Below are 144179 nucleotides of genomic sequence, written 5' to 3' on the forward strand. Positions count from 1 at the left end.
ATTGCACGGCGCAGACGCAGTGACCGTGGCGTGGATTCAAACAAAGGGGAGGGAGCCAGCTTTTTTTTAACCATCTCCCCGTTCAAAAAATCTATTTAATAAATGGACCCCCAGATTGGGGACGTAACAGGGATTAAACTGATGAGGAGAGAGAACTACAGAAAATACCACTCATATCGGGTGGGACAGTAAATTGCACGGCACAGACGCAGTGACCATGGCGTGGATTCAAACAAAGGGGAGGGAGACAGCGTTTTTTTAACCATCTCCCTGTTCGAAAAAATCTATTTAATAAATGGACCCCAGATTGGGGACGTAACAGGGATTAAACTGATGAGAAGAGAGAACTACAGAAAATACCACTCATAACGGGTGGGACAGTAAATTGCTCGGCGCAGACGCAGTGACCGTGGATTCAAACAAAGGGGAGGGAGACAGCGTTTTTTTAACCATCTCCCCGTTCTAAAAATCTATTCAATTCACCTTTCCGGGACCCTTGGTGTTGTACATGGCTGGGTGGAGGAAGAAACCTTCAATGACATCAACAGGACATGGCTAGCTTGGTATCCAACCTTGTGCAAATGGAGAGTTTGCGGTTGGGCAAATGGACTGTTTGCGGTTGTTTGTGGTGCATTAAAAGAGGAGTTTGGTCTGTCAATGTCTGTGAAGCGGGTGTAACCCTTACACTACCTGATCGATACAACATCATACCTGATCGTATACACACACTGGATGTTTTAAACCACGTTGTTCAAAAAAAAAATTGGATTGTTAGGTGATTTATGCCCTTTATGGATTAAAATCCAACTCTGCGTCAACTATGTAATTTTCCATAGGAGTTTTGCCATGGATCCCCCTCCAGCATGCCACAGTCCAGGTGTTAGTCCCCTTGAAACAATTTTTAATGTTTAATGTCTATGGCGGTTCGCCCGTTCGCGAACATTTGCAGAAATTCGCGTTCGCCGCCCGCGAACGGAAAATTTTATGTTCGCGACATCTCTACTGACTATATGACCAGAAGAAGGTTGTGAACTATTTCTATATGATGTGAAATTATTTCATTCCACTCCTTCACGTCCTGGAGCAGATGCTGATAAATCTGGGTGGCCAAGGGGTAGGAGACATGGCTCCGACATCTCACTGCCACCTGAGCCCTGTGAGGGTTGAGCTGACGGAGGAGGACATTCATGTACAAGCAATGTATACAGAAATCGTTGGTTTATCTGCAAAAGTGATAGAAGAGCATGAGGAGCTGGAGGGCGATGAGGAAGACCAGGCAGATGACCCCGATAGACCGTGGCAGTATGCAGTGGAGATCGAGGCAGGGAGTACCTCTGATTCCCTTGTGCAAATGGCCAAATGCATGCTGAGTTGCTTGCGTAGTGACAGCTGTATTATCACCATTTGGCAGAAGGATGACTACTGGCTCTCCACTATACCTTGCCTCATTGGCGGTTCACCCCTGAAAACCACCCAGTAGCAGGACATGGAGCAGAACCAGAATCAGCAGGTGGTGGCATACTTCCACTTACCCTGAGCCCAAGATCCAAGATCCTTTTCAACGCAAAATGTTGAGAGACTAACCTTTTGTAAAGATGAATCAGGTGTGGCTCAGCCAAGATTTCCACACGCCATTTTATGAAAAATGGCCCATGACTATTGGCCACACGCTTCAGCCATTCTTCTGATGCTGCCACTTGCCTGATGCCATACACCTGCTGCCATCTTCTCCTACTGCCACTATCTTGTGGTGTTACTGCCACTGCTGTTGTGCCTCACCTCCTCACCTCCCCACTCTGACTGGGCCACTATGTTAACTCCTCTTGCTGTTGCCACCCTCACTGCTCTGTGACGGGGCCACTATGTTGACTGTTTTAGGCTGCCATGGTACCAGAGACTTTATAATGTATTAAGCTGAAGGTAAATAGTTAAATAGCTTCATAGACTATATAGTGACTGTACCAGGGTACTGCAGCTCAGCTCCCATACAAGTACACCAGCACCAGAAACATCCAAATTGCACAGAACATTCTGATTCTGCTCCATACACTGTTAGAATCAGGCACTGCAGCTGCTTGAAACAGTTGATTGGTGGCGGTTCTGGCTGATATGGATGACTTATCCTGAGTTTAGGTCATCAATATTTGAAGCCTGGAGAACCCCTTTAAGCTCCATAGCAAGCCCACTGCAAATCTAAGGCTAAAACTTCCTATAAGCCCTCATTCTCAATGAAATATTTTTGGTCCACTTCCGATCCATTTTTTGGGGATTGCACATGGACCCATTTATTTCTGAGTCAGCAAAAAACATGGACAGAACATGGAAGTCATCCATGTGCTGTCCACATCCATGCAGCTGTTTTGCAAATTATAGAACATTTCCTATTCTTTTATTTTTGCTGACCAGATTAGGCATTTTGACAATAAGACCAGTGGAAAGTGTGGCATGCACACAAACTGCATCCATATTTTGCAGATCCATGGTTTACAGACCACAAAATACATACGGTCATGTGCATTCAGCCTAAGGGAAATAGTTGTGCAGTGATTCTCCCTTCATTCCATTATTTGCCATGGCGGTTGAACCTTAATTTGAAGTCCATGCATTTACAGCCAAAACAATATTGAAATTCCTCCTGACAAAGGAATTTTGCAGAGATTCAGGATTTCGTGCACTGATTGAGAAAGATCCCAGGAAGCGGATCGAAACGTTGCGGGTCTGGTGAATAAAGTTTGTTACTATTTTACGCCTTGGAGGTGCCATGGAATTCTTCTCGCTATATATATATATATATATATATATATATATATATATATATGGATATAATGATACTGCGCTCTGGGACTCTAAATATATTTAAATTGATGCAGGGGTATTATGAGTTAATACAATCTAGCACATGAATATACACTATTATACAAGTATAGTGTATATTCATGTGCTAGATTGTATTAACTCATGATACCCCTGCATCAATTTAAATATATTTAGAGTCCCAGAGCGCAGTATCATTATATCCATTACAGTGCATTCTTCTATGCGGCAGACTTTGCGGTTCTGCTGCGATACCGCTGCCACTATTTAGCGCATCCATGGAGCGCCTTTGAAGTGTTTCTAAATCTTCTTCTTATATATATACAGTCGGGTCCATAAATATTGGGACCTGGACACAATTCTAACATTTTTGGCTCTATACACCACCACAATGGATTTGAAATGAAACAAACAAGATGTGCTTTACCTGCAGACTGTCAGCTTTAATTTGAGGGTATTTACATCCCAATCAGGTGAACAGTGCAGAAATTACAACAGTTTGCATATGTGCCTCCCACTTGTTAAGGAACCAAAAGTAATGGGACAGAATAATAATCATAAATCAAACTTTCACTTTTTAGTACTTGGTTGCAAATTCTTTGGAGTCAATTACAGCCTGAATTCGGGAACGCATAGACATCACCAGACGCTGGGTTTCATCCCTGGTGATGCTCTGCCAGGCCTCTACTGCAACTGTCTTCAGTTCCTGCTTGTTCTTGGGGCATTTTCCCTTCGGTTTTGTCTTCAGCAAGTGAAATGCATGCTCAATCGGATTCAGGTCCGGTGATTGACTTGGCCATTGCAGAACATTCCACTTCTTTCCCTTAAAGAACTCTTTGGTTGCTTTTGCAGCATGCTTTGGGTCATTGTCCATCTGCACTGTGAAGCGCCGTCCAATGAGTTCTGAAGCATTTGGCTGAATATGAGCAGATAATATTTCCCCGAAACACTTCAGAATTCATCCTGCTGCTTTTGTCAGCAGTCACATCGTCAATAAGTACAAGAGAAGCAGTTCCATTGGCAGCCATACATGCATACGCTATGACACTACCACCACCATGCTTCACTGATGAGGTGGTATGCTTAGGATCATGAGCAGTTCCTTTCCTTCTCCATACTCTTCTCTTCCCATCACTCTGGTACAAGTTGATCTTGGTCTCATCTGTCCATAGGATGTTGTTCCAGAACTGTGAAGGCTTTTTTAGATGTCGTTTGGCAAACTCTAATCTGGCCTCCCTGTTTTTGAGGCTCACCAATGGTTTCCATCTTGTGGTGAACCCTCTGTATTTACTCTGGTGAAGTCTTCTCTTGATTGTTGACTTTGACACACATACACCTACCTCCTGGAGAGTGTTCTTGATCTGGCCAACTGTTGTGAAGGGTGTTTTATTCACCAGGGAAAGAATTCTTCGGTCATCCACCACAGTTGTTTTCTGTGGTCCTCCGGGTATTTTAGTGTTGCTGAGCTCACCGGTGCGTTCCTTCTTTATAAGAATGCTCCAAATAGTTGTTTTGGCCGCGCCTAATGTTTTTGCTATCTCTCCGATGGGTTTGTTGTGTTTTTTCAGCCTAATGATGGCTTGCTTCACTGACAGTGACAGCTCTTTGGATCTCATCTTGAGAGTTGACAGCAACAGATTCCAAATGCAAATAGCAGACTTGGAATGAACTCTGGACCTTTTATCTGCTCATTGTAATTGGGATAATGAGGGAATAACAAACACCTGGCCATGGAACAGCTGAGAAGCCAACTGTCCCATTACTTTTGGCCCCTTAACAAGTGGGAGGCACATATGCAAACTGTTGTAATTCCTGCACCGTTCACCTGATTTGGATGTAAATACCCTAAAATTAAAGCTGACAGTCTGCAGTTAAAGCACATCTTGTTCGTTTCATTTAAAATCCATTGTGGTGGTGTATAGAGCCAAAAATGTTAGAATTGTGTCCATGTCCCAATATTTATGGACCTAACTGTGTGTGTATATATGTATATATATATATATATATATATATATATATATATATATATATATGCAAACAATAGGGCGGTGGCTCACTCTGGACGGAATTGTGGAACAGGTGCTGCTAACCCAGATTAGAGGGACACCCACCCTCTGTGTGGTAAATTGTAAAACTAAAATGATGGGCGAGCACACTTCATTTGGATCATAAAGTACATAAAATTTAATTAAATCACAATATGAATGAGCACGTGTAAATAAGTTAAAATAAAGTCAGTTAATAATTAAAATACAATAAAACAAATAATGCACTTTAAATAATCCACAGATTACTAAAATGTCAGGATAGTTTTGTTCACACAGTATATATTGCAGTCTGGTTAATGGTGTTTGTGCCAGAGTGCTATACGTCAATTGACGTCTTGTAATACTAGAAGTCCGCTTATAGAGTAAAATAATTGACTTAGGTCCTCCTTTCTAGGAGATCTCTGATCGCAATACTGTTTCACAGATATTTCTCAGGTATTGTAAGCTGGTATTGTGACATCAATGTAGACAAATAGTTATAGTATTCTAATTCAGTCTCTAATCGACTGCATTCACTGGAATGTTATACATGTGCTTCCCAGACGTTAGGTACCGATCATATGCGCCAGCTGGCTAAATTGTATTATTCAGTCCCGTATTGACTGTAGCTGTTGGACTCATATGTGAAGGCTTCTTACCTCCCTCGTTGTTGACAGTCTGTTTCAAGCGCGAATCGGGGCGGCGCGGGACACTGCCGGCGTCTCACTCCGTTCAGCTACAGCTGGCTTACCCGAGATCTCACGAGGTTTCAAAACGGGATTCTCGTCCGGCACAATGAATAGGACACAGTGTATCTTCGGTGTAGTTCCGATTATTTTTAAAGTCCTTCAATCCAATTTTACAGCATGGCCATGCTCATAGACGTGGAGGTGCTTTTCTTACAGGTGTGCGATCCAGCCCATACGCGTTTCGGGAACTCTCCTTCCCTTCATCAGTGGTGTCGCATCACCTGTTAACCTCCGCCTTTTATATCATAGATAGCACCAAAGTGTGGAACACTGGATTTCTTTCTTAGAATGCAATTCATGCGGGTTTTTTTGCATGCGTTTTTTGTGCGTCTTTTTTTGTACACATGCGTTTTTTGTACTATGTGTTCCTTCCATCAATATGGACATCCTCTATGAACAGAATTTATAATTCAGATTGCATATGGAAGTTATTCAATTTTGAAGTTATATATGGATAGTATCTTCATTTTATTTCATAATACTATGCATCATGGACAAATCTTTACAGTGCATTCTGAACATATATTTTTTGTTTAAAATGTTAAAATTAGACTCTATATGTGAATATAATAAAATATAAGAATAGGACAGCGGATAATTATTATAACCCATATAATATCTATCAAGTTTTTAATGCATGGTTGATCCTTTATTTGATGTCTCTTTATAAGGGTCTAGGGTTGGGAAAATTAGACATAGGGATTGCCTTTCAGCAGAGTTGATTAACTTGATGTGTATTTGGTGCAGGGATCTGTACAAGTAGTATGTGGCTGAGGGCCCCTGTCCGAGTCCACGACGCAGTGCCGATTAACAGCCAAACTGCGGCGTGTGAGTCGGTTCAGGGGCACCCAGCCTACAAGAACCCAAACAGCTCCAGTTCTGCATTCAGACCCGCTGGCATCATTGATCCGAACTCATATATACGTCTTGACTCTAATTTCGACATCTGTTTGATGTAATTGCCTCCTCGCCAGTGTCTATCTACCTTTTCCAGTGCCATGAAGATCAGTTGGGGAGGATCTTTGTTGTGTACGTCCCTAAAGTGTTTGGATAGACAATGTTTGTCATACCCCTTTCTTATGTTGGCTATGTGTTCTACCAGTCTAGTTTTCATGGGACGCTTCGTTCTTCCTATATACTGTCTCTTGCATGGACACTGGATCAGGTAGATGACACCGGTGGTATTACAGGTGAGGCATTCTTTAATCTCCCATTTATACGTATTGTGAGTAGAAGAGATTGTTATTTTCCTAGGTGTGGGGTTGATCTTGCAGGCCATACATTTGCCACACTTAAAGAAGCCAGTAAGCTTCATCCAAGTGCCCATGATCGTATTCTCTTTCATGATGATTTTGTTGATTTAATAGATGGGGCTATCTTTAAACCTAAATTAGGTGCTCTAGTAAATGTCAAGGATGGTGTGGTTGGTAAAAGATGGCCTATCGCCCTATCACCCAGGATATGATGCCAATGTGTTTTTATTATTTTTTGCACTCTCTTGTGGTTATTATTAAAAGGGAGAATAATTCTAGTGTTTATTATTGTATTATCTGGCTCTATCCCACTCACAACCGAGAATCACCAACACATCAATACAATCTGAGACACAAACATCACCATCCGGCACAAATATTAGAAAATCACCATCACTACAATGTCCAAGAAAGGGAACAGGTCACTTACCCTTTAAGGAATCACAGGAATCCCCGAAATCACTACCAACACGATCACATTGAGGGTCCAAAAAGACAAGAAGAAGTCACAGGAAGAACAAGACAACACAGGAGACACCAATAACAACAAAAAAAGACACAATGACAATAAATTTAAGTTCTGTTAATCACACATATTCACAAACACGTTTATTAGAAAAAGGTCTTAAATTTGCCCCCACTGAGAAATTGGACAAATTCTCTGTTTATATAGGGATCCAAAAGTTTATAAGAAATTTATGTTTAAAGAAGCATTTTCTAAAAAGTGCATTAGTAAGGACTGATGCTATAGGTCAACCAGACAAATCTATATTGAAAAAGAAATCCACTCTATTTCCGAGGAATAAAATTAGTGTAGAAATGTCCACCTTCCATAAATATGTTGAAGCGGATATACGTAAGATAAAAACAGGGTCTTTGGGTCGGAACAATCTGACTAAACAGGAATGCCACGCCATAAAACAACTCCAAAAAAATGAAGCCATTACCATACGCCCCGCTGACAAAGGGGGCGCGGTAGTTGTATTAAATACAGCAGATTACAATGATTAATGTTTTTGACAGCTGAATGATGCGGAAACATACATGAGGTTGAAAAATGACCCGCTGGAGGACTTCGATCGGGAACTCAAACTATTATGTAAAAAGGGTTTGGAGCTATCGATTATTTCCAACCAGGAATAGTGTTGAGCGAACAGTTCGAGCATAGTTCGGGTCCGTACCGAATTTTGGGGTGTTCGTGACACGGACCCGAACCCGAACTTTTTCGTAAAAGTTCGGGTTCGGGTTCGTCGTTCGGCATGTATTTTGGCGCATTTTGAAAGGCTGCAAAGCAGCCAATCAACATGCATCATACTACTTGCCCTAAGATGCCATCGCAGCCATGCCTACTATTGGCAAGGCTGTGATTGGCCAAGTGCAGCATGTGACTCAGCCTCTTTATAAGCTTGTGCGCACGTCGGGACGTGCTCACTCCCGATGTGAATAGAACAGGGATAGACGCAGCTGATGCTAGGGCGAGAATAGGCAGGGATAATTGAATAACTGGAAGCAAATTTCTCTCCTCCACCTGTGATTCATCTGAACAACTGCAGCTGAGCTGCTTTTTTGATAGGGATTGGCTATTTTTAGAGTGGCCAGAGTGATTTTTCCATCCACATGTACCTGGGCTGACCGCCGGCCGCCATTTTGCGACTTGTAGTGCTGCAGCAGAAGCTGCCACAGTGTGCATTCCAAAGCTCCAAACAAGTCAGACATCTACACCTGGGATTCAGACCAATAGCGATTTAGCAGCACAGTCCAAGGCTATTTTTTTTAAAGGTTGTGCAGACCATTTTGTGGCACATGTTACTGGGCTGATAGGCGGCGGCCATCTTGGGACTAGTGCTGCAGCACAATCTCTCCCAACGTCCATTAATCACTTGTAATAGTGGTCTGTGCCATAGAAATCCTACATCAGGGACTTGGGTGTGCTTGTGTCACCCCTACTAATACCAGTCCACCTGTAATCCATACAGTGAAAAGCCATAAAGTATTCCAGTGAGGGAATTTTTTTTTTATTTAAAAAAGGCCAAGTTAGTTTATCTGGCGTTCAATATACTAGATACAGTTAGGCCTGCGTTTCATACATCTGGAATTAGCAAACTAATGTGCTGGGGTTGGGAAAACATATGTACCCATACTAGAATCTGTCAAAGAAAGCGGTACTCACATATAACAGTCATTCCATCTGTAATCCATACAGTCAAAAGACTGAAAGTATTCCAGTGAGGGAATTTTTTTTATTTAAAAAAGGCCAAGTTAGTTTATCTGGCGTTCAATATACTAGATACAGTTAGGCCTGCGTTTCATACATCTGGAATTAGCAAACTAATGTGCTGGGGTTGGGAAAACATATATGTACCCATACTAGAATCTGTCAAAGAAAGCGGTACTCACATATAACAGTCATTCCATCTGTAATCCATACAGTCAAAAGACTGAAAGTATTCCAGTGAGGGGATTTTTTTTATTTAAAAAAGGCCAAGTTAGTTTATCTGGCGTTCAATATACTAGATACAGTTAGGCCTGCGTTTCATACATCTGGAATTAGCAAACTAATGTGCTGGGGTTGGGAAAACATATATGTACCCATACTAGAATCTGTCAAAGAAAGCGGTACTCACATATAACAGTCATTCCATCTGTAATCCATACAGTCAAAAGACTGAAAGTATTCCAGTGAGGGAATTTTTTTTTTATTTAAAAAAAGGCCAAGTTAGTTTATCTGGCGTTCAATATACTAGATACAGTTAGGCCTGCGTTTCATACATCTGGAATTAGCAAACTAATGTGCTGGGGTTGGGAAAACATATATGTACCCATACTAGAATCTGTCAAAGAAAGCGGTACTCACATATAACAGTCATTCCATCTGTAATCCATACAGTCAAAAGACTGAAAGTATTCCAGTGAGGGAATTTTTTTTATTTAAAAAAGGCCAAGTTAGTTTATCTGGCGTTCAATATACTAGATACAGTTAGGCCTGCGTTTCATACATCTGGAATTAGCAAACTAATGTGCTGGGGTTGGGAAAACATATATGTACCCATACTAGAATCTGTCAAAGAAAGCGGTACTCGCATATAACAGTCATTCCATCTGTAATCCATACAGTCAAAAGACTGAAAGTATTCCAGTGAGGGAATTTTTTTTTTATTTAAAAAAGGCCAAGTTAGTTTATCTGGCGTTCAATATACTAGATACAGTTAGGCCTGCGTTTCATACATCTGGAATTAGCAAACTAATGTGCTGGGGTTGGGAAAACATATATGTACCCATACTAGAATCTGTCAAAGAAAGCGGTACTCACATATAACAGTCATTCCATCTGTAATCCATACAGTCAAAAGACTGAAAGTATTCCAGTGAGGGGATTTTGCTTATAAAAAATAATATATTTCATTGTGGTGCGAGTTGAATCGCAACAATGAAGAAAAATACTATTAAGGGACGAGGACGCGGTCGTGGTGGTGTCCGTGGAGCCTCTGTTGCTGGTAGAGGACGTGGCCGTTCGGCCCCAGGCGCACACAGTAGGGAACGAACTCCCTCAACTAGCCGGCAGAATGTACCGCAATATCTCGTGGGGCCCAATGCCGCTCTTAGGATGGTAAGGCCTGAGCAGGTACAGGCATTAATCGATTGGGTGGCCGACAGTGCTTCCAGCACGTTCACCACATGGTCTTCCACCCAGTCTTCTGCGGAAAGCGCACAGGTGGCACCTGAAAACCAAGCCCATCAGTCTGTCACATCACCCCCAAGCATATCAGGGAAACGGTCTGAGCCACAAGTTATGCAGCAGTCTCTTCTTCTGTTTGAAGACTCTGCTTCCAGGGTTTCCCAGGGGCGTCCACCTAGCCCTTCCCCAGTGGAGGAAGACATACCATGCACTGACGCACAACCACTTATGTCTCCAGATGAAGAGGACATGGGAATACCACCACAGCAGAGTCACCGACTCTCTGATGATGACGAAACACAGGTGCCCACTGCCGCGTCTTTTTGCAGTGTGCAGACTGAACAGGAGGAGGTCAGGGAGGGAGACTGGGTGGAAGACGATGCAGAGGACGATGAGGTCTTAGACCCCACATGGACTGAAGGTCGTGGCGATGACTTTCACAGTTCAGAGGAAGAGGTAGTGGTGAGACCGAGACAACAGCGAAGCCAAAGAGGGAGCAGGGGGCCAAAGCAGACGAGCCGCCGCCCCCAGAGTTCGCCTGCTACTGGACATCGCCAACAGGGACCCAGCCCCACAAAGGCAGCTTCAAAGAGTTCCCTGGCATGGCACTTCTTTAAACAATGTCCTACCGACAAGACCCGAGTGACTTGCACGCTCTGCCATCAGAGCCTGAGGCGAGGCATTAACGTTCTGAACCTCAGCACAACCTGCATGACCAGGCATCTACATGCAAAGCATGAACTGCAGTGGGGTACACACCTTAAAAACCAAGCACTCGCTGAGGCTCCCCCTGCTCCCTCTACCGCTGCTGCCTCGGCTTCCGCCTCGAGAGGAATGTTGCCACCTGCCGAGCAGCAAACAGAGGATGTGCCACCGACACCACCACCACCGCCACCGTCAACTAGCGTCTCCACTATATCACACAGCAGCGTTCAGCTCTCAATATCTCAAACCTTAGAGAGGAAGCGCAAATTCCCCCCGAGTCACCCTCGAGCCCTTGGCCTGAACGCCAGCATTTCTAAACTGCTGGCCTTTGAAATGCTGTCATTCCGGCTGGTGGACACAGACAGCTTCAAACAGCTGATGGCCATGGCTGTCCCGCAGTATGTGGTTCCCAGCCGCCACTACTTCTCCAAGACAGCCGTGCCTTCCCTGCACATGCAAGTGTCCGATAAAATCAAGTGTGCACTGCGCAACGCCATTTGTGGCAAGGTCCACCTAACCACAGATACGTGGACCAGTAAGCACGGCCAGGGACGCTATATCTCACTAACTGCACACTGGATGAATGTAGTGGCGGCTGGGCCCCCGGCGGACAGTTCCTTGGCGCACGTCCTTCCGCCCCCTAGGATCGCAGGGCATCATTCTCTGCCTCCTGTAGCCTCCTCCTCCTACTCGGCTTCCTCCTCCACTGCTTCCACCAGCTCATCCGGTCAGCCACACACCTTCACCACCAACTTCAGCACAGCCCGGGGTAAACGTCAGCAGGCCATTCTGAAACTCATATGTTTGGGGGACAGGCCCCACACCGCACAGGAGTTGTGGCGGGGTATTGAACAACAGACCGACGAGTGGTTTCTGCCGGTGGGCCTCAAGCCAGGCCTGGTGGTATGCGATAATGGGCGAAATCTCGTGGCAGCTCTGGGACTAGCCGGTTTGACGCACATCCCTTGCCTGGCGCATGTGCTGAACTTGGTGGTGCAGAGGTTCATTCACCACTACCCCAACATGTCAGAGCTGCTGCATAAAGTGCGGGCCGTCTGTGCGCGCTTCCGCCGTTCACATCCTGCCGCTGCTCGCCTGTCTGCGCTACAGCGGAACTTCGGCCTTCCCGCTCACCACCTCATATGCGACGTGCCCACCCGGTGGAACTCCACCTTGCACATGCTGGAGAGACTGTGCGAGCAGCAGCAGGCCATAGTGGAGTTTCAGCTGCAGCACGCTCGCGTCAGTCGTACTGCCGAACAGCACCACTTCACCACCAATGATTGGGCCTCCATGCGAGACCTGTGTGCCCTGCTGCGCTGTTTCGAGTACTCCACCAACATGGCCAGTGGCGATGACACTGTTATCAGCGTTACAATACCACTTCTATGTCTCCTTGAGAAAACACTTAGGGCAATGATGTTAGAGGAGGTGGCCCAGGTGGAGGAGGAGGAGGAGGATGAGGGCTCGTTTCTAACACTTTCGGGCCAGTCTGTTCGAAGTGGCTCAGAGGGAGGTTTGTTTAAGCAGCAGAGGACAGGTTCACAAGTCGCCAGCCAAGGCACTGTACTGGAGGACGAGGAGGATGAGGAGGAGGAGGTGGAGGGGGACGAGGATGACGCAAGTTCACAGCGGGGTGGCAGCCCAGGCCCATCACTGGTGCGTGGCTGGGGGGATACGGTGGACGATGACGATACGCCTCCCACAGAGGACAGCTTGTCCTTACCCATGGGTAGCCTGGCCCACATGAGCGAATATATGCTCCAATGCCTGCGCAACGACAGCAGAGTTGCCCACGTTTTAACGTGTGCAGACTACTAGGTGGCCACCCTGCTGGATCCCCGGTATAAAGACAATGTGCCCACTTTAATTCCTGAACTGGAGCGCGACCGTAAGATGCGCGAGTACAAGCGCACGCTGATAGAGGCGCTCTTGAGAGCATTCCCACATGTCACAGGGGAACAGGTGGAAGGTGAAGGCAGAGGAGTGGCAAGAGGTCGCCAACGCAGCTGTGTCACGGCCAGCTCATCTGAGGGCAGGGTTAGCATGGCATAAATGTGGAAAAGTTTTGTCTCCACGCCACAGTTATCTGCACCGACACCTGATACGGAACGTGTTAGCAGGAGGCAGCATTTCACTAACATGGTTGAACAGTATGTCTGCACACCCCTCCACATCCTGACGGATGGTTCGGCCCCATTCAACTACTGGGTTTCGAAATTGTCCACGTGGCCAGAGTTAGCATGTTATGCCTTGGAGGTGCTTTCCTGCCCGGCGGCCAGCGTTTTATCTGAACGCGTATTCAGCACGGCAGGGGGCGTCATTACTGACAAGCGCAGCCGCCTGTCCACAGCCAACGTGGACAAGCTGACCTTCATAAAGATGAACCAGGCATGGATCCCACAGGACCTGTCCCTCCCTTGTGCAGAGTAGTCCTTATTAACTGCCTAAAACATGTCTTGTTGTGCTACGGGCCACTTCTTTATTTGATACAAATTTTATGAAACCCACAGTTGAATGAAACTCTTCTCTGTCTGGGCGCCGGGGCCTAACCAGATGAAAGTGGCCGGTTAAACTAACGGGTGACATGAAGCCATAACCTCTGCCATGCTACCTCTGTCTTCTGTCTGGGTGCTGAGGCCTAAGTCAAATAAAGCGGTCTTCTGCTGTGCTGGGGGATATGAAGCTAATCTCTGACCTCTCTCCTCTGTCTGGGTCCAAAGGCCTAAATCACTGAAAGAGGCCTTCTCCTGTGGTGTGTGATATGATGCCAGAATATGTGCTGTGGGGCCTCTCTCCTCTTCCTGGGTGCAGGGGTCAAATAAACTAAATTGTGGCCTACTCCTGTGGTGGTTGATATGATGCCTGATTCTCTGATGTGGAACCTCTCTCCTCTGTTTGAGTGAAGGGGTCAAAGTAACTAAATGGTGGCTTCTCCTGTGGTGGCTGATATGATGCCAGAATATGTGCTGTGGTGCCTCTCTCCTCTTCCTGGGTGCAGGGGTCAAAGTAACTAAATGGTGGCTTCTCCTGTGGTGGCTGATATGATGCCAGAATATGTGCTGTGGGGCCTCTCTCCTCTTCCTGGGTGCAGGGGTCAAAGTAACTCAATGGTGGCTTCTCCTGTGGTGGCTGATATGATGCCAGAATATGTGCTGTGGTGCCTCTCTCCTCTGTCTGGGTCCAAAGGCCTAAATCACTGAAAGAGGCCTTCTCATGTGGTGTGTGATATGATGCCTGAATATGTGCTGTGGTGCCTCTCTCCTCTTCCTGGGTGCGGGGGTCAAAGTAACTCAATGGTGGCTTCTCCTGTGGTGGCTGATATGATGCCAGAATATGTGCTGTGGTGCCTCTCTCCTCTTCCTGGGTGCGGGGGTCAAAGTAACTCAATGGTGGCTTCTCCTGTGGTGGCTGATATGATGCCAGAATATGTGCTGTGGGGCCTCTCTCCTCTTCCTGGGTGCAGGGGTCAAAGTAACTCAATGGTGGCTTCTCCTGTGGTGGTTAGTATGATGCCAGAATATGTGCTGTGGGGCCTCTCTCCTCTTCCTGGGTGCAGGGGTCAAAGTAACTCAATGGTGGCTTCTCCTGTGGTGGCTGATATGATGCCAGAATATGTGCTGTGGTGCCTCTCTCCTCTTCCTGGGTGCGGGGGTCAAAGTAACTCAATGGTGGCTTCTCCTGTGGTGGCTGATATGATGCCAGAATATGTGCTGTGGGGCCTCTCTCCTCTTCCTGGGTGCAGGGGTCAAAGTAACTCAATGGTGGCTTCTCCTGTGGTGGTTAGTATGATGCCAGAATATGTGCTGTGGGGCCTCTCTCCTCTTCCTGGGTGCAGGGGTCAAAGTAACTCAATGGTGGCTTCTCCTGTGGTGGCTGATATGATGCCAGAATATGTGCTGTGGGGCCTCTCTCCTCTTCCTGGGTGCAGGGGTCAAAGTAACTCAATGGTGGCTTCTCCTGTGGTGGCTGATATGATGCCAGAATATGTGCTGTGGTGCCTCTCTCCTCTGTCTGGGTCCAAAGGCCTAAATCACTGAAAGAGGCCTTCTCCTGTGGTGTGTGATATGATGCCAGAATATGTGCTGTGGTGCCTCTCTCCTCTTCCTGGGTGCGGGGGTCAAAGTAACTCAATGGTGGCTTCTCCTGTGGTGGCTGATATGATGCCAGAATATGTGCTGTGGGGCCTCTCTCCTCTTCCTGGGTGCGGGGGTCAAAGTAACTCAATGGTGGCTTCTCCTGTGGTGGCTGATATGATGCCAGAATATGTGCTGTGGTGCCTCTCTCCTCTTCCTGGGTGCAGGGGTCAAAGTAACTAAATGGTGGCTTCTCCTGTGGTGGTTGATATGATGCCTGATTCTCTGCTGTGAAACCTCTCTCCTCCATCTGGGTGTAGGGGTCAAAGTCTTTCAAAGTCGCCTTCTCCTGTGCTGATTGATATAAAGCTGATGGTTGTGCCATCTGACATGGTTGCCAGGGTCTGATTCAATGGGGGCCTACTCCTGTGGTGGGTGATCTAAATGCCTGATTCTCTGCTGTGAAACCTCTCTCCTCCGTCTGGGTGTAGGGGTCAAAGTCTTTCAAAGTCGCCTTCTCCTGTGCTGATTGATATGAAGCTGATGGTTGTGCCATCTGACATGGTTGCCGGGGTCCCATTAAATTGGGGCCTACTCCTGTGGTGGGTGATCTAAATGCCTGATTCTCTGCTTTGAAACCTCTCTCCTCCGTCCGGGTGTAGGGGTCAAAGTCTGTCAAAGTCGCCTTCTCCTGTGCTGATTGATATAAAGCTTATGCTTGTGCCATCTGACATGGTTGCCGGGGTCTGATTCAATGGTGGCCTACTCCTGTGGTGGGTGATCTAAATGCCTGATTCTCTGCTGTGTAACCTCTCTCCTCCGTCTGGGTGTAGGGGTCAAAGTAACTAAATGGTGGCCTACTCCTGTGGTGGGTGATATGATGCCTGGTTCTCTGCTGTGGGACCTCTCTCCTTTGTCTGGGTGCTGTGGTCAAAATAATAGTAAGTGACCTTCTCCATTGGTGGGTGACTTGAAGCCTGATTCTGTGCTATGGGACCTCACTCCAATTAATATTGTTTAATTTTTATTTATTTTATGTTAACTCATCATTTCCCTATCTACATTTGTTTGCAGGGGATTTAACTACATTTTGCTGCCTTTTGCAGCCCTCTAGCCCTTTCCGGGTGTGTTTTACAGCCTTTTTAGTGCCCAAAAGTTCGGGTCCCCATTGACTTCTATGGGGTTCGGGTTCGGGATGAAGTTCGGGTCGAGTTCGGATCCCGAACCCGAACATTTTTCGAAAGTTCGGCCGAACTCGTCGAACCCGAACATCCAGGTGTTCGCTCAACTCTAACCAGGAACATGATTTTATTTTGGGGACACAAGGGAGACTACCAATCTTCTATTGTCTCCCCAAAATTCACAAATCTTTGATGAAACCGCCGGGGAGACCAATAGTCTCGGGCATAGGATCAATATCCTCCAACTTATCAAAATATATAGACATACAAATACAACCAGTTGTGAAAAAGACTAGCTCCTATATTAAAGACACTACCCATATCATACAAATATTAGAGGAGTTAGAAGCTGAACCAGGGTGGATTATGGGTACACTCGATGTACAGTCATTATACACGATAATTGACCACCAACAAGGCATATCAGCAGTAAGGGAACAACTTAAGAGAGAAGGGATAACGGATGATGCATATATTAATTTTATCACAGAAGGGATCAACTATATTTTAACCCACAATTATTTTTATTTCGAGGTTAATTATTACCTACAGAAATGTGGGACCACCATGGGGACCAGATTCGCCCCGAGTTATGCTAATTTATTTTTGGCAGAATGGGAAACGAATTACATCAAACCCAAACTGGGGGCGGATCTGGTCCTATGGCGAAGGTTCATAGATGATATAATTTTTATTTGGAAACGCAGTAAAGAAGAACTAGAACTATTTTTGCGTGATATCAATCAGAACCAATTAAATCTCAAGTTTACCTCAAATATCATAGAGGAAACTGAATTCCTAGATATAAAGATAAAACAGGTGGGTATAAAATATATATGCAACACATTCTCGAAGTCTATATCGAAAAACTGCTTTATACAGTTTTCTAGCTGTCATCTGCCAAGTTGGCTGATCAATGTTCCGTTCGGCCAATTTCGCAGGATCAGAAGAAACTGCACACAAGATGAAGATTTTGAGACAGAAGCTGTAAAAATGAAGAACCAATTTTTGGATAAACAGTATCCTGAGAAAATTCTGGACGTAGCATTAGAGAAGACAAGGATTTTAGATAGACGAACATTTTTCGCCAACAAAGAGCCAGAGATTGGGATAGAGCCAGATAATACAATAATAAACACTAGAATTATTCTCTTTTAATAATAACCACAAGAGAGTGCAAAAAGTTATAAAAACACATTGGCATCATATCCTGGGTGATAGGGCGATAGGCCATCTTTTACCAACCACACCATCCTTGACATTTACTAGAGCACCTAATTTAGGTTTAAAGATAGCCCCATCTATTAAATCAACAAAATCAACAATGAAAGAGAATACGATCATGGGCACTTGGATGAAGCTTACTGGCTTCTTTAAGTGTGGCAAATGTATGGCCTGCAAGATCAACCCCACACCTAGGAAAATAACAACAATCTCTTCTACTCAAAATACGTATAAATGGGAGATTAAAGAATGCCTCACCTGTAATACCACCGGTGTCATCTACCTGATCCAGTGTCCATGCAAGAGACAGTATATAGGAAGAACGAAGCGTCCCATGAAAACTAGACTGGCAGAACACATAGCCAACATAAGAAAGGGGTATGACAAACATTGTCTATTCAAACACTTTAGGGACGTACACAACAAAGATCCTTCCCAACTGATCTTCATGGCACTGGAAAAGGTAGATAGACACTGGCGAGGAGGCAATTACATCAAACAGATGTCGAAATTAGAGTCAAGACGTATATATGAGTTCGGATCGATGATGCCAGCAGGTCTGAATGCAGAACTGGAGCTGTTTGGGTTCTTGTAGGCTGGGTGCCCCTGAACCGACTCACACGCTGCAGTTTGGCCGTTAATCGGCACTGCGTCGTGGACTCGGACAGGGGCCCTCAGCCACATACTACTTGTACAGATCCCTGCACCAAATACACATCAAGTGTCACGGGGTTCCGAAGGTGCACTCGGTCCCCCATTGCCCGCAGACCTGTTGCTTAGCTTTTGGAATGAGGTTCTGTGTTTAACCTCATTCCTAGGGCGGCTTTACTAGCTGGGTGGCTCCCTGCTCCTAGTCTGCCTTGAGCGCCGAGCTGATCACTCGGTGCTCGACTGGTTGGTCTGTCGGTCATGTGACGCTGGCCACGTCACATGACCCTCACTCCCCACTATATATACAGGCAGCCTGCTGGCTACAGGTTGCCTGTTAATTTCTAGGTTCCTGGATATTTGTTGGACTGCTGAATACTTACCTGATCCTGTTCCCTGACCATCCTTTTGCCTGCTCCTCCTGTACTGCGCATCCGTCCTGGTATTGTGACCTTGGCTCCCACCTGACTACTCTCTTAGGACTCCTCTTGTACTTGTCTGCTCTCCTGGTATTTATGACCCCGACTTCTCCTGACAATTCTCTGCTTGCTCCATTTGTACTTTGCAGCTTTCCTGGTATTGACTCGGTCCGTTCACGTCCTGTTGTTTGTCTGTCTGTCATCCCTGCACTTATTCCAAGTTAGGGATTGCCGTCCAGTTGTCCCCTGTCATTAGGACTCGCGAGGCAAGTAGGCAGGGCCAGGGGTAAGGGTGGAGCCCAGTGGTCACTTCCCTCCCCCCTGTGTGTGTGTGTACGCGACCGCTACATCAAGTTAATCAACTCTGCTGAAAGGCAATCCCTATGTCTAATTTTCCCAACCCTAGACCCTTATAAAGAGACATCAAATAAAGGATCAACCATGCATTAAAAACTTGATAGATATTATATGGGTTATAATAATTATCCGCTGTCCTATTCTTATATTTTATTATATTCACATATAGAGTCTAATTTTTAAATTTTAAGCAAAAATATATGTTCAGAATGCACTGTAAAGATTTGTCCATGATGCATAGTATTATGAAATAAAATGAAGATACTATACATCCATATATAACTTCAAAATTGAATAACTTCCATATGCAATCTGAATTATAAATTCTGTTCATAGAGGATGTCCATATTGATGGAAGGAACACATAGTACAAAAAAACGCATGTGTACAAAAAAAAGACGCACAAAAAACGCATGCATAAAAAAAACGCATGAATTGCATTCTAAGAAAGAAATCCAGTGTTCCACACTTTGGTGCTATCTATGATATAAAAGAGGTTAACAGGTGATGCGACACCACTGATGAAGGGAAGGAAAGTTCCCAGAACGCGTATGGGCTGGATCGCACACCTGTAAGAAAAGCACCTCCACGTCTATGAGCATGGCCATGCTGTAAAATTGGATTTAAGGACTTTAAAAATAATCGGAACTACACCGAAGATACACTGTGTCCTATTCATTGTGCCGGACGAGAATCCCGTTTTGAAACCTCGTGAGATCTCGGGTAAGCCAGCTGTAGCTGAACGGAGTGAGACGCCGGCAGTGTCCCACACCGCCCGATTCGCACTTGAAACAGACTGTCAACAACGAGGGAGGTAAGAAGCCTTCACATATGAGTCCAACAGCTACAGTCAATACGGGACTGAATAATACAATTTAGCCAGCTGGCGCATATGATCGGTACCTAACGTCTGGGAAGCACATGTATAACATTCCAGTGAATGCAGTCGATTAGAGACTGAATTAGAATACTATAACTATTTGTCTACATTGATGTCACAATACCAGCTTACAATACCTGAGAAATATCTGTGAAACAGTATTGCGATCAGAGATCTCCTAGAAAGGAGGACCTAAGTCAATTATTTTACTCTATAAGCGGACTTCTAGTATTACAAGACGTCAATTGACTTATAAGCACTCTGGCACAAACACCATTAACCAGACTGCAATATATACTGTGTGAACAAAACTATCCTGACATTTTAGTAATCTGTGGATTATTTAAAGTGCATTATTTGTTTTATTGTATTTTAATTATTAACTGACTTTATTTTAACTTATTTACATGTGTTCATTCATATTGTGATTTAATTAAATTTTATGTACTTTATGATCCAAATAAAGTGTGCTCGCCCATCATTTTAGTTTTACAATATATATATATATATATATATATATATATATATATATATATATATACAAATGGAAGATGAAGACGCAGCACACTTATCGGTTGGGTGCAAAATCAGGCCAATATGAACCAGCACCAAGGTCCCATTCAATAAGAAGGAAGAAGCCAGCAGCACACCATTAAGATCAAAAAAACACGTGTGGTTTATTCACCCAGTGTCATGTAGCAGCGACGTTTCAACCGCTTGTTGCGGTCTTTCTCAAGCTATGTGCACATGTGTTACAACCACAATATATATAGGTGTGTCAATTCATGATACAAAAAATCCAATTAACTTTAAAATGAACAAAATTCATAATATGACTGGATCACATGACTCTAGAGTGAGTGGCCTCTATTGCGTAAGCATGCGCACATGTGGGCACCTTTGGATTAGGTCATTTTTGATGAGGTCTCCACTAAGTTCTCTTGCGCCCGAGATATCGCGAGATCCACCGTTCTCGCTCATGTGCAGTAACCGAATGTGGACGCCTCCGAGACCGCTATGCTCGGCGCGTGCAGTGTATCAGCTGACTGTGTGAGTTTTTAATACACATCATGTATTGGGTACACCTGTATTTTTTAATCATCCATTATATCTTATTATGTATTGTCACCATATATCATGTATTGTTTACAAGGCACTGTCACTTTATTTCAATCATGTATTTTTCACATTGATGCTGATGAGTTTGTAGTTTTTTTTAAATGTGATCTATTATGAATTTTGTTCATTTTAAAGTTAATTGGATTTTTTGTATCATGAATTGACACACCTATATATATTGTGGTTGTAACACATGTGCACATAGCTTGAGAAAGACCGCAACAAGCGGTTGAAACGTCGCTGCTACATGACACTGGGTGAATAAACCACACGTGTTTTTTTTATCTTAATGGTGTGCTGCTGACTTCTTCCTTCATATATATATATATATATATTATTTATTTATTTATTTTTTCTTCCTACATATACGGCTTGATATCCTTTCTTTAGTAGATCCACTATTTGGTATTTTTTTACCAGACAATCTTCTCATGCCCCTTAGGTGATTTTCAAATCCCCCTCCATGTCTGTCCCCGGCGGTGCCCTTTCTCCTTTGGTGGCTGTGGTTCGCTAGATCTGGGACGCCGTTTGGTAACTGGGTTACCGATCACGTGATATTGTCATGTGACCCTGTGACTTGGTGACGTGGGTGCCGTTTCTGGCACGTCACGTGCACCAATGGTGTAGGCCGGTTACCTGTTCACACCTTGCGATTCACGTCACTGATCACAGCAGACTCCCTATGCGTGTTACTGCAAGGCACAGTGTTCTACACCCCTGTAAAGGCTCTCTCCAGCCAGGAAATAGCCTTTCTTTTAAAGCGATTCGCCACCAATAAATTTGGATCGATTCAAATTTTTTTGAAAAATTCGGCTATTCTCTAGTGTCTATGGCCCATGGGGCTGCCATAAAGCAATTTTTTTTTAATGCTGTATATATGCTGTTAAGAACAGCTCAGGCAAGATAGCAGCCCCCATAATCAAGTTCAGGAAATAAAATTAAAAAAATCTACAATCTGAAAATAAAATCAGATTAGAAAAAAGGATAAGTGTTACTATCTGGTTTTATCTGGCAGATAACATTTTGGTGACACATTTCCTTTATTTAGCATTTTGAAACCATGAAAGGTGTAGACAGAAATGTAGAAACAGAGAAAAGTGACGGCAGGTGAAGAATACATGGTCCATCTACTTCACTTACTGTTGACTTTCCAACCACACCTGTTAGTAGCTTGCTCCAATCATCCACTACTGTTTCAGTAAAATATTATTCTCTGACATTTCTTCTGATCTGAATAATATGCTGATTGGAAGAAAAAAGGAGTCGATATCTATCTTTTTTTTCTTCCAATCAGCATATTATTCAGGTTGCATACATTAATCTTTTGTATACCATCATTAATGCTTTTTATTTGAACGCTTTTTATTTGAACGCTTTTTATTCAAATAATTTTTATATTGTATTGTATTTTTTAAGGTGTATTTTTAGTTTCTGATCTATATATCGGTGTAATAAATATAAATATAATTAATTTTGAATAGTCTGTATTGTGGTCCATTGGGAGAGTGCTCAGCCTTTCTATATACATTTTTAATTTATTTGACCGGGTGAGTCATCAGGCTTAGTAGCACCCATCCACAGTGAAAGGCGATAGAGAGCCACCATACTCTTTATATTTCTTCTGATCTTCCCTCCAATTTCTTATTAAAATACTTTTGCATACTTAAAGGGATTCTGTCATGACATTTGAGGCCTATAACCTAAACATATGGCCAGGTCCCTACTAATAACCTGAATCCGAAACTGTCCTTATTAAATGTGCCTGTGGCTCTATTAGCTCATAAAACAGGTTTTTATAACCTGTCATTCACCTACCTAAGGTGTCCAAGGGGATGTCGCTTCATACAGGGTGCCCGGCTGCAGCCATCTCCGTCTGGTGCCCAGCGCCGCCTTCCCACTACAAATCGCCGCCCTCCCTTTCTATAGAACCGCCTTCCTCACCTCAGCGCCGCCTCCCTCAGCCAGATCCCGCGCGTGTGCACTAGGTATAACCTGATGCGCCCGTGCGGACTCCTGGCAGCGGCCTCATTGAGCAAAGTGCGCAGGCGCCGGCCGGCGCACTTCGCTCAAACCTGCCTTGACCGCCCTATTGCAGCCATCCTCTCACAGCCGCACGGGATCTGGCTGAGGGAGCGGACGATTTCGGAGGCGGTGCTGAGGTAAGGGAGGCGGCGCTGAGGTGAGGAAGGTGGCTCTATAGAAAGGGAGGGCGGCGATTTCTAGTGGGAAGGCGGCGCTGGGCACCAGATGGAGATGGCTGCAGCCGGGCACCCTGTATGAAGCGACGTCCCCTTGGACACCTTAGGTAGGTGAATGACAGGTTATAAAAACCTGTTTTATGAGCGAATAGAGCCACAGGCACTTTTAATAAGGACAGTTTCGGATTCAGGTTATTATAGGGACCTGGCCATATGTTTAGGTTATAGGCCTCAAATGTCATGACAGAATCCCTTTAATGGTTTCTATTATATTCCCCCTTTCACTTTCTCCTCAAAGAGATGCAAATGAAATTCTTTAAAGAAGAAGGTTAATTGATAACGAACCATGGAACAAACAAACCATCCCTTCATCAATGCAACCATACAGATTTTAGTCCATGCTGGCCGATATAGATGTTCCAGCAGGTCATACATGCTCAGTAATACCATTCGAAGGATGAATGATCTTCCTGGGAACATTCTGGGAATGCTCTGCCATAGAAAGATTGTTCGTGGACTATAATCAACAAAAATTCTAATACAGTCTTTGCATATTAGTATTTAGAACCACACCCAAGGTTTCAATTTTAGCTAGCGGCATGATTAGATAAAATAAAAATCTCACATAGTAAATTATCTTTTTGTCATAGCTTTGAATACTCACTTACATAAATGTGTGATTATTCATTACTCTGTTAGTTTTCAAACATTTGTCAAAATGTATTTCTTTTTTGTAATTTATTATGCATAAATATCAGTATGAGTCAAAGTGCCTTTAGACATTCAAGTGTTTTAATTTTCAATTTAATTGCAAAATCAATGGATTAATACACTATTCCAGGTATCAAAACAGTGCAGACACAGTTCACGTGAAAAAGCAGAACTATTCATTATAACACATTGGTTTATGAAATTGGCAATATTATATATTATATTTAAACAAAACTAAACAAGCTCAGCCATCCGCCTAAAATAGATTACTCTTTATTGAGTATATTACTATCCTGTTTCAGCTTGTAAACCATATATAAAACTAATTTGTCATCTATTGCCTAAAGGAAAAGCATCTGTTAGTCAATCAACCAACTGCAAACTTCTGGTATGTAGACGTGAGATATTTGCACAGAAACTGTGACCTAGAAAATTGTATGTCTGTCTAAAAATGTAAATGTAAATGTCATCCTTTTAAAGGAAATGTGTCATCAGAAAAGGACCTATTGTTTAAATCATGTTTTAATGTTTAACATATTTTTAAAGAATTTTTGGTGATTTTTATTTTTCCATGTCAATATCTATATTTAAACAAAAAACATAATATCTTGCAGTTTTCTCAGTGGCCACTAAGCCTAATAATAGGTGCCACTTCTTGGTCTGTATAGATCTCCTTATCTGTCATTTTAATTAGTGTTGAGCGAATCGAAGCCGACAGTGGAATTCGATTCGAATTTCAGGAAAAATTCGATTTATCACAAAGTTGAATTTCCTTCGTGGTAACAAATCTTTTTTTTTTTTAAATGGCTGCTGCACATGTTAGAAAGAGAAAGTAAGAAGCCTAGGAATGAGGGATCACCCATAATGGCGTGCAGCCAGCCAATTAGCAGATAGTCAGCCCCTGTGATGTCATAGCCCTATAAAAAGCATTAATCCTGCTCAATCTTCAGTGAACAGTGCAGGGAGAGACATTACAGACACTAGGGACAGTGATTAGGAAAGACTTTATTTACAAAATATTACTTTTGAGCAGTTCAGGGACAGCTTACAGATAGTGTAGAGATATAATAGGAAGGCTTTATCCACACTATAGGGAAGAGAGCAGGGACAATTGAACAGTGTAAAGCTTGGCTAATAGGACCTATTCTATTACACCTTTGTGCACTAATTGGGGTTACAAAGTGTTCTAATACTACTGATTTTTGGTTGTTTGCATGCTTTTATACATACCGTATTTTCCGCCACATAAGACCCACTTTTTCCCCCCCAAAGCGGGGGAAAAATGTCCCTGCGTCTTATGGGGTGAATACTAATGAGCGCTTCCATTATGGAAGTGCTCATTAGTAGTGATGGACGAACATCTGCCGGGATGGTTCGCGAACGCCATCGCGATCAAATGTTCGCGAACCGCAAGTTTGCGGCAGGACCCATTCATTTTAATGCCAGGCGAACCTGAAAAACCTTCAGCTCATATTTGCAGCCAAGAAATAATTACTAGAAGTGCACAAATAGTCCCACAACATGGACAGTGACATACCAGATGTATTATTCGAATTTGCGATCTCCATAAAAAAAAAATTCAATGCGAAATATCGGCAATATAATTTACGCGCATGCGCAAATGCACACAGTACCCAAATACACTATAAAGAAAGTATATTGATATATAACACCTGCTTCAATCAGTTTTTTTAGAGGACGACGACGTTATATCACACCAGTAGAAATTATTTGTTCCAATAGCGCTTGTCCCTCTATATACCTGCAGTATCGCAGCAGAACCGCACACAACTGCCGCACAATACAAATGCACTATAATATACTTTCTAACATAGAAAGTATATTATAACATTGTACAAGGAAGGCAATCCATTAGAATATACATGAAGATAAAACTTAACCTTTAATAATTTTACTATGAGGGTCCATTGACATGTCCGTAAGTGTTTTGCGGATCCGCAAAACACGGACACCAGCAATGTGCATTCCGCAATTTGTGGACATCGCCGGCACTATAATAGAAAATGCCTAATCTTGTCTGCAATTGCTACTCCTACTCCTATAAGAAAGGGAGAGGTGCGCGCGCGCATGCTACAGCGCATCAGATGACACCTGGCAAAGAGGACGGATGCGGCGGTATGCTGGCGGGCACCTGCGTCTCCTACAAGGTAAGCCAGTACTGGGACCCATAGTGCTGCAATGTGTAGACAGCGATCTGCCACCCTGCAGTGGAGATGCAGATCCCATACTGACACTCTGATGGGTTTGTTTTGTTTTTTTCACCATAATGATGGTTTGCTTCACTGATAGTGACAGCTCTTTGGATCTCATTTTGAGAGTTGACAGCAACAGATTCCAAATGCAAATAGCACACTTGAAATCAACTCTGAACCTTTTATCTGCTCATTGTAATTGGGATAATGAGGGAATAACACATACCTGGTCATGGAACAGCTGAGAAGCGAGTTGTCCCATTACTTTTGGTTCCGTAACAAGTGGGAGGCACATATGCAAACTGTTGTAATTTCTACACCGTTCACCTGATTTGGATGTAAATACCCTAAAATTAAAGCGGACAGTCTTTAGTTAAAGCACATATTGTTTGTTTCATTTCAAATCCATTGTGGTGGTGTATAGAGCCAAAAATGTTACAATTGTGTCGATGTCCCAATATTTATGGACCTGACTGTATATAAATACATCCGTTCATCCTTGATTCTGGGGTGAAATTGCAGCTTGATACTACAGATTTTAGAATATTCACGTTCTTTTATACATGATTAAATCCATTAATCCCCACTCTGTAACTGGGCCACTATGTTGACTCCTCATGCAGTTGCCACCCTCACCACTCTGTAACTGGGTCATTATGTTGACTCCTCATGCAGTTGCCACCCTTACCACTCTGTAACTGGGCCACTATGTTTACTCCTCATGCGGTTGCCAACCTCCTCACTCTGTGACTGGGCCACTATGTTGACTCCTCATGTGGTTGCCTACCTCCCCAGTCTGCGACAAGGCCACTAGTGTCCCTGTTTGGCCTTGTTAATATCACCATTTATCCTACCCTTCTTGTGATCTGTCAGAAAGAAGGAAAAATAAAAAACACAACGGATCCTATCTTTGGAGCATCCGTAAGGCCTCTATCACACAGTCCCTATTTTGCATAATGATATGCTCATGATTTGGAAGCCAAAAGCAGCAGTGGGTACAAAACACAGAAGACTTGCAAATATTGCAATCACGTGTCATCTCTGTTTTGGATCCAGCATTTCTGACCAAATGCTGACCGTGTGAAGGCAGAGGCTCAAAAGACAGGATCAGTTTGTTTTTTTGGGGGGGGGTTGTTCATTTGACGGATCAGAAGAAGGGAAAAATAAACAGTGATGTTAGACAATAAGGCTACACTTCTGTTGCTTGCAACATGCCATGTCATCACTTTCACACTTTTTCCATTGTAAAATAGCTATTATCTTGTGGGCAAAGTTTAGGGGTAGTTTTCCTACTGGAGTTGAGTGTATCAATGAGCACACCTTACAAGTGTTTGGCCTCCCAGCGTGCACAGAATACCTGTTACCACTTAAGATTTTTGTTTTGTGTCCCCCAACAGTGATTTTAGGTGGTGCAACAGGACAACACATAGGTACTGTATATTTTTCAGTCTTGAACTTAATAATTGAACATAGGGAGGGAGTTATCCTTTGTCATTACACTGGAGTGCGATGCTGACGGGTCTACAGCTGCTAGTTTCAAGTAACAACAGGCAGCAGACACAGCTCAGATCTCCATAATTCATAAACCTGTTTCCTGTGGGGGTCATCTGCCTTTGAGAAATTAAAGGCAGACCCGTATTTTATATCAGATCTGAAATAAAGATACTTATTATTTTCAGTTTTCAATGTCTTCAGTAGGCCGTGATTGGTATTTAATTGACAAATTAACCTTCCTGACAAAGCCTAATTTTGCGAAACTGACATGTGTCAGATTATGTGGTAATCATTTTGGAATGCTTTTACTTATCCCAGTAATTCTGAGATTTTCTCTTGACACATTGTACTTCATAATAGTGGTAAATTTGTGTCAATATACTTTACCTTTATTTATTTAAAAAAATCCAACATTTACAAAAAAATGTACTAAATTTATGTTGGCATAATTTTGGTAATTTTATTTGTTTAGGATGACAGAAGGTTTTGAATGTTATATGTGGTAGTAAACTGTTGTTTGGGGATACGCCAGGGCTCAGAAGGGAAGGAGTGGCATCTGAAATTTCTAACATGAACTTTGCTGATATGGTTTTTAAGAGCCATAACTTTGTTGACTGAACTGTATAGTGGTTTATTTTTTGTAGGACAAGCTGTACTTTTTATTGGCACCATTTTTGGGTACATTTGGCCTTCTGGAGATGCTGTCGGAACATAAAAGAAGCACAGAATGGAACTGCACGGAAGCACTACAGAGTGCTTCTGTGGTGTTCCATTCCGTGCTTCAGTTTCGCAAAAATATAGAACTTGTTCTAACTTTTTGTGGAAGGGACGGATCGCTGACCCCATTTAAGTGAATGGGTCTGCAATCCGTATGCTGCTGCCCCACGGTCGCACAATTGGTGCCCGTGCATTGCAGACCACAATTTGAGGTCTGCAGCACGGGCAAGGAGCCCTTACATTCGTGGGCAAGAGGACTAAGAGCATGTTTTTGAGTCGCCATTTTCTTAGAGCCATATTTTTTATATTTTTCTGGTGATGGTCTTGTGTGGGGGATTATTTTTTGCAGGAGGAGGTAACGTTTGCATTGATACCATTTTGGGGTACATATTAATTTTCAGATAGTTTGATACTATGTTTTTTGAGAGGTGAATAAAAAATAGCTGTTTTGACATAATTTTTATTTAATTTTTTACACTTTTCCCCTTATGGGGTAGATCATATAATATTTTTATAGAGCTAGTAGCTATGGATGCAGCAATACCAAATATGTCTATTTTTATTTTTTCTAGATTTTACAATTAGTGATGGATGAACATCGGTCCGGACGGTTCGCAAGCCGCGCATTCGTGGCAGGCCCCATTGACTTTAATGTCAGGCAAACCTGAAAAACCTTCAGGTCATATTTGCAGCCACCAAATACTTACTAGAAGTGCACAAATAGTCCCACAACATGGACAGTGACATACCAGAGGAGAATCATTGGCAAAAATTACACACAAATTTTTTTTATGCGTCTCAAAGGGAAACTCTCAAAAATGTGCCCTGCTGGAGCCTAGAAATTTGTTATTTTAGGCCACGGGAGTACAGGCATCAGAAATTAGGCATTCACCTGACAGAAAAGAACAAGTGATTATGTGGCTGGAAGTACATTAGGCCGTCACTGGATAAAAAATTTCCTGTAGGCCAGTACAGGCCCCAAAAATTAGGCATTCACCTACAGATAAGGCCTTTAATGCAGCTGTATATACATAAGACAAGGACCATTCTTTGTTCTGGGTGGTGGCGGATATGTGTGGGCTGGCATGAGGAAATTTAATTACATGTGGTCGTCACAGGTGTTAAATTCCTCCGAGATCCATGCCGCATTCATTTTTAGAAATGTGAGGTAGTCCACACTTTCGTGAGCAAGGGGAGTGCGCTTATCGGTCACGAGCCCCCCTGCTGCACTGAATGTCCTATCGGACAGGACACTCGACGAGGGGCAAGCCAAGAGTTCCATGGTAAATGTGCCAGTTCTGGGCACAGGTCAAGCCTGCACACCCAGTAGTCCAGGGGTTCCTCGCTTATCAGAGCATCCACATCAGCCGTTCACCTGATGTAGTCGGACACCTGTCAGTCTAGGCATTCCCTGAGGCTGGATCTGGAGGGCGCCTGTCGATGAGTTGGCTGCAAGAATGATCTCATATCCGAAGTGACCAACACATTTTCAAACCGCCCTCTTCTTGTAGGCGCGGTAGGATTGGTACCCGCACCTGTTTCACTGTGGGTGGAATTTCCTCTGCCAGCACCCGCAACAGCAGAATGTAGCATCTCTCACAGCAAGGCCTAGAAAGGCTGCATTCTGACAGCCCTCTGTCTGCAATTTTGTGTTTGTACCGGGGGTCTAAGTACGTTGCCACCCAGTACTGGTCCTTGCCCTTTATGCTTTTTATACAGGGGTCCGTCTTCAAACACTGGAGCATGAAGGCCCCCATTTGCACTAAATTGGAAGCGGTGGAGCTCCTGCTCATTGCTCAGGAGAATGTCGTCCTCGGTCTCCTCCCCCCAGCCACGGACATCACCAGGGATCCCAGAAAAGTTTAAAGCCCCCCTTAAAGGCTGCTCTTTTTGCTCCTCCTTCTCCCCCAGCCACCATCCTCCTCTGACTCCTCTTCAGACTCCTGCTGACTTGTCTCAGATGGAGTAGCCCCCCTGGGAATTCATTCAGCATTGCGACTTCATCATCTTTCAGCTCCTGCTCCTCGAGGGCTTGATCATTGATGCGACGCAATGCACGCTCCAGAAAGAAGGCTTAAGGTACAATGTCACTGATGGCACCCTGGCTGCGACTGATCAGTTTGGTGATCTTATCAAATGGCTGCAGAACTGGCGCAGTGAAAAGAAACCAAGCTCCCCAGAACCTGTCCAGTGATGAGCAGCAGGGGCAATATTCGAGTTTGCGGTACTTCGTAAATATTTTAAGAAAATTTGCGATCAACACTACTCCTAAAGTCAAAGATACTGCAGCCTTCTCATTGGCTCAGAAGCAAGAAGCAGTGAGGGATCATGGGTACTGATGAAAAAAAATAGAGAATATTTGCGATACTGAAGATATAGCACTATATTTCAAATATTCACGAATTCTCGAAGTGCCAATATTCGCGAAAAAAAATTGCGATTAGAATATTCCCGATCAACACTAGTAACGGCACATTGCTGCTGGAGCAGTCTATCAAGCATATATAGAAGGTGGAGATCCAGCGTGTCTGGCTGTCACAAATCAGACGTCTCTGATGGGCAGGTGGTGTCGCTGCTGAACGTCAGCAAGGCGAGCCATGGCCGTGTAAGATCTTCTAAAATGGCCAGAGATTTTCCTGGCCTGCCACAAGATGTACTGGACTCTGGGGTATTTGGCAACTAATCGCTGCTTGACTAAGTTCAGGACATGTACCATGAACGGCACGTGTGTCATTTTGCCATGTTTCAGCGCTCTCAGCAGATTAGCACCGTTGTCGCACACCACTTTGCTAACTGTTAAATTGAGCGGGGTTAGCCACTAGAGATGGCATTGCTGTTCACCCGGTGGTCGTTTTGCGGTGAACTTTGCGCGTTCAGAATTCGCCAAACATGCTAACATATGGCGATGTTCGCCGGCGCCATATTCTTTTGCATTGCGCCCAACTTTGACCCATGACACACACATCAGGTGGGACAGGACAGCAAATTGAGAAGTTTCAGGATATGGACACACCCCCACCCTATAACAAAACCCGATCTGGCAGCCATTTTACATTCTGTGTTTTGCCAGTGTAGGGAGAGGTTGCTTTGTGGAGCAGGGACAGACTGTTAGGGACACCAAACGTTAGCTAATAGGGCCACAAGTCCTTTTAAGAACTGGTATAGGTGTGCTATCAATAGGTGTGATATACTGAGTGGTGTGATATACTTATAATATACTTTCTAACATAGAAAGTATATTATAGTGCATTTGTATTGTGCAGCAGTTGTGTAAGGTTCTGCTGCGATACCGCAGCTATATAGAGGGACAAACGCTATTGGAGTAACTAATTGCAACTGGTGTGATATACCTGTTGCCCCCAAAAAAGCTGATTGAGGGGTGTGATATACCTATGATATACTTTCTAACATAGAAAGTATATAGTGCATTGTATTGTGAACCAGTTGTGTGCGGTTCTGCTGCGATACCGCAGGTATATAGAGGGACAAGCGCTATTGGAACAACTATTTGCAACGGGTGCGATATACCAAAAAATAATAATTGAGGGATGCAATATACCTGTTTTCACAAAATACTGATTAAGGTGTTTGATATACCTGCTTTGACAAAATACTGATTGAGGGGTGCGATATACCTGCTTCCACCAAATATTGATTAAGGGGTTCTATATACCTGCTTCCAAAAATACAGATTGAGGGGTGCGATATACCTGCTTCCACAAAATACTGATTAAGGAGTTTTTATATACCTGCTTCCACAAACATACTAATTAAGGGGATTGATATACCTGCTTAAACCAAATATTGATTAATGGGTTCTATATACCTGCTTCCACAAAATACTGATTAAGTGATGCGATATACCTGCTTCCACCAAATATTGATTGAGGGGTTCTATATACCTGCTTCCACAAAATGCAGATTGATGGGTGCGATATACCTGCTTCCACAAAATACTGCTTAAGGAGTTTTCATATACCTGCTTCCACAAAATAATGATTGATGAGTGCGATATACCTGTTTCCACCAAATATTTATTAAGGGGTTCTATATACCTGCTTCCACAAAATATTGATTGAGGGGTGTGATATATCTGCTTCCACAAAATTATTGATTAAGGGATTTGGTATACCTGCTTCCACCAAATACTGATTGAGGGGTGTGATATACTTGCTTCAACAAAATACTGATTAAGGGGATAGAAATACCTGCTTCCACCAAATACTGATTGAGGCCTGCGATACACTGGCTTCCACAAAATACTGATTAAGGGGTTCTATATACCTGCTTCCACTAAATACTGATTGAGGCCTGCGAGTTACCTGCTTCCACAAAATACTGATTGAGGGGTTTGATATACCTGCTTCCACAAAATACTGATTGAGTGGTGCGATATACCTGCTTCCACCAAATATTGATTAAGGTGTTCTATATACCTGCTTCCATAAAATACTGATTATGGGGATTATTATACCTGCTTCCACCAAATATTGATTGAGGCCTGCGATACACCTGCTTCCACAAAATACTGATTAAGTCTATTGATATATCTGCTTCCACCAAATATTGATTGAGGCCTGCGATACACCTGCTTTCACAAAATACTGATTAAGGGGTTTGTTATACCTGCTTCCACAAAATAATAAATGAGGGGTGCGATATTCCTGCTTCCACCAAATATTAATTAATGGGTACTATATACCTGCTTTCACAAAATACAGATTGAGGGGTGCGATATACCTGCTTCCATAAAATACTGATTAAGGGGTTTGATATACCTGCAGCCACCAAATATTGATTAAGGGGTTTAAAATACCTACTTCCACCAAATACTGATTGATGGGTGCGATATACCTGCTTCCACAAAATTCTGATTAAGGGGATTAATATACCTGCTTCCACCAAATACTGAATGAGGCCTGTGAGATACCTGCTTCCACAAAATACTGATTGAGGGGTGCGATATACCTGCTTCCACAAAATATTGATTAAGGGGATTAATATACCTGCTTCCATCAAATATTGATTGAGGCCTGCGATACACCTGCTTCCACAAAATACTGATTAAGGTGATTGATATTTCTGTTTCCACCATATATTGATTGAGGTCTGTGATACACCTGCTACCACAAAATACTGATTAAGGGGATTGATATACCTGCTTCCAGCAAATATTGATTGAGGGGTTTGATATACCTGATTCCATAAACTACTCATTTAGGGGTACGATATACCAGCTTCCACAAAATACTGATTGAGGGGTTTAATATGCCTGCTATCACAAAATGCTGATTAAGGGGTTCTATATACCTGCTTCCACCGAATACTGATTGGGGCCTGCGAGATACCTGCTTCCACAAAATACTGATCGAGGGGTGTGATATACCTGCTTCCACAAAATACTGATTGAGGGGTACAATATATCTGCTTCCACCAAATATTGATTAAGGGATTCTATATACCTGCTTCCACAAAATTCTGATTAAGGGGATTAATATACCTGCTTCCACCAAATACTGAATGAGGCCTGCGAGATACCTGCTTCCACAAAATACTGATTGAGGGGTGCGATATACCTGCTTCCACAAAATACTGATTAAGGGGATTAATATACCTGCTTACATCAAATATTGATTGAGGTCTGCGATACACCTGCTTCCACAAAATTCTGATTAAGGGGATAATATACCTGCTTCCACTAAATACTGATTGAGACCTGTGAGTTACCTGCTTCCACAAAATACTGATTGAGGGGTTTGATATACCTGCTTCCACAAAATACTGATTGAGTGGTGCGATATACCTGCTTCCACCAAATATTGATTAAGGTGTTCTATATACCTGCTTCCATAAAATACTGATTATGGGGATTATTATACCTGCTTCCACCAAATATTGATTGAGGCCTGCGATACACCTGCTTCCACAAAATACTGATTAAGTCTATTGATATATCTGCTTCCACCAAATATTGATTGAGGCCTGCGATACACCTGCTTTCACAAAATACTGATTAAGGGGTTTGTTATACCTGCTTCCACAAAATAATAAATGAGGGGTGCGATATTCCTGCTTCCACCAAATATTAATTAATGGGTACTATATACCTGCTTCCATAAAATACTGATTAAGGGGTTTGATATACCTGCAGCCACCAAATATTGATTAAGGGGTTTAAAATACCTACTTCCACCAAATACTGATTGATGGGTGCGATATACCTGCTTCCACAAAATTCTGATTAAGGGGATTAATATACCTGCTTCCACCAAATACTGAATGAGGCCTGTGAGATACCTGCTTCCACAAAATACTGATTGAGGGGTGCGATATACCTGCTTCCACAAAATACTGATTGAGGGGTACAATATATCTGCTTCCACCAAATATTGATTAAGGGATTCTATATACCTGCTTCCACAAAATTCTGATTAAGGGGATTAATATACCTGCTTCCACCAAATACTGAATGAGGCCTGCGAGATACCTGCTTCCACAAAATACTGATTGAGTGGTGCGATATACCTGCTTCCACCAAATATTGATTAAGGTGTTCTATATACCTGCTTCCATAAAATACTGATTATGGGGATTATTATACCTGCTTCCACCAAATATTGATTGAGGCCTGCGATACACCTGCTTCCACAAAATACTGATTAAGTCTATTGATATATCTGCTTCCACCAAATATTGATTGAGGCCTGCGATACACCTGCTTTCACAAAATACTGATTAAGGGGTTTGTTATACCTGCTTCCACAAAATAATAAATGAGGGGTGCGATATTCCTGCTTCCACCAAATATTAATTAATGGGTACTATATACCTGCTTCCATAAAATACTGATTAAGGGGTTTGATATACCTGCAGCCACCAAATATTGATTAAGGGGTTTAAAATACCTACTTCCACCAAATACTGATTGATGGGTGCGATATACCTGCTTCCACAAAATTCTGATTAAGGGGATTAATATACCTGCTTCCACCAAATACTGAATGAGGCCTGTGAGATACCTGCTTCCACAAAATACTGATTGAGGGGTGCGATATACCTGCTTCCACAAAATACTGATTGAGGGGTACAATATATCTGCTTCCACCAAATATTGATTAAGGGATTCTATATACCTGCTTCCACAAAATTCTGATTAAGGGGATTAATATACCTGCTTCCACCAAATACTGAATGAGGCCTGCGAGATACCTGCTTCCACAAAATACTGATTGAGGGGTGCGATATACCTGCTTCCACAAAATACTGATTAAGGGGATTAATATACCTGCTTACATCAAATATTGATTGAGGTCTGCGATATACCTGCTTCCACAAAATTCTGATTAAGGGGATTGATATACCTGCTTCCAGCAAATATTGATTGAGGGGTTTGATATACCTGATTCCACAAAATACTGATTTAAGGGTACGATATACCAGCTTCCACAAAATACTGATTAAGGGGTTTGATATAGCTGCTTCCACTAAATACTGATTGAGGGGTTTTATATGCCTGCTTCCACAAAATACTGATTGAGGGGTGCGATATACCTGCTTCCACAAAATATAGATTGAGGGGTGCAATATACCTGCTTCCACCAAATATTGATTGAGGCCTGCGATATACCTGCTTCCACAAAATACTGATTAAGGGGATTGATATACCTGTTTCCACCAAATACTGATTGAGGCCTGCGATATACCTGCTTCCACAAATACTGCTCTTCTCTAGGGACTTTGGAACAGGGTCATTTTGAAAATGACAGGCAGAGGAATAGGCAGGCCGGGGGTGGTAGGGGTCGGGCAGATGCACCAGGACGGAGCCTAAGTGGCAAGTTAGAGAAGGTGCGTGCGATTACGTCAAAGCACGCACCAGAGTTGGTTGAGTGGCTCACTCAGCCTTTCGCTTCTGCACCCTCCTCATCCTCTGTATCTCCACCCTCCTCACTCTCTGCTGTGTGAACCCCCAAAGACACCACCACCACCACCATAGCCCCTCCACTCGAGTCAGAGGAATTATTTTCCCATCCATTCCCAGACCTTACCAATGCGCAGCCATTCTTGGCATTGGATTAGGAAGAGGAGGTAGCAACGGCAGCCATCCAGCAGTCTGACGACAGTACCCAGATCAGCCCAAGGAGGGTAGTCCCCACTGTTGCTGCCTACTCCGAGATTTCTAATGTCAGTGGTGGTGAAGGTGACGATGATGACCTGTCGATGGACATCACATGGGTGCCGACAAGAGAGGAAGAGGGGAGTTCAGAGGGAGAGACGGAGCAGCAGATAGGGAGGAGAAGGAGGAGAAGCAGGCAGAGCTCGCAGTGCACAGGAGGCAAAAAGAAGACTACAAAGTTTACAAACAACATGTCCTAGCAACCTTCAGTGAAAAACGCATTGCATCTGGATTACAGTATCTGTATACACAGTGCTCATTAAGCACAGTGTATACAGCAATCTACAAGGCAGGGACATTGAGGAACCATTCCTGCCCTCTCTATAGGGTGCCCTGCTGTCACTGACAACAGGGCTCCTGCTCAGCAGCTACATAATTAGCATGCAGCTGCAATCTCTGAACGGACATTTATAGTCTATGGACGGTTGTGAACTGGTTAAACATATTTTTAAAGAATTTTTATTGATGTTATTTTTAATGGTCCATGTCAATATCTATATTTAAGTAAAAACCATAAAATCCTGCAGTTTTCACATTGGCCACTAGGCCTAATAATAGACACCACTTATTGGTCTGTGCAGATCACTTTATTGCAGATATCTCCTTATCATTACAGGCAGGTTTAGAAGGGTATATATCACCTCTGTGTATAGATAGGGTAGTCCATTCACAATAGGTTATTGTCACAGATTATTTATTCTTTTATTGTACAATGACTTCTGCACAGGTCACAGAAAACTCTCCCATAGAAGTCAATGAGGTCAGCTACTGTGCATTGTCTTTATGGTCCATGGAGCTGCCATAAAGCAATTCTTTAAATGCTTTCTAAATGGTGCTAAGAACAGCCCAGGCAAGATGACCACCCCCATAATCATTTTCAGGAAATAGAATAAAAAATCTGCAATCAGTAAATAAAAACTGATTAGGAAAAAATAATATGTTTTGCTACCTGGTTTTAACTGGCAGGGGAAAAAATGGTGACACATCCTCTTTAAGGGCAGTTCAGGCTTCAGGACAGGTGGGAGTATTCAAAAAGGCCCAGCACAAGTAAATGACACTTTGGGACCTCTAGGAGCCCCATATGTCTGCCCAAATGTCATTTAAAAGGCTATGTACACCTTTGGAGGCAATCTTTTTTTTTTTTTATAATTACATGTTACTCATTTTTGGCTAAAAATATTTTTTTCAATGGCCTTTATAAAAAATATTGAGCTCTTCTGTCACAAAGGGTTAACTGTTTCTCTAGCTGGGTGACTGGTACTTTTAATTTATGCCAGTCATCTAACAAACTTTATCTCTAAACGACTGAGAGGTCATAAACATTTAAGCCACATTCTTATCAGTAAGATTAGAACTGAGCTATAATGAGTGTTTATAATGACAGAGTGCAGAGATAAGGAGTCCATCTGCTCCTGGTCTGACAGAAAAGACAGAAAATCCAAAGGGTGCTTCTAGAGCATGTCAGCCCTGTACAGAAAAAGGGATGCCATATTTTTAATGATTGAAGACCAATTAAAAAAATATATTTTTAGCTCAAAATAAGTACAATATAATAGTAAAAAAAAAAATTCTCCCAAAGGTGTACATAGCCTTTAACCTTTTAACTTACCATTTATTTACATGAATGTCTTGATTGTATTTCCATGTCTACTGGCAACTCCCCACATAATTCCTTGTAAAAATAACCTCCTCGTTATTGTTAACAATTTCCGGACAACTAAAGAACAGTAAAATTTACACGAAGCTCAGTGTGGATGTGGCCTTAGCGATAATCCCTGTTCTATTCTTAGTATAAATTATCAACAGTCTTGTTTTAGCAGTTTCATTATTTCAAAATCCATTTTTACATGAGATTTCATTAGAGAAAAAGGCTACCGATCAAAGACAAATAAAATTAAACTCTGGGCAATAATTTTGTGATATGATTAATTTCATGCAGCTCTATGCTTTCATTCTTTCCTTTTCTTTGGAGATTACGAATGACATATTTAAACTCTTAATGCAAACATGTGATAATGTATGTTATGTTAATATTTTTGTATTATTGTAATATATATATATATATATATATATATAATCAAAAATACTGTAACTTTAGTTGCTGATTTTAAGTTTTGTATTGCCTTTGCCTTCACATGATGTTTCTAAATCAACCCCAGTTTATAAAAAAATAAAATAAAATTGTTGCATTTATTCATGCTGAGTAATTCATGCATTTATTCATGCATAATTATCTGACTATTAAACATGATTATAGGATTTAAGTCATATTTTACTTAAAGAGGGCAAATAAATATCTTGCAAAACATCACCTATGTAGTTATGGGAGTAATAGACTAAACAAAGTTTTCATTATGCTGCAATTTCCCTTGTATTGAAAGACCAATGGCCCTGATTTATCATGTCCTCACTCCACAAGCTTGTCTTCAAAAAGTGATTGCAACTTTTTGCATTCTTTCACCGCCCACCACAGGTTTGAAATATGGGTGGTAAAGTGGGTGTTTTTTTACGTCCTACCAGCAGCACAGATGGGGTTAACTGCCCCTATGGACTGGTAGGACCGGCGGAATTTTAATGAGCCCAAGAACCAATAAACGATCTTCAGCTCCCTGAAAGGGAGGAGATCACCCCCCAGCCCACCGTGTTTTTTTCTGTCCTCTGGACAGGTGGACTGGCGTGTCGCTCCCCCTCAGGGAGCTGAAGAGTGCTTAGGGGCTCTTTTTTTCCTTAAAGCTAAAGCATCGCTTTTTCTGGGGTCATAGTGCCTTTATTTTAGGCCTGATCGCGGCGTTTTTCGCCTCTGGAGTACCGTCGGGGAGGGGGGTGTCCCCTCCCCTCTTCTTTCATCTCAGTATGCGGTGTCCCGTCTCTAGATAATGGAGGGGCTCTCCGATAAAAAGGGGAAGAGCCTCCCCCAGCAACCCTTTCGGGGTCGCCCCAGACAGGAAAAGAAAGGCGGAGGCCGTCCAGGGCAGCAGTCTAGGCGCAGAGATTGGGGGGGCCGTCTCGTAAATATTTGAGACGCCCCCGCAAACCCACCAGGGAGGCAAAACCCTCCTGACTATGGGCCTCCTCGAGGCTCTTGGACAGGCTCGGACTGACCCACCGGGGAGCCGGGGAAATCCTTGGTGGGCCCCTGGGATTTACAGTTAATGATTAGTGCAGCAGGCAGCTCCAGCGCTGCTGCCTCCCACTTCAATAAGCACTCACACATGTTAGCAAGTGGCGAGATGACTGATTGATGATCACCTCGCCACTTCACTTGCCAATGCTGCCGCTGCCCAGTGCCTCTGCTCCCCTGTAGCTCTTGTTGTGCTGCCTAGTGCAGCTGGGTCCACCTTCCACCATGGTGAGCCCCGCCTCCTCATATGTGCCGTGCCTGCGCTGCACTCTGCGTACACTGTCTGCATCCCTACGCCGAACAGGCTGCACAGCCAGTAAGGTTCACCGATGCCCGCCCAAAATCTGAAGTCTGCAGAGCGCGGCGGCGGGTTTATAGTGTGCCCAGCTTGCAGCAGCTGCTGTGCCTTGTGCTGACAGTTTGCACGGCGGTGCCAGGCTGTGCCTCGTCTCCTCCAGGGGGTAACCTTTCACGTTGCCTGTGACTTAAGTGCTGTGTCTCTTGCACTTTCCCTTTTGCATTGTCTCTTGCAAGTTGCTTGCTCTTTTTTTTGTGCTGTAGCAGAGTCGAGTATGTCATCTAGCACATCGTTTTTCTTTTTCAGTTTTGCATAGGACTGCTGCTGAACTGACTGCATGAGCTTATTTTAAAGAGTTAGGGCCATGCAATCACTCGCTTGACACAGCTCAGCTCTGCTACATCTGCCTTGTATCATTTATAGCTGAGTTATTATATTCCAGATGAGTCCAGATGAAATGTGGCTTTGTGGTGTAAAGATAGGAGGTTGTGCAGGGTGTTGGAATGACAAGGGTTAATGTTATTGCTTAATATGTGTTATTGGGTCATTGTCGCCATATTTTGCTGTCCACGTAGTTGTCAGAGGGGAGGGTTGTCGCCGGCGTCATGTAATGTACACCACATTTATTGTGAGATCTTTTTTTTTTGAAGGTGAGTCATGCTTCAAATCAAAATAATGCCGCCCAGCAATGAGATATAACCCCCCCCCCCCCCCAATCTCTGTGCGTGTATATTACCGTACTTATCACTAGGATGGAGCCCCTTTCACAGAAATTCCAGACTATCGAATGCTGGATTCATGGAAATCACGTCGATACAGATTGACTTCAGTTGCTTGTTTTGTGTCAGACGCTTTACCTGCACGTATTGACTCTCGTGACGCCACTTTTATATGGTGCATGTGACTTGGCTGAAGATTCCGCAGAGGTGTTATGTCTGTGATGGACAGTGCCGATACCTTGAGGCAATTTTTGGGCAGAATTGCATTGAAAACAATCCACTACCACCACTAATGTCGCCACCTGCAGTTTTTTCTGTTTTTTGGCCATTTTCAGGTTTTTGTCTTAGTTCTGTGTCCTTCAATGAAAACATAAGACCCACGAGTCAATCGTTTGATCTCACCATCTAAAATATTCCTGTTCATGGCATCAAGATGACGCTGCTCTCAGCGGTGACCATAGGGTGAGGCCTGCTGCCTCGCCTTGCTTGTATGGTCAGGCTCATGGTGGTGCCCATAGGATCAGTCTCACAGCAGTGCCTGTTGGGTCAGTCTTGCCTCACCACTGTGGCCACAGGGTCAGTCTTGCTGAGGTGCCCATAGGATGTCAATTGAAAAAGTTTACTGGAGTGAATACGCCGTTCGCCACCATGTATTGACTCCTATAGGGTCTTACTCAAGTGGTCAAGACACTTGAGAAAGACCCTATGGGGATGGTTACATGGTGGCCTATTCACTCCAGTACACTTTTCCATTTGAAGATGCTGGCAAATATTTTCTTTACTTTGAATATTGTTTAGGATGGCTGAGGGAAAGGGTGGTTCATCCAGGATAAGGAATTTCCATGTGTGAGTGCTGACTAAACTACTACTGACTGTAAATAACAGATTATAAACTACAATGAGTTGCTTAATAATAAACACTTTGATATAGAGCAGTGCACAATACCATTCTGTTTTGCACACTGTATTGTGTACTAAACTGTAAAGATTCATATATGTAAGGGCAAAAAATGAACAAGTAATATTTCCGTTTATGGCAGCTGTAGGGTGGGCCCCTAGAATGATTTCCACTGGTGGGCCCTAGGTACTCCAGTCCAACACTGCTCTTGGATAAGCCCTGCTACCCCTGCAGTGTCTCCTCTAGATTTTCCCGTACCCCTCCCCCAGATTCCCGTGGGGGGCCGTCTTACCCATTTCAAAGACTCTTGGAGCCGGCTGATTGCAGACCCCTGGGTCCAGGACATAGTTTCCGTCGGGTACCGGGTAGATCTTATCTCTCTCCCCCCAGAGAGATTCATCGCCACACGAAACTTCGGGTCTGCCAAACAAGTGGTCCTAGAATCTTACATTCAGGACTATATCTCCAAGGGAGCCCTAGAGGAGGTACCGGCAGGGGAGAGGGGCCTAGGGATTTATTCACCAGTGTTCCTGGTTCCCAAAAAGACGGGAGATCTCCGGATGATCATCGACTTGAGATTTCTCAATCGATTTATAAGAAAAACAAGGTTTCGCATGGAAACCATAAGGTCAGTCAGCCATATCCTCAACCTCGGGGATGTCATGGCTACTCTGGACCTCAAGGATGCGTATCTTCACATTCCGATCCATTCCGCGTCCCGGAAACTCCTCAGGATCGCGGTCCCGATTTCAGGGGTTCGCAGGCACTTTCGGAATCTCTTCTGCCCCCCTTATCTTCACCAAGGTGGTGGTGTCGGTGGTGGCAGCTTTGAGACTTCGAGGACTGACTATTATTCCTTATCTGGACGATTGGCTTTTCATAGCCTCTTCAGTTCCGATCCTTACCCACCATCTTCAGATCGCAATTTCCTTTCTCCTCCGCTTGGGCTGGATTATCAACTGGCAGAAGTCGAATGTGAGCCCATCGACTTCAATCCATTATTTAGGATTCGTGGTCGACTCTGTGGAGATGTCCCTCCGGTTGACTCTAGAAAGGAAAGTGCGGATTCAGGACCTGGCAAGGGTCCTTTATGTCCCTCGTCGAGTCTCTATCCGGACTCTCATGAAGATGCTGGGGCTCATGTCAGCGGCTGCGGACGCAGTCCCTTGGGCACTATGGCACCTCCGTCCTCTTCAGTCGGAGGTCTTACACTTATGGAACGGCAGCCCTGCGGGGCTAGATTCCCTATGCTCCCTGTCCGGTCAAACCCGGAATTCCCTCAGATGGTGGTTTCAGCTACCAGCCGGGAAGTCTATGACCCAACCAGCTTGGGTCATATTGACTACAGACGCGTCCCTTGTAGGCTGGGGCGCTCACCTGGACGGATCCCCAGTACAGGGATCTTGGTCTCCTCTGGAGCGGCGTCTTTCTTCCAATCTTCGCGAGTTGCGAGCTATCCGGCTAGCCCTCCTTCACTTCGCCCCTCAGATTCGGGGCAAAGCTGTGAAAGTCCAGTCAGACAATATGACTGTGGTTCTCTATATAAACAAGCAGGGAGGCACAAGATCATTGCCCCTTCTGTCAGAGATCGTGGTGATTCTTCGGTGGGCAGAGACGAACCTTTCCCATCTATCTGCCGTTCATATTCGAGGCTCCCTCAATATGATAGCGGACCGCTTAAGTCGAGGATTACCGACCATGGAGTGGTCTCTGCATCCGGAGATCTTCAGGCAGCTAGTTCACAGATGGGGTATACCAGAGGTGGATCTCATGGCGACCAGGTTCAACGCCAAGGTGCTGAGGTTCTGTTCCCTGTACAGGGAAGACAACCCCCTGGCGATAGATGCTCTGTCGATACCGTGGAGGTTCAGGCTGGCTTACATCTTCCCTCCGTTTTCCATGATACCGAGGGTATTGATGAAAATCCGTCAGGATCAGGCCTCGGTAATAGCCATCATACCGTTTTGGCCCAGAAGATCCTGGTTTACCCAGCTCATTCAGATGAGTCGGGGACAATACTGGAGACTCCCCCCGGAGCAGACCCTGGTGTCGTGGGACACTCACCTCTGCCCAGATCTGCACAGGTTCAACCTGACAGCCTGGAGGTTGATCAGTCCCTTCCCAACATAGAGGGGCTTTCCGAGTCGGTCCTGAGAACTTTGTCGCATTCCCGAGCAGAGTCTACAAAGAAGGCCTACTCTAGGATCATGAGAATCTTCGTGGCATGGTGTGATTCCAGACAGGTGGCGTCCGCAGATCTGCCCCTTCCTGCGATACTTCAATTTCTTCAAGATGGATTAGATAGAGGCCTATCTCCAGCTACCTTGAAGGTACAGGTTTGTGCCATCTCGGCCTGTCTCAACAGACCACATTCTCGGGACCCACTCATTAAACGCTTCCTGGAGGGAGCTGAAAGACTAAAGCCTACTATACTGAAACCTATCCCCCAGTGGGATCTTTCAGTAGTGCTCAGGGGGCTAGCATCTCCCCCCTTCGAGCCCTTGGAGGAGGTAAATTTCAAATTTTTGACTTTTAAGATGGTCTTTCTTCTCGCTATAGCTTCAGCCAAAAGAATTTCTGAACTGCAGGCTTTCTCTGCAGTTCACCCGTACATTATTTTTCTACAGAATAGAGTACTCCTGAAGTTTTTACCATACTTCAGGCCTAAGGTGCCTACTTTCCAGAATATCAATCAGGTAATCTCTTTACCAGTTTTGTTTACAGCCTCCTCCTCTGATACTCCAGCTAGAGACCCGCTGGATATTTCAAGATGCCTCCAGATCTATGTGGATAGATCTAGAGAGTTCAGGATAGATGAGAATCTCCTTATCCTGTTTGCCGGTAAGTCTAAAGGCCGTAAAGTGTCTAAAGCTACCATTAGTCGCTGGATCAAGGAGGCCATTAAGGAAGCTTTCGTCTCCCAATCCTTAGATCCTCCTGAGTTTGTGAGAGCCCATTCTACTAGGGCGGTCTCCACCTCGGTTGCGGAGAGAAGTCTTCTCCCCTTAGAGTTGATCTGTAAGGCGGTCTCCTGGAGCTCTGAGTCAACCTTCATCTCCCATTATAGGATAGATGCTAGGATGGCAGAGTTTTCGGCTTTTGGGCAGACTGTTCTTAGTTCTACCAGGCATGAGGACCCTCCCTAGGGGATTCTTCTTGCTATCTCCCCATCTGTGCTGCTGGTAGGACGTAAGGGAATTGTTAATTTCTAACGATAATTTGTTTTCCCTTAGTCCTAACAGCAGCACACAAATATCCCACCCTAGATACATTATGCTTGTTAAAAACACGGTGGGCTGGGGGGTGATCTCCTCCCTTTCAGGGAGCTGAAGATCGTTTATTGGTTCTTGGGCTCATTAAAATTCCGCCGGTCCTACCAGTCCACAGGGGCAGTTAACCCCATCTGTGCTGCTGTTAGGACTAAGGGAAAACAAATTATCGTTAGAAATTAACGATTAGCCATGTTAATGACTTTCACTCCAGATTTATCACTGGGACTTTTTTTTTTTTTTAAGTCGCAAAAAAGTTAGTGTCACTCCAGTGGGAGCATAGATTTGGAAAACTGGAGTAGCTTTTCTAGACAAAAGGTTTAAGGATTAGACAAATTTATCAAACATGTAACATACAGTAAATACATTTGCTGAAAATGATGCTGATGTAGACTCAAGCAAATCTGATTTAATTAATAATTAATTAATAAAAAAATAAAAAATAAAACAATTGAAGCTAGTTGAACAAGGGTGGTCACAATTTTGATTTGACTTCACAAAGTTTATCCAACTTCATCTATTGGGACTGATATCCACTTATGGGAAAGCTGTTCTTGTGTGAGAAAAAGATGCAGTGGATTGTTTTTCCTGGCCAGTCCTTTTGTGAGAGCTACCAGCAATGACATGGCAGTTACTTGTCAAGCATTGCTGTTCCGCTGACAGTAATCTTTTATTTATGGACAATCTTACAAACAGTAATAACGTTTTCATCTGCTGCATAAATATAATGGTTCATGAAGACAACCTGGGCTTCATAGAAGAGGTCCACCCCTCTGGACTCCTCTCTATGGCCCAGATTGCAGACATGCTCTATAACAGCAGCACCCATCCATGCCTTACATGAACAGCCAAACATCTGTGTTTTCACAAAAAATCCGGCACTCATTAATTGTTACTTATTTTATTACGTAAAATACAAAATACAGACATGTCATGTATTTTAGATGTAATTTACTCATATCAGGCTAAATGTATAGCGACTGAAATGTTCATAGAGTAACCGACCATTGCAATGTTTGCTTTGTACCATGTTTTTGTGTATGTCATGTTTGAGAATTTATACTTACCCTGGATTCTTTATATCATTGTACTTACTCAGATTGTAACCAAAATGTTACTTATGTTTCATATGGATTTCCATTTATAAAGAAGCTGGCTGTTCCAAGCATATTAATGGAAAGTTGAGTGGAAGGAAAAAGTCTGATAGAAAAAGGGTATACAAGCCTTGAAAGGATTGTCAAGAAAAGGCCATTCAAGAATTTGGGGGAGATTCACAAGGAGTGGATTGCAGCTAGAGTCAGTGCTTCAAGAGCCATCACACACAGATGTATCCAGAACATGGAATACAACTGCCACATTCCTTGTGTCAAGCCACTCATGACCCAGCAACAATGTCAAGAGTAGAGATGAGCAAATTTTTCCAACATTTGATGCAGCCGGTTCGGCGAATTCTCAGAAAAAATTTGGTTCGATCTGAATTTATTTGCGTCGAATCGCGTTAAAAAACTGCTATTTCCTGGCTGCAGATAGCCTTTATAATGGTGTAGAACACTGTGCCTTGCAGTAACGCGCATAGGGAGTCTGCTGTGGTAGTGAAATATTACTGTGAGTCAGTATGACATGTAGATGACAAGCGTCGGTCTTAGAATCACTGCACACTTCGCTTATTTGGGCAGTCACGGGGACAAAACTGACCAAATAACTCAGGTCGATGTTAGCGTCAAGAAGAAGCGCACTCCTTTTACACTGTAGTCAGCTGATTCCACATAGATGTCTAAAGAACCTGTTCTATTAAACACTTATACAAGTAGAGCCCCCAGACAGAGTGGAGAGGGTGTCAGCAGTAAATTTGTGTTGACGTCACTGATTATTTAGCCTTTCCTCTGATCAGAACAATAGCCCCCAAAAAACGGATCCGGTCTGTGGAGCATCTGCCTTCACTTGGTCAGCATTTGGTCAGTAATCCATCAGTATTGCTAATGCCAAAAAAAACAGGAGTGGATCCAAAACAGAGATAACAAGTGAAGGAATATTTGCATGTCTTCTGTGTTTTGTACCCACTCCTGCTTTTGGCTACCAAATCACAAGCCAATTCTGATGGGACCATACAGGCGTTAAGGTACTTTCACACTAGCTGCCGTGCTGCTGCCGGAACGCCGCCCCCCACCCCCATTATAGTCAATGGGGACAGAGCGGTAGTCCGGGGGCACATGTGAACTAGCGTCAGGACAGCCTGCCGGAGTCCCCTGCCGCTAGTGTGAAACTAGCCTTACAGGTGCTACACAGACATGATCCATTGTGCGTATCATTTTTCCTTCCTTCTGACAGATCAGAAGAATGGTCAAATAAATGATGATGTCAGCCAGGTCGAAAGGAAAAATAGTGGCCCAGTCATGAAGTGGGGAGGGTGGGAACAGCATGAGAAGTCCACAGAGTGGCCCTATGACATAGTAGTGAGGTGGAAGCAGCATAAGGAGGCCAAAGAGTGGCACAATGACAGTGTGGAGGTGGTGGCAGCAGCATCAGGAGGAGGCCACAGAGTGGCACAATGACAGTGTGGAGGTTGCGGCAGCATCAGGAGGCCACAAAGTGGCAAGGTGACATAGTGTGGAGGTGGCAGCAGCATCAGGAGGCCACAGAGTGGCAAGGTGACATAGTGTGGAGGTGGCAGCAGCATCAGGAGGCCACAGAGTGACAAGGTGACATTGTGTGGAGGTGGCAGCAGCATTAGGAGACCACAGAGTGACAAGGTGACATTGTGTGGAGGTGGCAGCAGCATCAGGAGGCCACAGAGTGGCAAGGTGACAAAGCGTGGAGGTGGCAGCAGCATCAGGAGACCACAGAGTGACCAGGTGAGTGGCAATAACAGTACCTGCTAATGATGGTGGGTGTAAGAAAGAGCACTTGACATCAAATGTGTGGCATCAGGCGGGCGGCAGCATCAGAATAGTAGCTGAGACAGGTAGCTAGAAGATATCGGTCTCTTTTGTCAAAGTGTTGATGTGGCACCATGGATGATCTAGTCTGATGCATCAGGCATTGGTGGGTAGAAATTCTGGCTGATCCACACAGTCATACATAGAAATCATTGGGCCCCATAGCAAGAAATGTAATTGCCTAGTCCCTCCCACTATGCGCCCTGGCTCCTCTCACTACCCTCCCTAACTTCTCCCCTGCCCCACCTCATGCAGCAGTATTTTGTTCTACAAAATGTCAGTACTCACGCCGGAACCCAACAGACCCATTATAGTGAATGGGATCTGGTCGATACCGGCGGTGTTCAGCATATTTTGACAAGAATCTGGGGCATTACATGATGTAATACCACCCAACTTTCCTTCTGTCCAGCATGGCACATGCACAGAGACATGATAAAAATTTGAGGAAGTGAGTGCCCCCCTTCCCCCATCCTCTGTGTCATGCAGGACAGCTGGGAGACACTGACATTACTTGCTATCCTGCATGGCACATGTGCAGAGACATGAGTCTCTGGGAAAGCTGAGTGAACCCCTCCCCCCTGCCTTTCTATGTTATTATCTACATTTATGCCTTGCAGGATAGCAGGAAATCTGAGTGACATTACATGATGTAATAGCACCCAGCTTTTCTGCTGTCCTGCATGGCACATGTGGAGAGACATGAGAATAGTCTGAGAAAGCTGAGTAACACAACTCCTACCAACCCTCATATCTTCTCATGCCTCTGCACTTGTGCCATGCAGGACATCAGGAAAGCTGAGTCACTTTACATAATGTAGTGACAACCAGCTTTCCTCCTATTCTGAATGGCATATGTGCAGAGGAATAGTCTGGGAAAGCTGAGTGACTCCCCCCCCTCCACACACTTCTGCACTGTCCTCATCTACAAGCTGTCACTTCATTACTGGCGGAGTTGCAGCAAGCTAGAAGAATCAGGCCTTAAGAGCTCAGAAGGCAAGAATCTTCTGGGAACACATGGTCAGTGGTCAGATTCAGCATGTTTTTAGCGTAGGGTGGCCAGATGTCCAGTTTTAGGCCGGACAGTCCGGTTTTTAGACTTCTGGTCCTCCGTCTGGCGCAAGACCAGGACGGACAGCCAGAAGTCCCCTTTTTTAGAATGGGACCGCGGCGCTCAGGCATGCTCACTTTAAGGAGGCAGGGCTACGTTTGAATCACACTGTGACTGGCTGTGCGCTTACCTGACGTCATTCTGCACCGGCCAATTAATTATGGTTTGTGCTGGACCCTGGTGGGAACTAGTTGGACACGGTGGAGGATGAGGAGGCAGAGGCGGACATTGTCGCAGGACCAATGGGGTGAGAACGTGGAGGCGGAAGCAGCATCACCTGGCCAAGTTGCTGGTGTGGCTGTGCAGGAACCACTTGCACCCAGTGGGCTGTAAAGGACATGTATTGTCCCTGACCATAGTTACAGCTCCACACGTTGGCACTGCCGTGCACTTTGGCAGACACCAATAGGCTCAAGGACTGGCCCACCTTATGTTCTATATGTGTGTGCAGGGCTGGTACTGCCTTTTTGGCAAAGAAATTACGGTTTGGAACTCTCCACCTCGGCTCAGCATAAGCCATCAGTTCTCTGAAAGGTGCAGAGTCCACCACTTGGAAAGGGAGGGACTGCAGCACCAGCAACTTGGCCTGGAGCATATTCAGCTTCTGTGCCGTTGGATGAGTGAACGCATACTGTTGTCTCTTGGCAATCGCTTCGGTGATCGATTGCTGACGGAATGACTGACGAGGCATAGGAGGTCGAGGAGCAGAAGCATCAGGACTAGCAGATGATGGGAAGGACAGATAGCTCCTTCGGGTGAGGTGGTGGAGCCTTGACTGCCTGAAATCGACTGCGTGACACTGGGTGATGCAGCGGTTGCTGCGGCAGGCTGTACCACCACATCAGAGCCACGGTTCTCCCAGGCCACTTTATGATTACTTTATGCATATGTTGACACAGGGCCATGATGCCAACATTGACACCCTGGCCACGCTTCACCTTCTGCCCACAGACTCTACATATGGCCATGTTCACCTCCTCCGGTGGCTTAACAAAAAACTGCCACACCGCCGAGTAGGTGATTTTACCCCCAACACTACGCACTGACTGCTACCAATGCTGACTTGAACCTGTGCACATCTACTTCCCGGGCAGGTAGGCTCCTGCGAACCAGGTGGTCTACCCCGGGCACGTTTGGCTCCCGACCTCCCACTGCTGCCACCCTGCTGACTCCTGGCCACGCTAGCAACTTGCTGGCTCCACTGCTGCCTCACGGGCAAGCTGCCACCCTCTTCTCCCGATGATGATGAAGCCCCTTCGTCACCCGGCTCCCAAGTGCGATCAGCTACATTATCATCATCGGGTACTGTCTGCACGTCACTCATGTCCTCCTAAACCGTCTCTGGGTCAGGATGGGATGTCTCCTCCACATCTTGGCTTGCCAGTAGCTGCTGACTGTCTTCTAGTAGCTCGTCCTCACTGTATAGTGGAGCTGAGCCCACAGCATACAATACTTCTCTGGCTGAGGGAACAGAAAAGGACAGAGGCAGGTTGAAGACAGGTGAGGGCACAGGGCCTGCTCCCGGGCCATGCCAACTAAGGGTTGGACTCTTGGCTGGGGGTGTCTGATGTCACTTGCGACGAAGTCAAAGATCGAGTCAACCATTCAAGAACCACTGGGTTGCTGGTCAAGACACGACCGCTAGCTGACACTGGGAGCTAAGACCTCTCAAAGTGACCCCTGCTGCCACGGCCCCTTACTCTGCTGCGACCTCTGCCAGAAACATTTAGGCCTCTGCCACTCCCTGGTGCAGGCCCTGGCACTTCTCTGTGTGACATACTGTTGGATCAAATAAATAAATAAAAAGGAAATTAAAACACTCCAAAAAGTCTGCAATTTTCTCACTTCACCACACAATGGCTAATAAGCCCATTTTTTCACACTAATACACACAAAAAAGGGCTTTAGAACATATAACTGCACCGCTGAACGGCAAATCTATTTTTATTTTGCCACTAATACATGCCACAAAAGGCTTTAGAACATATAACTGCACCGCTGAACGGCAAATCTATTTTTACTAATACACGACAAAAAGTGCTGTAATTTTCGCACTTCACCACAATAAGCCTTTTTTTCCCACTAATACAAGCCAAAAAATGCTTTAGAACATATAACTGCAACGCACAAGGGCAAATAAGACATTGAAATATTTCCTTATAATAAACCCTGTTAATGGCTGTATCAAACAGCACTTGCACCCCAATAAAAAGAACGGTTTGCTGGAATTACAGAGCTGTATAATAGCAATTTGGGTGCCTAGTCAGTGCAGCAAGGTGTAATAGGATTGTTCCTATTACCCAGGCTATAACCTCCCCTACTGAACCCTGTTCAACATAAATGCTTTTGAATGATTCCTCCCTATCCTTTCCTACACCTTGAATAATCTTTCCCTGCTCTTGTAAATATTTTTTTTTTAGCACAATTAAGAACTGTCCCTAGCCCCTGCACTAAGTACACTGGAAAATGGCAGAATCCAAGATGGCTGAGGCTATTTATAGGGCTGTGACATCAAAGGGCTGGCTGCTGATTCTCTGCATGTATTGCATTATGGGTGATCCCGCCTTCCCAGAGTTCCTTGCTCCATGTCCTCACACATGCAGCAGCCATTTTAGGAAAAAACGTGATTCGTTACCACGAAGCGTGAGGAAATTCGGTGCAAATTGAATCATTCCTGAAATTCTGATCTAAATCCACTTCGTCAGCTTCGATTCGCTAATCTCTAATTATTACTATAAGCGTCACCTGGACTGGACTGCTGCTCTGTGGTCCAAAGTTCTGTTTTCAGATGAAAGTAAATTTCATTTGGAAATCTGTGAAGTTTCCATAATGATGGCTTGGGGAGCCATGTCATCTGCTGGTTTTGGTCCACTGTGTTATATCAAGCCCAAAGTCAGCACAGTCATCTACCAAGACATTTTATAGCACTTCATGCTTCTGTCTGCTGACAAGCTTTATGGAGATGCTGATTTCATTTTCCAACAGGACTTGGCATCTGCCCACATTGCCACAAGTATCAATACCTGGTTTATTAGCTACGATATCACTGTGCTTGATTGGCTAGCATACTCGCCTGCCCTAAACCCCATAGAGAATCTATGGGGTATTGTCAAGAGGAAGATGAGAGACACCAGACCCAACAATGCAGAAGAGCTGAAGGTTCCTATCAAAGCAACCTGGGCTTCCATAACACCTCAGCAGTGCCACAGGCTGATCGCCTCCGTGCCACACCGCATTGATGCAGTAATTCATGCAAAAGGAGCCCAAACCAAGTACTGAGTGCATATACTGTACATACTTTTCAGTAGGCCAATATTTCTGTAATAAAAATCATTTTTTAATTGGTCTTATATAATATTCTAATTTTCTAAGCTACTAATTTTTGGGTTTTCATTAGCTGTAAGCCATAATCATCAAATGCTTGAAACAGATCGCTCTGTGTGCAATGAATCTATATAATATATAAATTTCACTTTTTCAATGGAATTACTGAAGTAAATAAACTTTTCGATGATATTCTAATTTATTGAGATGCCTCTGTAAAAGTCTCGGAAAACCCCTTTATGAGTAGCTAAACTACCTAATACTGTAACCCAATAGGTACTGTACTAATGCCAGAAATTACTGTGTCAGCATTGACATAGTTCTGACGTAGTGATTAGAGATGAGCGAATTTCATGTTATGAAATTCGTTCTTGCTTCGTTTGGTGGTAAAAGCAGAATTAGTAACATAGTAACATAGTACATAAGGCAGAAAAAAGACATTTGTCCATCCAGTTCGGCTGTCACGGCCACGGTTTTGGCCGTGACTCCTTGGGAGCCGCATACAGTTGCCCGCGGTTTCGGTTGTTGTTTCAACCGCAGCTTGAGGCTTGATGTTGTTTGCCTCAAGTGCGGTTGCCGCGGACAACAGGTATGTGTGCGGTCCCTTTGGAGTTTGTGTGTGTGTGTATGTATGCACTGTCGTTTGTCTTTGTGCATTCTGTGTAGTGTGTGGTGTGCAAGGACACCTTTCCTGCACTGTGGTTGCCCGTGGCAACGTTTGTCGATGTGTACATGTGGTGGCAGTGTCCCGGCCTTGGGGCTGACTCCCAGGACACGGTTGCCACCCATGTCGTTGCCTGCGGCAACAACCACAGTGTGTTTGTTGTGTTGGACACTTTCCCTTTAAGTTGGTGTTTTCCCTTTCCTGTGGTGCTGGAAGGGTTAACTCCCTTCCCAGTGTGTGTGATGTCACTGGGTGTGTCTGACCATTGGGTGTGGCCTCTTAGGCCTATAAAGCCTCTCACTTTGGCATGGCTCAGTAGGTTGCTTCGGTCATGCTTTGCTGTTGCAGCCTCCTGTGATTTCCATCTTCTTGTAAGGGCCACCCTTCCGGTCATAAGTTCTAATACCGTGATGTGTTGTTTATGTCTTGTGTCTTTGGTTTTTGTGCAGCTATGGATGTTCTGGTCCCTGTGTGTCTTCATGTGTGTGCTGTTTACCTTTGTCTGTGTGGACAGCCTTTCCTTAGCACGGGTTCCAGTCAGCAAGGCTGAGACAGGTTTGTGTGGAACTGTTTGTTTCACCTGTCTTATCCATAGTCCTCTTTATGTACCCCCTTCTTCATGCTGCTTGGCCAGTGAGACTCCTGCTCCTCCGTGCCTAGGAGGAGTGGGTTGTCTTACCCTGCTCCTTAGCCCAGGGACCGGTCGGAGGGTAAGTCAGGGATCCGAGGTTCCTGCGCATGGGTCCTCCTACCATCAAGGTCGGCCCATGCAGGTAGGAGACAGGGTCAGCGTTAGGGACGCAACAGGAGGTGACCTGCTCCCTGATTCTGTGTTCCTGGCGAGTAGCGACTGGACATCTTCCGCCATCGCACGGCTGAGGATTTCCCCCATCCTCAGCCGTGACATCGGCCTGTCATCCTGAAAGTTGATCCAGAGAAAGGCAAAAAAAAAGAACTGTGAGGTAGAGGCCAATTTTCCCCACTTTAGGGGAATAAAAAATTCCTTCCCGACTCCAATCAGACAATCAGAATAACTCCCTGGATCAACAACCCCTCTCTAGTAGCTATAGCCTGTAATATTATTACGCTCCAGAAATACATCCAGACCACCTCCTCAGGCAGAGAGTTCCATAGTCTCACTGCTCTTACCGTAAAGAATCCTCTTCTATGTTTGTGTACAAACCTTCTTTCCTCCAGACGCAGAGGATGTCCCCTCGTCACAGTCCTGGGGATAAATAGATGATGGGATAGATCTCTGTACTGACCCCTGATATATTTATACATAGTAATTAGATCTACCCTCAGTCGTCTTTTTTCTAAAGTGAATAACCCTTATTTTGACAATCTTTCAGGGTATTTACTTTAGTTGCCCTCCTCTGGACCCTCTCCAGCTCTGCTATGTCTGCCTTGTTCACAGGAGCCCAGAACTGTACACAGTACTCCATGTGTGGTCTGACTAGCGATTTGTAAAGTGGTAGGACTATGTTCTTATCACAGGCATCTATGCCCCTTTTGATGCAACCCATTATCTTATTGGCCTTGGCAGCAGCTGCCTGACACTGGTTTTTGCAGCTTAGTTTGCTGTTTATTAAAATTCCTAGATCTTTTTCCATGTCAGTGTTACCGAGTGTTTTATCATTTAGTATGTACGGGTGACTTGCATTATTCCTTCCCATGTGCATAACCTTACATTTGTCAGTGTTAAACCTCATCTGCCACTTATCTTCCCAAGTCTCTGATCTATCCAGATCCCTCTGTAGTAGTATACTGTCCTCTTCAGTGTTAATTACTTTACACAGTTTAGTGTCATCTGCGAAAATTTTTATTTTACTATGCAAGCCTTCTACAAGAGCATTAATAAATATATTGAAGAGAATAGGGCCCAATACTGACCCCTGAGGTACCCCACTAGTGACAGTGACCCAATCTGAGTGTGTACCGTTAATAACCACCCTCTGTTTTCGATCACTCAGCCAGTTACTTACCCACATACAGACATTTTCTCCCATTCCAAGCATTCTCATTTTATGAGACCATAACGCAATGAGACCATAATGCAATTCTATGATGCAATGCATAACGGCATGCCTTTAGAGGCATGCCTTTATTCATTCCGTCATAATAGACGTCTATGGCCTGCATAATGGATCCATCCTGTTTCCGTTATGCAGGAGAAGACTCCCCTGCATAAAGGAAACGGGACGGATTTTTTGCAGCCCATAGACTTTTAATATGACGGAATGAATAACGGAATGCTTCTAAAGGCATTCCGGTATGCATTCTGTCATAGAATTGCGTTATGGTCCGTGGTAACTGAATCCATAACGCAATTCTGCTTTTACCACCAAACAAAGCGTGAACGAATTTCAAAATATGAAATTCGATCATCTCTAGTAGTGATCTCATAGTGAAGGTGATGTGGCTCCAGGGCCGTCTTTGCCACAGGGCAAAAGGGGCAGCTGGCCCGGGCCCAGTTGCTCCTGGGGGCCCAAGGGAGCTCTGTTTCCCGACTCCCATTCATTAGTGACTGCGTCGCTAGGTTAAAACATTCAGGGCCTGGGCCCCTGATGTTTTGTCCCAGGCCCGGAATGTCCTGCCTGCCTGCTAGAATCGAATACACTGGGTGTAGAGGTGAAGGACCTGTGGTGACATCACAGGTCATGTGATCAGCAAAGCAGGCTGTGATAGGATGACCTGGATGATGTCACCATCATGTGACCAGTGCAGGGTTGGACCGGAGTGAAGAGGAGGAGGAGCCTAATGCTGATGTCTGATGAGGACTGGAGAGGTAAGTGAAGGGACAGGGAGAGGCAGAGCAATGCTGGGAGTTGTAGTTATTTAACTGGGATGTATGTTAGGGCTGAAGGGAGGGATATTATTGACATGGAACTGTGTGCTTGAGGTGGCTGGGAAAGGGAGTGATGTTATTTACATGGGACTGTATGTTGAAAGTGGATGGTGGGGGGGAATGATGTTTATGTACATGGGACTTAATGTTTAGGCTACGTTCACACTTGGGTTTGGGGATCCGCTTGTGAGATCCGTTTCAAGGCTCTCACAAGCGGCCCCAGTGGCGTTGCTAGGGCTGGTGTCACCCGGTGCGGTAGAAAATGGTGTCACCCCAACCCGCCCCCCCCCCCCCCCCGAGCAATAATCTTTTAGTCATATAACCAAAAATATGTTGAAAGAATGAAAGAAGTCAAAGTTAATGCTTTTAAAAAATAACGTTTATTTTAAATCCAACCCCTTTACTGAACAAATAACATTTTACAACACAAAATTTAACAGGATAAAATTATAAATAATTGCAGAGCACCCACCCGCAGTGGCGGATCCAGAGCTCGGTCTCAGGAGGAGCACTTCCAGATTGTTTTGTGTCGGCAGACAGAAAATAATAGCAGGCTCAGGCTGGGAAGGCAACTTGAATTATGCTAAAATCATTGGGCTAGGGCCATTTTAAAGGGTTTCTACCACCAGAAATACTATTATGTAGCTGACTGATATAGCGATGCGCTAATGTCAGCACTACATAACAGTATGTTTCTAACATTAGTCCCTGCAGCCGTTTTTGTTAAAAATGCACTTTTATAATATGTTAATAAGCCTCTAGGTGCTATGTGGGCGTAAAATCAGCACCTAGAGGCTCCGTCCACTCACGCTTTATCCCGCCCAGGTCCAGTGTTCTGACCGCCCAGCTCCTCTTGATTGATGCCACTGTTCCCTGCATCGTTGGCGAAATCCCGCTCCTGCGCCGTTCACTTCGGTCTTCGGCGCAGTGCGAGTGAATGATGCGATCCTCACTGTGACGTAGTCGGCGCAGGCGCAGTGAGGAAGCCGGCACCAGGATCGCATCATTCACTCACTGCGCCGAAGACCGAAGTGAACGGCGCAGGCGCGGGATTTCGCCAACGACGCAGGGAACAGTGGCATCAATCAAGAGGAGCTGGGCGGGCACAACACAGGACCTGGGCAGAATACAGGGTGAGTGGACGGAGCCTCTAGGTGCTGATTTTACGCCCATATAGCACCTAGAGGCTCATTAGCATATAATAAAAGTGCTTTTTTAACAAAAACGGCTGCAGGGACTAATGTTAGAAACATACTGTTATGTAGTGCTGACATTAGCGCATCGCTATATCAGTCAGCTACATTACAGTATTTCTGGTGGTAGAAACCCTTTAATGAACTCTTTTAGTATGGCAGTCGATTTGCATGTGGTCATCACAGGACTGTCATGCCGGCCATTAGGCCATAGTAGTGTCACTATGACACTATGGCCGGTGTGATGGTCCCGTGATGACCACATGCAAATTGACTGTCACACTAAAAGATTAACTGTAGGCTATATTACAGAAGGCTGGTCCTGGTGGTCAGTGGTGTGGCCTGTGTTCTACAAGGCTAATTTACATTACTGAGAAATACAGGGCACACTACAGCATAATATACTGGAATCTACAGTATACACTGTAAATATATCAGTCCTCAAACCAAATAATAACACCGCCATACAATGACCAGATAACACCTACATACAGTGACTGGATAACACCGGCATAAAGTGACTGGATATAGGATATAAGGGGGCCCAGTATAGAGCAGTGATGGTGAACCTTTTAGAGACTGAGTGCCCAAACTGCAACCCAAAACCCACTTATTTATAAAAAAGTGCCAACATGGCAATTTAAGCTGAATACCAATATGGTCTGTCTTCCATGTACTTTATCATTTACATAGCTATAATATCCTGCCTACAGTTAATGCGCTGCCTGTGTTGTTTATAGCGCGCCCTGCACTGATGAATGGCAGAAAAAGTGTAAGGCCAATTGGTACACCCATAGACTTTTTCCCAGGGTGTGGGATGGGTGCCCACAGAGAGGGCTCTGAGTGCCTGACATCTCTCCAGGTCCAACCTGGAGTCCAGGTTAAAATTTGGAAATGCCCCCCACCCCCAAATATAATTAAGTAGGCGCAAAGCGGCAGCATGACAGAGTGTGGATTTGGCATCAGCATGAGGAGACCACAGAGTGGCCCAATGACAGAGTCTATAGTTGACGTCAGCAGCAGCAGTGTCAGGAGAAAGCCAACAAGTGGCACATTGACCGAGTCTGGAGTTGGCAGCATCAGGAGAAGGCCACCGAGTGGCACAAGCACAGAGTCTGGAGTTCAGGGCAGCGGCATCAGGAGAAGGCCACCGAGAGGCAAAATGACAGAGTGAGGAGTTGGCGGCAGTATGAGAAGGCCAAAGAGTGGCACAATGATAGAGCCTGGAGGTGGCCACCCTGCTTACTTCCTGACTTTGGCAATAGCAATATTTTTACAGCACAGTACGTGTCCCCTATATTTTTATATAATAAATAAAGAGTCCCACAGTACATAATGTGGGCAAAATATACCTAATTACATAACATTCTCAATACATAAACTTATTTTTATGTGGAAAATGGTGCCAGGTGGTGTACCATAATAAAAATGCCAGGGTACACCCCCTGGCACCTTAGAGTATCACTAATAAAAATGTAAAATAGCCTTTTTTCACAAAAAAATAAATGTATTTATTGGGAATGTTATGTAAGTAGGTATATTTTGCCCACATTATGTACTGTGGGACTCTTTGCACCGGCCCTGTAACGTGGACGTGACCAGAGCCTGTGCAAGGATTTTTTGGTAACACAAGCGAAGCTACATCTCGGTGACCCCCCCCCCCCCTCCCCGCCCGCAGCTCACCTGGTCCTGGTTCTGTCTGCAGCAGCTGGCTTCTCCTCTGTGTGGTCCTGATATCTTCTCTCTGCTTCAATCTGGTTTGAGGACTGTACTTTTCGCCCTATAAGATGCACATAGGTTTTAGAGGAGTATAATAAGAAACAATATTTTCCATTATACCTCAGGTCAGACCCCCATATCAGCCGTCAGCACCCCATCCATCATGCCCATGTCAGCCCCCATCCATCATGCCCCCATGTCAGCCGTCATGCCCCTATGTCAGCCATTATGCCTTCATGTCAGCCGTCAGCACCCCATGTCAGCTGTCAGCCATCAGCCCCCCATGTCAGCACCCCATCCATCATGCCCATGTCAGCCATCAGCACCCCATCCATCATGCCCATGTCAGCCGTCAGCACCCCATCATGCCCATGTCAGCCCCCATCCATCATTACCCCCCATGTCAGCCGTCAGCCATCAGCCCCCCATGTCAGCCATCATGCCCCCATGTCAGCCGTCAGCACCCCATCCATCATGCCCATGACAGCCGTCAGCCCCCATCCATCATGCCCCCCCATGTCAGCCGTCATGCCCCTATGTCAGCCATCATGCCCTCATGTCCGCCGTCAGCACCCCATGTCAGCCATCAGCCCCCCATGTCAGCACTCCATCCATCATGCCCATGTCAGCCGTCAGCCCCCATCCATCATGCCCCTTATGTCAGCCGTCAGCACCCCATGTCAGCAGTCAGCCATCAGCCCCCCATGTCAGCACCCCATCCATCATGCCCATGTCAGCACCCATCCATCATTACTCCCATGTCAGCCATCAGCCCCCCCATGTCAGCCATCATGCCCCCCATGACAGCCGTCAGCCCCCATCCATTATGCTCCCTAATGGGGGACAATGTTGGAGTCTGCGCCATCAGGGGGGGTGACATGATGAGGGACAATGTTGGAGTCGGTGGCACAGACATTTCTTCTCTTCCCCTCCAGGCTCCATGGCACAGACATGTTTGTACATTTTGTCCCCCATCTCCCCCTCTCTGTTACAATTACAATACATTTACAGTGTCAGTACCTGATATATCACTGGGGTCTGGCTGGAGTGGGGTCGGTCTGGTCCTGGCTCCAATCTCAGCTGGCCTGGCTCTGCCTTAAGGTGTCTTCTCCTGGGTCCAGACTAGAGTCCAGCAGGGTCGGCGAAGTTCCAACAGCATGCCACTGTGTTCTTCTGCTGCCAGCCTGGAGGGGCAGCTTTTACAGGCCACAGCAGCTCCGCCTCCTCTCCTCCCTCCACCGCGGCCCCACTGACAGTCAGTGACGCCTCCTTTGGCCTGAGCCGGCACACATGTAGGCAGGAGTAGGACAGCCGCAGGCCCGCTGCCCGCACTGTAAGTAAATAGTATGTAAGGCCCCCGGCCGGACTTACTGCCGAAGTGCAATTTCAATGTGTTACATCATTTAATTAATCACCTTGGTAGGTCTGGCTGGCGGCTGCTGCTACAATGGGGTGTCACCTGCCCCCGGCGGGGGGCGGGTGACACCCCATTGTAGCAGCAGCCGCCAGCCAGACCTACCAAGGTGATTAATTAGTAACACAATGAAATTGCACTTCGGCAGTAAGTCGGTCCGGGCCTCCGGCGGGGGCGGGTGACACCCCATTGTAGCAGGAGCCGCCAGCCAGACCTACCAAGGTGATTAATTAGTATACACAATGATGTAATTGCACTTCGGCAGTGAGTCAGTCCGGGCCTCCGGCGGCCGGGTGACACCCCATCAGACTGGTGTCACCCGGTGCGGCCCGCACCCCCCGCACCCCCCTTGCAACGCCACTGAGCGGCCCCAAATGCATCAGTTTAACCCCAATGCATTCTGAATGGATGCGGATCCATTCAGAATGCATTCGTTCGGCTCCGTACAGCCCCCCGTTCCGTTTTGGAGGCGGACCCCAAAATGCTGCAAGCAGCGTTTTTGTGTCCGCATGGCCTTGCGGAGCCAAACGGATCCGTCCTGACAATGTAAGTAAATGGGGACGGATCCCTTTGCATTGACTCAAAATGGTGCAATTGTAAACGGATCCGTCCCCCATTGACTTTCAATGTAAGTCAGGACGAGATCCGTATTGGGACTTAGAAATTCAAATCTAATACAAACGAATCGGTCCAGAACGGATGCATTTGTTTGTATTATCGGTGCGGATCCATCCTGTACAAGTACAGGACAGATCCGCACGAACGCAAGTGTGAAAGTAGCCTTAGGGGGTGATGTTTACATGGGACTGTGTGTTGGAGGCGGCTGGGGAGGAGGTGATGTTATTTACATGGGACTGTATGGTGGAGGGAGGATTATAACTGCAGGGGGCACTGCAGATCCAGGGGACATTATAGGCAGTCTTATTACTTCTGGGGGCCCTATAGGAGGGTCTTATAGATCCGCCTTATTTCTACTAAGCACACTATGGGGGCCTTATTACTACTGAGGGGTCTGTAGGGAGCTTTATTACCACTGGGGGAACAATAGGGGGCCTTATTTCTACTGGGGACTCTGTGAGGGTATTATTAATATGGGAGGGCTCTTCTAATAATGGGGGCATTGTTGAGGAGCATTATCACGGTTGGGGCAGTGTTACTAATGAGGGCATTCTAGAAGGGAATTACTATTGGTGGGACTATGAGGAGCACTATTACTATGGGGGGCAGTAATGTTTCTTCAGGATAGTATTTGGGGGGGGGGGGGGGCGTAACTAAAGGCTTATGGGCTCCGGTGCAAGAGTTCAGCTTGGGCCCCCCTTCCCTCAGTGCTTTGTGTGTCTTCTTATGCGGCACAAGTGTCTTTGGGCCCCTTCATGCTTCTGGGCCCGGTAGCGACTGCTACCTCTGCACCCCTATAGCTACACCCCTGGGGGGGGCACAGCAAGCAGCAGGATAACACTGTGGGGACTCCAGTTGGGGGATAATGATAGAATGTGAGGAAGCTAAGATGTCTGTGTGTCACACTCTGCAGAGACGAGGCGGCTGAGAGAAGTTGTCCAGACCGAGTGGAGAAGATGATGAGAGAGAAGATCTACAGAGAAGATGATGACAGAGAGGAGACGTCACCTGGAGGCCCTGGATGTGACAGGTAAGTGCTGCTGCATAGCAAGTACAGCAAAGTGCGGGGGGGGGGGGGGGGCGGGATCCAGGGGGCCCAAGTAAATTCTTGCCCAGGGTCCAATCAATATTAAAGACGGCCCTGTGTGGCTCGGACAGCTTTTATTCACTCATCCCTACTTGTAAATGCATAGACATATATATTTCTCTCTCCAGACAGTGTAGAACATAATTGTGAGGGCACTACATACCATATGTATCTCTAGGGCTATATGTGAGCGACTACTGTATTTTCTATGCAGAAGAGAAAAAGGGTTAACATGAGCAGGTTGTAATGGACTGCTGGGAGATACAGGTGCTTGATGAGCTTCTGCTCCCCCACAGAAAGGAAAAGCAGAAGTCCTCCAGATAATGTAAAAAGAGCAAAAAAGGTGAATATTACACTGGAGAGCAACATTTTTATTAAAATAACAGTGTGCATTACTCCAGATATTTTTATTTGTGGAGTGTTTATTGTTATCCTTTCTTGCAATTATGCATCTGTGGGATGAAAGTCTCTGTCGGGATGAAAGTAGGTCTACTGCACATGCACTTGCATGGCACTTGCCTCTGAGGACAGTGCCAGGAAACATGAAGTATCTAATGCCTGGTCCAGTTAATCAGTTTTCAGAGTGAGGGACTGGGTTGCTGAAGAAGTGGATTCTGCCTGCACCAAGGGTAGTGGCAACGCCCTCGGTGCACATAACTACTCATTTGCATAATCATTGAAAGTGTTATTTCAACACAACTGAGGTAGCTTCAGCCGAGCTACGCCTTTTTGTCACTGCGTTTGGTTAATTACAGCTGCTCCTGTTAACAGATTCCCCTTCAGTTTCTCAACATTGATTTATATGATATAATAATAATTTCAGCTGGAGCTACTTCAATCACAGCTGAAGAACATTGCCGCTACCTCTTGATTTGTCCCAGCCATACAATCAAAGTCAATTCGCAGAAAACTGGAACTCATTAAGTTTATATCAGCCATATTTCCAAGTTCTCACATGTATTACATGTATTTTAGAAAGCATGAATAAACAATCGAAAAAAAACTTGGAGGCTCATGCAGAAAAAAATATTAATGAGGGAGAAAATACTCTTATTCTGGTCCAATATTTGCACCTTGAGCCACGAGCTAATTTTTCTTTAGGAAACTTGGCTGATAGATAAAGCATACTGCATGAAGTAATTGTACTAACTCCAAGCTATAGGCCTTATTGAAACAAGAAGAAAAAAAAAAAGGGCACTATTTTGTTCCCATGGCAACACATCAACACACAACAGAAGTCAGTCATCAGCAAATATTTCATCCTTTCCATTAAGTTCCGTGAACTTTTTGTGTTCTGTGCACCAACATTTACCCCTGCATAGAGCTGTAACATAAACAGACGTCCTACAAATTGCTGTCTGGGATACTTTTCTCCAAAGTTTAGCTGTTTAAGCTGTCCAACCTGCTTCTTGGCTTTCTGTATTATGTCCGACTATTAGTTGGATCTTCATCCTGTATACATGACATTTGATATTTTGTTTTATATACGCCAAAAGCAAGAATAAACCATCAAGCATGCAGTCATGTTGAATTATGGAGCCTTACAGCAGATTTAAAAAAGGCAAAATTCATTCAAATCAAGAATGAATAAGTGTAAAATTATGTACAGAACATGAAGAGAATTTATCATGAGAGTAATATTTAAAGGGTTTCTAACTTTTCCAAAAACTTTTGATATGTTACAGAGACATATCAGCGCTTGGAACCCTACTGATCCTTAGAGCGTAGAAGATAGAGTCAAGAAAGGTCCCATAGACTTCTAAGGAGCCCATCTCGTATAGTGAGGAGAGAGCATGCTATGCATGTACTTCTCTTTTCTTGGCTTACATGTCAGGTGTGTATGTAGCAGTGCTGTGTTTTTCAGCTGTGTATGCAGCAAAGCTGTATGTTTGCGCATATATTGTGGTGATATGTACAGTATAAGTGCTGGCTTGTATATCCCACCCAGATACCTCAGCTCAGTGAGATAAATAAAATCCAGAAAGCTGCAGGGGTTTCAGAAAAAGCGTAGTTTGCTGAGAGTTTTGTCTACATTTTGTTCTGGGATGGATTTCATTTCTACTGGGGACAGGTTTAGTAGTGGGATCTGCCAGTCCACACCCTTCCAGTACATGTGTTGTCTTTTGCTAGAGGTGATCGCAGATGAGGCCTGCTGTAATCAAGGAGGGATAAAACCAACCCTATGTGTGTCAGTCTGGGGAGAGAAGACTTGGAAACAGAGGCCTACAGAGGCTCTGGGTGGTCTCAGCCAGGAGGGCTGAGGGGCCACGTGGCTATGTGTAGCCCGATCTCTTCCCTGTCTGGAAATGTGTTCGGTGAGCGGACCTGCTAAGGCCTGGACATTGAGACCCTGTGAATAACCTGTGCTTAGAGGTGAGTCAGGGAAAAGTACTGTGTATTAGTTAGAGCCCAGATGGGCAGGTGTTTATTTTTGATGCTTATGTTTGCTTATGTTTGTGCGGGTGCTGAAGTGCCACAATAAAGCACAATAAAGGTGAGAAGAAGTCTGTGATTGCGACCCCCTGAGAGAGAGCGATCCCTTTTAATATACAGTGTATATATATATATATATATATATATATATATATATATATATATAGAAAAAAAAATGCAGAAAAAAAACCACTGGCAGCACCACCCTGAGAGGTATGGAAAAATAGACGGGTGCAATGTCCAAGTACGGTAAAAGGTGCTTACCCACTTATAGAAAACAAAAATCGGACTGCACTCCAAGCGACTCTTCAGAAAATGTATTTTATTCACCCATTTGGTGGCAAAAGCGACATTTGGGCTCAAGCATGAGCCTTTCTCAAGCCAAGGCAAGGCTTGAGAAAGGCTCATGCTTGAGCCAAAACGTCGCTTTTGCCACCAAATGGGTGAATAAAATACATTTTCTGAAGAGTCGCTTGGAGTGCAGTCCGATTTTTGTTTTCTATATATATATATATATATATATTTCATTTATGCTTGCATCAGAGCTGTGTGTGTATGTAATATGTGTACTGCAGAACTGTGTGCATGTATTTGTGTAATGTCATGAAAAGTAAAAAAAAAATAATCTAGCAGAACAAGCATGTCGGATCACTAAAGAGCAACCACAGGTGACGCATTTACTTTGATAGGTACATTTAATTTGTTTCAATGGTCAGCAGATATTTCCAAAGGTCTGACACTAAGATTAACAGAAGCTAACCAAAACTTTTAAACTCCTCTATGCTAGATCCCAAAATTAGTGATTTTGACACTTCCTCTTCATTAAGCCAGGGAAGAAAGGTTTAATAACTAGAAAATATTTTTTTGAAATTTTCTGTTGTATAAACCTGGGGTGCGTCTTATACTCAAATGTGTCTATATCAATCAGCTCCTCCTGCTGTATACCATACTGCCTGCAAATTGCACTGACTTTCATGGTGACAAGTTCTCTGTAACAAGCTACTAGTACTCATTTATGCCTTATCTTATAATAAATGTTGCTTCAAAAAGGGAACATTGGCCCAGATTTAATAATCGTAAAGATGGTGTAAGCTTAGACCGGCTGTCTAGACCTGCTCCAGAGTTATCATGGCTCAGGCTGGATGATAAATGTGATGCAGGGAGAGACACTTTTCTCTGACTCTATACTAACTATTGGTTGGCTTATTTTGATGCAAAATTTTCTCCAGAATTGTGGAGCAAAATAGCGCATTGTAGGCTCTGCCCATTGTACAATAAATCTCTGCCTCTTTCACCAAGTCCCACTATTTGCTAAGCATGTCAGAAAAAAGTATAGAAACCCTAAATACGCCAAATTGCACCACTTTCTAGACAGATTTTTCGAATAGACACATTAGTAAATCTGGGCCGTTGTGATTTATGTTACAGCATAGATTACCCACATGGTATGTGAATTCAGACATATTTCTCAGCGATTTTTACTGACTTCAGGTTTGGTTGTCATACACTTTTTGTTTTGGGTTCTCATGGCATCTGATAAAGTGCTAAAATTTTATCATACCAAAAGTTACATTTATTTGTTGAAACCAGCATATTCCATTAAAATGATATTTCAGAAATATGCACCCAGTCTGTATCTTAAAAAGTATCCCCATTTGCCTCAGGCTTACTACTTATACTATAAAGTGCTGTATAGAATTTTACGACCCATAAATGTCTATAAATATGACCAGTGGCGACTCTAGAAACAATAGATAGGGGGGGCACATAAGATCCCACAGTCAAAACTGGGGGAGCACTAATAATGTTTAGCACTTAATCATACTACTGATAAAAACGAAATAAGTATTGTAGGGATTTGCTCTGGTAGGCAGGGTAATCCACACCCAGCTGAGCTGCTAGCTGGGTTTTTAAACTCCAGCCCAAAACCTGGCCTGGACATGGGGAACAGCCACCCACCCTGCTCTTTGGCTGCTCCCAATAAGGACCAGCCCAGATTGGCTTTACAGCCACACTAAGTAGAACAGTGTCAGCGAGCACTAGCTGCCGCTGACACAGAAAATTACCGGTTCTTATCTCACCGAGGCCAGGAACCTCGGTGACACGTACCTTCCGTCAATGACGGACCCTTGCGCCTTCCTACATACCTCCCCCCTTTGTTCATCCCTGAGGGGGTGAACACATGCCAGACAGTGTCAGGACAGGGCATCCGCGTTTCCCTGTAACCGGCCTGCCCTGTGTTCTACTGTAAACTTAGTTTTGAAAACACAAGAACCACCTGGTGACACGAGCATTCCTCTCTTTGGCCTGGCTCATCCACTTGAGAGGGGAGTGGTTGGTCACCAGACGGAACTTCCTCCCCAACAGATAATAGCGGAGAGACTTGAGTGCCCACTTGATGGCCAGGCACTCTCTCTCCACTATACTATACCGGGTCTCCGCTGGAGTGAGCGTACGGCTGAGGAAGACAACGGGATGCTTTTCCCTGTTGACTTCCTGAGACAGTACCGCACCGACACCTACTTCGGAGGCATCGGTCTGTACCAAAACCGTTGACCCATACAGGGCAGACTTCAAAGCGGAGAAAGCCTCTTCCGCCTGGTCATTGCAGCGGACTATCACGGACTTCCGTCCCTTTAAGAGCCCCGTCAACGGAGCCGCTAAAGTGGCAAAATGGGGGAGGAACCTCATCTAATAGCCCACCATTCCCAGGAACGACTTTACTTGTCTAGAGGTGGCAGGTCGGGGCCAATTCCGTATCGCCTCTATTTTGTTTACTTGGGGTTTGATGACTCCGCGCCCAATGACATACCCAAGGTATTTAGTCTCCTCTAACCCTATTGGGTTAGCTGTTAGTCCCACCTTTTGAAGGGAGTCCACTATGGACTGTACTTTGAGCAGGTGACTTTCCCAGTCAGTACTGTGAATGATAATATCGTCCAGGTAAGCCGAGGCGTACCGCCGATGTGGACCAAGTGCAATATCCATTAGCCGCTGAAAAGTGGCGGGGGCGCCATGCAGGCCAAAGGGTAACACCTTATATTGGTACAGCCCCTCTGGTGTGATGAAGGCAGTTTTCTCTTTGTCAGCCTCCGTCAAGGGTACCTGCCAGTACCCTTTGGTGAGGTCCAAAACAGAAAAATACCTGGCTTTGCCTAACTTCTCAATTAGTTCATCTACCCGAGGCATGGGATATGCATCGAATTTAGATATTTCGTTCAACTTTCGTCCCATCTGGCTTAGGAATCAAGACTATAGGACTGACCCACTCACTTTTAGATTCCTCAATGACGTCTAGCCGCAGCATGAGCTGCACTTTGTCCGAGATGGCTTTTCGCGGAGCCTCGTGCACCCGGTATGGCTTTAACCGGACTTTGGCCTGAGGTGCAGTAACAATGTCTTGTTGGATTACGGAAGTGCGTCCAGGGAGGTCCGAGAACACATCTGATTGTAACACGAGTTTGCGATACGCTTGGGGCACCACCAACTGTTCAATGGACTCACCTCGTAGCTGATTTACCCAATACAACATATCCTGATAAACCACAAAACGGGGGAACACCGACTCTGACCCTGGTTGTTGTGGTTCACCATCTATTATTAGTACATTTTCCCATGCTCGGGATAAGGTTGGATCCCGGTGTTGTGCTGTACCCAAAATTTTTCCGGAGACATTGAGGTCTGCGAGCTCAGGCCCCAGCGGCAAGTCCTCCATGTCTCCCACCATTACACCATTACACTTAGCGGGGTTGTTTCCCCCTCTTCCACCGAAGTTGTGGTCACCCCTACCGCTGGGTTCTGGTCTCCCACCTGAGCCGGGCCACTCTTTTAGGGTTATCACTGTCACATGGGTATCAGTCACTCTCATAGCCGGCAACAGTGCCGGGAAGCCCGGGAAGTCTCTCCCTATTATAAGTTCATAGTGGAGGTTGGTGGCGACAGCACCTTGTGGGTCCACCCCCGGGAAACCGTGGACTGAGACACCATAGCAGTAGGGTAGTCGTTTAAGTCCCCATGTATACACATGACCCCTACTTTACGGCAAGTATATTCCGCGGAGCGTACCAGGGAAGCTCTTACCAGGGTCACCAGACTCCCTGAGTCCAACAGAGCCTCCGCTGGAGTGTCTCCCACCTCCACCTGGCAGAGGTGGTTCAGAGATTCCGGAGCACCCACGGCACACAGTTTCTTGGCATACAATGATTGACGGAAGACATAGTTTGTGTCCATGGGTTCCCCCTGCTGTGGATAGTCCGCTCGAACATGGCCAGGCTCCCGACACCACCAGCAGACCATTGGAGCGGGGTCCACAGGGGCCTCATCCCGGGCAGGTTTTGTGGGCACCAGTCGCCGGGTCCGGGGCGGAGGGACACGGGATTTGAGAGCCCCTTTCCCAAAAGAACCCCTCTGTAAGTTCCGGGTAGCCTCATAGCGCTCCACCAGGTCGACCATCTCCAGCGCATTACCTGGAGAGACCTGACCAATCCATTGCTGAAGAGGGGGTTGCAGAGCCCTCCAGAACCTGTCTGCTAGCAACCGGTCCAGCATAGCAGTGGGGCTCAGCACGTCAGGTTGCAGCCACTTTTGCAACAGGTTGAGCAGGTTATAATACTGGGGTCTCACGGTCTCAACCGGGTGGAACTCCCACTGATGCGCCCGCTGGGCCCGATCCAGCACATTCACCCCCAGTCTTGCCAAAATCTCCCCCTACCTTTGGGTTTTTAAACCCCAGCCCAAAACCTGGCCTGGACGTGGAGAACTGCCACCCACCCTGCTCTTTGGCTGCTCCCAATAAGAATCGTCCCGGATTGGCTTTACAGCCACACTAAGTAGAACAGTGTCAGCGAGCACTAGCTGCCGCTGACACAGAAAATTACCGGTTATTATCTCACTGAGACCAGGAACCTCGGTGACCCGTACCTTCCGTCAATGACGGACCCTTGTGCCTTCCTACAGTATATATAAATAATATTACAAAATACGAGAGTATTGCGGTATGCAGGGATACCTGATGTTTCCGGATCTTAAATCCCCAAGCCACATTATTTTCTGCCTCTGCAGGCCCTGCTAGGCTGAAATACACAGGCAGCCAATAGCAGTGCTGCCCTCTCCCTCCCAGCCAATAGCAGCTGAGGTGGGCAGGGGAAGATTCGCTTGGCTGCCGACTGCCGAGGAGCCCATAGTGAAGCGGGTGGGCAGCATGGGCAGTACTTTCAGTTTGGCAAAACTGACAGATCGCCGCTGTATTAGCGGCGACGGCCAGCGTTTTAAAGGGGAAACAGCGGGCAGTGGCGTAGCGTGGGTTGCCAGCACCCGGGGCAAGCCAAGTATTGCGCACCCCCCCACACCTGTGGCCATGCCCCTTTTACAGATAATGTAGTAGATGTCACTTGCATTTCTATGTAACACCACAGATAACAAAGTCATAACTCTCTGAGTACAGATAATGTAGTAGATAGGTGTGAGGCCCCAGAATTCAGAACACACAGTGTGACCTGAAGTCTGGGGCTGGGCTGAGGCAGTGTGTTGAGGCAGTGTGGGCCAAATTCTATATACCGCCTCCCCCCCTACCCTTCTGTGAAACAGATATTTGGATGGACATTACATACATTGAAATATACAGGAGAATACAGCAGCACATACCTCTTACATCCAGTGACCTCTCCTGTCATGTAGACTTTCCTCAATGTCTTCATTCGGAGATAAGACCGCCATGACACCTTCTTTAAGCCGTGTCTCATATCTGCAGAGTTTCACAGAATTTTTTTTTAGATTCCACACTTTACTATGATCCTCCCCTTCCTGGTGTCTAAACACTGTCATCCTGCTACCTCCAATACTGAGCTAGTTCCATTCAAATAGTCCCCCATAATAATATGCTCACAAACTGTCCTTAATGGTAATAGTGTTCCATATAGCAGGGTTCCGGCAGGTGGGCCCTGAGGACTGGAGTTGAGGAACACTGCCCAACAGTACCTCCAATAGTATCCTCATTAATATGTGCTCAATAATAATGCCCCCAGCAGTAACAAGACCCCTCTATAAGATACCTCTATAAGAGCATGCAGTAGTAATAAAGTCCCCTATACTGTCTGCAGTAGTAATACCTGCTATAGTGGTTCAAGTATTTATAAATACCCGCTGCAGTGCCCCATATAGTTACAATTTTTATTTTCAAATGGTCAGTAAGACCAATGGTTGTCTCTAGGTTAACACGTGTGATAATATTCTAAATTAATACGTAACGTTTATTATCATATATAAATAAAAGTTCACACTGGACTCACATTTAAAATTCTCAGCTCTGCCTGCTATATAAATAATAATTGTTATTTGTTGTAACTAATGATAATGGCGTCTTTAGATAGGTGTGGAGGTGCTGCTGTTTGCCCTGCTCCAGTGTGAACTTTTATTTATATATGATAATAAACGTTACGTATTAATTTAGAATATTATCACACGTGTTAACCTAGAGACAACCATTGGTCTTACTGACCATTTGAAAATAAAAATTTAATTGTGTCTCAACACATAGTGAAGGGTCACCCGAACAGTAATAACCATATAGTTACAATGACTCTCTGTAGTGCCACTAGATAAAAGACCTAACCTCCCCCCCGTTGTCCCCATATAATGCCCTCTGTATTATTTTAAAATATAATGGCCCCTCTGTATTATTGTAATAATTATGGCCCCCCTCTGTATTATTATTGTAATAATGGCCCCCATCCTTTTCATATATGATTGCCTCCTTTGTATAATGTCCCCCACCCCCATAGTACCCCCAGTCCATGGCCCCCATCCTTTCCATATATGATTGCCTCGTTTTACAATAATATACAGTATAATCCCTGCACCAGGGGCATCATTAGGTCAAAACATTCCGGGCTTGAGCCCCAGATGTCTTGTCCAGTGTTCCAAATGTTATGCTGGTAGCATTTCTTTTTTGTTTATTTGGCTATTCCAGGGCCCTTTGATATTAATTGGACCTGGGCAACCCACCACAGATCAACCCCCACCCCTTGTACTTGTCCCGCTGATCCACTACTTGCAGGTTGCGCGGGCATGAGTTCAGTCACTTCGTTGTGCAACTCCGTCATGCGGCGTGTTATCCCGCAGGACGGGATTGCGCACCTAAGTGACTGAACTCATGCCCGTGCAGCCCTCAAGTAGCGGATCAGCGGAACAAGTACAAGGGGGGTGGGGGGATGATCTGTGGGGTGGCTCAGGGTCCACTCCCATCAATATTAAAGAGCCCAAGCAAAGATTTCTGCAGTGGTGAGGAAATGAAACATAACAGATATTGGAAAGTTACCGAATGTTGTATTACATAATGACTGCAGTATTGCACTTCATTTGCGTAAACCAGAACACTCCTTTAAGCATACCTTTAATGTGCAATTTCAACACAGTGGCCCTAGCAACGCTCCTGCCCTACACCATGCCATACAATATACATTATAATCCATGCACCATGCTATACAATATACATTATAATCCCTGCACTATGCCATACAATATACATTATAATCTCTGCACCATGCTATACAATGTACATTATATCTCATACACCATGTCGTACAATATACAGTATAACACCTACACTGTGGGGTTATGCTATATATTGCACGGCATGGTACAGGGATTATAATGAATATTGTACGGCATGGTGTATGGATTACAATGTATACTGTTCAGCATGGTGTAGGTGTTATACTGTTTATTGTACAGCATGGTGTATGAAATATAATGTATATTGTATAGCATGGTATATGAAATATAATGTACATTGTATAGCATGTTGCAGGGATTATAATGTACAGATGAAACTCGAAAAATTTGAATATCGTGCAAAGTTAATTTATTTTAGTAATGCAATTTAAAAGGTGAAACTAAGATATGAGAAAGACTCATTACATGCAAAGCGAGATATTTCAAGCCTTTATTTGTTATAATTTGGATGATTATGGCTTATAGCTTATGAAAGCCCAAAGTCACAATCTCAGGTATCCTTTGCTCAGGACGTATTGACTAATTAACTGACTAGAGTGTGACACTTTGAGCCCAGAATATTAAACCTTTTAAAAAAATTCTAATTTTAAGCTGCATTAATGCAATTCCTTTTAAGTTGCATTACTGAAATAAATGGACTTTTGCACGATATTCAAATTTTTCCAGTTTCACCAGCATATTGTATGGCATGGTGTATGAAATATAATGAATATTGTACAGCAAATGCATGGAGGTTACACCATGCCAGACAATATAACCCCTGCGCCATGCTGTACAATATACAGTATAACCCCTACACAGTGTAGAGTTATACTGTATATTGTGCGGCGCAGTCTATACATACTCCCCATGAAAAAATACAATTACTTGGCTTGCCCCTTGGGGATCTCACATGCCACTTCAACACTTTGGAGGGGGCTAGGTCCAAGAAGATGCCGTCCCTCTTCTTTTCTCCTCTTTTACCGTACTGCACATGTTCTCCTATTCCAGTAGCTGCGCAACATGAGGAAGGAGGCAGGGCCAACGGGAGCGCCGCAGAGGAACGTCCTGATACTGGGTAACGTCAGGACGCTGTGGGCAGTATGGTGGGGGCCTGTTCCGAGCCCACCACAGAAATGCACACAGTGAAAATGGTGTGCATTGCCGGGATGGGCTTTACGGAACAGGCACACACCATTACATGAAGTCCGGGCTGTGGCTGTCAGCCGGCCTGCAGAGGCCCTGAGCGGACGCAGTAAGTAAGCCGCACGGCCGCGCACCCTCGCAGTTTACAGGGAGCACTGACCCTGCCCCCCCCCACCCCCAAGCTATGCCACTGTCAGCGAGGGGGCACGCGGGGGGCAAGGATAAACCAAGGGGGGCAATTGCCCCCCCCCCCTTGCCCCCCTGTAGCGACGCCTATGAATATGACTGATCTCATGATAGTTGCTAGTTATGTATACCTTTAAATATAATGTAATTGCATCCTTTCTACATAAAAAGTGCAATAATAACTTTTAATGAATACATATGATTCTTGCCAAAATTACCGTAAGTATTGGTTATTTGGCTTTGTGGCGTATGTTGCCGGGTTTGTGTATTTTCGAGATTTTTCCAAGAAAGAAGTCCACTACTGTACTTCACTATCCAACATGATGACTCATGTGAAAAGCATTTACTTGAAATATTTTCCTGTTTCTTTACATTTGGCAAATGTGTTGACTGAAAGGTGTTTGAGTCTCTATGGAAATGTCAAACGTATACATAGTAAAATAGTAGAGAATTCCTTTGCCTTTATCCCCATGCACTGAATAAGCTGGATGAATGAACAGATGAAATATTTTCAGTCACAGAGCACAACTTAATAATTAGAGATGAAGAATTGCTCAAAATTCAATTCAGGTTCAATTTGACCAAAGTTAGTGATTTAATTCAGGTCTGAATCATTTTTACCTGAATTGAAAGTGCTCCAATTGGCTTGAAAAATTTGTGCCACCTAGGACTTATATTGTTTCTCTTTTTTTAACTTTTTTCCAGAATTTGTTTTTATCTTTCTTTTCTCTCTCCCTTTTACAAAACTCAGCTTGAACCTGATTTATTTTAAATCCATTCGCTCATCTCTATTTATGAATTTGTCTCTGTTCATGAGTTCTATCATACTTAATCTTTATCTCACTTTTTGAAATAATATAGTTTTTAAATAATTTCATTTATTTTGGGTCAGCCATCATGAAATCAATTTTTATACTAGAGAATATTAAATATTTACTAAATATTAAATTAATAATATTAATATTAATAATAAATATTTACTTTACTTCCACATGCAATAATACTTCATATTTCATTGACATATGAGTTTCTCTGCAGCAAAACATTGGCATTAGATTTTAATTAGCAGTGCAAGTATAAGGGTCCTTTTACATGGGCCAATTATTCTGAAGGGTTTGTACATTTGCTCATTTTCGATAATCTCCCAGTGTAAATATTCCACCAATCACCCAATGAACAAGAAAACGCTCATTCATTAGGTGAAAGCATCATTGACGTGGTATCAAAATCATTGTTTCTGTGCAGCAGATCGCCCTATGTAAACACAAACAGTGACTGTGTATGGGGCTGATCAATCGCAGCAACAATCGCTCATTCCCATACAACAGAGATGAATATTGTATGTAAATGCAGCTCTCATCTCTGCTCATAGTCATGCAATAATTGTCTGGTCAGTCGGCCTGTGTTAAAGAGCTTTAAGATACCTTCAAAGGTCATCAAAATGTCAGGACTGTAAAGGTTTAAACCTCTGCAAGCAAACCTTTATATTTCACAACAATTTTACATAATTTCTCATTTTCTGCCAGGGCACAATCCTCTCCAGGTAGCATATGGGCAAATAAGTTTATACGGGTCAACCACTGCCATATCTGAGGCCTCTTTCACACGTCCGTGATGACATGGGAAGAGGGTAAGCAACCGAGCTCTCCCTCTAATGCCACCAGATGTAAGGTAGCTATATTATAAGTCAACGTTCAACCTTCTAAACAGGCCTTGAGACATGACTTGGATAATAATTAAGCCAGCACCTCATCTGTGAACAGCTGTTTGGGGTGATTGCTCCTCATGCAGACCAGAGAGTACTGGCTTAACTGGGTGAGAGGCCTAGATCAGAATTCGGGGGATACTATATCTTATGAAGAGGACCTAAATGACACAAGGATTCATATGGGCCAGGCATACCCTCTTTCCAGAATTCCAGAGGAGTGTTTCCTGGCCCATAAGACTCCTCATGTCATTTAGGTGCTCTCGATAAGGAGATATAGTATCCCCTTCATTCTGACCTAGGTCTTTCACCTATTACTTTCTGCTCTGCACTGATGAGAAACAATCGACCCAAAACAGCTGTCTACAGATGAAGTACTGGCTTAATTTTTCTCCAAGTCATGTCTCAAGGCCTGTTTTAAAAGTTGAACATTGACTTATAATATAGCTTACATCTGGTGGCATTAAAGGCAGAGCTTGTTTGCATACCCTCATTCCGGAGGAGTGTTACCTGGCCTATAAGACTCCTTACGATGTTTAGGCGCTCTCCATAAGGAAATATAGCATCTCCGTGATTTCATTGTCAGTGTGTAATCCTTAAAGATGTCCATGAAGGATTCGTGTTTAGTCTGTGTGTTCATTTTAAATACTTCATGAGTCATCTGTATTTCACTGAGAATCAGGCAGCAATGACAATGTTTTTATTTGGGTGTTTTTTTACTATATATATTTACTTAAATTTAAACTTTTTTTCATTTTGCATTTCTCCATTGTAACTGAGGCATCCAAAAGAGTCCCAGTTACAGGGGATAACAGCCCTCTGTAGAATTTTACACAGTCAGAGATGGTCAACACTTACCGATCACGTCATCACCAGGACAAATAGCGGAAGCCGCATTGCCTGAAAAGAGAATGCAGAAGTCTTTCTTGTGGGGTGGAAAACACAAAAATACTGCTACTTCATTTTTACGTTATAAACTTTGCAGTGTTCTTTAATAAATAACATAATAACATGATAACTTTAGTCTCTAGGTCAGTATGATTACCGAGATACCAAATACTTAAAAAAATAATTACTACTCCCACAAGGGGACTGTAACAGGTGAACTTTTGATCACTATAGCTTTTGCTACACAATATATTATACTGTCAGTGCTATACTGACAGTTAATATCAAGGTGTAGAAGAGAGGTGGAGCCTTATAGGAAACACTGTAGGCAGGCCTGGAGCCTTCATTAGGTCCCAGGCTGCCGTGCATAGACAATGACACCCTGCAATCTCATTTGTGGGATGCCAATGGAAGACAGAGGGAGTCTGCTCCTTCTGTTACCTCTTAGATGTCACTATTGACTGTGGCATCTAGGGGCTTAAATGGCCCGGTTTGGCGCTTATCCTGATTGGGGCCATTAGAGCAGAAGCATACCTCTCATGCAAAAGCTTAGCCCCCACTGTCAGCTGCACATAGCAATATAAAGGCAGCAAGCCACCCCAAGGCCTCTTAGTGACTTCCGTAAAAAGGCAAATTTGTGGTCGCTAAGGGGTTAAACTAACGGATTAAAGCCCTGGACCATGTGCTGTACATGTATGGCATGTGCTTGTAAACAGGTTAATCAGTAATCTCTAGGAAACAAAGTAGTCCGTATTTAACCCTGGCAAAGTATAGGAAAATCAAAGAAGAAAGTACAACAATTGTTACAGTGATCTAGAAACAGCAAGTTCAAGAATACAGAAGCTGAAAGAAGAATGCGAGAAAAGCAATAAGGAAACTAGTAACAATGAATAGTATATTCTAAGGATCAATAAAGTATAAAGTAGCATTTTTGTTAACTTACAACAATTTGTGATGTGTGTAACTTAAAGGGGTTATCCAAGACTATTAAATGCCCCTATATGCTCAGGTCCCTCACAATGAATATACTTACCTGGTTCCCCACTCCCTGCGCCACTCCTGGTCCCTGCACCACCTCAGCTGCTTCTCCCCTTGTGCGGATGAAAACATCCGGTGTCGGGGGGAGCAGCCAATGGCAGGCGGGGATGGGGACGAGTCTCCATAGCGTCACCCGCGATGCTAGGGAGGCTAGTCCCCGTCTGCCACTGGCCAAGAGTGGTACAGGGAGCAGAAAGCCAGGTAAGTATATTCATTGTGAGGGGCTCGGGCATATGGGGGGCATTTAATAGTCTTGGATAAACTCTTTAAAAAGATTGTGGTAGGATATCTCAACCAGTTCCATAGAGATTAATAGAGTGGCAGCACACATACCTGACTGCTATTTTATTCAGAAGAGGAGGGGATGAAGACAGTTTTCCATTCTGGTGATCTATGGAGGTTGGGCCTCCCTATCCTGTTTATAGGGAATAGGTGGTAATCTTGTATAGGGTGAACAGCATTCCGACAGATAAGTAAACAATCAAAGCTTGAAAAAGGCTACAGTATACCAGTCGAAACGTTCCATCTGGAATAAAAGACAGTTGCTTTTGTGCAACTCTGAAATGCTGCCTCCAGTCTCTAATTATTAAGTTGAAATCCTGGCAAAACCTCTTTAACAATCCCAACAATTTGTGATTTCACCACAATTACAGCAGTAAAATAAACAGGAAAAATATAAAATGCTGGTTTCTTGTATATCTTCAACAATCAACAATATGGAAAACTGCCATGGCTGAACTTACAGAACTCTTTCGACATCAAAGGGCTGCGTTGAGTACTAACTTTGTTGATGACAAAAAACGGTTACACACTATAAATTACATGAAAAGTAAAAGGGCCCAAAAGTCTGGAATAGAAACTGGTGCAGCAAGTGAAAACATTTTCCACTTGGGAAATAGAGGTATTAATATAGTCTTATTTTTTTTAACATAGTGTCAAAGTTCATAGTGTAATGTGTTCCCCCTAAGAAGGTCTGTGTCAGCTATCTCTAGAATAACTAGCAGAACTAGAAGAAAGCATGCAATTATATAGTAAAATTATCATTCCTCATTTAGTCCTTTTCCATGTGTTCTCCTCTGTTCCTACTCTCACAGTTTTATAATTTCCTATAGGTTTCCATGCTCCTCAACAAAACTTTGCTCTGTGATAAGTGACTTGGAGTTTATTTATCTAAGTATGAAAGGTCTCTACGGTCAAAGTTGCACAGGCTACTATAAAGAATTCCCAGACTGCTACTATTACTCAACATATTGGAGAGGCCGGTTATACGAGTAGTCAATAACTAGGTGTTGGCTTCTGTTTAGATTATGTCTGAATAAACACCCCTCTGCTAAAGCTGTTATAGGTGACAGAGGAATTATTGTTAGGAAAGATAACTTTTTTTGAGAATTAGACATTCAAATTATAGTTAAGTCTGTGATCATTTTATCAAGTTTATTATTTTTAGAAATATTCAGTTTGTTGAAATCTTTAAGTTTACTTTGCAAATTTCTTACATGCAGAATGAATTTAATATCTTAATTTTTCTTCCATTGAATCTCAGTCTATGTGTGTTACTAATTATATGAATAGTCATGAATAAGACCAAAAATCCCTTGGCTTCAATGTCAACATTTTATGAAAGTTTTAAATTTAGAAAACCTTAAGCCAAGTACTAAACCTTATGTGCTTTTTTGGATGCCTAGTGTCTGTGATGTATTCCAATTAGCCTTCTCTTCAGTTTTATATTGCCTCACTTACTAAAGACCGAGAACACTGGACGTCGTATTCCACTGTATTGCCAAATTGTAGAAAATGGAAATAGAGTACAATCAACATACACGTGAAACACTTGCCATTCGTCAAGACAGACAGCACATCTTGTCCCATGCAGTATTATAAACTTGCTGGAAAATTGCAGAGACAAACTATCCCTGTGCTTTGGGTCCCTGTGAGAAATGTGCATTAGAAATGTTTGTCATTATTTCTCATTGTAAAACTGAAATTTAGACTTCGAGCAATAACTTCGGAAATTAATTTTTACTATAAAAAACCTTGGTACCAAACTCAGGTCCGGTTCCAAGCCACCACTTGGAACCAAACCTGAGTTCGGTACCAAGGTTTTTCACAGTAGAAATTTATTTCCGAAGCTATTACCCGAAGTCTCGAGAGACTTCGCAAAGTAATAACTTTGGCTCATCTGAGTTTTATGCGAATCGACTTTGGATGCTTCATCCAAAGTTGATTCGTTCATCCATACTGTAAAGGGGTTTTCCTAGCAAAGTAAGAATTGTTATAAGATAACAGAAGAAACCTTACTCACGTGTCTGATTCACTGTAGTTACAGTGCTGCCTATCTAGTGCTCTCTGACGGTCTTTGTTTCTGGTGCTGCAGTTATCATGACCCCGACTACCCCACATGATTGCTGCAGCCAATCATTGGTCTCAGCATCAGGTGGGGTAGTTGAAGACATCATTGCTACAGCATGGGTATGACTGCAACAATTATGTGACCACAGAGGCCAGTGACTGGCTACAGTAATCATGTGGGGTAGTTGGAGAATGTCATTGCTGCAGCGTCAGAAATAGAGAATAGTGCCAAACAATGAAGGGGCTGTGATGGAACAAAAGGGGATTGGATAGGAAAGTAAGGTTTCTTTTGATATTTTAGAACACTCTACACCTTTACCTAAATATTGAAGGTCTCAGAAAACCCTTTAACATTGTGTTAAGAGGTGGAGATTCAATTTAAGTTTTCAGAGAAAAGATCAGCAAAGGACATGCACCATTTTTATTATTACTGCTGCAAATATTATACTTTCCAACCTGTTTAACCCCTTCAGTACCAAGTGACTTTTCACGTTAATTCCTAGGCCAATTTTTTTTGCAAATTTGACACATGCCACTTTATTCGGTAACAACTCTGGAATGCTTTTACTTATCCAAGTCATCATGAGATTATTTTCTTGTGACACGTACTTCATGTTAGTGGTAAATTTGAGTCAATATGTTTTACCTTTATCTATAAAAAAAATCCCAAATTTAGAGAAAAATTTTATTTTAATTTCTCTGCCTTTAAACGGATAGTGACACCTCAAAAAATAGTTATTACTTAACGTTCCCCATACGTCTACTTTATTTTGGCATCATTTTGTAAATGTTATTTTTTTAAGACATTAGATAGCTTAAAATTTTAGAAGCAATTTTTAATTTTAGATGCAATTTTTATTTTTAAGAAAATTTCCAAAATCCACGTTTTAAAGAACCAGTTCAGTTAGGAAGTGACTTTGAGGGGCTTATATAATTGAAACCACCCATAATTGACCCCATTTTTGAAAATAAAAATAATTCAAAACTGATTCTACAAATGTTGTTAACCCTTTAAGTGAAAGGAAAATGGAGGTGACATTTAAAAATGTCATTTTCTTTTGCCGATTTTCCATTTTAATCAATTTCTATCAGTAACACAGCTCAATATTTATTACCCTAAACCTGCAGTTTAAAGAAACACCCCATATGTGGTCAGAAACTGCTGTATGGGCAGACGGCAAAGCTCAAAAGGGAAGGAGTACCATATGGTTTTTGGAGGAAAGGTTTTGGAAGCACATAACCTGCGACCACATTTTGGAATTTACATCCCTCCAATACCTTTTTCAAGGAGTGAAGCGAGCACTTTGGCCAACAGGTAGATATATAGACTTTGGAAACACTCAGCTTTGAAAATAAAAAATTACATATTTTACAAGAAAATGTTGCTTTAGGCCCAAATTTTTCATTTTCACAGGGGGTAACAGTAGAAAATGCACCCCACAATTTGTTACCCATTTTGTCCTGAATGTGGCAACACCCCATATGTGGTCATAAACTGCTGTGTGGGCACAGGAAAGCTCAGAAGGGAAGGCGCACCATATGGCTTTTGGAGGGCAGATTTCACTGGAATTATTTTCAGGTGCCATGTCGCATTTGAAGGCACCATGAGGTACCCCTGCAGTGGAAGCCCCCAAAAAATGACCCCATTTTGGAAACTACACCCCCCAAGGTATTATTCAAGGGGTGCAGAGAGCATTTTGGTGACACAGGTATTTCAGGGAATTTGGAAACACTTGGCTGTAAAAATGAAAAATGAAATATTTTACAAGAAAAAGGGTAACAGGAGAAAATGCACCCCACAATGTGTTTCCCCATTTTTCTCCTGAATACAGAAACACCAGATATGTGATCGTAAACTAATTTATAGCACACAGCAAAACTCAGAAGGGAAAGAGCACAATATGGCTTTTGGAGGAGAGATTTCACTGAAATAATTTTCAGGTCCAATGTTGCATTTGAAGACACCCTACCATATCTCTACAGTAGAAGTGACACCATCTTGGAAACTACAACACCCAGGGATTTTTTTCAAGAGGTTCAGCTTCGGAACCTAACCGACCAGAGTGCCATACATGTAGGGAACTGGGACTTAATTTACCGCCTGCAGCACTGGGATCATATGGGTTAAACAATAATTATAAATGTAAAAAAAAGTCTTAGGCCTTACATTTGTAGATATTTTATTCAGCATCCAATGACTCTCCTCTACTGCATGGCAGAAGGAAGTCCAAATATCCGCAGTGAAATATTCCCTAGCTGCTGTAACTAAATTAACTGAGCATGCAGTAATCATGAACACGTCCAGTGAAAATAAAGTTCAAACTTTCTCTGAAGTCATTTTTTGCTCAATGAATCTGCACCTGAATGTGTATCTTGTTTCACTTGTTCATTCAATCTCATGGACAGATTGCTTTTCAATTTGAAGAGTGGCCTATTTTAACAAGTCTACTCTTTATGCGTCTTAGATAGCCGACAGATGAAGAATATTTTAAAGGTAAATATTTAATTCTTCCTTTCAGTTATCCGTTTATAGAAATATTTGAAGTATCTGTGAAGTTCAAAGCTGCTAATGTGTTGTGCCCCTAAATGACAAATATAACACTCTTATAGCAGCATAAACCTGCCTTTCTTAAAAAGCTTCAGGCACCTCTAAAGGAAACACTATACTAACGTTTGGCCTTGCAAGCATTTCCTTCCCATGTGCTCCCAGTGAATGGCTCTTTGTGCTTCGGTCCTCTCTTCAACAGCACTTATGATTTTGACATTCAGAAAATGACAACTCAGTGAACAGAAGCAGTTTTCAGAAATCTATTGATAAATAAATTCCACTTTGGATGATTCCTATGATTTACTGGCAATCCTTGGGTATAGACGGTATGTGAAAAGTGATACGTGATATGGTGTTTGTAGATCAGATCATGATCAATAATGAGTAAAATGTATTAATGTAAGGCTATTTTAATGATATTATTTTATTTGCATGTCAATCAATTTGCACTGTTCTATATTTATTCTAATTTCACTCACTGGTAAAAAGACTTAATTTTTACAGAATTCTTTTTAGTGATTTCCTATGCTTTCTTCTATTTGGAGAGAGCTTTCAACATAGCATCATGATATTATAATTAATCTACTATGTATTGCTGAGTGTTATATTCAGATTATAATATTTTACTTTACATCAATAATTTAGATTTTTTTATTTTTTTTAAATGGTTTTTACTTGGTTACTCCATTCTGAGAAAAAAAAAAAATAGTCTGACAGTTTGAATTTTTCTTACATATCCTGAAGTCATCAATACCAATAAAAGTTTACTAAATATTTAAAGGAGTATTCCAGTCACTTAACTTTATTTAAAAAATAAATAAATAAATAAAAACACTATCCACATTTCATACTGTACAATCACAAACCTGACGGTTTGCACCTTCCGATTACCTGTTACCATTCTATTCAATAAGTCAACTCCCACTTTGCTGCCAGTGTAGAGTGTCATGGCCACAGCAGTGGTCACACGTGACCTGAATTAATCTTCTTAAAGAGTCACTGTACTTTCACAAAATTTATTTTAAAATAGAATAGTGTAACTAGAAAATTTCTAAATCACTTATTTATAAAATATCCATGCATCCACCAGAAAAAAAGCTGTAAAGTCATGGCCACTAGAGGTCTCACTTCCACTTAATTTGAAATCCACTGTCTGTTTTAAGGCAAGAGTTGTCCCTAGTAACAGAGACACAAATGAGGCCTGAGAGGAAGTGCGGGCATGTCAGAGCTAGCTGACATCCTGAGCCTGATAAAAGAACTGCTTCCAGGCTGCTTCTGAAAAGCTGAGAAGCTCCTGTTTGTCTGTAAGTCTGATCTTACCTGCTTTTTGAACTCCCTAGAAGAAAACAAACATAGTGGGAAGTAAGGGAAGCGCAGTCACTGCATACAGTACTGGTAGAATCAACAGAAGGGAGACACCCACTGCTTCCGAGTGAAATGCATCTAGCAATGCAGCTGAAACAGAGAATAAAATAGCTGAAAGAGACTTTAGGGAAGCCCACAAAACAAAAGTTCCTTCACAGTTATGATTTTACAAACAACCACAGCCATTATACAAACTTTTTTTTTTTGAAAACTGAGTTACGCTTTAAACTACATTTCCCATAATCCCCAGCAGTGCCACTCTGTCCTTGCACACATTCATGAGTCTCTTCTCTATCACTGGCTCCTAGCAAAGCTTCATGATGCCCAATTCCCTGGCAGGAGCGTGTTCATCTCAGCTTACAAAGAAAACATCAAGGAGAAGAGGAAAAGACATAGCATGCTTGACCAGCAAATGACAAGAGACTACAGGTTGTAACTGTGGAAATGCAGGCTAAAGATTACCCAGGGGGAGCAACATGGCCATTATTTTTTGTTAGAGAAAATTAGGCAAAACAGCTAATAACATTATTTTAGAGACTTTATTATATTTCAAAACAGTTTAACATACAGTAAGTTCAACGCTGGGTGACAAGACTGTAGAGCTGCATCAGTGACAACAGAATATTTTGCCCTGGTATTATATGATAAATTCACATAACATATTAGAGTGGCATTGTGTGTATTTTATTTAACCAGTATGCCCCCATCACCACCCCATAGAGATTGTTACTCAGCTTTCCCAGACTGCAGAATGCCATATCAGTCTATTTATAAATTGCTAAATCTCCTATATTGTAAAATGCCTAGCTGGTTTTACTAGCCAGGACACTGGTAAAGCTGAGTAAGAATCCCCTTCACAAATCCCCCATGCAATAGCATAGCTAGACACATTTGTCATTCAGTATCCCAGGAAAGCTGGGTGACACATTATGTGGAGCTCTAATAGGGACTTCTAAATACTAAGTCTACCTAAATGAATCCCTCTTGTGAATGTCAAAGCTAGGCAGATTTGCCTTTCAGGATCCTGGCAAGGCTGGGTTACAACCATGTGGAACTGAAATAGACTGCAGAATACAAACTCTACCAAGATAAATCCAGCTCCCCACTCCAATGTATACAAAAATCCAGAAAATGGTAGTCAGTATAGGCCGTTAAGTGGTGTCATTTCTGGAAATGCCTCTTCCATTATTTTAATTGTTCTTTTATAAAGGAGAGTTTTGTTACACACAGGCATCTTAAGTGCTTGGTAAAACGCTGAAGACTGAAGCCAGACTCTCCTTAGTAACTCTCAGTTACAGCTTTGATAGAATACACTTTTAACCGAAATGACAGTTAAGCCCTGCCCCTCTCCCAGTACTTCTTGTTGAGTGTATGAGGTCATGTGCATGTGCTTCTTGCTGTTCTGTAGCTAAGTCAGGAGAAGGACACAGGGTGGAATTTATCATGAGGGTAATATTTTAAGGCAGTTTTGCTTGAGTCGGAGTTGATGTACTTTATGCCACATTTATCAATTGTTTTGTGTTGAATTTGTCTTATATTTAAACCTAACAGTTTTGTCTAGTCCAGGTTAGAACTCCATCCCTCCTACTGGAGTGATACTGTGACTTTTTCGCAACGTTTTAAAAATGCATCAGTATTAAATCTGAAGTGAATCTCATTAACTAATTAGACCCACTTTCCCACCCATATTTCAAAATTGGAGTGCCAAAGTAAGCTCAAAAAGTCATAAAAACCCCATTTTGTGACTTTGTGAAGCCCAAATTTTGGAGGGTTGAAAGGGGTATTCCGATCTCAGAAAAATGGGGACATATCGCTGGAATATGCCCCCATTGTCTGATAGGTGTGGGTCCCACCTCCAGGACCCGCACTTACATCGAGAACGGATCCCTGGAAGTTGTAGAGGGTGCACTGAGCATTCACAGCCACCCTCCATTCATTTCTATGGGGCCGCCGAAAATAGCTGAGCACTGTCTCAGCTATTTCCGTTGGCCCCATAGAAATGAATGGGAGCTGTGGCCGCGCAATCGCAGTGCGCTCCCATTCACTTCTGTGGGTAGAGGGCTTGGCAGTGACCAGAGCCCAGATAACCCAGAGTCCTCCGACCACCACCTTCTATGCTCCGTTCTCGGTGTAGGTGCAGATTCCACAGGTAGGACCCACACCTATCAGACAATGGGGGCAAATCCATTGTCTGAGATGGGAATACCCCTTTAAGTGCTTTGTTTGCTTGATCTCTCCTAAACTGTTTATGGCAGCAGTTTGGGAATCATCCTGTAGATATAGTTGTGTGTTATTTGTTTTTCTAGGGTTTAGTGTCCCTTTAAGTCATGTGTGGCTTTAAAATGTTTGTCACCTACAAAATCCAGTAGTTGTACACTTCTTACATCTAATACCCTACGGGACCACCACTTTCTTAGTATCTGAGTGTCCACATCTGCTTCCTACAATGTAGTGAGTGCCTAATTTTTATATATATCCCATTTTCATTTGCTGTGTAGCAAGCTCCCTTCTCCAAGGGTGTTCAATTTCATATCTGATTTTCTGATTGCTTTCATCTCATATATATGTAGTGCCCTGGAGCAGGGATACTTTGAAATCTGGACATTTGTGGACATTTGACCCCTTTTCCCCTATGCAAAGTCATCAACCCCTTACTTTATTTCACTTTAAACGGTTAAATTGCACTGTTTAAAATTGTCTAACTGCATTTTATATAAATGTGATATATATCCTGTTCATCTGCACTTTTATTTGCATAACGCTGTGGAAAGGGTTAATAAATACTGCAAGCCTTTTGGGACTTTCTTGCTAATAATGAGAAGCTAGTAATTTTCCACAGCTACCATAAGGTTTAAAGAAGAGCATGTTTTGGAGAGAAAAAGCCAGACTTGTTTACCACCAAAACCAGACAGACTGACCTTTTGGATGTCAGGTGCTGCTATGTTGTTATGTCAAAAACTTGTTTTTGTCTGGAAAAAGTGCTGTGTCATTGCCACTGAGTATCACTGAAGTTCTAATGCAAGTCTGTGAGAGACAGGAGTTGTAGCATTGTATTTGTTTGTGTTGAGTTTCTCCACTCCAGCACTCTAGAAGGTTCAGCTAGCTGAGGCCTTTCCTCAGCATCAAACCCTTCTTCTGCTAGGGAGGAGACGGGAGAAGCCAGCCCTATACCTCGCATGTATTATTTTGTAGCTAAATTCCTCCAGTAAAGAAGCAAACTGGTTTATTATAGACTTATTATAGACGTTTATACAAACTTTCTGGACTTATTTTATCTCCGATTTGGGTGCACCACGCCTTACCATCCCTTCCAGAGAGTAGCAACACGTGGTGACAGCTCGACGGTGTCCGGAGTACCCAGCTCAGCATTGGAGCCACCCCAAACCTGGCCACTGTATATTCAAGAAGTAATAGTAATGGTTGCATTTATTTAGACAGTGTTTGCACGTGCCATTTTACTTTTTAACCCAGGCACTATACAGTATGCATTGCTTGACTGATGTGTGCATAGCTCTCACTATCCTTATTTCTTTCCCGACTTTGACTCCTTTGGCTTTGCACTTGGCAGGGAATGATGATGACAGCATGTTTGGAATCCATATTAAAATGATAGTGACAAAGATTGCCATTATTGATACAGATCTTTTGTCTTAGTCAATGTCTTCAAGCTTTTGTCAAACTAGAAAGAAATTAGTCAAATCTACATTATGGATAAAGCAACTCCAGTTCGTATTACAAATTGCTATAACACAAGTGGAAATACAAATTTGTCTTCACAATGAGAAATGCATTTTTCAGATTGCCCAGGATTACTGTTTAAACTGTATTCCTACATTTAACCATAATCCTTGCTTTTACAAATTTTATGTAAACATTTCCTTCAACACAGAGATATTGTTTCAAATGTCCATGCAGTCTTATTCCAGGCATAATTCTGGTTAAGTATTTTACTTGATGGCTCAAATAATAAGGGAAATATCAAGAATAAGATAATGGCAAATAATATTGGCCTTATAATATTTAAACTAATCATCCGCAGAAGGCAGAAGCAGTATGATGATCTGGGCAATGCTCTGCTGGGAATATTTGGTCCCTTTATTCATGCAGACATTATTTTGACATGTACCACCTACCAAAACATTGTTGCATTCTTAACACACCTATTCATGGTAATAATATTCTCTAGTTTCAGTGGCTTCTTTCAGCAACATAATTTACCCTGCAACATGGCAGAAAACTTTTCAGGATGTTTTAAAAACATGACAGAGTTCAGTTTGTGGACTTAGCCTCCAAATTCTCCAGGTCTCCTTCTGATTGAACATCTGTAGGTTGTGCCGGTAAAACAAGTCTGATCCATGGAGGGCTCACCTTAATAATAATTTTGGCAGATCAGTGTATATATTAGAAGCTTTTCTTACCTAAGATGAGGTCCACAGCAAAATGAGCCACACTCTCTATTCTATCTGGAGATTTGAACCTGTACAGGCATTTTGGATCGATCCTCCCTGCTCTTTTCTCTTGAAGGACCCAATGTGAATTATTCTCTGTGACCAGGGCAGTAAAGTCAATTAAGAGACTTTACTCTGTAGTCACTGAGAAGGGAAGTTAAATCATTTGACAAAATTTTGCCAAGAGGGCATTATTTAGAGAAGAGGACATCACGCAGGAAAGATACTGTCATTGTTTTACATGATGGGTTGTATCTGTTATATAAGTCATATGCTCTTCTGTCACTGAACCTATGCTTTAACAAGAGAAGAAACTATCATAAGGCTTGATTTGTCACACTCTTCACGTAATCAATGGAAGTAGGCACAAAGAAGCATAGGGCATGACTGTACTGTGATAAGCCATGTGTGATGGAGTGAGAAGGCACTCAAAGGCATTTTTAGGGTCCAACTGCTATCTAAAAAGAACATGTGCAGGTTCTCTTTTTATTGCTTTCTGATATCATTTGTAATTATTGCATATATACAGGATATTTTATCAGCTCCCTCCAAAGATGTTCTATTGGATTTAGGTCTGGAGACTGGCTAGGCCACTCCAGAACCTTGATATGCTTCTTACGGAGCCACTCCTTGGTTATCCTGGCTGTGTGCTTCGGGTTGTTGTCATGTTGGAAGACCCAGCCACAACCCATCTTCAAGGAAAGGCGGTTGTTGCTCAAAATCTCACAATAAATGGCCCTCTCATCCTCTCCTTAATACAGTGCAGTCGTCCTGTCCCCTTTGCAGCAAAGCACCCCCAAAGCATGATGTTACAGCCCCCATGCTTCACAGTAGGGATGGTGTTCTTGGGATGCAACTCATCCTTCTTTTTCCTCCAAACACGACGAGTGAAGTTTAGACCAAAAAGTTCTACTTTGGTCTCATCTGACCACATGACTTTCTCCCATGCCTCCTCTGGATCATCCAGATGGTCATTGGAAAACTTCAGACTGGCCTGGACATCATCGGTGTAAAAAAGCAATTTTTTGTCATCTTACATCACAAAAAGTGTATTAGCAAGTGACCAAAAAGTTATATGCACCCCAAAATAGTGCCAATCAAACCTTCATCTCATCCCGTAAAAAATTAGACCCTACCTAAGATAATCGCCCAAAAACTGAAAAAAACTATGGTTCTCAGACTATGGAGACACTAAAACATAATATTTTCTTTGTTTCAAAAATGAAATCATTGTGTAAAACTTACATAAATAATTTTTTTTATACATATTAGGTATCGCCATGTCCGTGACAACCTGCTCTATAAAAATACCACATGATCTAACCTGTCAGATGAATGTTTTAAATAACAAAAAAAAAAAGCCAAAACAGCTATTTCTTGTTACCTTGCCTCACAAAACGTGTAATATAGAGCAACCAAAAATCATATGTACCCTAAACTGGTACCAATAAAAACTTCCACCCTATCCCGTAGTTTCTAAAATGGGGTCACTTTTTTGGAGTTTCTACTCTAGGGGTGCATCAGGGGGGCTTCAAATGGGACTTGGTGTCAAAAAAACAGTCCATCAAAATCTGCCTTCCAAAAACGTATGGCATTCCTTTCCTTCTGCGCCCTGCCGTGTGCACGTACAGCAATTTACGACCACATATGGGGTGTCTCTGTAAACTACAGGATCGGGGCCATGAATATTGAGTTTTGTTTGGCTGTTAACCCTTGCTTTGTAACTGGAAAAAAAATATTAAAATGAAAAATCTGCCAAAAAAGTGAAATTCTGAAATTGAATCTCTATTTTCCATTAATTCTTGTGGAACACTTAAAGGGTTAACGACGTTTGTAACATCAGTTTTGAAAACCTTTGAGGGGTGTCGTTTCTTAGATGGGGTCATTTTTATGGAGTTTCTACTCTAGGTGTGCATCAGGGGGGCTTCAAATGGGACATGGTGTCAAAAAAAACAGTCCAGCAAAATCTGCCTTCCAAAAACCGTATGGCTTTCCTTTCCTTCTGCACCCTGCCGTGTGCCCGTACAGCAGTTTTTACGACCACATATGGGGTGTTTCTGTAAACTACAGAATCAGGGCCATAAATATTGAGTTTTGTTTAGCTGTTAACCCTTGCTTTGTACCTGGAAAAAAATATTAAAATGGAAAATCTGCCAAAAAAGTGAAATTTTGAAATTGTATCTCTATTTTCCATTAATTCTTGTGGAACACCTAAAGGGTTAACAATGTTTGTAAAAATCAGTTTTGAAAACCTTGAGGGGTGTAGTTTCTTTAATGGGGTCATTTGTGGGTGGTTTATATTATGTAAGCCTCACAAAGTGACTTCAGACCTGAACTGGTCCTTAAAGTTGGTTTTTGAAAATTTCTGAGATAAGTAAAAGCATTTTAAAGTTATCACCACTTAAAGTGACACTGGTCAGATTTGCAAAAAATGGCCTGGTCCTTAAGGTTATATAAGGCTGTGTCAGAAAGGTGATACTAAGTTAGGTTAATGAGTGGAGTAGAGGTGGACTTTTTAACCCCTTTGGGACACAGCCTTATTTCAACTTAAGGACCAGGCCATTTTTTGCAAATCTGACCAGTGTCACTTTAAGTGGTGATAACTTTAAAACGCTTTGACTTATCCAGGCCATTCTGAGATTGTTTTTTCATCACATATTGTACTTCATGACACTGGTAAAATTAAGTAAAAAAAATATATTTTTATTTATAAAAAAATACCAAATTTACCAATTTTTTTTAAAAAATTGCAAATTTCCAAGTTTCAATTTCTCTACTTCTATAATACATAGTAATACCTCCAAAAATAGTTATTACTTTACATTCCCCAAATGTCTACTTCATGTTTGGATCATTTTGGGAATGATATTTTATTTTTTGGGGATGTTACAAGGCTTAAAAGTTTAGAAGCAAATCTTTAAATTTTTCAGAAATTTTCAAAAACCCAATTTATAGGGACCAGTTCAGGTCTGAAGTCACTTTGCGAGGCTTACATAATAGAAACCACTCAAAAATGACCCCATTCTAGAAACTACACCCCTCACGGTATTCAAAACTGATTTTACAAACTTTGTTAACCCTTTAGGTGTTCCACAAGAATTAATGGAATATAGAGATACAATTTAAAAATTTCACTTTTTTGGCAGATTTTCCATTTTAATAATTTTTTTCCAGTTACAAAGCAAGGGTTAACAGCCAAACCAAACTCAATATTTATGGCCCTGATTCTGTAGTTGACAGAAACACCCCATATGTGGTAGTGAACCGCTGTACGGGCACACGGCAGGGCACAGAAGGAAAGGAATGCCATACGGTTTTTGGAAGGCAGGTTTTGCTGGACAGTTTTTTTTTTACACCATGTCCCATTTGAAGCCCCCTTGATGCACCCCTAGAGTAGAAACTCCATAAAAGTGACCCCATTTAAGAAACTACACCCCTCAAGGTATTCAAAACAGATTTTACAAACGTCGTTAACCCTTTAAGTGTTCCACAAGAGTTATTGGCAAATGGATTTTTGGTAAATTTGCCATTTTAATCCATTTTTCCCAGTAACAAAGCAAGGTTTAACAGCCAAATAAAACTCAATATTTATTGCCCGGATTCTGTAGTTTACAGAAACACCTCATATGTGGTCGTAAACTGCTGTACGGGCACGCGGTAGGGCGCAGAAGGAAAGTAATGCCATACGGTTTTTGGAAGGCAGATTTTGCTAGACTGGTTTCTTTGACACCATGTCCCATTTGAAGCCCCCCTGATGCACCCCAAGAGTGGAAACTCCATAAAAGTGACCCCATCTAAGAAACTACACCCCTCAAGGTATTCAAAACAGATTTTACAAATGTCGTTAACCCTTTAGATGTTCCACAAGAGTTATTGGCAAATGGAGATGAAATTTCAGAATTTAAATTTTTGGGCAAATTTTCCATTTTAATCGATTTTTTCCACTAACAAAGCAAGGGCTAACAGCCAAACAAAACTCAATATTTATGGCCCTGATTCTGTAGTTTACAGAAACACCCCATATGTGGTCATAAACTGCTGTACGGGCACACGGCAGGGCGCAGAAGGAAAGGAATGCCATACGGTTTTTGGAAGGTAGATTTTGCTGGACTGGTTTTTTGACACCATGTCCCATTGAAGCCCTCCTGATGCACCCCTAGAGTAGAAACTCCAAAAAAGTGACCCCATTTTAGAAACTACGGGATAGGGTGGCAGTATTTGTTGGTACTAGTTTAGGGTACATATGATTTTTGGTTGCTCTATATTTTACTTTTTGTGAGGCAAGGTAACAAGAAATAGCTGTTTTGGCACCGTTATAAATTTTTGTTATTTACAACATTCATCTGACAGGTTAGATCATGTGAAATTTTTATAGACAAGGTTGTCACGAATGCGGCAATACCTAATATGTATACTTTTTTTATTTATGTAAGTTTTACACAATGATTACTTTTTTGAAAAAATCATGTTTTAGTATTTCCATAGTCTGAGAGACATAATTTTCAGTTTTTGGGAGATTACCTTGGGTAGAGAATGATTTTTGTGGGATGAGATGCCGGTTTTATTGGCACTATTTTGGGGTGCGTGTGACTTTTTGATCGCTTGTTATTACACTTTTTGTGATGTAAGGTGACAAAAAATGGTTTATTTAGCACAGTTTTTATTTTTTATGGTGTTCATCAGAGGGGTTAGGTCATGTGATATTTTTATAGAGCCGGTCGATACGGACGCGGCGATAACTAATATGTATACTTTTTTTTTATTTATATAAGTTTTACACAATAACAGCTTTTTTAAAACAAAAAAAATGATGTTTTAGTGTCTCCATATTCTGAGCCATAGTTTTTTTATTTTTTGGGCGATTGTCTCAGGTAGGGGCTCATTTTTACTGGATGAGGTGACGGTTAGATTTCTTACTACTTTGGTGGGCACACGCCTTTTTGATCGCTTGCTGTTGTACTTTTTGTGATGTAAGGTGACAAAAAATGGTTTATTTAGCAGATTTTTTATTTTTTATTTTTACGGTGTTCATCTGAGGGGTTAGGTCATGTGATATGTTTATAGAGCCGGTCGATACGGATGCGGCGATACCTAATATGTATACTTTTTTTTTTTCCCGATTTTTTACCGTTTTTTTTTTTTTTTACTTTATCTGGGGAAAATTATGTTTTGTTATTTTTTTACTTGAAACTTTTAATTTTTTGGGGGGAAAACTTTTTTTTCACTTTGTTTTTTGTCTCACTTTGGGACTTGAACTTTTGGGGGTCTAATCCCTTTACAATGCATTCCAATACTTCTGTATTTGAATGCATTGGCTGTATGAGTAATACAGTGAGTAGTACTCATACAGCTTCCGGCCTTTGAGATCCAGGGGGCTAGATCTCACAGGCTCCTCACCGGAAGGTAGCGAGATGCCTTCCTTAGGCATCGCGCTGCCTTCCATGCCATCGGGTCCCCCCCACAGCCACGGCATGTGATCGGAAATACACATGACGTACCAGTACGTCATGTGTCCTTAAGTACCAGGACAACATGCCGTACCGGTATGTCATGTGTCCTGAAGAGGTTAAAGGCACAGTAACAGGTCTTTGAGAGCCAGAATTCTTGCTGTTTTTCAGGTGTTCAAATACTTAAGTTCAGCAGTGCAAGACAAATAAATTCTTTAAAAATCATACAATGTGATTTCCTTTTTTTTTTTTGTTACATTCTGTCTCTCAGAGTGGGAATGCACCTACAATGTGAATTTCAGACCCCTACATGATTTCTAAGTGGGAGAACTTGCAAAATTGGGTTTTCAAATACTTCTGTTCTTCACTGTATGTGTGGTTAATCCGGTACTGTCATCACAACTTTAAAAGTTGTAGATCCATCTCAGAAAGCTAGTTTCATTGGGCTTCTGTTGAGAAATGAAATATTGATGTTGCTAACCACATCATTGCAGCATCAAAACCGCACAGTGTGACTGTACCCTTAACCCTTTAATGCATAATGCCATACATGTATTATGTGCCTGCATTTTTATGGTGCGGGCTGCTGCAGTGAGCCTGCTCCATAAGTGGCGGGTGCCAAGTGTATCTTCTAATCAAAGCCCCTGTAGTGAAATCGCAGGGCTCCAATCTGTTACCATGGCAGCCTGGACGCTTCTGGCCTCCATGGTAAGCTTCCTGCTGCGCTGTGCACAAGACACAGCTCAGCAGGAACAGTGTCAGAATGCTATTCACCCTAGTAGATCTCAATTACAGTGAACAAGGATAGGACAGATCTTCAGAGGGCTGGACGAACATTGAATGCACACAGCCGGTACCCATGTTTTGTGGATCTACGGTTTTGCGGCCTACAAAAACACCAACGGTTGTGTGCATGAGCCTTTACACTGATACTAAGCCTGATGAGTCTGCCAGACTTAGGGCGAGTTGACATCAGCATTATGGATTTCATTTTTGATTACGGATAACGGAATCCATGAGATGGAATTAAAAATGGAAGCCTTTAAGAGGCATTCCGTTTTGATCCTTCATAATACAATTCTATGGGCAGCATAACGAATCCATCCTGGTTTCCATTATGCAGGAGTCCAGTCCTGCATAACGGAAACCAGGACGGATCCGTTATGCTGCCCATAGACTTGTATTATGATGGAATGCAAAACAGAAGCCTTTAAAGGCATTCCATTTTGCTTTCCGTCATAATAGACGTTTATGGGAATCATAAAGGATCCGTCTGGTTTCCGTTATGCGGAACGGGAAAAAAAAGTCCTGTCGACAGGACTTTGTTTTCCGTCTTGCATAACGGGAACCAGACTGATTCATTTTGATTCCCAAAGACTTCTATTATGACGGATCAAAACGTAATGTCTCTTAAAGTCTTATGGATTCTGTTATTTTCCATTATATACTTGTTATAACGGAATCCATAATGCTGATGTGAGCCTACTCTTAGATACATGGCAAGCCTGGAGGCATTTACTTGGTATACGGCTGCAATGGCAACCATCAGGTCCCTGCAAATGCATCACGTGGGCCTGATGAAAGAGAGGGAGCTCCATCTCTCTTTTGACCCTATGGATGCCGCGGTGGCTTCCTACCATGGCATCTAAGGGGTTAAATGCCTGGGATCGGTGCCAGCATTAATGTGGGCTGTATGTTACAGCTGACACCCGCTGTTTAGGGCAGCTGTTCAGTTACTGGGCTGTCGCCATCACAAAACTCATCTGAAATTGCAGCAGTGAGGGGAGCACAGTAGAGGCACTAAGAAGCACAGTGGGAGCACAGAAGGGGGACACCAACTCCCTTTATTAAGGCTCTGATCTCCATTGTCATGAAAAGTGGGAATCAAAGCCTGAAACTGGTATTTTCAAGTAATTATGCTCTGATTGGTTAAAGTCTGAACAGACTAACCAATCAGAGCAATTGCCGGCAAGGGACCACGCTAATCTTCCTGTGTCTCTCCTTTCCTTGGCAGTGGAGAGTCCAGTGATGTGACACTTTATAGTGTCACAATGAGGGCACATTGGGGAACATAATTTATATTGAGGGCACTGCAGAGGTTGAGATAAAAAAAAATAATATATGAAGTTCATCAGTTTTTAAAGGCAGATTTTTTTTTAAAGGCTTTTAAGAACTGATGCAAAATGGATGCTAAAAAGATATTTGGCCAGAAAATGGATATGCACACTGATGCAAAATGGTCAAAAAATACTGACAGTGTATCCGTTTTAAATGGTCGTTAGTTTTCACATTTGTGTGAATGTAGCCCAAATGGTTCTCTCAAGACTGTCTCCAAGTTTATGTGGCTCTTTGAACAAGCCACAGTGGGAACCTTTCACATGATGTAAGTTGTAACATCACAATGCTGTGTGCATCAGGTTCTTGTGCCTCCAGTGAGAAGCAAGTGTCCCTGCGCGTGTAAGTGGATGAGGTTAATATTTTTTGTTTGTTTTTTAAATGTGTTCGCACATTGGACATTAATTGGGAACATGATTATGGCCACTATAAGGACATATATACAGGGGGCACTATGGGAACATATATATACAGGCGGCACTATAGGGCCATTATTTTATACTGGTGACGCTATGGGGCCTAATATAGATACTGGGGGCACAATGTGGGCTATTATTGATACTGGCGGAACTAAGGTGGCATTATATATAGAGATGTCCCGAATAGTTCGCCGGCGAATAGTTCCCGGCGAACATAGCTTGTTCGCGTTCGCCGCGGCGGGCGAAAATATGCGATGTTCGGTCCGCCCCCTATACATCATCATTGAGTAAACTTTGACCCTGTACCTCACAGTCATTAGACACATTCCAGCCAATCAGCAGCAGACCCTCCCTCCCAGACCCTCCCACCTCCTGGACAGCATCCATTTTAGATTCATTCGGAAGCTGCATTCTTAGTGAGAGGAGGGAGAGTGCTGCTGCTGCTGATCTAATAGGGAAAGTGTTAGCTAGGGCAGTGTTCTGTGTCCACAGACTCATCTGCTGTAAGGACAGCGTCCTCACAGCACCCGAAAAAGCCCTTTTCAGGGCTGGTACATCAGTCTGCTTTTTTTAATTTTTTTATATTTATATATATTGCAGTTGCCTGCCCTTGTTGTGTGAGAGGCTGCAGGCTCAGTCACAGACAGTACTGTGTGCAAACCATTCATACAGGGTGTGACAGAAAATACCTTGCAGATAAAAAAAATTCAATTTATTATTTCTCTGTGATATAATCGCAGTTGCAAGCCAGTGTGTGTCAGGCCCACAGACTGTATTGTGGCCACTGGCTACTTGGCTAGGCCACCACTTATACCGTTACAGGGTGTCACTTACTCACAAATACCTTGCAGATAAAAAAAATTCAATGTAATATTTTTCTGTGATATAATCCCAGTTACAAACCAGTGTGTGTCTGGCCCACCACTCATACCGTTACAGGGTGTCACTCACTCACAAATACTTTTAGATAAAAAAAAATTCTATTTAATATTTTTCTATGATATAATCATAGTTGCAAGCCAGTGTGTGTCTGGCCCACAGACTGTACTGTGGCCACTGGCTAGCCCAGCACTCATACCGTTACAGGGTGTCACTCACTCACAAATACCTTGCAGATAAAAAAAATTAAATTTAATATTTTTCTGTGATATAATACCAGTTACAAACCAGTGTGTGTCTGGCCCACCACTCATACCGTTACAGGGTGTCACTCACTCACAAATACCTTGCAGATTAAAAAAATGCAATTTAATATTTTTCTGTGATATTATCGCAGTTACAAACCAGTGTGTGTCTGGCCCACCACTCATACCGTTACAGGGTGTCACTCACTCACAAATACCTTGCAGATAAAAAAAATTCAATTTAATATTTTTCTGTGATATAATCCCAGTTACAAACCAGTGTGTGTCAGGCCCACACAGACTGTACTGTGCCCACTGCCCACCACTTATATAGGGTGGCACAGTACCTTGCACGCATAGTAACACTTATCTAAAAAAAAATGACAGGCAGAGGCAGGCCACCATGCAGGAGCCGTCGTGGTCGTGGTGCTGTGATTTCCACTGGCCCTGGAATAATGCCCAGTGTTCAGAGGCCAGAGTTGACTGGCTTACACAGGACACCCAATCTTCAACAGCTTCCGCTAAGAACCTTGACGCACCATCCTCCCCTGGCTCAGTTTTGGTCACCTGCTCTCAAGTTACCACTCAGAGGAGGAATGTGACTTTGAGGAGGAGGAAGACCAACCACAGCAGGCATCCCAGGGTGCTCGTTGTTGTAACCTATCTGGGACCCGTGGTGTTGTACGTGGCGGGGGGGAAGAACAGACCGTCAATGACATCAGTGAGGACGAGGAACAGGAAATGAGTAGCTCGGCATCCAACCTTGTGCAAATGGGGTCTTTCCTGCTGTCATGTCTGTTGAGGGACCCTCGTATAAAAAGGATGAAGGAGAACGACCTGTACTGGGTGGCCACACTACTAGACCCCCGGTATAGCAGAAATGTTACCAAATTACCGAAAGTCAGAAAGGATGCAGCAGTTCAAAACCAAACTAAAAAATATGCTTTACACAGCTTATAATGGGGATGTCACAGCACAATGGGAATCTAACTGGGGAAGAGGTGAAAGTAATCCTCCTCCTACTACGACCACGGCGGCAAGGACAGGACGCTTTACAGATGTGTTGTTAATGGAGGACATGCAGAGCTTTTTCAGTCCTACACATCGCCACAGCCCTTCGGGATCCAGCCTTAGAGAACAACTCAACCGACAGGTAGCAGACTACCTCGCCTTAACTGCAGATATCGACACTCTGAGGAGCGATGAACCCCTTGACTACTGGGTGTGCAGGCTTGACCTGTGGCCTGAGCTATCCCAGTTTGCGATAGAACTTCTGACCTGCCCCGCTTCAAGTGACCTGTCAGAAAGGACCTTCAGTGCAGCAGGAGGCATTGTCACTGACAAAAGAAGTTGCCTCGGTCAAAAAAGTGTTGATTACCTCACCTTCATTAAGATGAATGAGGCATGGATCCCGAAGGGACTGACAGTGGGGGATACGTTTGACTAACAAAAGGCCTGATGACATGCCTTGGCCTCAAAATGGTCCCCACGCTGCTGTATTTAATGTCTGCATATCGGATGACTTTCGTGAATTCTCCGCCACCAACTAGGGTTCAAGTCGCAATGTTTTAGTCACCTTTCTGCCTTGAAAACATAAATTTTTCCGGCCGCTGCTACAACAGCGGCTGCAACAATAACATTATTTTTCAGGCATATGTACATGCCTAATTTTTCTGGCCTCTGGTGCTGCACTGTGGCTGCAAAAACAAAACAAAAAAAAAGGCACATACAAGTGTCAATTCCCCTTCGTGATCGTTACCTTGTTGTGGTGAAGGGGCTTGCGTATCACAATGAAGCGATCATCACCTCTATGAGTGTGTTGGCAATGTTGCCACACCCCAGATGATAAGGCCGTTGCTTCATTATGATCAGACCAAAAGCGATTGGCTGGATAATTTTTCATAGAAAAAACATTAATGTTTTTTTTTTTTTTAAGTTGTATGGGTTTTTAATACATAAAATAGAAAAATCATAATAAAGTCTCTTAATAGTTTATTAGAAATAATGCAGACAATTTAAAAAATCCCCATCAATTCCAATACAAACAAGTACAAAGCTCAGAACTAAATTATTCCAGGATGTCGTAATGGTTCGTTAATTCGACAATGGTTAATCAATTCGACACACGTCCCCGGATAGGGGACGTAACAGGGATTAAACTGATAGAAATAGTACTAGTTAAGACACCACTCATATAGGGTGTCACAGCACATTGCTCCGTGCACACGCAGTGCCCCAACTTGGGAGTAAGAGGACCGACCAAGCTGCTTTTTCCATCTCCCGGTTCAATTCAGTTTGGTGTATCAGAGTTTGGTCTGTCACTGTGAAGGCAGTCGAAGGTACCCGGCCTAAATTTTTTTTCACAAAAGGCAATCCCTGATATGGGACGTAACAGGGATTAAACTGATGAGAAGAGAGTACTACAGAAAATACCACTCATATCGGGTGTGATAGTAAATTGCACGGCGCAGATGCAGTGACCGTGGCGTGGATTCAAACAAAGGGGAGGGAGCCAGCGTTTTTTTAACCATCTCCCTGTTCGAAAAATCCATTTAATAAATGGACCCCAGATTGGGGACGTAACAGGGATTAAACTGATGAGAAGAGAGAACTACAGAAAATAGCACTCATATCGGGTGGGACAGTAAATTGCACGGCACAGACGCAGTGAATGTGGATTCAAACAAAGGGGAGGGAGTCAGCATTTTTTTTAACCATCTCCCCGTTCGAAAAATCAATTCAATTCACCTTTCGGGGACCCTTGGTGTTGTACGTGGCTGGGTGGAGGAAGAAACCTTCAATGACATCAAAGGGACATGGCTAGCTTGGTATCCAACCTTGTGCAAATGGGGAGTTTGCGGTTGGGCAAATGGACTGTTTGCGGTTGTTTGCGGTGCATTAAAAGGGGAGTTTGGTCTGTCAATGTCTGTGAAGCGGGCGTAACCCTTACACTACCTGATCGATACAACATCATACCTGATCGTATACACACACTGGATGTTTTAAACCACGTTGTTCCAAAAAATTTAGGATTGTTAGGTGATTTCTGCCCAGAGTTGACCCGACTCTGCGTCAACTATGTAATTTTTCATGGGAGATTTGCCATGGATCCCCCTCCATGTTACCAGACCATCTGTGACCAATCACTAGCCGACTCCACTTACTTCATGACAAATGGCCACAGGACACAATGGAAATGGCTGTGGCAAGGTCAAACTGGATGTTGACATCAAGGGAGCCCTTCAGAGCATTGCAGGCCAGGAGAAGAAGGAGCTGGGAGCAAGCACCATGAAGCAGGTAAGTCATCTTTCCTTTACAGGTGTGGGCAAGTGTGTGTGTGTGGAAGGGGGGGGGAGTTGTCAAGCTCCTATTCTTGCACAACCCCTTTAAGGTCTCATGCACCTGGCAGTGCCTTTTGTCTTAGGCTGTATAGTGGCATACAGCATTGCTGCCATGTGCATTGTTTGTGCTGCAGTATGGTGCCCCATGATATGATATGATATGATATGGTAGCCAACAGAACATGCCATGATTTTCTTCTGTTGGATTTGTGTGGAATCCAAAAGCAAAACACTCTTTTTGCCTCCCTAAGAAATGCAGAGCTTACAGAAGAACAATTCACCAATGCACCTATATGGGTGCCTTATTACAGTCTGAATAACTTTGGGGTTATACAGAAATGTAACAGGGCATGCATAGGAGGCACAATATCTTACAGTGCTCATGCCTTCAGTGCCATTAGATTGGATACACAGTTTATTCTGTTAATTAGTTAATTAATTAGAAGATAATATTGTGGCATATTCCATCACAAGACTTCTAAAGAAGATTATCTTCAGGGTATAGTGTTCTACATTGCACCATATGGCTGCCCCCGTGGTCCCTGTGACTCCTTGTGATGCTGTACAGCTCTCTATGGCGGAATAATACAGAGGAAAACTCTATGCAACATAAGCATGTCATGTTGATTAGAATTATTTGCTGAAGTTTTACCATTTACATTCGTAAAAGGAGATAAAAGCATCAATATCAATATCTTTCACCAAGGAGATCAGGGGTTATGTTTTATTAACAAACATGAGCCTATATTCCAGTAAGAGTGGTTTGTGTGTTGATACTCCTGGCTTACATATATTAAGTTCATATGAATTGTATCAGATACCTGGAATTTCTGCAAAGGTATATTCTATGCAGTAAGTGTAGTGTGCTGACAGATGTCTCTATGGGTTGTCACCAAGAAGAGTTCCCTATTGACAAGACCAATCATGCCATGTTCATGTGGTAATTATGTTCTGTTTGGACATGTCTATAAGTGATTTTAAATTACTTAGAGACAAGTTTACTTAAAAAAGATGTAAAATAATTTTTCTGTATTTAGTTTAAAGGTCTGACAACCACAATAGATATAGAATGGGCCCTCAGGGGCTTTAACTACAGTAAATTCACTGTTTTAGCTAACCTGCTAAAGAAGATGGTTTGCTGATCGTGTGACCACCTGACTGCCTGCGGGCTCTTCCTCTGAAGTCTCAGCTGGATGTGCTCTTGTTTCTTCCTGTTCAGCTGAATGTGTATTGATCCCTCTGGGAGCCGGTGTAGAGGGTGGGAGTGATAGTGGACCTGATGTGGTGTCACAGTGTCCTACCTCAGACTGTCGTTCCCTGGGGTTGGTGCAGTGAAGAAGGGAAACCCTATATTCCCTCGAGGCACTCCCTGTAGTTGTGGACTCCCTGTCTGGTGGTAGCTTTGGGTGCCATGGATGTTAACGTGAGTGCTAGGCAGGGCTCTCAGGGGAAGCAGTGTCCAGCGTGTGGGGCTGGCAGGGTCAGTAACCAGGCCAGATTAAACTTAACCAAAGTACTGTATCTCTTCATTATGCATCAAATAGGAGTTCTAGTATATTTGGGCTTTATCCATTCACAGTGCAAAGTCCACACAGATGTCCAAGCATGAGTCAAATGAGTAGATGGAAGTGATGGCCCTCAGGTTACTCCTCTCTACTGCTACATTTTCAAATCCTGGGATTTCCAGCAAACCACAGCAATTTATCACGATGTACGCAACTTGAACTTCCTATAATATGACTGGCCAAAATCGTACCTGAAGCGTTCACGGTGTCTTTACACCTTGCTCCCGTCACTGTGAATCTGAAGTGTAAAGGGTGTCTTTACCCTGTTTTCCCTCCAATGCAGCAAGGCCTGCAATGCTTAACACTGATTATCTCACTGGCTCACACACTGTAGCTTTGAAATTCTCCTTTTTCTTCTCTCTCTACTCCTGTAGAAGTAGCTGAGGACACACGGGGAACTGTTCTAGCTAACTGCTTCTAGCTGAATGCTTAGGGACAGGAGCACCTGCAGTTTGTTCCCTGTCCTCGAGAACCCATCCTCATAGCTGCCTATTTCTAGCACATTCTAGAATCTTCTTGAGCTAGGAGGAATATACAAACATATACAAATACGTGACACAAGGCACTGATTGTGGGCGCAGAGATTTTTCTGGACCTACTGAACAGCACTATAGCAATACTCCCCCTAGCCTAAAATACAGATGTCTCCATCCTTACTTTTCCTTTTCACTTAAAATATCCCAAGGTGAGTGGCTTGAGATGACCTGCATTGAAAATAAAAAAATAACTCTTGTGTCATGGCTTGTTTACAAGTACAAAATGAGAAAGCAATGATTGGGAATGAACTGTTCCTTCCCTATCATTGCCTAATCAGGTGAGAGCTGCATTTACATACTGCAATCACCAGGAATCCTGTACAAGTTGGGAATCATATTTATCATCTATCTACTTCTAAATATATGACAAATGTTTGTACTCAGCAGCATCTTTCATCTGTTCTAGAGGAATAGCAAGTATGTTTGCTTAAAGAAAAACCAAAGTGAAAACTGTTAATCTAGCCTTTGTGTGAGTTCAGGAGCCCTAAACAACCACATACTCTCCCATTACCCTAACCTAGCTGATCCTGAGCACAAATGCTATAAATCCATTTTAAAACACATTATTAGATATTAGAAGTTATCCATGACTTTAGAGTTAATTTTTGTCCACCATTCAGTGGAAAATATACAGTCGTGGCCAAAAGTTTTGAGAATTACATAAATATTGGAAATTGGAAAAGTTGCTGCTTAAGTTTTTATAATAGCAATTTGCATATACTCCAGAATGTTATGAAGAGTGATCAGATGAATTGCATAGTCCTTCTTTGCCATGAAAATTAACTTAATCCCAAAAAAGACTTTCCACTGCATTTCATTGCTGTCATTAAAGGACCTGCTGAGATCATTTCAGTAATCGTCTTGTTAACTCAGGTGAGAATGTTGACGAGCACAAGGCTGGAGATCATTATGTCAGGCTGATTGGGTTAAAATGGCAGACTTGACATGTTAAAAGGAGGGTGATGCTTGAAATCATTGTTCTTCCATTGGTAACCATGGTGACCTGCGAAGAAACGCGTGCAGCCATCATTGCGTTGCATAAAAATGGCTTCACAGGCAAGGATATTGTGGCTACTAAGATTGCACCTCAATCAACAATTTATAGGATCATCAAGAACTTCAAGTAAAGAGGTTCAATTCTTGTTAAGAAGGCTTCAGGGCGTCCAAGAAAGTCCAGCAAGTGCCAGGATCGTCTCCTGAAGAGGATTCAGCTGCGGGATTGGAGTGCCACCAGTGCAGAACTTGCTCAGGAATGGCAGCAGGCAGGTGTGAGCGCATCTGCACGCACAGTGAGGCGAAGACTTTTGGAAGATGGCCTGGTGTCAAGAAGGGCAGCAAAGAAGCCACTTCTCTCCAAAAAAAACATCAGGGACAGATTGATCTTCTGCAGAAAGTTTGGTGAAAGGACTGCTGAGGACTGGGGCAAAGTCATATTCTCCGATGAAGCCTCTTTCCGATTGTTTGGGGCACCTGGAAAAAGGCTTGTCCGGAGAAGAAAAGGTGAGCGCTACCATCAGTCCTGTGTCATGCCAACAGTAAAGCATCCTGAAACCATTCATGTGTGGGGTTGCTTCTCATCCAAGGGAGTGGGCTCACTCACAATTTTGCCCAAAAACACAGCCATGAATAAAGAATGGTACCAAAACACCCTCCAACAGCAACTTCTTCCAACAATCCAACAACAGTTTGGTGAAGAACAATGCATTTTCCAGCACGATGGAGCACCGTGCCATAAGGCAAAAGTGATAACTAAGTGGCTCGGGGACCAAAACGTTGACATTTTGGGTCCATGGCCTGGAAACTCCCCAGATCTTAATCCCATTGAGAACTTGTGGTCAATCCTCAAGAGGCGGGTGGACAAACAAAAACCCACTAATTCTGACAAACTCCAAGAAGTGATTATGAAAGAATGGGTTGCTATCAGTCAGGAATTGGCCCAGAAGTTGATTGAGAGTATGCCCAGTCGAATTGCAGAGGTCCTGAAAAAGAAGGGCCAACACTGCAAATACTGACTCTTTGCATAAATGTCATGTAATTGTCGATAAAAGCCTTTGAAACGTATGAAGTGCGTGTAATTATAGTTCACTACATCACAGAAACAACTGAAACAAAGATCTAAAAGCAGTTTAGCAGCAAACTTTGTGAAAACTAATATTTGTGTCATTCTCAAAACTTTTGGCCACGACTGTAGACTACTTATAAAAGAAAAAATGTAATATTCTCCAATGTGATACCTGTGCCACTTCCCATACTTCATTTGACTGGTTGGATACATATATACTATAGATAGGATTAGAATTATTACTCTTTTATTTAGGGATCTGAATGAATTGTAAGAGACTAACAAGCTTACCTTTATGTTAAGATGGGAGGAGGACATCATTACCAGTAGTCAAAAGCTGACAGGTTTCCCTAGTGGACTTATAAGATGCTACATGCTGCCTATATGGTTCCAAATAGGCTATATATGGTACATTAAACCGTTGAATACTACCTGACTGTATCACAGGCTTCACTACTTATCATACTTGGTGGACGTGTTCTTTTATAAGCAATTTTCAGAAATGCATATCAGCTTTAGGGTCCATTCACACGGCCGTAGGTGTTTTGCAGTCCGCAATTTACGAATCCGCAAAACACGGACACCGGCAATGTGCGTTCCACAATTTGCTGACCGCACATCGCCGGCACTATAATAGAAAATGCTTTTTCTTGTCCGCAATTGCAGACAGGATAGGACATGTTCTATTTTTTGGGGGAACAGAATTGCGGATCCGGAAATGCGAATGCACACAGCACATAGCATCCGTTATGGCCCCATTGAAAATGAATAGGTCTGCAAAATCCAGAACGGATCCGGAAAAAAATTGCGGACGTGTGAATGGACCCTTAGGCCTCTTTCACACGACAGTATGGCTTTTTCAGTGTTTTGCGGTCCTTTTTAAACGGATCCGTTGTTCCGTTTTTTGCTTCCGTTGTGTTTCCGTTTCCGTTCCGTTTTTCCGTTCCGTTTTTCCGTATGGCATATACAGTATACAGTAATTTCATAGAAAAAATTGGGCTGGGCATAACATTTTCAATAGATGGTTCCGCAAAAAACGGAACGGATATGGAAGACATACGGATGCATTTCCGTATGCATTCCGTTTTTTTGCGGACCCATAGACTTTAACCACCTCCGGACCGCTGTACGCACAGACGCGTCCTGGAGGTGGTTGATTCATTCCTCCTGGACGCGCCGGCGTGTCATCTCGCGAGACGCGAGATTTCCTGTGAACGCGCGCACACAGGCGCGCGCGCTCACAGGAACGGAAGGTAAGAGAGTTGATCTCCAGCCTGCCAGCGGCGATCGTTCGCTGGCAGGCTGGAGATGTGTTTTTTTTAACCCCTAACAGGTATATTAGACGCTGTTTTGATAACAGCGTCTAATATACCTGCTACCTGGTCCTCTGGTGGTCCCATTTGTTTGGATCGACCACCAGAGGACACAGGTAGCTCAGTAAAGTCCCACCAAGCACCACTACACTACACTACACCCCCCCCCCGTCACTTATTAACCCCTTATTAGCCCCTGATCACCCCTAATCACCCCTGATCACCCCATATAGACTCCCTGATCACCCCCCTGTCATTGATTACCCCCCTGTCATTGATCAACCCCCTGTAAAGCTCCATTCAGATGTCCGCATGATTTTTACGGATCCACTGATAGATGGATCGGATCCGCAAAACGCATCCGGACGTCTGAATGAAGCCTTACAGGGGCATGATCAATGACTGTGGTTATCACCCCATATAGACTCCCTGATCACCCCCCTGTCATTGATCACCCCCCTGTCATTGATTACCCCCCTGTAAAGCTCCATTCAGACGTCCGCATGATTTTTACGGATCCACTGATAGATGGATCGGATCCGCAAAACGCATCCGGACGTCTGAATGAAGCCTTACAGGGGCATGATCAATGACTGTGGTGATCACCCCATATAGACTCCCTGATCACCCCCCTGTAAAGCTCCATTCAGATGTCCGCATGATTTTTACGGATCCACTGATAGATGGATCGGATCCGCAAAACGCATCCGGACGTCTGAATGAAGCCTTACAGGGGCATGATCAATGACTGTGGTTATCACCCCATATAGACTCCCTGATCACCCCCCTGTCATTGATTACCCCCCTGTCATTGATTACCCCCCTGTAAAGCTCCATTCAGACGTCCGCATGATTTTTACGGATCCACTGATAGATGGATCGGATCCGCAAAACGCATCCGGACGTCTGAATGAAGCCTTACAGGGGCATGATCAATGACTGTGGTGATCACCCCATATAGACTCCCTGATCACCCCCCTGTCATTGATTACCCCCCTGTCATTGATCACCCCCCTGTAAAGCTCCATTCAGACGTCCGCATGATTTTTACGGATCCACTGATAGATGGATCGGATCCGCAAAACGCATCCGGACGTCTGAATGAAGCCTTACAGGGGCATGATCAATGACTGTGGTTATCACCCCATATAGACTCCCTGATCACCCCCCTGTCATTGATTACCCCCCTGTAAAGCTCCATTCAGACGTCCGCATGATTTTTACGGATCCACTGATAGATGGATCGGATCCGCAAAACGCATCCGGACGTCTGAATGAAGCCTTACAGGGGCATGATCAATGACTGTGGTGATCACCCCATATAGACTCCCTGATCACCCCCCTGTCATTGATTACCCCCCTGTCATTGATCACCCCCCTGTAAAGCTCCATTCAGACGTCCGCATGATTTTTACGGATCCACTGATAGATGGATCGGATCCGCAAAACGCATCCGGACGTCTGAATGAAGCCTTACACGGGCGTGATAAATGACTGTGGTTATCACCCCATATAGACTCCCTGATCACCCCCCTGTCATTGATCACCACCCCTGTCATTGATCACCCCCCTGTCATTGATCACCCCCCTGTCATTGATCAACCCCCTGTCATTGATCACCCCCCTGTAAGGCTCCATTCAGACATTTTTTTGGCCCAAGTTAGCGGAATTATTTTTTTTTTTTCTTACAAAGTCTCATATTCCACTAACTTGTGACAAAAAATTAAATCTCACATGAACTCACCATACCCCTCACGGAATCCAAATGCGTAAAATTTTTTAGACATTTATATTCCAGACTTCTTCTCACGCTTTAGGGCCCCTAGAATGCCAGGGCAGTATAAATACCCCACATGTGACCCCATTTCGGAAAGAAGACACCCCCAGGTATTCCGTGAGGGGCATATTGAGTCCATGAAAGATTGAAATTTTTGTCCTAAGTTAGCGGAACGGGAGACTTTGTGAGAAAAAAATAAAAAATATCAATTTCCGCTAACTTGTGCCAAAAAAAAAAAATTTCTATGAACTCGCCATGCCCCTCATTGAATACCTTGGGGTGTCTTCTTTCCAAAATGGGGTCACATGTGGGGTATTTATACTGCCCTGGCATTCTAGGGGCCCCAAAGCGTGAGAAGAAGTCTGGTATCCAAATGTCTAAAAATGCCCTCCTAAAAGGAATTTGGGCCCCTTTGCGCATCTAGGCTGCAAAAAAGTGTCACACATCTGGTATCGCCGTACTCAGGAGAAGTTGGGGAATGTGTTTTGGGGTGTCATTTTACATATACCCATGCTGGGTGAGAGAAATATCTTGGTCAAATGCCAACTTTGTATAAAAAAATGGGAAAAGTTGTCTTTTGCCAAGATATTTCTCTCACCCAGCATGGGTATATGTAAAAAGACACCCCAAAACACATTCCCCAACTTCTCCCGAGTACGGAGATACCAGATGTGTGACACTTTTTTGCAGCCTAGGTGGGCAAAGGGGCCCATATTCCAAAGAGCACCTTTAGGATTTCACTGGTCATTTACCTACTTACCACACATTAGGGCCCCTGGAAAATGCCAGGGCAGTATAACTACCCCACAAGTGACCCCATTTTGGAAAGAAGACACCCCAAGGTATTCCGTGAGGGGCATGGCGAGTTCCTAGAATTTTTTATTTTTTGTCACAAGTTAGTGGAAAATGATGATTTTTTTTTTTGATTTTTTTTTCATACAAAGTCTCATATTCCACTAACTTGTGACAAAAAATAAAAACTTCCATGAACTCACTATGCCCATCAGCGAATACCTTGGGGTCTATTCTTTCCAAAATGGGGTCACTTGTGGGGTAGGTATAATGCCCTGGTATTTTAGGGGCCCAAATGTGTGGTAAGGAGTTTGAAATCAAATTCTGTAAAAAATGACGAGTGAAATCCGAAAGGTGCTCTTTGGAATATGGGCCCCTTTGCCCACCTAGGCTGCAAAAAAGTGTCACACATCTGGTATCTCCGTACTCAGGAGAAGGTGGGGAATGTGTTTTGGGGTGTCATTTTACATATACCCATGCTGGGTGAGATAAATATCTTGGTCAAATGCCAACTTTGTATAAAAAAATGGGAAAAGTTGTCTTTTGCCAAGATATTTCTCTCACCCAGCATGGGTATATGTAAAAAGACACCCCAAAACACATTCCCCAACTTCTCCTGAGTACGGAGATACCACATGTGTGGCACTTTTTTGCAGCCTAGGTGGGCAAAGGGGCCCATATTCCAAAGAGCACCTTTTGGATTTCACTGGTCATTTACCTACTTACCACACATTAGGGCCCCTGGAAAATGCCAGGGCAGTATAACTACCCCACAAGTGACCCCATTTTGGAAAGAAGACACCCCAAGGTATTCCGTGAGGGGCATGGCGAGTTCCTAGAATTTTTTATTTTTTGTCACAAGTTAGTGGAAAATGATGATTTTTTTTATATATTTTTTTTTTTCATACAAAGTCTCATATTCCACTAACTTGTGACAAAAAATAAAAACTTCCATGAACTCACTATGCCCATCAGCGAATACCTTGGGGTCTCTTCTTTCCAAAATGGGGTCACTTGTGGGGTAGTTATACTGCCCTGGCATTCTAGGGGCCCAAATGTGTGGTAAGGAGTTTGAAATCAAATTCTGTAAAAAATGACGAGTGAAATCCGAAAGGTGCTCTTTGGAATATGGGCCCCTTTGCCCACCTAGGCTGCAAAAAAGTGTCACACATCTGGTATCTCCGTATTCAGGAGAAGTTGGGGAATGTGTTTTGGGGTGTCTTTTTACATATACCCATGCTGGGTGAGAGAAATATCTTGGCAAAAGACAACTTTTCCCATTTTTTTATACAAAGTTGGCATTTGACCAAGATATTTATCTCACCCAGCATGGGTATATGTAAAATGACACCCCAAAACACATTCCCCAACTTCTACTGAATACGGAGATACCAGATGTGTGACACTTTTTTGCAGCCTGGGTGGGCAAAGGGGCCCACATTCCAAAGAGCACCTTTCGGATTTCACTGGTCAGTTTTTACAGAATTTGATTTCAAACTCCTTACCACACATTTGGGCCCCTAGAATGCCAGGGCAGTATAACTACCCCACAAGTGACCCCATTTTGGAAAGAAGAGACCCCAAGGTATTTCGTGATGGGCATAGTGAGTTCATGGAAGTTTTTATTTTTTGTCACAAGTTAGTGGAATATGAGACTTTGTAAGAAAAAAAAAAAAAAAAAAAAATCATCATTTTCCGCTAACTTGTGACAAAAAATAAAAAGTTCTATGAACTCACTATGCCCATCAGCGAATACCTTAGGGTGTGTACTTTCCGAAATGGGGTCATTTGTGGGGTGTTTGTACTGTCTGGGCATTGTAGAACCTCAGGAAACATGACAGGTGCTCAGAAAGTCAGAGCTGCTTCAAAAAGCGGAAATTCACATTTTTGTACCATAGTTTGTAAACGCTATAACTTTTACCCAAACCATTTTTTTTTTACCCAAACATTTTTTTTTTATCAAAGACATGTAGAACAATAAATTTAGAGCAAAATTTATATATGGATGTCATTTTTTTTGCAAAATTTTACAACTGAAAGTGAAAAATGTCATTTTTTTGCAAAAAAATCGTTAAATTTCGATTAATAACAAAAAAAGTAAAAATGTCAGCAGCAATGAAATACCACCAAATGAAAGCTCTATTAGTGAGAAGAAAAGGAGGTAAAATTCATTTGGATGGTAAGTTGCATGACCGAGCAATAAATGGTGAAAGTAGTGTAGGTCAGAAGTGTAAAAAGTGGCCTGGTCTTTCAGGGTGTTTAAGCACTGGGGGCTGAGGTGGTTAATGGAGCCACGGAACGTGATTTGCGGCCAAATATAGGACATGTTCTATCTTTCAACAGAACGGAAAAACGGAAACGGAATGCATACGGAACACATTCCGTTTTTTTTGCGGAACCATTGAAATGAATGGTTCCGTATACGGACCGTATACGGACCGCAAAACGGAAAAAAAAAACGGTCGTGTGAAAGAGGCCTTACTGTTATTATAGGATTCTGTCTTGTGAAAGAATAGACTGTCTCCCAAATGCCCAATTTTCCCAACGCATGTTGACATCTGCATTGGAGGCTCAGTTTAGGTCCTCCTTCTCAGATTCTAACAAATAGTAATCTGGGGATTGGTAATCAAATTGTACTCCTGGAAACCCCTTTAAAGGGAATGTGACATCTGAAAATGACCTATTGTTTAATTCAAGTTTTGATATGAAACAAATTTGGTAGAATTCCTGCAGTTTTCACACTGGCCACAAGACCTAAAATATGTCAAGACTTCTTGTTCTTTGAGTGCAGCCACATGGGCCATAGACACAATGACAGGAGTGACCTGACTGACTTCTATGGGAAAGATTTCTAGGCATGCTGTGTGGCCTGTGCAGAGATCAGGAGGGAGTAGATAAGCTGTGATATCTTCTATTGTGAATGGTGAGTCCTCTGTTAGGCTACTTTCACACTAGCGTTCAGAGCGGGTCCGTCTGATGTCTGCCCAGACGGATCCGCTCCTATAATGCAGACGTTTGGATCCGTTCAGAACGGATCCGTCTGCATTATAGTTTAAAAAAAATTCTAAGTCTGAAAGTAGCCTGAACGGATCTGTCCAGACTTTACATTGAAAGTCAATGGGGGACGGATCCGTTTGAAGATTGAGCCATATGGTGTCATCTTCAAACGGATCCGCCCCCATTGACTTACATTGTAAGTCTGGACGGATCCGCTCGCCTCCGCACGGCCAGGCGGACACCCGAACGCTGCAAGCAGCGTTCAGGTGTCCGCTTGCTGAGCGGAGCGGAGGCTGAACGCTGCCAGACTGATGCATTCTGAGCGGATCCGCGTCCACTGAGAATGCATTAGGGCTGGACGGATGCGTTCGGGGCCGCTTGTGAGCCCCTTCAAACGGAGCTCACAAGCGGAGCCCCGAACGCTAGTGTGAAAGTAGCCTTAGCTATTCAGAGGTGATAACTGTCATTGTAATTGTGCCTGTGATGATAATGAAATGCCTACTGAAAACTTACCTGGAAGTCTAAACATATACAGTAGTTAGTGGCCTGTAAAAAAAAAAAAAATGCATGATTTTAGATATTTTTCTTTAAATGTAGATAGTAACATGACATATGGCATGACAAAATTTCAAAAAATATGTTTAACATAAAAATGTTATTTAAACAATAGGTTATTTTCTAATGACATATTCCCCTTAAGTAAATTGCATACTATGAAAATTCAGAAAAAATCTTGAAACCATGTATTTATATTTGAACATCTGACAGAGAAAAGTTTTGCCTGGTTATAAGTTGGCGCTACATTCTGTTTTACCATTATCCTAAATTCACCTCTGCAGAGATTTAAATTGCATGTAAAATCAGTGGTGTTTCATTGATATTATTTCTCTTTTGCTATTGAATGCTTTATGAAGAACTTGATTATTATCAAATAAAATGTCACAATGATTTTAAAAAAATATTTCCATTTATATAGCTTTATTGTTGCACAGTAGATTAGTTTCAAAGCAATTTTTTCTGTGCAGCGTTCATCTGTTTCTCTATCAATCAATAAACTCACAAGTCACTTTATTCTTTCTGAATATACTAGAGAGATACCCTTTAATTCTATTACATTTATTCATAGAGTGATACATAGTTATAATGATCCATAATTACAGTAGCTGATTTGATGATATATATAAGTGTATATATACTGTGTATGTATATATATATATATATATATATATATATATATATATTTATACTAGGAGATTGCTTGTCCCAGGATGGTGACTGTAATAATAGAAAAACTATACATGTGGGTGCTGAAGGGGCATTGTGCACAAAAGTTGGTGAGCAACCACCCCCTCAGCTTTGTACCACCAACATTACACTGGACATGCCTGTACAGTAGGGATGAGCGAACCCGAACTGTATAGTTCGGGTTCGTACCGAATTTTGGGGTGTCCGTGATACGGACCCGAACATTTTCGTAAAAGTCCGGGTTCGGTGTTCGGCGCTTTCTTGGCGCTTTTTGAAAGGCTGCAAAGCAGCCAATCAACAAGCGTCATACTACTTGCCCCAAGAGGCCATCACAGCCTTGCCTACTATTGGCATGGCTGTGATTGGCCAGTGCAGCATGTGACCCAGCCTCTATATAAGCTTGGGTCACGTAGCGCTGCACGTCACTCTGCTGTTACAAGTGTAGGGAGAGGTTGCAGCTGCGACGTTAGGGCGAGATTAGGCAGTGATTAACTCCTCCAAAACACTTAAGACAGTGATCGATCTACAGCTGTGGATCATTGAACTGCTGCTATTCAATTGCTCACTGTTTTTAGGCTGCCCAGAGCGTTTTTCAGTCACTTTTTTCTGGGGTGATCGGCGGCCATTTTGTGGCTTGTGGTGCGCCAGCACAAGCTGCCACCAAGTCCATTTAACCATCAATAGTGTGGTTATTTTTTGCTATATCCTACATCAGGGTCAAGCTGCCACCAAGTCCATTTAACCATCAATAGTGTGGTTATTTTTTGGCCATATACTACATCAGGGGCAAGCTGAGCCTGTCACCAAGTGCATTTAACCATCAATAGTGTGGTTATTTTTGTTGCTATATCCTACATCAGGGGCAAGCTGTCACCAAGTCCATTTAACCATCAATAGTGTGGTTATTTTTTTGCTATATCCTACATCAGGGGCAAGCTGTCACCAAGTCCATTTAACCATCAATAGTGTGGTTATTTTTTGGCTATATCCTACATCAGGGTAAAGCTGAGCATGTCACGAAGTGCATTTAACCATCAATAGTGTGGTTATTTTTTGGCCATATACGGTACTACATCAGGGGCAAGCTGAGCCTGTCACGAAGTGCATTTAACCATCAATAGTGTGGTTATTTTTTGGCTATAATATAATATATATATATCGTGGCTCACCCTTATCTGTTACTATGGTTAAGGTGCTCTGTTTTTTGGATGATTCACCTGTTCATCCCGTATAGCGAGTATGGTATAAAGTAAAAGTAAAAACAGGCACTCACCAGCTGGCAGGTCTATAAGTAGTGTCTTTATATAATAAAATAACACATAAAATTGCACATAAAATTACACATAAAATATAGTATAAAATGCACTGGGAACAATAAGTTGGTACATACAGATCTGTTCCAATATATTCAATGTAATAGCTATCTGGATGGATATAGTACTCTTTATCAATACATAAGTTGAATGGATAAATATCCTATAAAATTTGGGCTCAAATGTGCATATAAATCACTTGTGAATAAAGTCCAGTAACCTGTGAATAAAAATAAAAATCCAATAACGCAATAGGTGTCCTGTAAGAAAAGTACATATGAGTGTCCTGTGAAAAATAAGAGAAAAAATCTATATAGATCCTGTGTGATTGTGTTCTGTGAGGGGAGTCTTGTACAGACTTAATAGCAACTCCTTATGTAAAGATTGTAACTGTGTCCATCTGATAAAGCACTTTTGTATCGGTATAGATCAATTCCTCTGTACACAAAATATGCGGTTAGGGTTAGGTAAGATGTGGTCGGGTTTTATAACTGGGGCGTCCCCAGTTATAAAACCCGACCACATCTTACCTAACCCTAACCGCATATTTTGTGTACAGAGGAATTGATCTATACCGATACAAAAGTGCTTTATCAGATGGACACAGTTACAATCTTTACATAAGGAGTTGCAATTAAGTCTGTACAAGACTCCCCTCACAGAACACAATCACACAGGATCTATATAGATTTTTTCTCTTATTTTTCACAGGACACTCATATGTACTTTTCTTACAGGACACTTATTGCGTTATTGGATTTTTATTTTTATTCACAGGTTACTGGACTTTATTTACAAGTGATTTATATGCACATTTGAGCACAAATTTTATAGGATATTTATCCATTCAACTTATGTATTGATAAAGAGTACTATATCCATCCAGATAGCTATTACATTGAATATATTGGAACAGATCTGTATGTACCAACTTATTGTTCCCAGTGCATTTTATACTATATTTTATGTGTAATTTTATGTGCAATTTTATGTGTTATTTTATTATATAAAGACACTACTTATAGACCTGCCAGCTGGTGAGTGCCTGTTTAAACTTTTACTTTATTTTTTGGCTATATCCTACATCAGGGTCAAGCTGTCACCAAGTGCATTTAACCATCAATAGTGTGGTTATTTTTTGGCCATATACTACATCAGGGGCAAGCTGAGCCTGTCACCAAGTGCATTTAACCATCAATAGTGTGGTTATTTTTTGTCTATATCCTACATCAGGGTCAAGCTGTCATCAAGTGCATTTAACCATCAATAGTGTGGTTATTTTTGGCCATATACTACATCAGGGGCAAGCTGAGCCTGTCACCAAGTGCATTTAACCATCAATAGTGTGGTTATTTTTTGTCTATATCCTACATCAGGGTCAAGCTGTCATCAAGTGCATTTAACCATCAATAGTGTGGTTATTTTTTGGCCATATACTACATCAGGGGCAAGCTGAGCCTGTCACCAAGTGCATTTAACCATCAATAGTGTGGTTATTTTTTGGCTATATCCTACATCAGGGTCAAGCTGAGCCTGTCACGAAGTTATTCTCAATAACTTCACACACACGCTACTGTTCAATTCCAAGTCTAATTCTGTGTGTAAACGTATACCTGTCACCCAGCGCCTAAAAAATAGGCCTCAAATTTATATTCATCAAAATCTGTCATTATTGCTTTAGCTGGTCAAGTTATTTAGTGTCCGTCAAAGCACAGTTTTTGTTCTGGGTTGAAATACAATTCCCAATTTTGCAATTCTCTAAATTAGTGGTTTCTGCTGTATAAGGCCTACTTTAAATCTATCCCTAAAAGGGTATATAAGATTCAAGGTGCAAATAGGGTTATTCTCAATAACTTCACACATACGCTACTGTTCAATTCCAAGTCTAATTCTGTGTGTAAACGTATACCTGTCACCCAGCGCCTAAAAAATAGGCCTCAAATTTATATTCATCCAAATCTGTCATTATTGCTTTAGCTGGTCAAGTTATTTAGTGTCTGTCAAAGCACAGTTTTTGTTCTGGGTTGAAATACAATTCCCAATTTTGCAATTCTCTAAATTAGTGGTTTCTGCTGTATCAGGCCTACTTTAAATCTATCCCTAAAAGGGTATATAAGATTCAAGGTGCAGATAGGGTTATTCTCAATAACTTCACACACACGCTACTGTTCAATTCCAAGTCTAATTCTGTGTGTAAACGTATACCTGTCACCCAGCGCCTAAAAAATAGGCCTCAAATTTATATTCATCCAAATCTGTCATTATTGCTTTAGCTGGTCAAGTTATTTAGTGTCTGTCAAAGCACAGTTTTTGTTCTGGGTTGAAATACAATTCTCAATTTTGCAATTCTCTAAATTAGTGGTTTCTGCTGTATCAGGCCTACTTTAAATCTATCCCTAAAAGGGTATATAAGATTCAAGGTGCAGATAGGGTTATGCTCAATAACTTCACACACACGCTACTGTTCAATTCCAAGTCTAATTCTGTGTGTAAACGTATACCTGTCACCCAGCGCCTAAAAAATAGGCCTCAAATTTATATTCAGCTAAATCTGTCATTATTGCTTTAGCTGGTCAAGTTATTTAGTGTCCGTCAAAGCACAGTTTTTGTTCTGGGTTGAAATACAATTCTCAATTTTGCAATTCTCTAAATTAGTGGTTTCTGCTGTATCAGGCCTACTTTAAATCTATCCCTAAAAGGGTATATTAGATTCAAGGTGCTGATAGGGTAATTCTCAATAACTTCACACACACGCTACTGTGCAGATCCAAGTCTAATTCTGTCCGTAAACGTATACCTGTCACCCAGCGCCTAAATAATAGGCCTCAAATTTATATTCAGCTAAATCTGTCATTACTGCTGTGCCTGTATTAGTGTAATACGGTACCTAAATAGATAGCCAGATAGTGTTAGGTGTCTGTAAAAAAAAGGCCTGAATTTGAATTCAATACATTGGGCAAATAATATTTTTCTTATTGTGGTGAACGGTAACAATGAGGAAAACATCTAGTAAGGGACGCAGACATGGTCGTGGTGGTGTTAGTGGACCCTCTGGTGCTGGGAGAGGACGTGGCCATTCTGCCACAGCCACACGTCCTAGTGAACCAACTACCTCAGGTCCCAGTAGCCAGCAGAATTTACAGCGATATTTTGTGGGGCCCAATGCTGTTCTAAGGATGGTAAGGCCTGAGCAGGTACAGGCATTAGTCAATTGGGTGGCCGACAGTGGATCCAGCATGTTCACATTATCTCCCACCCAGTCTTCTGCAGAAAGCGCACAGATGGCGCATGAAAACCAAGCCCATCAGTCTGTCACATCACCCCCATGCATATCAGGGAAACTGAGCCTCAAGTTATGCAGCAGTCTCTTATGCTGTTTGAAGACTCTGCTGGCAGGGTTTCCCAAGGGCATCCACCTAGCCCTTCTCCAGGGGTGGAAGAGATAGAATGCACTAACGCACAACCACTTATGTTTCCTGATGATGAGGACATGGGAATACCACCTCAGCACGTCTCTGATGATGACGAAACACAGGTGCCAACTGCTGCGTCTTTCTGCAGTGTGCAGACTGAACAGGAGGTCAGGGGTCAAGACTGGGTGGAAGACGATGCAGGGGACGATGAGGTCTTAGACCCCACATGGAATAAAGGTCGTGCCACTGACTTTCACAGTTCGGAGGAAGAGGCAGTGGTGAGACCGAGCCAACAGCGTAGCAAAAGAGGGAGCAGTGGGCAAAAGCAGAACACCCGCCGCCAAGAGACTCCGCCTGCTACTGACCGCCGCCATCTGGGACCGAGCACCCCAAAGGCAGCTTCAAGGAGTTCCCTGGCATGGAACTTCTTCAAACAATGTGCTGACGACAAGACCCGAGTGGTTTGCACGCTGTGCCATCAGAGCCTGGAGCGAGGCATTAACGTTCTGAACCTTAGGACAACCTGCATGACCAGGCACCTGCATGCAAAGCATGAACTGCAGTGGAGTAAACACCTTAAAAACAAGGAAGTCACTCAGGCTCCCCCTGCTACCTCTTCTGCTGCTGCTGCCTCGGCCTCTTCTGCTGCTGCCGCCTCGGCCTCTTCCTCCGCCTCTGGAGGAACGTTGGCACCTGCCGCCCAGCAAACATGGGATGTACCACCAACACCACCACCTGCGTCACCAAGCATCTCAACCATGTCACACGGCAGCGTTCAGCTCTCCATCTCACAAACATTTGAGAGAAAGCGTAAATTCCCACCTAGTTACCCTCGATCCCTGGCCCTGAATGCCAGCATTTATAAACTACTGGCCTATGAAATGCTGTCATTCAGGCTGGTGGACACAAACAGCTTCAAACAGCTCATGTCGCTTGCTGTCCCACAGTATGTTGTTCCCAGCCGCCACTACTTCTCCAAGAGAGCCGTGCCTTCCCTGCACAACCAAGTATCCGATAAAATCAAGTGTGCACTGCGCAACGCCATCTGTGGCAAGGTCCACCTAACCACAGATACGTAGACCAGTAAGCACGGCCAGGGACGCTATATCTCCCTAACTGCACAGTGGGTAAATGTAGTGGCGGCTGGGCCCCAGGCGGAGAGCTGTTTGGCGCACGTCCTTCCGCCGCCAAGGATCGCAGGGCAACATTCTTTGCCTCCTGTTGCCTCCTCCTCCTACTCGGCTTCCTCCTCCTCTTCTTACACCTGCTCATCCAGTCAGCCACACACCTTCACCACCAACTTCAGCACAGCCCGGGGTAAACGTCAGCAGGCCATTCTGAAACTCATATGTTTGGGGGACAGGCCCCACACCGCACAGGAGTTGTGGCGGGGTATAGAACAACAGACCGACGAGTGGTTGCTGCCAGTGAGCCTCAAGCCCGGCCTGGTGGTGTGCGATAATGGGCGAAATCTCGTTGCAGCTCTGGGACTAGCCGGTTTGACGCACATCCCTTGCCTGGCGCATGTGCTGAATTTGGTGGTGCAGAAGTTCATTCGCAACTACCCCGACATGTCAGAGCTGCTGCATGAAGTGCGGGCCGTCTATTCGCGCTTCCAAAGTTCACATCCTGCCGCTGCTCGTCTGTCTGCGCTACAGCGTAACTTTGGCCTTCCCGCTCACCGCCTCATATGCGACGTGCCCACCAGGTGGAACTCCACCTTGCACATGCTGGACAGACTGTGCGAGCAGCAGCAGGCCATAGTGGAGTTTCAGCTGCAGCACGCATGGGTCAGTCGCACTGCGGATCAGCCCCACTTCACCACCAATGACTGGGCCTCCATGTGAGACCTGTGTGCCCTGTTGCGCTGTTTCGAGTACTCCACCAACATGGCCAGTGGCGATGACGCCATTATCAGCGTTACAATACCACTTCTATGTCTCCTTGAGAAAACACTTAGGGCGATGATCGAAGAGGAGGTGGCCCAGGAGGAGGAGGAGGAAGAGGGGTCATTTTTAGCACTTTCAGGCCAGTCTCTTCGAAGTGACTCAGAGGGAGTTTTTTTGCAACAGCAGAGGCCAGGTACAAATGTGGCCAGACAGGGCCCACTACTGGAGGACGAGGAGGACGAGGATGAGGAGGAGGTGGAGGAGGATGAAGCATGTTCACAGCGGGGTGGCACCCAACGCAGCTCGGGCCCATCACTGGTGCGTGGCTGGGGGGAAACGCAGGACAATGACGATACGCCTCCCACAGAGATCAGCTTGTCCTTACCTCTGGGCAGCCTGGCACACATGAGCGACTACATGCTGCAGCGCCTGCGCAACGACAGCAGAGTTGCCCACATTTTAACGTGTGCGGAGTACTGGGTTGCCACCCTGCTGGATCCATGGTACAAAGACAATGTGCCCACCTTACTTCCTGCACTGGAGCGTGATAGGGGAACAAGTGGAAGCCCAAGGCGAAGGCAGATGAGGAGCAAGAGGTCGCCAACGCAGCTGTGTCACGGCCAGCTCCTCTGAGGGCAGGGTTAGCATGGCAGAGATGTGGAAAAGTTTTGTCACCACGCCACAGCTAACTGCACCACCACCTGATACGGAACGTGTTAGCAGGAGGCAACATTTCACTAACATGGTGGAACAGTACCTGTGCACACCCCTCCACGTACTGACTGATGGTTCGGCCCCATTCAACTTCTGGGTCTCCAAATTGTCCACGTGGCCAGAGCTAGCCTTTTATGCCTTGGAGGTGCTGGCCTGCCCGGCGGCCAGCGTTTTGTCTGAACGTGTATTCAGCATGGCAGGGGGCGTCATTTACAGACGAACGCAGCCGCCTGTCTACAGCCAATGTGGACAAGCTGACGTTCATAAAAATGAACCAGGCATGGATCCCACAAGACCTGTCCATCCCTTGTGCAGATTAGACATTAACTACCTCCCCTTAACCATATATTATTGTACTCCAGGGCACTTCCTCATTCAATCCTATTTTTATTTTCATTTTACCATTATATTGCGGGGCAACCCAAAGTTGAATGAACCTCTCCTCTGTCTGGGTGCCGGGGCCTAAAAATATCTGACAGTGGCCTGTTCCAGTGGTGGGTGACATGAAGCCTGATTCTCTGCTATGACATGAAGACTGATTCTCTGCTGACATGAAGCCTGAATCTCTGTTATGGGACCTCTCTCTTCTGTCTGGGTGCCGGGGCCTAAAAATATCTGACAGTGGCCTGTTCCAGTGGTGGGTGACATGAAGCCTGATTCTCTGCTATGACATGAAGACTGATTCTCTGCTGACATGAAGCCAGATTTTCTGCTATGGGACCTCTCTCCTCTGCCTGGGCCTAAATATGTGACAATGGACTGTTCCAGTGGTGGGTGACGTGAAGCCTGATTCTCTGCTATGACATGAAGACTGATTCTCTGCTGACATGAAGCCAGATTCTATGTTATGGGACCTCTCTCCTCTGTCTGGGTGCCGGGGCCTAAATTATATGACAATGGACTGTTCCAATGTTGGGTAACGTGAAGCATGATTCTCTGCTATGACATGAAGACTGATTCTCTGCTGACATGAAGCCTGAATCTCTGCTATGGGACCTCTCTCCTCTGCCTGGGTGCCTGGGCCTAAATATCTGACAATGGACTGTTCCAGTGGTGGGTGACGTGAAGCCTGATTCTCTGCTATGACATGAAGACTGATTCTCTGCTGACATGAAGCCAGATTCTATGCTATGACATCCAGGTGTTCGCTCAACTCTAATTTTGAGGTGTCTACTCCACTGCAGTTCGTGCATTGCATTTAAATGCCTGGTCACGCAGGTTGTGCTCAGGTTGAGAACGTTTATGCCTCGCTTCAGGCTCTGATTGCACAGCATGCAAACCACTTGTGTCTTGGGCCACGTCCCTTATTTGACGCTCTCCTCATATTTCTCAAATTTAGGATCTTGACCTAAATGGGTGTTTTATTAATAGCAGAATAGAACCACAGTATGTAAAGTGTGTATCTCACACGTACAGATCTAGACTAGGCCGCAATTTTAAGTTTTTTGCACAAAATGGCTGTTTTTCAAATAACTGAATAGAACCACAGTATGTAAAGGGTGTATCTCACACGTACAGATGCAGACTAGGCCGCAATTTTACGTTTTTTTACACAAAATGGCTGTTTTTCAAATAACAGAATATAACCACAGTATCTAAAGTGTGTATCTCACACGTACTTATCCAGACTAGGCCGCAATTTTAATTTTTTTGCACAAAATGGCTGTTTTTAAAATAACTAAATAGAATCACAGTATGTAAAGGGTGTATCTCACACGTACAGATGCAGACTAGGCCCAAAATGGGTGTTTGTTTAATAACAGAATATGACAGCAGTATATAACCCTTGAATTTCACACGTGCTAATGGGTGTTTTAAAAACCCAGACAATTATGACTGTATTTCTAGCTCAAATTGCACACTGACTAATCCTGCAAAGGCACCAGATGTTGTATATTGCCAATAAAGTGTTGTGCTTTTTTTTTTATTAACAGACTATGAAAGCTGTATATACCAGTAACGCTTGAATTTTACACGTGCTGATGCAGCAAGGGCTGTAAAATAGTGTATTTTGCCAAACAAGGGTGTTTTTAAAAACCCAGAAAATTATGCCTGTATTTCTAGCTCAAATTGCACACTGACTAATCCTGCAAAGGCACCAGATGTTGTATATTGCCAAAAAAGGGTGTTTTTTTTAAATCAGATTATTAGTGCAGCATTTCAAGCTTGGATTTGAATGTCAGAAAAGCTCAGATGCAGTGCTGGTGCACTGAGCTTGCAAAAAATGGCCGCCGCCGCCCACCTAACTAACAGACGGATAAAAGTAATTTCTTTCTGTCACTGGGCTCAGGGCAGGGTTAAAAGATTGTGCACTGCACCCACACAACTAAATCTATGTAGATCGCTGAGTTCAATTGGAGTTCAATCTGATAACAGATTCTGTCCTATTCTCTCCCTCACAGCAGCAGCATCCTCTCCCTACACTAAGAACAGCAGAGTGACTCCAGCTTATATAGAGGCTGGGTCACATGCTGCACTGGACAATCACAGCCATGCCATTAGTAGGCATGGCTGTGATGGCTTCTAAGGTCACACAGCTAAACGCTTGTTGATTGGCTGCTCTGCAGAAATCGCCTAACAACGAACCCGAACTTTTATGTTTGGTTTCGGGGTCCAAAAATCCTAAAGTTCGGTACGAACCCGGACTTTACAGTTGGGGTTCGCTCAACCCTACATACAACACTTTTACCACGTATAGATAAGGGAGAGAGAACTTTAGGCTCAAACATAGGGTAAAATAACCTATAGGGTAGCCAGTAGAATATGTAAGCACATAGAAGGAGATAGTATGTACATATGTCCATAAACATGGTACCTGCCTCTCCCACTACAATGCAGTATACAACAGGGTAATTGACAAAAATATTACATAGACATAACATGGTCAAAAGTTTAGGGGTACCTAAATCAACTGTAGTGACTGTACTTGTAAAGAAGGAAAACAGATAAAAGCATATGAACTGATATGTGATATACATGAAAGCCAGTTACTCCACCAGCAAGTAGGAACTCCAGTAGGGCTTCACTTCTGCTATGTGGTTGGATTCATCCAGGAGCATGTGATAATATGCATTCCATAAAGAATTTCCTGGTGTGAGGTTTGTTTCTTACAGGCTTATCAGTGGAAGGCATCAGGTTCCTAGTGTCTTCAATCTGGTTAATGGTGTAACGGGTGCCACCTACTACTGTCTGTAACCCAAAGGAACCTGCACTCCTTGGCTGTTTTTCAAACATCCTCTTTTACTCTAAAGTCTAACAGACATGAAACGGCATCTCTTGAGTTATGTTTAGGGCGGAGGGAGCAATATCACCATTGATAGTAGCATTATTGATAGGACAGATTTGGTTATTCCTTTTATCCTGAGGTTGTTGCTTCTGCCTCTATTGTCTTGATCATGTATATAGCTATATGGAGAGTTTATATGGGATTGACATTGTTGGAAGATTTGTGCATCAGAGTGCTCACTTAAGATTACTTCAGCATTCTTTCTTGCATCTCAACTCATTTCTTGCACCTCTAATCTGAAACCAATTTGTCTCACATCTTGGTTTATTTTATTTAGGTCTCTCACCAGAGGCGGCAAGGCTTCAGCGTTCTTTGTAGGATTGTATGAGAGATTGGCAGCTCATCATTAGCTTGAATGTCGTCATCATCACTTGATCATACGCCTGTTATTTCCTCATAACCATGATGATATCAGAATGAGGAACATACTGTAGCTGCTTTCTATAAATTCACAAAAATAAAATCGGAGTAGGACCTGGTAGCGGGCAGAGATGTGTTTTGATCTAAAGAGTCTCAGATTTTATCATATCAGAGTGAGGGCTTAGTCCATATATAATGTTTTTATCTATTGTATGACTGCATTATTTTATGTGATTTTTGCCATGTACATAGACATATTTAGTTATCATATTGTGCAGTATGTTTTGTATTTTTATTCAGTGATTTTTAAAGTTTATGTTCTTGAAGGAGTGGCACCTTCATGTGTGAATGCGCTCCTATTTTATCTTGGGTGTAGCATTCTTGTGCACTTTTTACCCCGCCTATCCCACAGGCGATGCACACAGAGGTAACCAGGAGCAGTACACTATATGTGCAGGGTCTGCTCTCCTGAACATAGATGCCCAAGGGCATAGGTAGGTGTAGAGTAGGACCTGCCTGACGGAGACCACGCACAGATGCGTTTTGATCAAAATATATTGGATGAAAGTCTCAGATTTTATAATGTTTGCATCAATTGTATGAGTGCATTATTTTCTGTAATTTTTATTTTATAAATTGTGGGGACTCACTCTGGTAGACAGGATTAGCGGATGCATTATAGAGGCAACAACAAGTTCTTTGCATCAAACAGTTCAGTGTTTTATTCATACTTTAGGCAAGTGACAAAGCAAGCAGTCATATTCAAACAAAAAAGTCACCTTGCGGTGTTGGTGGTAATTCACACCATGCGGCAATTCTGCCTCAAAGAGTCCTTGTTCATAGCAGCACCAACCTGTTTTCACGCCAAACAGGTACGGATGTAGCAGGGTTAACACACATGCTTTATGAGACATTTTATCTAAACTAAATGTAACTAAATGCGTTAAGCAATTGCTTTTCAATGGCTTTTGTTTCAAGATAACACGATGAATTAAGAAATTTGAGTTTAGAGTGTGTGTGTTACCCCTGCTACATCTGTAGCAAGCCTTAATTCCAGACACAAGGCTACCAGATCCCAACACAGAGACATGGCTTCTGAGCCCAGCTGCCTATTAAGGACAGCCAGGTGCTGCCAAAACCTGTAACGGCATTTAAAATCCGGTCCAGTATTTGACCTCACCTGGCTTTAAATCAGCCCAGCAGCACATGCTGGGAGATAAATACCTGTTTCCCCAGACCAAACCTCTCACTGTGTCACATACCCCCCCTTTGTTCAACCCTGAGGGGGTGAACACACGCCAGACAGTGTACCCGGGACAGGGCATCCGCATTTCCCTGTAACCGGCCTGCCCTTCGTTTCACTGAAAACGTAAAGTTTTGCAGGGAGAGAAACCATCGGGTGACCCGGGCATTTCTTTCCCTGGCCTGGCTCATCCACTTGAGAGGGGAGTGGTGAGTTTCCAGGCAGAATTTTCTCCCCAATAAATAATAGCAGAGAGATTCTAGTGCCCACTGGATAGCCAGGCACTCTCTCTCCACTATACTATACCGGGTATTGGCTGGGGTGAGCTTACGGCTGAGGAATACAACGGGATGCTCCTCCCCATTGACTTCCTGAGACAGTGAGACAGTACAGCACCAAGGCCGACTTCGGAGGAATCGGTCTGTACTATAAACTCCTTTTTGAAGTCACCAAAACCGGGGACTCCATAGCTGAGTAATTACATCTAACTAGGTTACCTGTATGGGAGTCTTTTCTTGTCATTGCACTTTATGGATTTGTTTCTACATTTTATATGATGTCTAATTTGTGTTGTGTGTATTTCTACCAATAAAATGTAATTACATTATATGTGTGTTTTTGGTTATCTGGGTAACGTACTCAATGACACTTTTATGTGGAGTGGGTTGTTGTTCCCACGCCTCACTGGCCACGTCGAAGATACCGCGAGGGTGTCTGCCATACAGCAGTTCGAAGGGCGAGAACCCAGTAGAGGCCTGGGGTAACTCTCGCACTGCGAACATGAGATAGGGCAGAAGAAGGTCCCAGTCCTTCCCATCTTTAGACACTACCTTTTTCAACATATTTTTTCATGTTTGGTTAAACCGTTCTACCAGACCGTCCGTAGTTGTTTTATGTGCAGTAACTTACAGAGTTCCTTGGACATAAAAGGGGTCCCTTGGTCGGTCAGAACCTCTTTAGGTAGTCCTACTCGGGAAAACATCTCCATTAACTCCTTAGCTATGAGTTTGGCCAAGGTATGTCGCAGTGGCACAGCCTCAGGGTACCGAGTGGCGTAGTCTAGAATGAATAAGATGTGTTAATGCCCTCTGGCGGACTTCAGTACTGGGCCTATGAGTTCCATAGCTATTTGGTCAAACGGTACTTCGATAATCGAGTGAGGTACTAGGGGACTACAGAAATGTGGCTGGGGGCTAGTTATATGGCAGGTCGGGCAAGACTTACAAAACTCTTCCACTTCTTTGAATATGCTGGGCCAGTAAAACCGCTACAGAATACGATTCTACGTTTTCTGCAGCCCCAGGTGACCCCCGAGAACATTTTAGTGGGCTATATCTAACACAAGCTTGCGATAAGCCTTGGGGACCACCAACTGCTCAATAGGATCACTCTGTAGTTGGTTTACCCGATACAACATATCCTGATGAACCACAAAACAGGGAAACACTGACTCTGCCCCAGGTTGTTGTGGTTCACCATCTACTATTTACACATTTTCCCAGGCGCGGGATAGGGTTGGGTCCCGACGTTCGGCGGTACCAAAATTATCCCCGGAGACATTGAGGTCTGCCAATTCAGGACCCGGCGGCAAGTCCTCCACGTCTCCCACCATCACACTTAGCGGGGTTGTCTCCCCCTCTTCCACCGAAGTGGTGGTCACCCCTACAGCTGGCCCTTCGGTCTCAGGTTCCCAGGGTTCTGGTCTCCCCCTGAGCTGGGACACTCTGCTAGGGTTACCCCTGTCTCATAGGTATCAGTCACTCTCATAGCAGGCCACAGTGCCGGGAAGCCTGGGAAGTCTCTCATTATTATAAGTTCATAATGTAGATTTGTGGCGACAGCCACCTCATGGATCTTTTTACCGGCCTCCATGGTTAGAGACACCAGTGCAGTGGGGTAGTCTTTTAAGTCTCTGTGGATGCACATCACCCCGGCCGAGCTTCCGCCGGAGTGTCTCCCACTTCCACCTGGTACAAGTGATCTAGAGACACTGGGGAACCTGTTGCACACAGCCTCCTGGCATATAGCGACTGACTGTAGCCATAGTTAGTGTCCATGTGCTCAACCCGATGGGTACAGTCAGCCCTTACATGGCCAGGCTCCTGACACCGCCAGCAGACTATCGGAGCCAGGTCCGCCGTGGGTACATCCCGGGAGGGTTTTATCGGCTCAAATCTCCGGGCCTGGGGTGGAGATTTCCGGGTATTGCCGACCCCCCTCCCGACAGAACCCTCCTTTAGATTCCTGGTAGCTTCATCGCGTTCCACCAGGTCCACCATCTCAAGGGCATTGCCAGGAGACAACTGACTAATCCAGTGCTGGAGAGGGTATGGCAAAGCCCTCCAGAACATATTGGCTATCCAGCATAGCTGGGGGAATCAGCACATCAGGCTGTAGCCACTTTTGCAAGAGGTGGAGTAAGTCATAATACTGGGTCCTCGCAGGCTCAGCCGGCTTAAACCCCCACTGATGCATGCCCTGGGCCTGGACCAACACATTCCCCCCCAGTCTTGCCGAAATCTCACCCTTTACTTTTTGGTAGTCAGCCGCTTGATCGTCCGGCAAGTCAAAATACACCCGCTGGGAATCGGATGCCAGGAATGGAACGACGACCTCAGCCCACTGGTCACGGGGTAACTTTTCCCTGATGGCCACTTTCTCGTACATCGCCAGGTAGGTTTCAATGTCGTCTGCGGGGGTCATCTTAGACTGCGGTGGTCCGGGCATCGTAGACGCTCGGGGTTGCTCCTGCTGTCTGCAAAGCCATCATGTATTGTAGCAGCAACTGGTTAGAATCCTGCTGCTGCTTATTAGCCTTGCATTGCTGCAGGTTTGTCTCTCGCTGCTGCAGATTAGCCTCCATGAGGACCTTCACAACAGCCTCCATTTTGTCGTGGTGCACTGGTTATAATACAGCTGGTTTAATGTACAACATACAACCGTGCCTGAAAAATGCAGAAACCAAAAATATCAGCGATCACGCCAGCCTCACTGCTGATGCATGCATCCTCCACCAATTGTGGTGACTCGCTCTAGTAGACAGGATTAGCAGATGCAGTATAGAGGCAACAACAAGTTCTTTGGATCAAACAGTTCAGTGTTTTATTCACACTTTAGGCAAGTGACAAAACAAGCAAAAAGTCACCTTGCGGTGTTGGTAGTAATTCACACCATGCGGCAATTCTGCCTCAAAGAGTCCTTGCTCATAGCAGCACCAACCTGTTTTCACGCCAAACAGGTAGCAAGCCTTCATCCAGACACAAGGCTCCCAGATCCCAACACACAAAGACATGGCTTCTGAGCTCAGCTGCCTATTAAGGCAGGGCTCGACAAATCCCAGGCGCCAGGTCGCCATGGCGACCAGCAATTTAGTCCTGGCGCTTGGGTATTTGTCAGCCCGTTTTCAAAGGTGCCGGGGCGATGGGTGCGGAGCTGCCGTTCTGTCTGGAGGCAGCACCGTGTGAAACAGCTCCTCAGTCTGAGTCAGCTCCGTCACAGCACACACAGAGAGTGAGACGCTGGCAGCAGGGAGGGGAGGGGCTCGGGAGGAGTGTAATCTGATCCTAGAGTGGAAGCTGCTTCTGCCAGCCCCTCCCCTCCCCGCCCACCAACCAATCAGAGCTGAGGCAATGCAAGCACTAGCAGCTCTGGGTCACTGACACAAGTACAGGAGGGAGTCTAGAAAGAATCGAATGAGTCTCAGGTTAAAAGAATCTAAAGATCCGACTTAGTTAGAGACTCATTCGATTCTTAAAAGAGTTAAAAGAGCCGTGAGTCAGACTCTAGAACAGGTTACACTGAGGCTGTTGGCTGATGCTTTTGTTGCAGCAGTGATAAGATTAAGGAACAGGAGCAGAGAGATAAAAGTGACAGGACAGAGTTTAGATTACAGGTTGAATTAACCCTTTAGGATCAAATTGGCTTCTCAAGGAGATATATATGTTAAAGGCATCCCTTCTTCTGTCTCATTCAGTAGCTATATAACTAAGGGCTCTTTCACACTTGCGTTGTCCGGATCCGTTGTGCACTCCATTTGCCGGAAGTGCCCGCCGGATCCGTAACACCGCAAGTGAACTGAAAGCATTTGAAGATGGATCCGTCTTCAAAATGCGTTCAGTGTTACTATGGCACCCAGGACGCTATTAAAGTCCTGGTTGCCATAGTAGTAGTGGGGAGCGGGGGAGCAGTATACTTACAGTCCGTGCGGCTTCCGGGGCTCTCCAGAATGATGTCAGAGCGCCCCATGCGCATGGATCACATGATCCATGCGATCACATCATCCATGCGTGTGGGGCGCCCTGACGTCACTCTGGAGCGCCCCGGGAGCCGCACGGACTGTAAGTATACTGCTCCCCCGCTCCCCACTACTACTATGGCAACCAGGACTTTAATAGCGTCCTGGGTGCCATAGTAACCATTCAGAAAAAGCTAAACGTCGGATCCGGTAATGCGCCGAAGCGACGTTTAGCTTAAGGCCGGATCCGGATTAATGCCTTTCAATGGGCTGAACGGATTTCTCTCCATTCAGAATGCATGGGGATAATCCTGATCAGGATTCTTCCGGCATAGAGCCCCGGCGACGGAACTCTATGCCGGAACACAACAACGCAAGTGTGAAAGCGCCCTAAGGGTACTTTCACACTTGCGGCAGGACGGATCCGGCTGTTCACCCTGTCGGATCCGTCCTTCCGCTGTTTCGCCGGCCCACCGCTCCGTCCCCATTGACTATAATGGGAGCAGAGCTCTGGCGCAGCATGGTGGAAGGCCGCCGGACTAAAAGTACTGCATGTCCAACTTTTTAGTCCGGCAGCCTCTCACTGCGAACTGCCGTGCTGCGCCGGAGCTCCACCCCCGTCCCCATTATAGTCAATAGGGTCCGGGGACGGAGCGGCGGTATATGTAACATGGTATACAGCATTATTGGGGGGCTCTATGGAAAAGTGGGGGGGAGCACTATGGGGGCACCTACTGGGGGCTTTATGACGCGGCTCCGCCTGGCTCCTAACTTTTTTAGCTGGCTCCTAGATTCCAAGGAAATTTGTCAAGCCCTGTATTAAGGATAACCAGGTGCTGCCAAAACCCTGACCGGCATTTAAAATCCCGTCCAGTATTTGACCTCACCTGGCTATAAATCAGCCCAGCAGCATATGCTGGGAGGAAAATACCTGTTTTTCCAGACCAAATCTCTCACTGTGTCACAAAATGTAGCCATGGACATCCTCATATTTAGTTATCATATTGTGCAGGATGTTTTGTATTTTTTTCTGTGATTTTTAAGATATATTCACAAATGAATAATAAAGGAAAGACACAACATAGATTCATAAGAATAGATGCCAGAGTCATAAGAATTGTCATTGAATATGAGTAGTTACTAAAACAGACCTGTCAGGAGAGGTTATGGGTCCTTTTTAAGATCAGGACAGGTTTATCTTGGTACTGCGAGCCACGGAATTACTAAGTTTAACAAGATCCTTCTTGACCAAATCTTGTAAGCAACCTCCTTCTGGAAATTCAGAATGAATTGTGTGTGAAGAATATTATACACTGAGCAAAAATATAAACGCTACACTTTCGGTTTTGCTCCCATTTTGCATGAGCTGAACTCAAAGATCTGAAACATTTTGTACATACACAAAAGACCCATTACTCTCAAATATTGTTCACAAATCTGTCTAAATCTGTGTTAGTGAGCACTTCTCCTTTGCCCAGATAATCTACCCCACCTCACAGGTGTGGCATATCAAGGTGCTGATTAGACAGCATGAATATTGCACAGGTGGGCCTTAGACTTCCCACAATAAAAGGGCACTCTGAATTGTGCACAGTTTTGCCTTACTGGGGGGGTCAGAAAACTAGTCAGTATCTGGTGTGGCCACCATTTACCTCACGCAGTGCAACACATCTCCGTCGCATAGAGTTGATCAGGTTGTTGATTGTGGCCTGTGGAATGTTGGTCCACTCCTCTTCAATAGCTGGGCGAAGTTGCAGAATATTGTCAGGAACTGGAACACGCTGTCGTATACACCGATCCAGAACTGGCCATGCAAGAACTGGGATATTTTCAGCTTCCAGGAATTGTGTACAGATCCCTGCAATATGGGGCTGTGCATTATCATGCTGCAACATGAGGTGATGGTAGTGGATGAATGGCACAACAATGGGCCTCAGGATCTCGTCACAGTATCTCTGTACATTCAAAATGCCATCAATAAAATGCACCTATTTTCGTTGTCCATAACATACACCTGCACATACCATAACCCCACCTCCACCATGGGCCACTCGATCCACAATGTTGACGTCAGCAAACCGCTCACCCACACGACGCCATACACACTGTCTGCCATCTGCCCTGAACAGTGAAAAACGAGACTCATCTGTGAACAGAACTTCTCTCCAACGTGCCAGATGTCATCGAACGTGAGCATTTGTCCACTCAAGATGAACTGCAGTCAGGTCCAGACCCCGATGAGGACGACGAGAATGCAGATGAGCTTCCCTGAGATGGTTTCTGTGCAGAAATTCTTTGGTTAGGCAAACTGATTGTTGCTGCTGCTGTTCGGGTGGCTGGTCTCAGACGATCATGGAGGTGAACATGCTGGATGTGGAGGTCCTGGGCTGGTGTGGTTACACCTGGTCTGCAGTTGTGAGGCCGGTTGTATGTAATGCCAAATTCTCTGAAACGCCTTTTGAGATGGCTTATGGTAGAGAAATAAACATTCATTGCATGGGCAACAGCTCTGGTAGACATTCCTGCAGTCAGCATGCCAATTGCACGCTCCCTCAAACGTTGCGACATCTGTGGCATTGTGCTGTGTGATCAAACTGCACATTTCAGAGTGGACTTTTATTGTGGGCAGTCTAAGGCACACCTGTGCAATATTCATCTTGTCTAATCACCTTGATATGCCACACCTGTGAGGTGGGATGAATTATCTCGGCATAGGAGAAGTGCTTACTAACACAGATTTAGACAGATTTGTGAACAATATTTGAGAGTAATGGGTCTTTTGTGTATGTAGAAAATATTTCAGCTCATGCAAAATGGGAGCAAAACCGAAAGTGTTGCATTTATATTTTTGCTTAGTGTATGTAGAGTAATATCAGATGTTTCACAAACATTTCTTAAAACTGCGCTTTCTATATTCAACTGATCATACTTGATGGTAAGTTTGCATTGAACATTTTATATACTGACACAGCGTAGTACATTGCTTTCATAATGCACCAGGCATGGATAACTTGTGCGCTGTTCTATATACTTTCTATCAGAATGGTGCACAAGTTTATATTGTAGTCGTGCTATGGTCCATTATTAATAGTGCAGTTGAGATAACACCTGCCAAATCTGAATTTGGTCACCTTTTTTTTGTTAAGGGCCTCTCTAACTGAAGCTGCATGTTTTGACCAGATCATGGCCACTGCATTTCCAGCCCACATGATCATACTTCAATATCACTTGTTCCACTTCTTCTTTGGTGGATATGTTATCAGGGGCATCATCCACTTGTCTGCTTTTTTTGTTTTGTCTGAACTTCAGATCCTGCATACGCCTTATGGATATATTACTAAAGATGATTAAACTTTATACGTCATCATTAGAGTTATGCTGTGTAGCTGGACAGCTAAGATCTGTCCTAGGTTGCTAATATAGCTTGTATGTTTATGCAGCTGGACCTGCCAATAGCCTTAATACAGTTCCTATGTTTATGTGTTAAAGACAAAAGCAGAGTTATTTACTGTGACATCATGTTTTGGATGTCATAAAACTGTTATATTTTGTGTTCACTGAAGCAAAAAAAGATAATATGCCTTTAAGATTAATTTTATAGCGTAAGGTAAGCTCAGTGACACAGCAAAAACAACAGAAAGCATAGTGTTAATCTGTTGTTGCTGGGCAGAAGTCTAGACCAATCACAGCTAGCTTCTCACACAGCAAGAGTTTTCACCAATTACAGCCACCCTCACAGACAGCCTGTCTGGGAATTCCCCCAGCTCCTGCTGCTAGAATCATTATTCACCAGAGACAGGGGCTGAAGAGACATTCACTCCACTGAGAGCTGAGTTTTATGGGAACAAAAGGCCAATATAGGTATTTAAAACAGTTATATAATGTAATGTTCATATTGTTAGTATTGTGTTTAGAACTGTATACTGAACTAGATATATATGTGTTTACTTACAGTTCCACCAATTGCAACCATACAATTGCAGCCATACAAAGCCAATTGTAAATACAATTGCAACCATACAATTGCAAATACAAATTGCAAGCATACAAACCAGATTCCATACAAATTGCCTACAAACTGCGAATACCAGATAATAAGCAATTGCATACTGCAAACTGCAAACCAAGTTGAGCAAGCAGAACTATTAGTTAGACCTCAGATATACCTCTCAGAGAGATCATAAAGTGCTTAAATAACTTGAAGTGAGAGTAGAGATACTTAAGAGAGAAATATATCCACTATTTTGTGTTGAATGACAAGATTGAACAGTTGAACCACCATCTTAATCATACCGCCATTTTGTGATATCTTTTCAACACGTGTTATGTACATGGACTATCTGCTACGGAGGCGGCAGTGTTATATGAAGAAAAGTTGAAGTTAATAAAGAAGTTATTTCAAGCATTTGGTGTGCTCTTTAAACCTACTGTTTCCATAGAACGGCGCTAGAGGAATTACAGAGTAATAGACAGTCTGGTTAGACTAAAAGTCAGAGATATCAAAATTCTTCTAATGCCACAGTGCAAAAGGCACTTCATAGTGCTGCGCCTGCCACATGCTGGCTTTTCATTATGTCTTTTCTCTGTTATTTATTTATTTATTTTTTAGGATTCTAATTGGTTTGTGATCTTATTTCATATATAGTTTTAGATATAGAAAAAAATATGTTTAATATTTTGGTAGTTTTATACTAGTACACATTAACTGTTTCTATTAGAATATCACTAGAAACCAATCAATGACACTACCACACTTGTAAGAACAAGAAATATGTATATTTTATTTAAATAAGAGCATTTAACAATGTTGAGGATAAATAGTACCTGGCCGCTTTAGACTTATAACATATCACCCAACCTGTAAACTGCTTAAAGGGGCTGACATATCCACAATTGTCTTAATATATGCATATATATATATATATATATATATATATATATATATATACACAAAGTGGTGATGAATATGGCAGATACAAAGACAAGGAAGAGACCTCAGAATATATCCAGCCATGTCCCAGGTCACAGCTCTTGGAACAAAACTGATCAGTCCCCCAGTAAAATGTCCCCATGACTGATGATCTTGTGATTGGAGATAAGTGGCAGAATCACAGATTATGACTTGAGATCTTCTTCCTACAGTTCTGTCTTCTTCTGTATCACATGCAGGTCTCGCCGTGGAGTAGTGTTCCTTATACTGGTAGGACTAGGAGTGTAAGAAGGGGAAACCACACATGAAAAATCACATTTTACCAGAGTTTAAGAATCTGTGCTAGACTAATACAAATTGATGACAGATCACTAGGATATGTTATTAGTATATGATCAGGTTGGGTCTGAACTGTGACATCTTCATTCAAGTGAATGGGGATGAGCTGAAACTGAGATATAATAAGATATAAAGCAAGAGAAAGGACTGCAATGGACCACCAATTGCAGCAGACCCTGCATTCTCCTGATTAGTGTTGAGCATGAATATTCGAAAAGCGAATTTTTATCTCGAATATCGCCACTTCGAGAATTCGCGAATATTTCGAATATAGTGCTATATATTTGTTATATCGAATATTCGTAATTTTTTCCATCTGAACACATGATTCCTCCTTGCTTGTCGGCCAATGAGTCATTGACCCACAAGCAACTTAAGCAGGGAGGAATCATGACTTTAGATAGAAAAAAATGACGAATATTCTAAAAAACGAATATATAGCACTATATTGAATATAGTGCTATATATTCGTATTTTAGAATAGTCGTCATTTTTTTCCATCTGAAGTGAACACTTAACACTATATTCTATAGTGCTATATATTCGTTTTTAACACATGCCTGAATTGATCACGTAATATTCGCATATTACGCGATCATTACCTTGCCGATTTTCGAGGAAAAAAAAAGAGTGTGGAATATAACGAATATTTGAATTTGGGAATATTCGACGAATATTCTACAAAATATTTGCGAAATATCACGAATTCAAATATGACCCCTGCCGCTCATCACTACTCCTGATCAGTGGTGGTCCCAGTGTCCAGACCTGCATCATATTGATTGTATATCCTAGATATATGCCATTGATTAGTATTTACAGAGGCTTAGGCTTATTTGCTTTGGCTTTCACACACAGAAATAAAAGAAATGAGTCAGACACAGTATAAGGTGTAAAAAAAATGTGATATTTATTATATGTATATCTATTATATGTGTGTGTATATGTTGTTACCTCCCATCACTCACGAAGAGTGTAGAGCGACACTCAGGACAGGAAAAACCCCCTGTGGAGGAAACCTGTGGGAAGCCATGGCCGCTGTACTGCCCTTCCTCCAGGCATACTAAGGGAGGTGACCGCTATACAAATGTGTGTAGTGCAGGTGTGTGTGACTACCTCTAGTGTCTGCATGTGACTACCTACAGTGATTGTGTCTGTTATTATGTGCTGGGACTGTGTGTGTAACGATGAGCGGATGTTCCTATATGAGTATGTTTCATGAGTGTGTGACGTCTATGTGCATGTGTGTGACCAATAAAAGGATATATTGGTGGTCTTCATCCATCTGGTCTTGGAGATCTCTTCTTCGATGGTCTTGAAGTTGTTGTCTTCCATCTTGGCAGCAGTACAGCTTGGTAATAAATAGAGAAATAAAGAAAGTGGATGAAAATATTTATTCTAAGCACCAGAACATGAATATTACCAAACCCAAAGAGAGAAGTGATAGATGTGATATTACATGTAAAACAAGGAAACCAAGTGCCCAGCAAGCCATTTTATATCTTTCAAAGAGCCCAAATCAGCCACTTTTCTTGGTCCCAGTTCCTCTCCTTGCACTCCCAGTTCCATCTCCTGTGCCATCGATGTCACTGATCCCCCTCCCCACTGCCTATGATGTCATTGAGCCACTGTATCCACATTTTGTCTGTGTGCAGACTATAAGTCTGCCTTCACTTGTGCATTACAGTACATACATCAGCCTCACAGTGTGTACAGGGCAAATGCCACACTGCTAAGGTCTTCAAGTATGGTTTTAATGATGTTTAGTGCATACCAGTAATTTAACATTAATTATATATGTTAAATATACTGTAGGTGACAGACTCCATTTAAATCTCGTGTTCCACACCAGCCTTTTTCTTACCAGAGATGACTATGACTGTGAGGTTCCAGGTTGGTCCTCTGTGTCTGCCTGGCACATGATGTTTTCAGCCTCTTTCGCACATGGATGGAGAAGGATGGTCTCACAGATGGGGCAGGATGGAGGGATGCTCCATGGGCCATAGATGGTGAACTCCTCATCATTTCTCCTGAATGAGCGAACAGCCGCACCATGATGGATCTGCCTCTCTCTTGTCCATGCCCAGTGCAGAGGGTCTTGTGCCATGATCTGCAATTAAAGAGTAGTAAATTAATATTATCTACAGACACTCTTCATCGAATACCAGAGCATTTTATTTTTACTAACCAGATCACAGGATTCCTTGTCCACCCAAGCCTTGAATCCCATCCGGAGGAACAGCAGGTTGCGTCGATGGAACAGTCGTTTCTTCTCCTTCATCAGGTACCAAGATCGTCCTAAGGCCCAAGGGTAGATCTCTTGTCGAAAACTGCCTTCTTCCTCCGCAAATTGGTTGGCTAAGAACCTGGCAGAAATAAATTATAAGGTATAAATTCATTAATATGTATTTTAGTGTTCATTTTTATATTTTTTCAGCTGCTTATATACAAATATCAGTTATAATAAAGGAAACTCACAGAGCTGGAAAGAAGTTCTTTCTATATTTGTCAGGATGTAGTCTTCCTCGCCTGAAGTAGATGAAGACCATTGCCAGGAGGTACTAGTGCGATGAGAAGGACAGTTAGAGATAGGTTGTAGATCCTTATAAACAATTAATATCTTATTATTTATATGGTCAATATCTCCCTCTGACCACGAAGACAACAATGTATCAACACTGTAAGTTATAGATTGCAGCATGTCTCATGCCGATCACATTAGCATAAACCCCTTCTATAATCTGGAAGAGTTTATTTTCTATTCCTCAATATTACAGTATATTACCTTGTCTGAAATCCTCCTGCAGCTGTCCCTGGCCAGAAACAGCCTGATGTTTTCATCCTCTAGGAAGACAGTAGAAATATCAGTATTTCAATGTTATCAATTCAGTCAATGCATTTACAATCTACAGAAGGGAAATACAGTAAAATTTTAGGAAATTAAAGTTTTTTTCCAGGTTCCAGGATATAGCAGTTTGAATGGAGCAGGAAGCAAAGCTCTGTTCAAAGTGTTATCTCCATGCTAGGTTATGAGGCTAAGCTCCCATTGAAGTGAACAGGAGATGAGCTGCAGTAACCCGGCACGGCCACTACACATTGAGCGGAGCTCTATTCCCTGTCATTTAAAGTGCTTGTTCCAGAGCCGGAGACTGCAGAGAACTGATTTTATATAGTGTTACTTTAGATTAAATATTATGTGTGTAATTGAGGAATATAGCTCAGTGTGATGATCCACTTGATGGAAGAGCATGGCCCATTTGTGATTATGTACATGATTGAGGAGGACAGCTCCACATGATTATGTACATGATAGAGGAGGACGGCTCCATATGATTATGTACATGATAGAGGAGGATAGCTCCATGTGATTATGTACATGATAGAGGAGGACGGGTCCACATGATTATGTACATGATGGTGGAGGATAGCTTCAGATGATTATGTACATGATGGAGGAGGATGGCTCCATATGATTGTGTACATGATAGAGGAGGACGGCTCCATGTCATTATGTACATAATGGAGGAGGACGGCTCCATGTGATTATGTACATGATGGAGAAGGACAGCTCCATGTGATTATGTACATGATGGAAGAGGATGGCTCCATGTCATTATGTACATAATGGAGGAGGACGGCACCATGTGATTATGTACATGATAGAGGAGGATGCTCCATGTGATTATGTACATGATGGAGGAGGACAGCTCCATGTGATTATGTACATGATAGAGGAGGACGGCTCCATGTCATTATGTACATTATAAAGGAGGACGGCGCCATATGATTATGAATATGTAGAGAGAATCTCTAAATCGCACATCCTCATACCTATGCTTCTGATATACAACTGTTTTCAATTATCAGCATTTCTTATGATAAAACATGGCTATACAGCGATGCTATCAATCATTTGCTGTGCACTATAAAGAGACAATTAGTATACAGTTTGATCAAAGCGCATAGGCCCACTTACCGCGACAAGGTTGCCTCTTGTTTAAGTGGGAACCTACTCTAACCATGGCGCAGAGCCGTGCGGTGACCACCACGCCTCCACACCGCTCCAGCAGGCAATGGGATCCAGCAGCCGCACAGCAGCCCCACTGTACAGTGAGGCCACATGGGCCCCGGGTCCCATCACTCCACCAGCCCGGCACAGAAGCAGAGACGGCCGCCGTCCAGCGCCGCATGTGAACTGGTGCAAATGGCTCACCTGTTCACAGCCTCTCAGGAACTCCAACTGAGATGTGGTAGGAATTTATAGACCCTTTGCAGACTTCTGCTAATTTAAAAAGCACCTGAGCCACATGGGGAGGAGTGCTGATTCAGGGGAGGGGGGAAAAGAAGTTTATAGCATAAATTGTATAAATATGTAGAGAGAATCTCTAAATCGCACATCCTCATACCTATGCTTCTGATATACAACTGTTTTCAATTATCAGCATTTCTTATGATAAAACATGGCTATACAGCGATGCTATCAATCATTTGCTGTGCACTATAGAGAGGCAATTAGTATACAGTTTGATCAAAGCGCATAGGCCCACTTACCGCGACAAGGTTGCCTCTTGTTTAAGTGGGAACCTACTCTAACCATGGCGCAGAGCCGTGCGGTGACCACCACGCCTCCACACCCAGGGCCGGATTAACGTAGGGGCTGATGGAGCTGCAGCTCCAGGCCCCTACCATAAAATAGGCCCATCCCCAGCCAAAAGGCCGTCGGGAGGGTTAAAAGTCCTCTGTTGTACACAGCGCAGCGTCACATAGAGCACAGACAATGCAGAGACGCTCACCTCACGCTGGCAGCAGGGAGCCTGAGAGGGCGGGACTCGGGAGGAGCGTAATATGATCCTAGAGTGGAAGCTGCTTCTGCCAGCCCCTCCCCTCCCCGCCCACCAACCAATCAGAGCTGAGGCAAGGCAAGCACTAGCAGCTCTGAGTCATCTGAGTAGTACAGGGAGTCTTCACAGGTCCTGTAAGGGAACTGCACAGTGTAAAGTGTAGTTCCCAGGTTAGAACAGTGCATCTGCCAGGACCTGTGATGACATCATCTTCAGCATCACAGGTCCTGCAGAATCTAGCAAAGGAACTGCACCAAAAATGGTGTAGTTCCTAGGTTTGAAAGGTACATCTGCCAGGACCTGTGACGACATCATCACAGGTCCTTCAACCCCTAACAGCAAGTATTAGAAGTTCACAAGCAGCTCTGCATTGATCCATACAGACTGGAATGGAGTGGTAAGAGGAGGTCCTCCACTTTTCATCATTTACCCCCCCCTCCATGCCCTGTTTTTACTCATTGCTCACTCATGTATAATACTTCAGACAGGTACAGTGACCACTACCTCATGTACTTCACACACACAGTGACCATAATTGTATAACTGACCACATATTTCTATAAACACTGCATCTACAGTATTATACCTTGTATGCCTCACATATATATATATATATATATATATATATATATACACACACACACACTGCATATATTAAACAGTATTATAGATGCAATATGTACAGATATATAATATATATTGCAGTGTACTGATATGTGAGGTACAAGGTATAATATATGCAGTGTGTATAGATATATTGTATATACAGCAGTGTACTGATATGTTAGGTACGAGGTATAATAGATGGTGTGTACAGGTATATTGTATATACAGTATTGGATTGATATGTGAGGTACGAGCTGTAATTTATACCTCATATATCAGTACACTGCTGTATATACTATATACCTGAACACACTGCATATATTATACCACATTCCTCACATATCAGTACACTGCTGTATACACTATACATCTGTACACACTGTATCTATTATACCTCTTTTGTGTGCCAATCCGGCCCTGATGGCATAAATTATAAAACAGCAGCGAACATAGTTCATGGAACAAAGAGAGAGGCCTGGAATGGGTAGTGGGAGGGGCTATAAAAGGGGAATGGGGGCCCAATTTAGATTCTTGCTATGGGGCCCAGTGATTTCTATGTACGCCTTTGACAGGAGCAGAGAGATAAGAGACGTGACAGATGACACAGAGTTTAGATTACAGGTTGAATTAACCCTTTAGGATCAAATTGGCTTCTCAGGAGATATATATGTTAAAGGCATCTCATTCAGTAGCTATATAACTAAGGGTGGGTTCACATCTCCTTTATGGATTCCATTAAGTGGGGACTGTGGGGACTATTTTATTATCAGCCAGTGACTGTGTAACTGTAATACTGTTATCAGTTCAGCACATAGTTTTCCCTGTGCGTGCATTCACATTTCACTTCACTTGGTTCGTTGTACTACTGTCAGTGTCAGACTGTTGTCACTGTGGGTAACAATGCACAACAGACAACAATGCACACCACAGTGACCGCTCCTGAGTCCTCCTGTCCGGCGTCAGCCTCAGCTTCCCTTCACTATCACTATAATCAATCACTCTTCCTGATCCGGACTCACTCATTAGAGAGCTGAAGAGCCGACTGAGTCAGCAGCAGCAAGTGAATCGAATGGATAGCATCTGCGCATGCGCACCGGCACCTAGAGTCTTCGGTTCACTTGCGAGTCAGCTCAGCAGTCAGTGACTCAGCAAGTGAACCAAAGATCCGATTCATGAACCGATTAATCTGGAAGATCCGAACTTCCCATCACTATTGTACACAGCGCAGCGTGCAGGAGGGATAACCGCGGGCGCACTGAGGTCATATCCGGCGGGCCGCGGCATTACAGGAACAGCACCAGCTGCTCTGACGTCCTGTCGCCGGATATACGTCACAGGATATCCGGCGGCAGGACGTCAGAGCAGCTGGTGCGGTTCCTGTAATGCCGGCCCGCCGGATATGACCTCAGTGCGCCCGCGGTTATCCCTCCTGCACGCTGCGCTGTGTACAACCTACTCAGCAGTTTCGACCAGCACACGGCCCACAGCGCTCAGCCACACCAGCCCGTGAGACAGCAGGAGCTTCTGGAGCAGGGCAGGTATCAGATAAACTCATCCAGTTGGAAGGGAGGGCAATCATGGTGCTGTTATGATTTATGGACACAGCTCTCAGCATGCTTAGCCAGCCTTCTATCTGGCTGTGCTTCTTAAGAGTCACCGTCCACAGGCTCAGAAACAGCCTGTGGACTGTGACTCTCAAGAAGCAGAGCCAGATAGAAGGCTGGCTAAGCATGCTGAGAGCTGTGTCCATAAATCATAACAGCACTATGAAAATTACTGACTGGCTAAGCATGCTGAGAGCTCAGTCTCTATAACATAACACATTAAAGAAATTACTGTTTCTAGCTGCTAGTCCACAGTCCACAGCAGCTAGAAACAGTAATTTTCTTTAAAGGGATTCTGTCACCAGGTTTGACCCCTGTCAGCTAAAAATATGCTGATGTTCAGGGCGTCTTCACGATTCCTAATGTGGGCTTATAAATGTCATCTGTGGGCTTATTTAGCTAAAAAACAGCTATTACTAACCTGTCAGTCAAACAAATAAGGGGCCTAAGGGGATGTTAATGGGTGCAAGATGCCCGCCGCACCCACCGCCGTTCGTGCCCAGCGCCGCCTTTCCGGACTTCTGCGCCGCCTCCTAATCCTCTGTGCCGCCTCTCGCTCTCCCTCCCTCCCCCCTCCTTCTGCTGTAAGATCTCGCGCTTGCGCACATTTGGCTTCTTACAGCGAAGTGCGCATACGCCGGCACTTCGCTCAACCCCTGTATGCGCGAGATCTTACAGCAGGAGGAGGGGGGAGGGAGGGAGAGCGAGAGGCGGCACAGAGGATTAGGAGGCGGCGCAGAAGTCCGGAAAGGCGGCGCTGGGCACGAACGGCGGCGGGTGCGGCCGACACCTTGCATTCATTAACATCCCCTTGGGCACCTTATTTGTTTGACTGACAGGTTAGTAAAAGCAGTTTTTTAGCTAAATAAGCCCACAGATGACATTTATAAGCCCACATTAGGAATCGTGAAGACGCCCTGAACATCAGCATATGTTTAGCTGACAGGGGTGAAACCTGGTGACAGAATCCCTTTAACCACCTCAGCCCCCAGTGCTTAAACACCCTGAAAGACCAGGCCACTTTTTACACTTCTGACCTACACTACTTTCACCGTTTATTGCTCGGTCATGCAACTTACCACCCAAATGAATTTTACCTCCTTTTCTTCTCACTAATAGAGCTTTCATTTGGTGGTATTTCATTGCTGCTGACATTTTTACTTTTTTTGTTATTAATCGAAATTTAACGATTTTTTTGCAAAAAAATGACATTTTTCACTTTCAGTTGTAAAATTTTGCAAAAAAAACGACATCCATATAGAAATTTTGCTCTAAATTTATAGTTCTACATGTCTTTGAGAAAAAAAAAATGTTTGGGTAAAAAAAAAATGGTTTGGGTAAAAGTTATAGCGTTTACAAACTATGGTACAAAAATGTGAATTTCCGCTTTTTGAAGCAGCTCTGACTTTCTGAGCACCTGTCATGTTTCCTGAGGTTCTACAATGCCCAGACAGTACAAACACCCCACAAATGACCCCATTTCTGAAAGTAGACACCCTAAGGTATTCGCTGATGGGCATAGTGAGTTCATAGAACTTTTTATTTTTTGTCACAAGTTAGCGGAAAATGATGATTTTTTTTTTTTTTTCTTACAAAGTCTCATATTCCACTAACTTGTGACAAAAAATAAAAAGTTCTATGAACTCACTATGCCCATCAGCGAATACCTTGGGGTCTCTTCTTTCCAAAATGGGGTCACTTGTGGGGTAGTTATACTGCCCTGGCATTCTAGGGGCCCAAATGTGTGGTAAGTAGGTAAATGACCTGTGAAATCCGAAAGGTGCTCTTTGGAATGTGGGCCCCTTTGCCCACCTAGGCTGCAAAAAAGTGTCACACATCTGGTATCTCTGTATTCAGGAGAAGTTGAGGAATGTGTTTTGGGGTGTCTTTTTACATATACCCATGCTGGGTGAGATAAATATCTTGGTCAAATGCCAACTTTGTATAAAAAAATGGGAAAAGTTGTCTTTTGCCAAGATATTTCTCTCACCCAGCATGGGTATATGTAAAATGACACCACAAAACACATTCCCCAACTTCTCCCGATTACGGAGATACCAGATGTGTGACACTTTTTTGCAGCCTAGGTGGGCAAAGGGGCCCATATTCAAAAGAGCACCTTTCGGATTTCACAGGTCATTTTTTACAGAATTTGATTTCAAACTCCTTACCACACATTTGGGCCCCTAGAATGCCAGGGCAGTATAACTACCCCACAAGTGACCCCATTTTGGAAAGAAGAGACCCCAAGGTATTCGCTGATGGGCATAGTGAGTTCATGGAAGTTTTTATTTTTTGTCACAAGTTAGTGGAATATGAGACTTTGTATGAAAAAAAAAAAAATAATAAGCATTTTCCACTAACTTGTGACAAAAAATAAAAAATTCTAGGAACTCGCCATGCCCCTCACGGAATACCTTGGGGTGTCTTCTTTCCAAAATGGGGTCACTTGTGGGGTAGTTATACTGCCCTGGCATTTTCCAGGGGCCCTAATGTGTGGTAAGTAGGTAAATGACCTGTGAAATCCTAAAGGTGCTCTTTGGAATATGGGCCCCTTTGCCCACCTAGGCTGCAAAAAAGTGTCACACATGTGGTATCGCCGTATTCAGGAGAAGTTGGGGAATGTGTTTTGGGGTGTCATTTTACATATACCCATGCTGGGTGAGAGAAATATCTTGGCAAAAGACAACTTTTCCCATTTTTTTATACAAAGTTGGCATTTGACCAAGATATTTCTCTCACCCAGCATGGGTATATGTAAAATGACACCCCAAAACACATTCCCCAACTTCTCCTGAGTACGGCGATACCAGATGTGTGACACTTTTTTGCAGCCTAGATGCGCAAAGGTGCCCAAATTCCTTTTTGGAGGGCATTTTTAGACATTTGGATACCAGACTTCTTCTCACGCTTTGGGGCCCCTAGAATGCCAGGGCAGTATAAATACCCCACATGTGACCCCATTTTGGAAAGAAGACACCCCAAGGTATTCAATGAGGGGCATGGCGAGTTCATAGAAATTTTTTTTTTTTGGCACAAGTTAGCGGAAATTGATATTTTTAATTTTTTTTCTCACAAAGTCTCCCGTTCCGCTAACTTGGGACAAAAATTTCAATCTTTCATGGACTCAATATGCCCCTCACGGAATACCTGGGGGTGTCTTCTTTCCGAAATGGGGTCACATGTGGGGTATTTATACTGCCCTGGCATTCTAGGGGCCCTAA

The sequence above is a fragment of the Bufo bufo genome, chromosome 4 (genome assembly GCF_905171765.1).
Source record: "Bufo bufo chromosome 4, aBufBuf1.1, whole genome shotgun sequence".
In the NCBI taxonomy this organism is placed as follows: Eukaryota; Metazoa; Chordata; class Amphibia; order Anura; family Bufonidae; genus Bufo; species Bufo bufo.